Raw genomic sequence first — 121,896 nt, 5'->3', positions numbered from 1 at the left:
AACCTATTATATTTTCAAAGTAACCTTCCCAACCCTGATATAATATAATATAATATAATACATAATTAATCCAGCAGGGGTCGCTTTTGTCCTACGGATTCATCCAGCTCACCAAAACAAACACACGCCCTTGCAGCAGACATTTTAATCCATCCCAGAGCGAGTGAACGTAGACGCGTACGATCGTCCCTCTCGCGTCGGGGTGTGATTGCTGCAGTCTGACGCGTCTGCGTGGGTTATTTTCGCTCTGCTTCCCTGATGTGCCGCTGTCACTGGATTATAAACACAGACATGATCGCATCTACGGGCAGGATCGATTGTGGACGCGCGAATGAATACATAACGCGCCGGGTGAGCTTCTGCGTGTAGTTTCGGCGAGATAATGAAGACGTGTAATGGTAAGCTCGCGCTCACGCCCATCATCATCATCATCATCATCATCTCTGTGTGTCGTTGCTGTAAACCGCATCCCTGTCTCAAGACAGACGAGTATCATAGCAACCGCAATTATTATTTTTTTCTGTCAGTGATGTCCGGTGTCTTTCATCATCCGCGGATGCTTTTAGAATTTCTTTTAATTCTCGATGCCGTGTCACGAGATCGAGATGCAGCTGATAGTTGACTGACAGCAGTTAAATGAGTTACAAAGAGTAAGAAGATGGTATCAGTAGGTAATATCATGGTATTTGATGATTCAATATATTTATACGTTGTAACATGCCGCTTAAAACACTAGGAAGAACAGTTACCTCGCTGTAAACATGCTTATTGTCTTTAAATTATTAGCATGTTGCATGTCTAGAACGCTTAACACCGTGTCAAAAGCCACGATAGTGCTTTAGTGATTTCGTTTATATCCATTGTTTTCTGAAGAAACATATTTTGGATTTAAGATGATAAGGTTATGGACCGGCCCGTATGGATACTATACGGTAACCATAGTTTTCGAGATTGTTAGAAGAAAAAATGTGCCACCTGTTATCATTAAAACAACAGTTAAAAATAATGAGTTCATTAAAAATCTGAAGCAATAAGCGCCAACATAAAGCCTGGGAGATTGATGCATTGGGTCTGTTTTGTGAGCGTAGAGCTTAGGCAGGGAGAAAAAGTTTGATTGTAATTCTCAGTGCTCTAAAAATAGTAAAAAAAAGTTAAAATAGTAATGATAATGATCTTGTTTGCATTGCAAACGCAAGATAAAAGGCCAGCATGATGATATGCTAAATAGACGTTTTAACAGTTGTTTGTTTGTGCTTTTATGTTTCAAACAATGCGAAACATTGAATGCACAAGATATGCTTAGTTGGGTTTTAGATTATTTAGCCGCCCAGGGCAGTGCCCTTTGACTGTCAGATGATAATTCAATACATTAACTGCTTAAAGAAGCTCAGTTTGTGGGAATGGTAATGTGACGTCCATATTTCAGCTCTTTAGTCATCTTTATAGATGATATATTGTGCCACACCACTAAAAATAATTGTGCACGTTTCCAGGTTCTGCAACAAAATTGTAAAAGAAGATAGTTAAAGAGTATTTTCATTAAGAAGCTGTTATAACTGAAGTATGACATGCGTATTGCTATATTTATAGTTACTACTTATTGCACAGCTTTATAGCTTTAAAAAAAAGAAGAAGTAAAAAGCAAATTCATAGTCGTCTTTCAGCTCGTCTTTCATGAGGATCTGTGCTGAGGGCTCGTCTAGTCACAGAGGTGTTTGCCGAGGCTCTGCCCAGAAGGCCTCTGTTGGCCGTGAAGGGCTGCGTTATGGTCGTTTCTGGATACAGGTCTCTGGCCTAGATGACCGGATTTGGTTATCTACAGTAACCTTGGGATAAGGATGAGGCAGACAGACTAATGTAAGTATAGAAGCTGTTCTGCATATAATGTAGCAAGCGCTTTGGGAGCTTAGGGCGAGTGTTCCTGCTTCTGGTTGCCGTTTCCCTGTATCGCATACACATTCTATAAAGATTTATGTCTCTCTCTATCTCTCTCTCACGCACACAAACTCACAAACATACGTATGTGTTGAGTTGACAGGACTGAAACAGAGCTCTCAGCAACCTGAACGAGTTAATCTGCCTTGTGTAAGACATCAGAACAAACAGCCTGAGTAGCGCAGAGAGCACATCTGAACACACCGAAGGAGCATCAAGCACTCTGTAGACTGTGACCAGCTGCTCTGCATGCAGCTCACAGGCTGCTCTGTTATTGCTCGGGAGACTTCTCAGTTACCGAGTCAATTGTTGACGTACAGTACGGATGCAGAGCTAATGTGGGTCAGATCATTTGTTCTTGGGAGCATTCGATGCGAAATGAGTGATTTATGTGCACGGATTTTTGTTATATATATATAGCTGCTGTTGTTGATTTTACAATTGCTGGTGGAGTAAAAAGAAGCATTTTAAATGTATATAATACGTGGCATGAAATGTGGTAATACACGAAATTGTCTGTGATTCTCAGTAGCGACGATACAACCTATAATATAGTATTGTGTGTCTGTGCCATCCACAGGCTTCTGAAGTGTGATCCATGACGTCGTGCTAAGACACGATTGCAGGTGGAGACTAAATGTGTCCGTGGTCTCGATGTAAGTGCTAAAACTGCGTTTCTGGACTTCTGTTGATTCCAGTCATTTTTAGGGAATCGATCCACTAACCTGCTCTCTCATGATGCTCAGCTCTGATGCATTTTCACACCATAAGTAAGTGTTTGACTCTGATCATTCAATGCAGTATAAGCAGCATGGTTAATGGGATAATTGATTCTTTTCATAAAGTATGATTCGGGGTTGAAAATAAATGAATAAGTCCTTGAAAATGTTTCTAGGAATTAGGGATGGGAAAAATTTATCAAGATGTTTATTACGATAATGATACCAATGACGATTATATATTATTATTATAATTATACAATAATATTTTTGAATCAGGCATGCATTTCTTTACTGTAAATAATAAAAGAAATAAGTAGAAGAGAATTCGAAAACAAGAATTGTTGCGACTGTTATGATATATGTATTAATAGAGCCGTTGCAATTATTACTACCGTCATGCGTTTCTTATTTTATTTCAAAAATGCATGATATCGTTACCTAGCAGCTAACGAGTAACACTCTTTTAGCGCAGAACCCCGTACTTTGAACCCTGGCTAAAAGCAGATATACAAACCTCGTGCAGTGCAGTTTGAACAGGATGCATACAGCTCACGTGTGTATTAGAAAAACAGTCTGCAGTTCGTTTACTAATCGATTGAAGCCTTTTCACGACTTCAGTCGTCAACCAGCCACAATCCATCTTCTCGTTGGAGACATGAGATGCCGTGCTAAACGGTCTCTTGCTATCGTGTAACGATTATAGCGTCTTTCTCGGACGCTTTTAAATGCTTTTGCACTGCCAAGATTTTTGCTTGCATCAGCGCACGCCTTTATTTGATCAAATCCCATCATTGTTTGTTACAATTTGGCCGAACGCTAAAAGAGCTTTTTTTTCTCCCAACGTTCGGTGCATCTCTTCAAGAACGACCCATCACTGCTGCCAATGACAGAAACAACATAATTTTCATGAGGAGCACAGCAAATGAGAAAATCTCAGCAGTGACCACAGTCTCAGTCTCCACTGGGCTAGAGTAAAATAATAACAAGATTACAAAACGTATCGCAAGATATATAAATCACCTCATTGAATAACTCCCACTCGACCAAGCTACTGTTCATCAAGAGCATGCTCTTCACACAGGGTTGCCAGATATCGCTAAAAAGCAAGCTGGTTTAATAAATAAACTGACCCCAGTTATCGTGTTTTGTGTTCGAGAAAATATTCTCGAAACTGCACCAGCCAAACACATATATATGTATCTGACTACTTTGCACTACAGCTTTAAACTGCTTAAACTAAAGTTAGAGCACATATTATTCTCAACAACTTCCAAAATTAGGTTAGTTCACCATTAGCTCCGCCCCTTCGGGAAGTCTGCCATTTTGAATTAAATGTGGCATGTTTGAAATGTGCAAGCGGTGTGAAATTAATGGCTTCTGTATGCTTTGTTTGATTTATATACATTTCCGCTCTGTGTTTGCCGCTCGCCGCTCGCAGAAACATCGATTTTTTTACATACCGTATATTTTTAATTTAATTTAAAGGAACAGTGTGACGATTCAGTTAAAAATGTACACACGTACGGTGTGTCCGAATTTTTTATTTTTGCTGAACCGCTTCTTTAAATGAGCTGTATGCTGCCGATTTTGCTGTGTACATGTTTGAGGTTTTGTCTAGAAAAAAGAAGCTCGTGAATTGCTTCAGTTGTGTTCCTCTTTCTGTTCAATTTAGTTTGCCTTTGCGACAGAGGGATTTATGACAAAATGGCTGTAACGGAGAAACTAGGGATGATCTGATACAGGACAGAGAGCTCTTTATTCAACTTCTAATCAACTTTTGATATAAAAGTCCTAAACTTTATTATTATTATTATTATTAAAGACAACATAATAGACCCATAACATATACCACACATCAGTATAAAGCATATCAGTACTTAAATGCTTTTTAATTTGTATAACAGACAAGCCATTTGTGTGTTAATGAGCTGTACGCTTAAAGAAACATGACATGTAGTGTTCAGATCGCATGTGGTGTTAAAGTAACGCTCACTATTGGGGCATTGCGTTTAAGTCTGTGGGGAAAGGCATTCTTGTAAGATATGTAAGCATGTATTTTTGCTTAAATATTTTTTTTCTGTACGTGTGTATGTTGAACTGTCGGCTTCAGCAGCAGAGCTAGGCGGAGGCTGTTTGTTCTGTGTAAACAGTGATTCACGGATACTGTGGTTACGTCATGTTTCTTTCTGGAAACACTTACATTATCGGAGCATGAGTGAGCAAAACTAACCGACCGGTCATTACATGAGTTATTATTGGAAATGTTGGATACAACCTAGATCACAGGGTTTGTTTTTATCAAATGAATCTCCTTTTGGCGTATGCAATGTTTAAGTCTTACAGTTATGCTTTTGACCTTTGTTTCATATTTATATTTAATGTTTTTTTTCCGTAAACATGTCTCTCGGTCCGTACATGAATCAGGCTTTTTAACTAAATGTTAAGGAGTGTTTAAACAAATTTCATAGCAGGTTAGCGTGGGATCAGTCTGTGGTTAATTCCTCTTAACCCGTGGCCTCATGAGGTTCGTCGGGTCTCTAGACGCGTACACTTAATGAGCTCATTATATAGAGCAGAGCCTGTGGGACACCGAACTCACTCATCTCTGTATCCATAGTTACTGCTGCTTTTTCCCCATCCTCAATTCATAATTAACAAATATCCATTGTCATTCAGGTCAGAGAGCTGCTTTTAGTTTTTTTCAGTATATGTGCACAGTCCCCAGTTCTTGTTTGATACGTGACATGAATGAAGCTGATCAGTATTATCGTTCATCGTTATAAAGTCGAAATACAGAAAAAGTCCAAAAAACAATGTGTTAAACTAATTCATGGACTCTTTTATGACGCTGTTTAGCAAATTTGTTCTTTTTTTTTTTAACATTGTTTTCATGATTTCTTTTCCCTAAAACTTTTGAGTGCTATTCCTTCTATTGTCATTACAGCAATTACCGGCAATAAAGCTTAAATACACTTAACGCAGTACAAAATACAGAGGACAATATATAATACAATGAAAACAAACCATTTCACATTGCTTCCTATGTGTGTGTATATATATATATATATATATATATATATATATATATAGGCAGTAGCATAGATTCATTTTTTGTATAGTTCATTATTCTCAGGAGTGATTCCAATTATTTAATACAGTTTTTTTAATTATTATTATTTTAATGAAACTAAATTACAGGCAGCACAACAAATACTACAAGATGCAAAACACTTTACGGTTTAAATAATACATAATTATTTTATCACATAACAGCGAGAGACTTCTTAATTTCAAATAAAATGTGAAAAAAAATACCAATCCAACTTAACAGGACTTAAAATATGCTTCATTAACATTTTGTCGATGATGTAGTTCTTGAAACCACAAAAATTGACTGTAACTTTCTCCATCCTGACAGCTTTTACCTTGCTGGGGGAAGCAGTGGGGGATTGGCTTTATAGACTGTAAACTCATTTGCCTTTAGGCCAGAGCACTGTTAGGGTTTGCAGATTTGTCCTCAAAAATGCAAATGTATGTGGTTTTGTCTATAGCACACTGTTTTTCCGTTTTCATGAAAGGTGTATATGCATCTTTGTGCACATCGTGTGTATGCATTTCTGGCAGTGTGGAGCAGAGCAGGTGTGTTTTATTACATAATACAAACAGTTATATCAGACCTAAAGTGGGCAGAGAGCGCTGCAGCACCTGGCCTGCCGCTCTGCCTCTGTCTCGCTCTCTCTTTCTCTCTGTTTTGGTTCTGTTTTCTGTTTCTCCTCAGAATAGTCATCTGATTATGTTCACACTTCAAATCCGCTACACGCCTTTAGATCCCTGCGGTTTGTGTTTGTCAGTGTCATATTTTGTGTGATTTCATAGCAGATAGATAGATGTGTCTTTGTGCTAGTTGTGATAGTAGAGCAGTTTAGTGCTGTTAAATTATTAATTCCATCCAAAATAAAAGTTTATATATATGTATACAAACTGTGCTAGAGCAGTTAACCTCTAACCACCCTCTGCTGATACAAGCCCTTATTTTAGACATTTTTGAGCACCCAACCCCACCCAAACATTGACAAATATTCCGAGTCTCCTGAAGACAAGCTATTGTTTCGTGCGAGGAACAGACCCAAAGCGATTACTGTTTTCCATCTATTATAAGGCTTAAATCACAATCACGTTAGGTTTGCTGGACTTTGCCTGGATTTAACTGATTGGTGAGATCTGCAGCTTGGAAACATAAAGAATGTCTGAGCTATTTGGTAAACAGTCTTGTTGGCAGTAACAATGAACATAAGAATGTTTAGAAATGGCCTTTTTGAATGGGCTTGGTATGGCGTTGCGTGGCTAATGAGGCTCAAGTTGATGTCGAAATATTCACACGGACCAAAATAATATCGTCATACCCAAAACCTTGTGACCCGGCCTGAACTTAAAACACGCGCTCTCTGTGTAATTTATAACTGTGTCTTTATTATGTACAATACAATAAGATGATTGTTCTCCTGTTTTGTTGTCGCGGAAGAATCTGGAGTATAAGCTGTAAAGGGGGTGCACCTTTTCAGTAAAGGGGCCGGGGGTGGTAGCTCATTTGCATTTAAAGTGACACACATTAAAACAGCTTGTTTTTGCTTCCACCCAAATAGGGGCATTTAGGGCGTGGCACAATAAATGATCTGAGGGTTAACTGAAACGTTTTCTTGTCAAAGGGAGAATATTAGTTACACACGTTCCTTGCATAAATATTATCACATGGCTTCAGAAAGCCTGAAATGCTACACTATAATTTTATAATGTTTCCGGTCAATGTTTGTAATTTATCTGCCTGTGTCTAGCGAGATGACATTTTGGTTTAGCTCTTTCTGATTTGCTCGCCTATGGCCGTCAGACAAAGGTGCTTAGCATCTCCTCACTAATCTGAGTCTATCTGATGCTTGATACATCAGCACTGACTGTAAATCTTTGCCATCTCCTTTAATCTGAGCATGAGATGGGATTAATGGTAGATGAGCAAGCACTCATTCGGTTTCTTCACATCTCTTTCTGAAGCGTCTGGAGGAATTGTTCTAAAGAACAATTTAAGAATCAGTCAAGTATAAATAAAATATAGTCTTTAGTCTAAAAAAAAATTATCCTACTCGATCATGCCGATATCTAGCTGGCCAAAAACTGAAATCCAGGAATACTGGATCCAGTTAACCAAACAATGTCAGAAGAATGACCTGACCCATTTTGTCAGGTATTCGACAGCTGATTTTTGTCTGTTCAAAAAAACTATATATGTATTCTGGTACCAAAAACCAAAAGTCTAAAGCAGAAGCTGTGAAAAAGCAGGAAGCAGCTGATGAAGTCATAAAAATGAACAGTGTTGAGTAATCGTAGTGGTACATATTTCAGCGTCTCTATGTCTCTACTGGACTTCGACCTGAACTCAGTCTCACTAGCATAAATCAATCAGTGTACTTGCTAAGTCATGACATGCCAAATACTGTTTATGGTTCCAGGTCCAGTTAATTTAAAGTCAGAATGTAATCTTAATACCCATTCATTGGCTGTAAGCACTATCTATTTAAAGCACACTTATGTATACCTTTAGAGCTGCAACAATTAAAATAGTGGAGGAAACCGAATGAAATACCCAAATGCCTTTTACAGGATAAAGATATTACAGTAAGATATAACAAAGATCAAAGTGAAAGTAATGTTCTTGCTGAAACTTACTCTTACCTATTGGTTAACACTGAGTTTGTTGTTATTAGTCTTTATTACGTTTATTATTCTTAAAATTTGCACTGAGAACTTTGTTCAGTCAATGGGTTTTAGTGTGATGTGTTTTCTTTTACATGTATGAAGCAGGTTATGTTAGCCACCTGTAATTTTTTCTGTATCTACATTATTATTTACATCTGGTTGTTCTAGTTCGCACTCTCATTTCTCCTTCAGTATCTATAGAACATTCTAAAGAAATGTATGTGGCAATACATAGGTTAGGAAATAAGAAGAAAATAGTAGTAAGAGGAATTGTACTCTTTAAGTTTTGTAAATCTGACCTCTATTCTCTCCTTTGGTGGTCAGACGTGTGATTTACGGATTGATTGAGCTTAGGTTTTCATTACGAAGATTGCTTTCAAAATCCCTCACATTTTTATCCTGGGAAACACCAATACAATAAAAGGTCTTTTGTGATTAAAATCAGGGCATGGAAATTTAATAAGACCCCAGTCTATTTCTAGGATAACAGATAATAGCAAAATTAGTGCCATTTACGTAAGTTCTACAAATCTACAGCTATTTGGTTTGAGTCTTTGAGGATCTAGTCTTAAAGCAGAAAATGGTAGATAGCAGAAAATCTGATTTGGTCCATCTATCCATTGACCTGTTGCCTCTTCATGGAGATGCTTGTAACACTTTAGTTTAGAAATAAATTCCCAATATTAACAAGCTGCTTATTAGCATGAATGTTATAAACATATTGGCTGTTTATTAGTACTTATAAAGACCATATTTTAGTTTAGGTTCATAACCCATACCTAAACCTAACAACTACCTTATTAAATAATAATCTACTGAGGCAAAAGTCACAGTTAATATTTAACTGTGTAAAATTGGTCTGAAGTGTGTTCTTTTTCTCATATTTGTGTGTTAAGTCAGACTTGGTTAGAGCTGTGTGTCCTGTTTGATATTTCCAAAGAGGCAATATTTCACCGGCTAAAACTGCTGTGTTCCCATAATGTTTGGATAACTGTTTACACCATATTTACTCTCAGTTTTCCACACACGGTTTCCTTCTATTTTATCCCTGTTTTTCTTCCTGTCGGTGTTGGCATGACAACCGATCCAGCTCACGGATGGCAGATGTGTGTCAGGAGCTGAATCTTTTTGTTCAGGAGAAATGCTGCACTCTTTATTACCTGTGATTGTTTCGTCTCACTGCTTGTCTGTTGGAGGACATGTTGTTTTCATTTCCTGAACAGGTGGCTTTGCGTGGGTTTGCAGGAAATGAATAAGTGATAAGCAGAAAATATTGAAATCAGTAACAGTAATATTAGTTGTCCGTTTTTGTTAGTGTAAAAGCAGCCTATATTGAAGCCAAAAGTATGGTAAATTGACAGCTTGTGAAATATACGACTCTGTTATAGTGTACATAAACACTGCCTTCAGTCTGCCTGTTTAGCTCCACCCCCGATTCACACCCATAGTCACTGCCTGATCCTAACATTAGGAAAAAGAGAAGGAACTTAATTTTTAATAAAGATCCAGACTGTGTCAGTAAGAACTCATTCTATTTCTTTACAAACAAGACACAATTTGACGATTCAGTCTTCAGAAAGATTGAAAGATGTGCTGACTATATCGGATTCCACCTCCACTTTATTCTCTTGGGGCCGGATAAGGCCCCTTTCCACTTGGAATCCCAGGTACTTGACTTCCGCGAGGGCAAGATGGCATTTGCGGTGGTTGCGGTAATCTCCGGCAGCACCCTCCGCAGGCGGTCCAGGTGGTCTTCCCTGGTCTGAACGACTACATCGTCCAGGTAGGCAGCAGCGTATGACTGGTGGGGCCGTAGCACGATGTCCATCATCCTCTGGAACATTGCTGGTGCCTCGTGGAGGCCAAAGGGAAGGATCCGGTACTGCCTGTGGCCACTTGGTGTGTAGAAGGCAGTCTTGGGCTTGGCTGTCTCAGATAGAGGGACTTGCCAGTAGGCTTTCGTGAGGTTCAGGGTCAAGATGTACTGGGCCCTTCCCAGGTGCCCCTTTAAGGGGTCCATGCACTAGTTGAATAAATGCATAAATAACTAAGACTATTGCAACAAACAGTAGTCAGCCATTGATGTTGTGGTTAGCATGCACACATACATAGATTACTCCAGATAAGTAGAAGACAAAAAACTGGTGTTGGTTTTCTTTCTTTCTTTCTTACTTACTTCATTATGCATCTTTCTTATCTCTAGACTTCTTCCGTTCTGTGGCATCTTTCCGATTGTATATTCCGTTCACATATTGCGTGAACAGTGTGTTATGTATTAAGATGTATCTATTTTTTGATCCGCTCTGTTTGGAGATTGAACGCTCCCTGCAGATCTCAGATATTTTCAGCCCTTTCTCGAGCACCTCCTGTGACCTGCAGGCTGAATGTGGCCATCTCCCACTGTCCTGCATCCTGTTCCTCACTTTGCAGTGTGCGGACTACATTAGTGCTTCCTGACTGCTCCATTAGACAGTTTCAGGAACCCCCTCACACACACACACACACACACACACACACATTAACCGTGGGAAGCTCTACTGGGCCGGTGGGCTCCCATAGGGAGCTCCCACTACATGCGCCAGTAATTTCATTTATTATGACATTGTTTCCTGACCAGACTGATAGGAATTTCACAGCAGAATCTTTCCTGGTAGTGTTAAAATGTTATCATGTGACTGGAGCTTCACTAGCCAGTAAATTAAAGTAAACTGTAACTACAATTTACTGTTTTTAGTGAACTTTCCTGGTCTATTGTGGTACTCTCTGCAAGATCACATTTAGCACAGATTTTTATATGCACTTACCACCATCCAGTCAAATTAAATAAAATCAGGTTCAGCCCTGCATTATTTCATTGCTGAATATCTTGTTTCACATAGAAATGTAATTAAATGAGTTAAATGCTATATATCTTATTGACTTTAAGTGCATGAAATTCACTTAGGAGTTGTTCTCTTTTCTTTTGGAATATAATTTTTGTTAATCTGTCATTCCAAGTCATGCACACATAGAATTTTCTTCTTATTCCAATTATTTGTCAGTATTCGTCTATATTGCTGTGTTAGATTTCATTTAGTCAGTGGTCTTTGTTAAGCGAAATCACTCCATTCATCTGATGATGTCACAAAATTTAGAAATTGTTTTACATTTTAATTTTAACTTTAATAGGTCCAACACTGCTTTTTGTAAATATGACTGTATTGTGCTTTGTTACTTTTTGACACGCATCAATGTCAAATTATGTGGATTTGAAGATTAATCTATGTACAAAGGGATTATTTGGGGTTTTTTTAGACAGCAAGTATTCAGTGTAGTGACTGATGCCTTTGTGTGGATTATGTCAGTGACTAGTAACACCGTTACTAGCAGCTGACTAGTAACACCGTTTAAGTTGTACTGCATAATGTATTCGGTCTTTATACTTATTTAAGTTTATTTTGTGTCTGTCACAAATTTGTTGACTTTTTAAAAAAATCAAAGAAAGGAGTAGGGCTAGTTTTGATGCACAAATAAGTTTTAATACTCTAATATAAAATGCAGATCCTGTTGCAAATAATAGTGACAATTCACTTATTTGTCCCATTAATATAGATTCTGACTCTAGATAGATAGATGGATAGATTGTTTACCATATTAGTGTTAGTCTTCCTAAGTGTGAGCTGGGAGGCACTTCTAAAGCACTTCTACACCAAATCTTAATCCTTACACTTTCAAGCCTTCGATCCAGCATATTTCAGCCAGTGCGAGTTTCTGTGCTCTGGCACATGTAAGTATACACACACACACACACACACACACACCTATCTGGCATCTTTCAGTCAGTTGTTCTGCTCCATCATGTCACTGTTTTTAATAGGGAGTGTCTGGCTGCACTGTTCTGATGTTTCCTGAGATTGGCACTGGACGTTCACATTAATTGAATGCGAGTGCTGAACCTATGCCAGTACTGCAAATCAGCACTGTAATGCTGAGATAAAGTTCTCTCTCTCTCTCTCTCTGTCTCTCCTAATAGGCCCCTTCACTAAACACTATTCCTATAAAATGCGCTTTGTCACCTGTCAGTAAATTGTACTTTAAAAATATGGAAAACTTTTCAAGGTCTGTGTGTTGCTTTGTGAGGAGCTAACTTATAAGAAACCTAAGATTAAGATTACATAAAACATCTTAAAACTTCTTAAAATCAACAGCGTTAAATGGTTAGCGCCATTTAAAAGAAAATCTAGCATCTTGCACCTTAAGTTTTGATTTTTTGTTTTTAATGTTTTGTTGTTTTTTAAGGCGCATGTAGCACATATCTAAAAACATATACATCGCAGTGCACAGTATCAAATATGTTATTCATAATTAGCGTTCGACGTGGACTCCTTATTCTGTTACGCACTCACAACTTGAATTTAAAGGCCAAAGTACGAGTTTGTCCTTGTTGCGCTCCGTCTTGTGAACAGTGCACGTGACGTACGTTTCGTCATAAGCACAGTCAGCTGATCACATGGACTTTGAGCGTTTTGAGTGCTGAGAAGGTCTACTAGGTAGTGTGCACAACGAACACGCGTCCATTGAAGCTCACAGTCAATGGAGTACACAGTACTTTGAACGGCTTGCATACTCAACTGTGGCGTAGACGGAGCGGTGTGAGAAATGAAGTATAACCAGGCCTTAAATGCTCAATTTTAAGTAAGTTTTATTAATTGCGCTAGTGTCATTTCCTCATGTACCCACATCTACACATTAATTACAGCTTTGACAAACCAAATGCAAATCATGTAATTACTTTTTTTTCCTTAATTCAATTAATTTTTACTACTACAGTAGAATGTATTCTGCAATAATCAGTGTGTGATTTCCTTTTATTGGCCAGCCCATTTATATGCTGAAATAATCAAAATACCTTTACAAACTCAGTATATTAGGAAGATATTATCCATGTGGATATTTTGGCCCACTTTTGTTACTGTCTAATCCATTGCCTCAGCGATCCTAATGCAGGATGCAGTTTTGGTTCAAAATAGCTATTTTGTTGTTTGTTGCAATTAGTTGTCAATTGTTAAAAGAAGTGTTTTGTGTTTTTTTTATACAGTACACTATAAGCGGCGTAATCGTTGTTCGCTTTAACCACTGCAAAGTGTAGCTTTGTTTGAAAATGACAGTTTAATAGATTTGTTATTTTTTTTTATAAGAAATGGTATCATCTTGTGCTAATTTGTTTTGGTGCTCTTAAATGTAATTGTAACCTTATAATAATGTAAAAGGGCTTCCTTAGTTTTTTTATTTTTATGTAAAAAGAAGACATTTTTGTTTAATTTTTTCCCCTTCTGTATTGAAATCCTAAGGGACTGAAAACCAAAGTATGTACTGAACATGGCATAAACCATTATGTTTATGTCATGTTAAACCCCTACATATATACACTCAACACAATTCACTTTGGCTTTGCTTTCCCTTTTACAAACTTAATTTTGCAGTCAGTTGACTATGACTTATTAGATTATGTATGCACTATATTACTGGTAATCAAAAAAGTTTTTAATGATATATATATCATTCAAAGTGAGGCCAAAAGGCACCAAATTGTTGGAAGGACATGTAAAGTGCCTGCATGGAGTTCATTTGAGATCATAAAAATTATAAGCGCTGCTTCTGGCTGTGTGCCCTAGTTGAGCACTCTGTCTCTCAGTTGAGGAAATACATTTGATGTGATGTCTCATCTCTTTGCTGTCGTTGTTTTAGTGCTTTACCCCCTGACTGCTTTGATCAGCTTTAAATTCAGCATTCTCTTTTGCTCCCTTTCTTTTCCTTTTTGTGAGAAACTTCAAACACCTCTCGTCCCAGCAGTCACTCCCTTCAAAGACAGCCTTTATTATATATTCTTAAGGCAGTTTTAGTCAGCTCGGAGAGATCATTGCTATATGTAGAAAAACAGGTCAAATTGCCAAATTAAATCAGTAAAAATATGGGATGATTAAATGCTAAGGTTCTTAGATGTTGAGAGATAGACTAAATAAATTGGAAGCATTTTTTTGTGTGTGGCCAGCCATGACAGCGGGACATGTTTTAGTTTAGAAGCTGCGTTAGTTTTCTTTAATAATCATTAAGCTCTTCTCCCTGTGGACCATCTGTCCTTTGGGAAAACTTTTAACAGCAATTTGCCTGCCACTGTTGACTTAACAATAATCTTCTTCCCTCGATAAGAGATTTGAAAAGCAGAAATTGATTCATTTAAAATAAATAAATAAAGAGCGGGATGTGCACAATGCTACAAAGTGTTAATACGCAATACCCTGTGGTAAAAAAATACAAGAACTCACGACTTATCAGTATAAATGGAAATACGTGCCATACTTTGCACCTGAAACAGAAAACTTTCATATTTAAAATAATTTTCCCTTCTGCAATTTGGGCTGCCACACAACACACTTTTTTGTCGCGTGACCTTAAAATTAACACCAGCAGGGCTGACACATACTTTATTAAAGGGACAGTTTACCCTAAAATAAAAATTCGTCCTTATTTATTCAACCTCATGTTGTTTCAAACCTTTGAGCTTCTTTCTACAGTTGAACACAAAATCTCTGTTTGGTGAAGCAGTCATAGCTGTGCTTTTATCTTAAATTCTGTTTTATGTTACTTTGTAACATTATGGTAGTGTCCATATTTCACAACTAATAACTAACAATAACTATTATTGCACAAGCAAAAAAACGGGAATTATTTTTCTCAATTCATGACCACTTCAAGTAGTATCAGGTGTGTGCTGTCACATTTGTTGAGGTTAAGTTTTGTTTTGTGTCTTTTATTATGTCATGTCTTTTAGTTTGAAGTTTATTCATGTTCATAATCTAGTCTTGTTCATGGTTTCCTGTCCGTCAGGTTTCCCTTTCCCTTCTTGATTGTGCTCAGGTGTTCCTGGTTTGTGTCATTAGTTCTGTTGTGTGTGCATAGATTACATGTTTCCTTTTGTCTGGTGTCTAGATTTGGCTTTTATATAACCTTCTTTGGTGAGTGTCTTGTTTTTGGAGTTGTCAAGTTTAAGTAAAGTTTAGTTTGTGTGTAGACTTTGGTGTGTTGGATTTTGTTTTTATATATTTTAAAAATAAAATAAAATAAAGCACTCGAAATCTCAACTTTGACTCACCACAAAGTGGATTGTGCACAAACTGGTTAAGCTGGTATTGTTGCAGTTAAACTAGCTTGACTTGTGTAGGAATGATGGGTGAACAGCTAAAGCCAGCACAAATGTGTGAAAATTCGCCTTGCATTGGTTACATGTAATAGTTTTAAGTGGTTCTCTAAATGGGTTGTCCACCTAAAAATACATTGTGATCATTTTCTTCCCAGATGCATATGAGGAGCACAGAGATATTTGTAGTTCCCAAATACTAATGCTCCAAAAAGCACACACTATATTTATGTAAACCATGCAATGCCAGTCAATGAAATTCTGTATTTTGAAGCAAAACAGGAATTGTAGTTTTTGGGTAGACATTTGTTATCAGCAACTATTTTTTTTTAGAGAATTCTGTCAGTACTAAGACCCTTCAGGGGTGAAAATCATTAATCTGGTTTATTTTAAGAAATCAAGAGCTTCATCCCCTTCTCAGTAGCTATTCTGAACAGGGTTTAAAAATCTTTGCATTTACTTGTACCTGGATTTTAAACTGGAATCAAACCTCTCTTTAGCTGATAGTGGCTTAGGCTACATTACATTCATGCTGTTATTTTGTTTTTTTGGTTCTGTAGAACCATGACAATGTAAAAAAAGGTCACTCCTTTTAACCTGGACGTTAAATCCTGTAGACCTGCAAGTTTCTGTGGCAAAAATCTTTTCTCATCATAAAAGGCTGTAAACCTCTGTCCACAAAAATGTTAGAAACAATGCCAATATAAAAGTAAAATGAATGGTAGATGATGGTAGATTTCCAGATGCAGGTTGAACTATGAGATGTTCAGAAAAGTTTCCAGTTACTAAGAAATCATAAGCTTCAGGTGTGTAAATAAAAATGTTGCTTAGCTTAGAGTTCTTTTCAGTTCATTGTGAAACTCAGGCGGGCCGACTAATTCAAGGAAACTAATGGGAAACACTGACCTGAACTAGAGCTTGTTTTTTTTTTTAAGTGTGGAGATGATAAACTGATAAGTGTGTATTATATGTAACCTTTCTCTTCTCTGCACCCACAGGCTCTGAGCTCTTTTGAGTGGTGCCATGACCAGTCAGGGTGGTGGCCATGCAGACACACTAAGCCCCTCTTCATCGTCCTCCTCTTCTCGGTCCTCAGCAGCTCGTAAGCTGCAGGTACAGCGCTCACTCTCCCGGGATACCATCACTATACACTTTTCTGCCAAAGGAAATGAGGAAGAGGAGGAGGAAGAGGAGCTCTACAGGCTAGCTCATTCCCCTTCTGGTCTTGAACCTGAAGATCAGGCTGTAATCACAGCTCAGGAGGCCAGCGAGGAACTTCTCTCTGAAGGATTAGAAGTGGACATGGTCACGGGACTGTCATCCCAGCCCCACAGTTCTGCCCTGGCTATACAGCACCCCTCCATCAGCTTGGGTGGCACCTCTACTTCTAGTCTTGCTAGCTTCTCGTGGCCCTCTGAACAGAGGTCGACTGCACCGGTACCTTCCACTCATTCAGCTTCCTCCAGCTCATCCCCAGCGAAGGCCTCTGGCCTTCCTTCAAAACCCTTTCTCAGCCTAGTCAAGTCCCTTTCCACTGAGGTGGAATCTCGTGAGGTCGCTCCACAGCCAATAAGGCACCGGCATTTGATGAAGACACTGGTTAAGTCTTTGTCTACAGACACCACTCGATCTGAGCAGGAGGCTTCGTCGACTCATCGCCCTGCAGATTCCCGACTCAATCTGCACCTCTTTAAACCTTTCACCCAGTCTCGTTCTCCTGCAGCCAGTGGAGACTCCAAAACTGCTCCCTCATCACCCCTAACCTCACCCGATAGCCGCTCCTTCTTTAAAGTACAGGAGGTGGAGGCACGTATTGAAGACACAAAGCGCCGTCTGTCAGAGGTCATGTGTGAGCCCCTTCAGCTGCTCAGCAAAATCATTGGCGAGGAACCTGGTTCCATCAGCGCAAACACTTCAACATCCACAACAGCAGGAGTCTCTTACCGGTCCAGAAACCTTTCTTCTAGCGCCTCTGAGCTCTCCAACCTGTCTGCCCTCAATGGCCACTCAGAAAGCAACAATAACTACTGCATCAAGGAAGAGGAAGACCAGGAGGGCGAAAGTCCACTTGAGGGGCCAACTGTTGAGCTGCCTTTGCACAAGTCACCTTCTCTAGGCTTGGACAGGTGTTTTATGTCAACACTTGCACGTCAAGAAGACGAAGAGTTTTGTGAGCTCTATACCGAAGACTTTGAGCTCTGCACAGACACAGAGTTAGATGGAGAAGAGCCTCGTTCATCCCAGATCCGAAGAGGGAGCACAGGGGGATGCAGTGAGGAACCAACTGAAGGAGGAGAAGAGGAAGAAGAAGATGATGAGCCTCCTGGAGTACCCCACAACGCACTGATTCTTCTTATATCTATAGTTTACGGTTGCTTTGTGTTGCCACTTCCTACGTATGTGTGTTGGGTGTTGATTGGAGTTGTGGCAGGATTCATGCTAGCAATTCTAGTGGTGTGGTTGTCGGCAAGAGGCAGATCTTCATATGGCCGTCATGGCAGCTGGAGCAGAAGAGAGAAATGGAACAGGGTTCCTCTGGATATCAAAGAACCAACAATCTACAAGGTGGGTTGTACACTGCTGTCAAAGGCAATTCTTGTGCAGTGGTTAAGTGTGTAGTTTTGAAGAACTAAAAATTAAACAAAATATATATATTTTAAAATATATTTATTGGGATAAGTAACCATAACAGTTATATAGATGCCTGCCTTTATAAAATGTCACTATTGCCTCAGTTATACAAACGCTAATGGCAGTTTTCCACTTGGTGGTACAAACAGCTCGGGACGACTTGGCACAGTGCTATTCAGCTCAGCTCGGCTTGTGTTTCCACTGCAGTTTAGTACTGCTTTAGAGTGGGCAGGATTCTAAACATTATAAACAATGTAGTATGTGGTTGGACTGGCAGGATGAAAACTAGAGATGCATTTTTTACTTGTTGCATATAACATTTTGGAATAATTTATTTATAGCATTGTTTTAATTTCACTGGTAAAGACCTTTTTTCTTTATACCAAAATTAAAACACTTTTTCATTCCGTTGTCTTCGCATCAAACTTTCACTGGATCTGTTTCTCGGCTATCAATGAGAGTAATGTCTGTACTTCATCAACAGACATGGTTTAATTGTTTAAAAATGTGTGTTCAAACAAAAGTTGCGTCTGATGGTTCGCTATCTTTGCGGATTTAAATCTAGCCGGTGTGGTAACAGTGGAAAACAGTGTGGTAACAGTGGAAAACCCCCCAAAAGTGAGCCGTACCGAACTAACAGTCCCATTATTGTAAAGGTTTTCTCCTAAATCTGCAAGTTATGAGCTACGTTTAGCCTTAAGATGTTTTGTAAATACAGGCCCTGATCTCTAATCTAGTGTTTCAGCATTGACCCTGATGTAGCTTCTCTGCATCACACTGCAAAAGTCTGTCATTATTGACACTTTATTCTGCTTAGCTTAGCTATCATAGTGTGGGTAGGCCACTTCCTAAACTGACAGTTAAAGTCATACTAGGGTGTAGAATGTTAACCATAGTCTTGAAAGAAGGCTGTTCAACAGCTAAGAATGGCTGAAGACCTCCACATCTGTTGTGACCTTGTTTGGCTTCTCCTGATAATGTAATGATTTGGTCAGTTTTACATTGCTTGCTTGAAAAGGAAGATGGTCACATGATAGTCACACTAGGTCATGGTGGATGTTGCTGATGTCAAGTTTCAATGCAGGACAAGAGAGCGCTTATGAGAAGTTAAACTAGGGTGTCTCCAGAGATGTGACTAAGCTTTCATGAATTCACTGTGTACACTACCATCTTCAGGCTCACATTCTCCCAGACCCCAATATTTTCATGGTTTTATTAAAGATGAATCCCTGTCTGGCCACATGAGATTTCTGTTTATTTCTATGAGATTATTGATTAGTGTTAAATAGTTTTCTTGTTTGGATATAATGATTTTGTGTCAGAATAAACGGCTTAATAGCAGTCAAGAATCCTCATAATTAGGCTCCTTATTACCTTTATCACCGCTTAGTTTGTTGTTCTCTGCTGGCATAGCCAATAAGGCACCAGATCATGTTTTTTTCTTGGTTCTTGAAGTATTTTACAAATTAAGAGGTTTACAACATTCAGGGATGTTTTTAAAACTTGTATCCGTTTAACCTGACTGATTGATTGGAATAGAGTAATGCGTGGAGCGTCGCCGTTTTGACCGAGCTGTGTAATACTATCAGGCCGACCTTTGTTTATCTGACTGCCCATCCTTCAGCCAACAAAGGCAGTACAGTCCTTCCTCATAATTGTTTACTTAGCAGTGCTGTAATTAATTTAATTTTAGCCTGTGTTTTTTTGTTTTTGCCATTTTGCCTTTATTTCGATAGTGCAGTCAGTTGACAAAGTGAAGTACCAAAAATGGCAAGATCGGGAAGGGTTGCCTCAAGCACAAGAGAGCTAAATATGTAGGCACCAACTCCTTTTAGTGTTTTTAATTAAACACTTTTTGGGGGTGTTTTTCTCCATTTAGCGTTCAGGGGCCAATTACTGAAGGTTTGTCAAATTTTCACTGAATTGTGGTCATATGGTGTACAAATAAGTCATCAAAGTCTGTTGAAGTGTTTGATACATCTTTCTAATACTGAACACAGAGGCGTGATTAGTCTGAGAAGAAAAATCACTTATTGCCTTTTATATTAGAATTATTGTTTTTTTATTCAGAATTATTCATAACTTTTAACACATTGTAGAAAAGTTGCATTCTCAACTTGTAGTGTTTCTTGTTTCTCAGTAGTTAGAAGCTGCATTATGATGTGGTAGATTGTGCTTGGTCCCTTATTTACTACTTATTTTTCTTTTTTTGTGGGCCATTTGTCGCATTCAAGTTTCTGTGTTTATGTTCTCAGGGTTGGATGAACGAGATCCACAGCTATGACCCTGAGACTTATCACGCCACACTTACTCACTCTGTGTATGTGCGTCTGGAGGGCTCTGTCCTGCGACTGTCCAAACCTAACCGCAATATTCCCCGCCGGGCAACCTTCAACGAGCTCAAACCTGACATCACCTATGTTAGTCAGAAAATCTATGATCTCACTAACAGTAAGGTGGGTGGTAGACACGATCTCTCAGTGCACGGCCTGTTTTGTTGTTTTCAATTTAATTTTTTTCGTGTGTTTGCTGTAAGCATCTGTGATACAGCATCAATTTGCACAGAACAAATTGTGATACTTGAATGTTTTTAAAACGTTGTTCTGCAAATCTTTTCAAAAACAAAGCTTATTAAACCCTTTAAATGCATACTGTATTAACGTTTAAATTCTGTATTGCAGATCTACCTGGTGCCTCATAGCCTGGCCAGGAAAAGAGTGTGGAATAAGAAGTATCCCATCTGCATTGAGCTGGCCAAGCAGGATGACTTCCTGGCTAAAGTGCAGGGAGAGAAGTCTGACATGGTGGAGGAGAAGACCTCTGCTGCAGGAGACAGGCCTGAGGCTGTAAGCACTAGTGAGGAACCTAAGAGAGTGCACGCAGAACCTGTGCTGTACCTGTTTGGGAGAACAGGAAGAGACAAAGAGGAGTGGTTCAGAAGGATGCTACTTGCGTCTAAGCTGAAATCCGAAGCCAAGAAACCCTCTGGCCTGCCTACAAGTAAAAAAAAAAAGACCTTTATTCAAATTATTAGTATTTCATAATAAAAATAAATACATTATTTCTTTTTAATCATTGAATAGACTACGCTTTTGTTCACAGTCTTGTTTTTATTTTTATGTAATCAAGTTATATTATCTCTCTCAGCAGGCTGTATGTCTCATAGCCGCAGCAGCAGTCGTGGCAGTCTGGATGAAATGCTCCAGTCTCATCCCAGACAAAAAGACATTGATGCCAGTGTTAAACAGAAAGTTCTGGAATACAATGTCTACATGGCCAAATATGTCAGCCAGTCTGCAGGCAGCCCCACCACAAGTCCTGTTCAGAGTGCTGGAAGTAGCCCAGGAATCATGAAAAAGGTATTTCATATTGTCCATTTTCCTAAAAATGATAAACTTTCATTTAAAAACCAAACATTAGCTAAACCAACCGTGCCTATCAAATACTGAGACCCATACATCCAGACTTTGACTTTAATTCCATCCCAATCCTTTTAATTCCTAATTTTGGAAATTTTATATTTAACAATTTTATGTAACGCATTACGTGGTCTGTGACGTTTACAGATAACTGTAACTGTGATTAACCATGCTAACACAGTACTGTAAACGCATTACTTTTTTGGCAAATTTCGGGAGCTTTTATAAATAGAAATTGCTCCATATTGCCAATAAGAACAAGAAATAGTATAGTTCTGTCTGCTCTCTGTAGTCTGCACCATTACCTTGGTGTCTTCAAATAAAGGTCTATTTAACGTTGTGTTTATCACATAGTTTCCATCCAGTCGTGAACAGGAGTCCGAGTCCGAGTCTGAAGCCTGGGTCAATGCACTTTTAGGTCGCATTTTCTGGGACTTTCTTGGAGAGAAATACTGGGCAGATGTGGTGTCCAAAAAGATCCAGAAAAAGCTGAGTAAGATCAGGGTGAGTACAGATGGGTTTGCATCTTACACCAGATTGTCTGACTGCATATTTGTGTACAATGTTAACTTATTGTCTCGATTATCACAGCTGCCGTACTTCATGAATGAACTGACCCTCACTGAGCTGGACATGGGAATATCTATTCCCAAGATCCTTAGCTCGTCCAAACCATCTGTCGATCACAGAGGTAAGGCTCTCTCACATCAGACATCTCAGACATCAGGTATGCAGAATCCAATTTATGAGCTTAAACTACAAGCGCGTAACCTACAGTGCACCAAAGTACAGGTTATAGAGTTTAGATTAATACAAATGACAAAAGTATAATAATTATGGCAAAATTGCAAACACGAAATTATAGGATTAATTGGCTGTTTCAGCGATCTCTGAAATTTTGTTTGTTAATTACAATGTTAGTTCAAATGCACTTTTGGACACACATCCAACAGAAACTAAAGCGCACTCTGCAGGACACGGAGGTGCCAGCATTATCACTTGCATATTATTTAAATTACTACTTTAAAATGGAATGAATTGATTGAACAAACTAATTGTTATAGTTATAGTAACCGCTTATCCAATGAAAGCGCATAGCGGAATTTTCATTATGGTGTAATATTTATTGACTTGGTGTGCAAAAGACTGATAAATTCATAATTAATGGCATGGCTGGTTCAGTCGACAGAAATTTGGACCAATAATTTACCGCTGAAATGTTTGCAGGCAAATCTCAGGTCAGTCTGAGCGCTGGTACGTACAGTACAGTCATACACCTGCAGGCGATATTGCCAATATCCACATAAAATCTCACCCAATAACTTTTTTACTTCTAAAATTTAAAAAACTACTTTAAAACTATTTTAGAGGTCACTTTCTGTTGTCTCTGTTCATGCAGCAGAAAAATGAACCGAAACTCTGCATTAGTTTTTGCCCATGTAAAATGAATCTACTGAAAAACAATAATAGTATTTTTCACGAGTTGCAGAAGTTTATCCTTTCTAATTCAATTCTAATTTAAAATAATCTTGCTGATTAATCTGTGAACAAGCACCGATTGAAATGAACATCCCTAGAAGAATGTTTCTCAACATTCAGTTGAATGAATATATGTCTTTAAGTACACACAGTTCATAGCAAAACTTAAATTCAGTCATATTACTCGACTTCAATCTTTAAATAAAAAGAATGCAAATTGTTTTAATTCATTTGAACAGGATTAAATACATCAGTCCTTGTTCCTTATGTTTTATACATGATTTGTACCTTTAGTACCTGGTAAAATTAAATACGCTAAAATACTGCTCCTGTTCTTTTAACTCGGTTTATAATGGTGTAGCACTCTTTGAGCTGCAGTAATAACGTAATGCTAAAAATCAATTCTAAAAGACTTTGGCAACCTATGAGGTTGTTGCAAGAGTCGTTTTATATTTTAACAAACTCACTTTGGGCAAAATTGTAGCGAAATTTTACTTTGTGAGATCTTGTTCATCTCTTTATTTTACTGCTGATTTTAAAAAGAAACAATCTCTACGTACTCAAATCATTTACTGCTGCAGAACCATTTATGTAATCAAGTTTACAGTCGAGCTATATCTGCAATGTACTGATGAAGCAGCACCCCTACAGTGAGTCTGTGTGATTTGGTAAATGACCAGAATCCTGCCAACTAGTTAAACTTCTCGTTCGTCATTGAGGAAGCAGCCTGCTGAGCTCAGAGGATCAGTGGGCCTCTGAGCCAATCGGAGTGAAGCGAACTCCGGTACTGACCTTTCACTAACTCAGGAGGAAGTGCGCGTCATGACAGTGTGGCTTTTAAGATTGCCGGGGGTTCACTAGCTATTCCTGAATGTATTTCATCAGTGTGAACGCATGCTGTGTGCAGAATTCCAGGCCGCTTGATTTGATGTAGAGTTTTCAAATTGGAGAAATAGGAAAGATGTGCTTTGCGTGTTTTCAATGGGTGAGCAACTGGTGGCATTTTGTGTCAGAATAGTAGAGAATCATAGCTAACGTTAAAGTTAGAGAATCTCAATGAGCTGTCCAGATTTTTTACTCAAGAGTTTTGTGTTTTATTAAGTGGGGAACAGCAAATTTCACATTTTTGTTATGTAAATGGACTGACATTAAGACATGCATTTGGAGACCACTGTACACTATACACTACTGTTTAAATTTTCATTTGTAGGCCTTTGGTTTGACTTGGAGATCTCGTACAACGGTTCCTTTCTAATGACTCTTGAAACCAAGATGAACCTGACCCGACTGGGAAAGGAGGGGGAAGGACTTGGAGAACAGGGAAAAGAAGGGTAAGAGTGACATTTCAGAAGACAGAAGTTGATCGTCTCTTGTTCTATATATCTGGGCGTCTGCCTTTTTTTGTTTATTTGATGGCTTTTTTTCTGTTGGATGTAATTATCATTTACTCCTCTTTTTTACTGTTTCCTCTGGACTGATTTCTTTTTGGATGTGAACTCTTAATGGTGAGTTGAATCAGGGCTTTTCTGAAATCTCTCAATGTAATGTACATTGCAGCTACTTAGAGTTTTGCTCCATGCATTAAACTGACAAGACACTTCACCACTGAAACACCATCACATCCCCTGCATGTGCTTGCAGAAGTTCTGTTCCAAGCCCTTGAATGAGCATCGCATTGCATTCTGTGACTGCAATCACAGTTTATACATGTGATTCTTTGTGCATAAAACATGAAAACGATATCTTAAAAGTGTTATAGCTCACTAGGGTTCAGAACAGACCTTTCATCTTTGTTTTGAAGAAGTGCTTTTTTTGGCTGTGTATCGGCTATGGAGTTTCTTGATTTTAGTATAGGTGTGTTGCAGCTTTGCAAATTCCCTTGCATTCGGAAAACCAGTTATAATATAAATATGCTGCCTAAGCATTTGTTTGTCTGTGTGCATGGACCAGAACCAGACCACGCACTTACTTCCTGGCCGACAGTGACGAAGAGTCATCGAGTGCAGGTTCTTCTGATGAGGAGGATGCTGTGGAAGTGCCTGAGATTCCAGGAATGGAAGGGTGAGATTGAGAAATTTGCCATTTACTTCCATGTTTATTTTGTAATGTTGTTACCAGTTTAACAGCTTGGAGACAGCCTCTCTCTGTGGGTTAAAAATGGCCACACGCCTAGAGGTGAGGGCATTCTGGTAGAATGTAACATTAATAACTTGTGGCCTCTTTTGTTCAGTTATGTTGGGGGACACCGACCCAGCAAAATCATGCGATTTGTGGACAAGATCGCCAAGTCCAAGTATTTCCAGAAAGCCACAGAGACTGAGTTCATTAAGAAGAAGATAGAGGAGGTGTCCAATACGCCACTGCTCCTGACGGTGGAGGTTCAGGAGTGTCAAGGAACACTAGCTGTCAACATTCCACCACCTCCAACAGACAGGATATGGTACAGTGCTGCTTTCAATATCCTCTTCACATTACTGCATACAAGTAAAGTCTGATAGTATCTCTGGGCATCCTACAAGTTGCTATAGCATGCCATCTGCTGGTCATTATTCAGTACATGTCGAGAGTTCATGCCTTTGTAGAATTAAGATTGGATTTTAAAATGTTATTGCATGGTTGAGGCATATGAAATAAGATTTCTCTATTTTTTCTGAAAATTAGGCACCCTGCAAAGTATATAAATGTTTACAATTCAAAAGTAAAACGTGTTCATAGTAAAGACATGAATGTGGATGTTTCTGGTTATTTCAGGTATGGTTTCAGAAATCCTCCTCATCTGGAACTGAAAGCTCGGCCTAAACTGGGTGAGAGAGAGGTTACTTTTGCTCATGTGACCGACTGGATAGAAAATAAACTCAATCAGGAGTTCCAGGTATGCTTGTGTGAACTTAACACTAATATAGTCATCCAAAAACAATTGCATTATGAGAGCATTAATGCATTTTTGATCTCATTATTGTAATGGACATTTTATTTTCATTAAAACAAAGCAGTTTCAGAAGGATTTTGCCATTCATTATTGCAGGGGTTGTCAAATCTGGCCCTTAAGGTTCACTTTCCTGCTGAGTTTAACTCCAAAAACCAAATACACCTAAAGAACTAATCAAGGTCTCTAAAATGTAGTTTGATCAAGGATAAAGCTTGGGGGTTGGGGGAATGGGCCTTTTAAGGCAAAAAATGAGTTCTCTTGGCAATTTAAAAATCTCATTCCCAATTTGGAGCCAAATATTTTGCGTACAAGTACGTAAGGCGTTTACAGATGAGATCTCTGAATGTATAATTTGAATGACAATAATGCACCTTTGTGTAAATATTTGTTTGCTGTTATTAGACAAGACTTTTACTTTTGTGTTTGCCCCTTCCATTACCTTACACAGAAAATATTCGTAATGCCAAACATGGATGACGTCTGGCTGCCTATCATGCACTCTGCCGTGGACACGCGTTCCAATGCCAATGCCTTGAAGAATGAAGAAAGCTTGGACCCTGAGGAGTCCCTTGAGGACATGTGAAGATTAGTTACTGTATCACACAAAAGATGAACACTTCGGTCCCATGAGGGCAGGACTATACCTGAGTTGAAAATTACAGGTGCCATATTGCCCATTGAACAGAGCTGTGAAAAATCTGAACACATCGATAACTAAAAGAAAGGACAATATTGCTTGCTTGCTTGCTTTTGATTTGTTCGGAACAGTATGAATGCACATGCTGCTGGCTCTCAAACAGGATTGGTTTTGGTGACCATAGTAAAATGTATACAGGTGAACAACTGTGAAAAAGCAGTATAGGACACGGAAGACTAGGTGAAGTGTATACACTACCTCTGTTTGATGCACGCTGACTTACCAAATGTCCTAGTGTCGCATGACGAAACCTAAACTCTTTGCTTCGAAAGCAGATATGAATTACAACCCGAGGGCTTTCACTGGACTTTTGGTATGACAGAGTGCCTGCAAAGGGTTCTGTATTTGGGGCCGTGCATCCTTGGGATGTATAAAACACGCGACAAACACCAGTAACGGATGAATCTGGTCATTTTAACAGAAACTCTAAGCCAAAAGGGGGCATATCTGAGATTTGCACCCATTTATGATTTTCTCATGATTGTCATATGCTTCAAGCAGCAAATCATTTATAAGACACAACAGACCTACTAGTACCACCATTATCCTCTTCCATTCACTGCTGCCTGAGCCCTCTGTGTGGCGTCTGATTATGCAATTAGATCAATTTCACTGTGCTCAAGAGGGACACCAGCCAATAACCTCTCATCCCTAAGCCATCCCTTCCGAAGCGGACTATTCTAGAGGATAGGGTTTAAGAGCTATGTAAGATGTCTCTAATCATCGCCCCTCTGCAATGGCCGTAGATCAGTGGTTCTCAAACGGCGAGTCTCGGGGCTGTTCCGAGAGAAAAGCAGGGATTAAGATGCAAAGTTAGGACAGCAAGATAAATACGCCAATCTTTTAAAAGGGGTAAATGCTTTTTATATCTTTGTATTGTTTGAGTTTGCCATGTTCTGGTACAAATTCATGTCACAGAACTCAAAACAGATCTGTTTGTAGAGCAACCTGAAAGGGCAAATTTGCTGGGGTTGTTATTTCTACTGGTTTTTAGAAGGATGTTTTATGATTGTGCAAATACAATAAGTGCGATAACAGTGCTTTCACATTTTTACATAACACTCAAATGTAAATTTTAAGCCACAAATTTTTCCATAATCTATTTTTTTCCCCTCTGGGCAATTGAACAGACAAATGCGGATAGACTGAATATGAGGCATGCCCTCACCTTTAAAAACCATTAACAAAACTGCACAAGGTGTATAAAAAAAACTATGACTACATATTATCTATATATTTACGCCCACCACAATGTTTCTTATTCAGCCTGTCTTGTAAATAACTTTGTATATTGTTGGGTCGTTCATGGTAATATCAATATATTTCAGCGTTTGATTTTTGAAGGGTGTTTTTGTTTACTTTTTTGAATGAGAATCAATTTTGGACTGTGTTGAGACGTCCGATCTAGAATCTGGGTCCTGAAGCAAAACCGGTTGAGAACCACTGGGCTGTACCTCACGTTGCATTTCAGATCAAGGCTCCAAATAAGTGCTATTCTATTTCCAACGCAGAATATCTTCATATCTTGTGTACATGTGAAGCAGATTGTTGAATGTAAAAAGAAAAAAAAAAAACTTCATATTTTTGTCTACCTTGTTTGGCATAGTTTGTCAAGTGTTGCTATTTTTGTTGCCGTCAGGTAGACTTTTTTTTTTTATTTACTGCACTTGCAGGCCGTTGGTGTATTAAATCATGTAGGTAGTTTCTGTTAAATAACAGTGGCAAGTGAAATTTTGCTATCTAAAGTTATAATGAATGAGTTTTCACATTCATCCATTATCAGCTACTTAGCAGGTATTGACAGGTCTGAAAAAGTGTTTTATATCCAACACAAATTCTGTATCTTAGCTGCTGCTGAGATTTCAGAGAACATGAATTATGTTTTTTCCCACATCCTTTTTGCATTTAATTTAAAGCATCGATGCTACATATACTTTGATTTCTACGCGTTTATTTTGTATCGTTGGTTATGCTTCAAAATTGCCATTCACAATTGATCCTTTGTGTGCGTTTTGCCAATTGCCGTTTTCTTTGCGCAATATTTCATTCGAATATTGTGTTCTGCCATATTGACAACATGATTGTGTGTGGAAATTGATAAACTGCTTTTGCAAAAATAACTCCTGGGGCATTTTTTCAAAGCTGTACGGTTTTAAAAGAGCACCTCCCAATGGGTTCATGTTACAAGCTCTTGCTCGACCCATTGAACCACGAAGAGGTTCAAAGACGGTGCTTATATACAACATTGCAACAAATATAGTTTAATAGGGCCCGTGCTCAGATTTACTATTATTATTCCTCTACATCGTAGAAAAATGGTGAAAATACATATACGAAAAGTTGTCGACTGCTTTTAAAAGAGCAACTTGGTGGGAAATCCAAGACGCCCCAGTTATAACAATCTTTTACTGTAGCACCGTTGCTTGACCCATCGAGCCATGAAGGGGCTCCACAGGTTCAAATACAGTGCTTACGTACATTTTAGAATAAAAACACAGCAACAAAAGGGACAAAGATAATCGTTTATTGTTTCCAAAAAGTAAAAACAATTGTTCGATTTGGTTACACTCATAGCATCTGCAACAAACAGCCATTACACTGAACATACAAACCTCAGCCTCTTCCGATTCACCTTCTCTCCCTGTTGCAAGAGGAAAATAACTTTTTATAGATCATTTCCAGCTACAAAACTCACTGTGTGTTGAAATGTAGAGGTCTTGTCAGTTATTTTGATGTGACATCACTGATGTTCAGCAGTCTAACGCGGAAAAGCATCATTCAAGACCACAAAAACAGAAAATGATGGAGGGAAGTCAGGCCTGGTCTTACCTAGGATCACTGGCCACACGGTCCACTAGCCTAAAAGAGCAACGAAACAAAAAAAAAAGTCACTGGTGTATTGTAATTGACCAAACCTAATTGAAGTTTACAAATCAATGGTGAATGATATAAGCCATGCGGCAAACGTGCTCAGGAGCACACCACGTGCTCACATTTCTAAACCTAGTAAAATACACACGAAATGCACTAAATGTACACTTACAATAACTTTCAAGCTCTTTTAAACTAATACAATCAAATGAAATATTAAATTCATTTTTATCATCAGATACGTTACCTGAATTAGTCGTACTCAAGAGCTCACTTGTTCGTTAAGGACGAACGAGTTTTTCCTCAATTTTATCACTCTCGGCCTTATCATTCTAAACCTCTGATAGAGAAGCGAGGTAAAATAGTAACTTGACCTAAACTGCTGCTCTGAATATTTGCTTCGATTAGTTCGGCGCGCGAAACGAGCCGGACTCAACTGGAGGCTACTCCAGCTATACGTTATTTATATGAGGAAACAACCTCCGCCCTCCGCTTGGCTCACGTGTGCATTGGTAACCAATCACAGCGTAGTCCTGACGTCATTGAATTGCTGTCAGAGCTGCATTGGTTGAAAGGCTCTCAGTAACTCTCATGGAAAAAAATACGGTTCCAAATATCACAGTAACAAGAGAAAATACATTTTAAAAGATGTTTATACAATACAAATACAAAACAAATACAAATACATGTTGTTGTGCCATGGGTAGGCACACCACGTGCGTGTAACAGTTTTCTCAATGTGCAGTAGTAGGCTGTGTACGGTAGGGTGTGCTGCTGTACCTCAGAGGACCTTACTGGGGCCACAAAAAAAATGTATTTTCCCCATAACACCCATAATGGTCTAACAAATTATTCCGTGAAGAACTGGAAATATTTTAAAGCATCAAATTATTAAATAAAAAAAAAAATCACTAAATGTAAATCCATCAGTATATGAAAGCTATTTTCTTTGATTCCTGATTCAGTGGCATCCATTAAGAACTCGTTTGTAACACAAATGGTAAAACTGTCTGTGCTACAAACCTGCACGTTTATGATTATATATATATATATATATATATATATATATATATATATATATATATATATATATATATATATATATATATATATATATTTATTTAAAAAAAAAAAAAAAATAAAAAAAAATATTTTATATAAATATATGTATATATAATTATTATTATCATTATTATTATTATTAAAATAATATGTAATAACAAATATCAGTTTGAAACTTCAAGATGCTTAATGTTTCGTACAGTAAAATAACTGGAAGAGCTTACAATAAAAAAAATGATAATGATAGGCTTACTTATTTATCAGTATAATACTCAATAATTTTAGTATTTTAAAGCAGAGTTTATTTAACTTGAACAAAGTGTAGTCAAGAATAAAAAGAAAGACTAATAGTAAAAGGCTATACTGACAGCTTCATATTTAAGTAAGAAGTGTGCTTATTATGCGTATATTATTAATGTTTCTACTATGCTACTACTTGTTTAATTGACTCTGACACAAATTCTGCCAATGAATGAATGACTCTCCTTATTGTTAAATCTTTTTGGGTTAAATATTTTAAACTGTATTAGTAGTTGAAGACAAAAAAAAAGCTTTATATACACAAATGTAGATTTGTTAAAGTTTCTCCTTTTATTTAATTTTATTTACATTTTATTTAAATTCATAGTCAGCATACTTGGATTGACCTACATAAAATGTATTTACATTTTGTGTTGTAATTTTCTATTGATATTATTTTAACTGTATTATTCTAGTTTTATTGTTATTGTGTTTATTATATGCTGATTGGATTTATTGTGTATGCGTTCATACGAATGGAAACGACAATCCCAGTTTGTTAAAGTTTAAACAAAACAAAAAAAACAAACAAACGGATAAATACATAAATTCACCTTTACGTTCCCAAATTAAGTGACGTCTTTCATAGCCCCGCCTCCGTCGTGTTGTGCGCGTGCGCAGGAGCAGTAGAGGAAGAGAGCTGATAAACGCTTTGAACTCGTCTGTTTAGTAGTACACAGTACAATGGGACAGTAAAGCACCATTGAGTGAGCATATCTACCTTGTATTCACAGGTCCGCGTGTTTATATGTGTGTATGATGGCGTGGGGAGTGTGCAGCAGGGCTCTGGTGTGGATTATAACTGCGATCACATGCTGGAGTAACAGCAGTTTCATGGTGAGTTACTATGTTAATCGATTATCCTGCTTCTGACCTCTGGTCATTATAACGCAGGTGATCACATTTATTCTTGAGACATAGGGTCCTTATGACGAGTCCAAACACTGCTGATCGATTATCGTCCTTCTGATCTCTCATCATTTTGACCTGTGGCCCTGTAACATCTTTTGTTATTAGTCTAGTTTGGGTGCCATTGAATAGGTATGAGGCTGATATGTGTTGGCCTGCTATATGATCTTATTTGAGTGTATAGATAATAAAGAGTTTTGAGAAATGCACAAAGAACAAAATGCAGCGTACAGAAACAAACTGTGTTGTTATGTATATGATGTTAAAATGTGTGTATGATCAATAGTGAGTTGTGTCTCGATTTTTCTTTTAGATGCGGGTTCTATCCTATCATTTGCTGTAATTTTTTGTCCTCTACTGTAGTGTAGTGTCATCTAACCAGAGTATCTTTTTCTACGGTGTCAAGAACAGGATTAGATCTCAACCAGGATAAGTCTTTACCGACTTTGTAAATAGTGACAAAGAAAAACTGGGCATCATATACTACACGACCGAGGATCATTCCGTACCAGACTTTGTTGTTCCGATCAAAACGAATTCAGGCAGAAACGTGCCCCTTTTTGCCAGGAGATGCAAGACAAATGAAAACAAGTGTGTTCCAAAAAAACACGTTTGGTATCCTCCAACTGGATGGAATCAAAGTATGAAGCTAAAAAAAATCTGTGACCGTCGTACGCTACCAGATTTTCGGTGGAAACTGTCAGCTTCAATCTGCAGACTGGTTCTGACTTTCCTTAACTAGCGTCAAGAAAAGTTGGGTAAAAATCGCGTAGTGTATTCCACACATTAGTAAGGCTCCGTATCACTCTTATATCTGTCTGGACTTGTAACACACAGGAAGTGAGTGACTCATGATCGCAGCGGACCTCTGGCGGAGAGCACATGGCCGCTGGTCGCTGCCATACTTGTGCAGTGAATTTTAGAGGGCTATGTTCATCTCTTATCACGGTTGCATGTGAGCAACTTGTTTGGCAAGAGCCATAATAGTAGGCCATAGCAGAGGGCGCCCAGCTCTGTGTTATTGACATAATGACGCTGAGCGCAAATTCATTAAGTGTATGTTTTTTTTAATCTGTTTACTGTGATTCCCTGATGTCTAAAGTGAAACACTTATCAAAATAATTAAAAAATGTATTTCCAGCATTTAACTAAAAGAGCAAGTCATTTCACATCTTTACCAATTACGTTCTTCAAACATAAACACTTAATGACTTGCAGATTTTACTAATTGCAATTTAAATTGCAATTTTAAGATGCTTTTTATGTTAAAGAACAAAACGGTTAGTTCTAAAAGTCCTCAAATGTCAGTTTTTACCGTTACACGTCCCAGTGACCTTTTAATGTTAATAAGATCAAACATGTAATATATTTTACATATCCGTAGTTTTTATTGTCAGCAGTTGTTATAATCCGTAACGGTGTACGTTGTCAGTTATTTAGTTGTTGTAATCCTAGTGTCAATGAATATGCTGGCCTATGTTACCAAAAGGCTTGAATGTGCATTTATGTTATAGAGGTTTTTTTTTTAATGTAGAGCATTTCAGCTGCGTTTAGCAATATAGCGGTAGTCTCTAATGATTGCACATATCGCAGTTGTCTATTAAAAATAGTTTAGCATATTTCCCTTTTCTGGTGCGCAGTAGGAGAATGAGGATGTGGATGGATAGGGTGTACCCGCTTAATCACATGTTTTATTTAGCTTTCTGCATCGGGCACTAGTTGAAAACACGGCACGAGGGGAGCTGAACTAAATAAGACTCTTTGCCGGAAATGTTTCGCGCTACATTAGCTAGAGTAGTATTATGCAACGGGGTGATGCAACGTCTACCTTATTTTTTTTTTAAAGCTTTATAACAGTTGTTTTTGAGCATTTTACTATTCATTATATAAATGAGCGCCTGCAGTTACATTTTCTTACGCCATCATTTTAAATTAAGTTGGATTCATAATTGTGTCATCTTTGGATATTGTGTCACCTTTCATCGTTATAGTCTCTATTATTAAAGTTGTGTTCATGTTTTGAAAAAAAATTTAGTCGGAATCAGCACGTACAATTTTGGTGAATTTTTATTTTTATTTTTATTGATTGGAGTTTTCATGGTAGGCAATATAAAAGACAAATTTAGTTGAAAAACTAAAGAAACTCCACCTATGATGTGATTTTAATAACACCTTGCTAAAGTTGGAGGAAGGATGCTAAAGGATGTTTGTTTTTTGAGTAGCCTAAATATTTATATGTATTAAAGTCAATGTATGTTCCAAATGCATGCTATTATAATTTTTTAAACAAGTTGGAGCATGTCATTAACCCATTTGTTCCTAATTCACACAAATGTGTAATAGAATAAAGCAAATTGTGTTCATTTGGAGCACAACATACACCCTAGATCAGTCTCTCAGGCCCCTTGAGCGTTTGCTGTGTGTTGATATGAGCATGGTGAGAGTCCTGCGTCTGTGGTTCCAGCAGATGTTCTGGATGTTTTCTGTTCTCTCCTGAAACCAAGAGCGCACTGCTGCGTTTCGATGGGGATCGGGTCTGTGTGGGGCCGTGTGAGATCTCACAGGTGTGTAATGTTTGCGCTGACTCGGTGAAGCTGGCTGTCGGATTAAAACGGCTAAACCTGTAAAAACTAAAATGTTTATTAATTCAGTGTTTGATCCAGAAGAATATGTATTACGTCTTTATTCAAGCCCCTTTGTTGAATGACCCAAACTAGAGTCAGACTAGTTTCTCTAGGTAGGGTTGGGTGTCTTGGACGTTAGTTCAGGTTTAGATTTCAGACGTGGTCTGGGGATTTTCTCCATATTTTTCTATTCAGACTTGTTTTTAAAAAATGTGGACAATCAGAATGAAAATACAAAATCACTGTCTGAAATTAAAATGGGAGGGGCGTATGCAAATCATGAAATCATCAGACACCCACTTCGTACAGAGAAGATAGGAAGTCAAATTATAGTTAAATATTTTCAAACAGCCCGTTACGATTTATGTCTGGGCTTTGATGTTTATTAAACAACGCCAAAAACAGGCTGTGCATTTAATCGATTAAGATTTTCTTTCTACAGCTTAATCCTACATTTTTTTCTATTGTTTTTATATGATTTATAAATCATCTCCTTGTGTTTGCAGGGCTTTTGTGGCAGCAGCACGGTGTCTGTACCGGAGAGCCTGCTCTTTGTGTCTACGCTGGATGGGAACTTTCACGCCGTCAGCAAGAGATCCGGAACAATCAAATGGACTTTAAAAGAAGGTACGTATATGTGCTCCTCAGCGGTGTATCAAAATACTTGTAGCACAGTGAAAACAGTGGACGCCCAGTGAGCATGTGAAAGTGAATACCGGATCTATTGTTTACTGGTGTGGTTCAGCGCTTCTCAACTTATTTCACTTAAAGGCTGTCTATACTTAACACAGGATTCAAAGACCATACAGGCTAAGGGAATTTCTGGGAGTTTATTCTTCAGTAAAAGCTTAAACAATTCTTCATAGTACTTATTACCGTTAGTTAGGGTGATTTTTCTAATTTTGAGGAATAAATATTACCAAGCATCAGACACTTAGACACTTTGACACTTGATTGCCGTGCTCGTATTGCGAGTAGCCGTTCACACAGAATGCACTTTTGTGCTGATAAAGTTGCAAAGACAATGGGACAGGGATGCTGCAGCAGACGCGAGAAGGAACTATTAAATAAACTTTTCAAATAAAATTCATAAAACAAATTTGATGGGCAAAGTGTAGTGAATGAAAAGTCACTATGAAATGTCAGATTGCCGACAATGGTTCAAAATGGCAAATAAACAATAAAATTCCTATTTTCTGTCAAGTATAATGACCATAAAAAATGACTTTTTAAAATAGAAAGACTGAAAAAACGCATCTGGGTCCAGTGATCTGTCCACGTGGCTCATCTAAGGTGTTCTGCTCTCTGATGAACGTAATCTCTGGGTGCTAATCCATCATCTAATTTGGATAAGAACAGAGAAACCGAATAAGAAAGAAAAAGACTAATATTAGCGTAGAAGCCATTCTTTTTACAATGTCACGAGTACATTTGTGTTTTATGAGGAGTGTTCCCGGTTCCAGCTGATCTAATTAATGCAGCCTAGCAATCCTTTAACGGATTTGAATAATAAAAGCGTATTAGTGTGTTATGTGTAGGCTTGGTTAAAAAGATGTGTCTTTAATCTAGATTTAAACTACACTATGCTATAATTGTTGATATATATCTTTATATATATGCATGCTGTATGAGTGTTTATATATATATATATATATATATATATATATATATATATATATATATATATATATATATATATATATATATATATATTTCTTTTTCCTTCAGAAGACTTGGATTATATAGTTTCTTGTACTTTTTTTAAGTTATACATTTTATTTGTGTTATCTTTTAATTACCTTTTTTTTTTTTTTTTTTTTTTTTAAAAGAATACTAAAGTTTTTGAAAGTTTTCTGTGTTCTGAAAACAACAGACAACTGAAACGGTTATCATTTTGATTAGCATTATGTCTGTCATAGCTATTGTTAGTTATATTAAAAAATAAGTAACCAATTTACACACAAACAGTATTTCATCAAGGCCAGGCACATCTGTTCGCTTTATTTCCACATAACCTTTTTCCCAGAACAACACATGAATGAGGGATGTTCCATTTAATGCATTTTAATGCACTCTCATCTTCTGTTGCATTGACATGCATTAAATGGAATCTTCCATCATTGACAAACTGGCCACACACTGGCTTTATTTATTTATTTTTTAATATATTTCAAGATATTTGTCATTCGCCTTCTGTGAATCTCAAAAACCTGATGTACAGGTTGAGCCAGTCATACACGCTGTAGCTACAGGACCGCAAGGGAGGTTAGAGGCCGTTGCACAACACACCCATAGAAGTCTGTGCTGTGCAGTCTGACCTGACACTCTGTGCTGACCTTGTGGTCAAGGCCCTCACACAGTTGTCATGGATAGTGAATCAAAATTTTGTAACTTGGTTTTTATTTCCAGGAGTCACTGGGTTCAAAAACACACGTTTTTATGCACTTGTCAAGTTTGAGATTTTGGGCTTTTAATGTTTTGCATAAAGTTTTTTTTTTTTCTTCTTCTAAAAGACATTCAGTGTTTAGCATTTTATCTAATTTTATCTTAGCATAAGTATAGCGTATTATTCAATTGTGTCAATAGATTTCAATTAGATTTCGATTTCATTTTTCAAGGCAGTTTTCTCAAAAAAAGATTTGCACTGAGCCATAAATTTTTTTTTTTAAGAAATTGCACACACCAAACATTACATTTTTATTCCTATCTATATCTTAACTGTTTTTACAGAGGGATGTGTTCATATATAATTTGCTAGTTTATATATAACATTTAATAAGCAAAATTGTGATTTTTTTTTTTTTTAGTTTTTTTTTGTGAATGGTGACAAAAAGAAACATCCACAAAATGCACCTTTTTTTAAAAATAACGTTATTAAGAATTTTGAAACTGACATCTTCCAGTGTTTAGATTTGTTATACTAGAAATTTATTTTCAGCAAGAGCACAGGTGATCAGGCATGACACTCAAAGTTCTATTTTGTTATTTCATTGGTTTGATAACTTTATTTTAGAACATTTAAACAATTTCATTTTATTACATGATGGTCTAATAGTGGCAATACTGGGAGCAGTAAGAACCAAATAAATTCTTATCATTTAAGGTGCATCCGAGTTTTATGCATAACACTTTGTTTGCTTTGCATAGTCTTCATGTTTGCTTATACCTTCATTTGCCTGTGATAAAGTTTATAGCTTTTAACCGACACCTTTCTCGTTCCCAATGCAGATCCTGTTTTGCAAGTACCAACACACGTGTCAGAGTAAGCCTTTTTTCATTTATACTTGAGCGTTTGTGCACGAAAAGTGACAAAACAGGAACTGTGCAAGATGCTGAGCTAGCAAGATCGGTCCTATGCAGGATACCATCTAAATAAACCACAGATTAAAAACACCTAGCATAAGCCTACATATTAAAGGATGATGATAATTATGATCCTTTGTCCAAAAAAATTGTTTTCTGTGAGAAAATACAGAACACGTGTTTGGAGCAACATCAGTCATGCCGTATGACAATCCTGAACAAATGTAAATATTATTTTTACAGGCCTGCGTTCCTCCCAGACCCCAATGACGGCAGTTTGTACTCTCTTGGAGGGAATAATAATGAGGGCTTGACGGTGAGAGAAAACCTCTTTTAATTTCTCATGAAGCACTTCCTCGTTCTCTGGAATCTAAGGATGATATTTTTAGCAGTGATGGCTTTAGAAATGAAAAGTGTCATTTTGAAGCAAAATATTTGAGGTGCTTTTCTAAGTGTAATAACCAATGTTATCTCTATTTTTGGGGGATGTTTCAGAAACTGCCGTTCACCATTCCTGAGCTGGTCCAGGCATCTCCCTGTCGCAGTTCTGATGGCATCTTGTACACTGGTGAGAGGCTCGTTCTGATTCATAATTTTATAGTTATTAATCTAGAATTCTGTTTAACCAAGCTTCGCTCTTGGACATTATAGATGAGGTAGAGATTTAAACAAACCTATAAATAATGAACGTGGATTTTCAATGTGGTTAGAGTGTCGGGCAGCAGAAGTTGATGGTTGAGGAACTGGCCAGTTCCTAGCGGGCCTCCCTGTGGTTGGAAGGGTGGGTGGGCACTGTGGGATTGTTTCACGATCTCACCACAAACACCATGAGAAGATGTCTGTCTGTGCTACCCTTTCTTAACTCTTAAAATCACCAGGCACAGCTGCACCTATAATGGCACCCAAAAGAAGAAGGCCAAACACTGATTAAATCGGACTGCAGACGGGCCTGAAGTTAAACAATGAAAATCCCATTTCTTAAATCCCTTTAAACGAGACTTATCAACAGTTTAAACGTTAGCGTTTAAGTTCCTCTCTGCGCTAAAACTCATGTGTTGAATATCACAGTGTAACCCACAGGAAATAACCTTGTTTCACTTAAACCCACACTTGTTTTCGAGCGTAAACATGTGGTGTGTTTGAACTGAAGTGTTGATGACGTTTACACATCCTGGGGAGAACATTTACTCATGCTGCATCGGTTGTGTGGACCTTTGGTCTTTTTAAATGATAAGGGGGAAATTGAAATGGGAAAACAAAAACACATCAGGAAAGAAGATGCTGCACAAAAACGGATTTAAATGTTAAACAAACTGTGCTGTACATGATTTTTTTTGATTGATTGAAGGTTTTTTTTTTTTGTTTGTTTGTAGGTAAGAAGCAAGACGTGTGGTATGTTGTGGATCTGATGACTGGTGAGAAGCAACAAACACTGACTTCTTCCTACGCTGAGATGTTATGTCCGTCTTCATCACTGCTCTACCTCGGCCGCACTGGTGAGGCCTAATACCTGTCCCTAGTTCTGAATTGAAGTAAGACCTTCTCCGTTTGAGTTGTAGTGCTTCTTATCTCTTATCTGTGAATGCTGTAATACTTTGACTGGAGAGTAGGCATGTGACTGTATTAAAAGTTTTTTTCACGTAGACATTATCCTGGTATTTAAATCGCTGAATCATATATTTTATTGTTCTGCTTAAGGAACATTTAAATCAGTCCACAAATAAATTATGATTTATAGACTGCTGACATGGCAATAAAAATAAATAACTGCTACTCAAGATTAAATTGATAAAACATACCAGAGAACTTCGTTTAATAGCTAATGCTACTGTAATATGGCTACACCTCGTCATTATGTCTTGCTTAACACAAGAATAGGCATATTCACACTCATTCATATGTGCATAATATATCACAATTGCATGGGTACAAAGACAAAAAAGGCATTTAACACTGACAGTAATTTGACCTTATCATAAACATTTCATTAGTTGCTTTATTCTTACATGTTCTGTGGCAACAGCCTGTAAAATGAGACCGATAAAACGATGGGGATTATTATTATTCATTGAGAATTAAATGTAAACAGTTGTGCTAAAATATCTAGAAATACAAAACCATATATTAGATGCTTTAGAAGTCCCTACGACTACAGGGATCAAAAGTGTAGCTTAAAATGAATTTATTGTTGATTTGCGCTGTTCCTCAGAATACACAATCACCATGTATGACACCAAGAGCAGAGAGCTGCGCTGGAACGCTACTTATTCCGACTACGCTTTCACCCTTCCAGACGACGACACCAAACACAGTAAGGCAGCTTTATAGGTCGGAAAACCCTTTCAACCCGCTTTTGTAGCATGACATAACACCGTTTCCCGTGTTTGATAGATATGGCCCACTTTGTCTCCAATGGCGATGGCCTAGTGGTGACGGTGGACAGCGAGTCCGGAGACGTGCAGTGGGTTCAGAATTACAACTCTCCTGTGGTGGCGGTCTACATCTGGCAGCGCGAGGGCCTGCGCAAGGTCCCGCACACCAACGTTGCCGTGGAAACGTTGCGTTATCTTACTTTCATGTCAGGAGAGGTCGGCCGCATTACACAGTGGAAGTATCCGTTTCCTCGGGAGAAGAAAACCAAAGATAAACTGATGTAAGCGGCTCTTCCAATAATATAAAGTCTTAATATTTTTGTTAGGTTTTTTTTCAAATGGGGCTAAATTGGAAAAAAAAATATTGTAACCATTTTGGTCATCATGTCACTTCCAGCATCAAGTTTCTTGCTGAAGTTTCACCTTTATATTTTATTTTATATTTATAGAGAGGGCAAAGCTAAATTTTTCTCTCTTTTACCACAATATTGGGCCCTGCGTACATAATTGTACGTGCATTCTGCATCTCCAATATCTAAGCCACACGTCTTTTTTTGTGAAGTTGCGGGAAGAACTGACTGTAGAAATTTAAAGATGCGTAACCTGCATTTTTAGTATAGATTCAATATTTAAATGTGCATGGAAATGGAACTGTATTGGTCAAGACATTCATGGAGGGGTTAAAAGAAATGTAAAGCTTGTATGTTTGTCTTATATTATAAAATGGACCAAGAGCTAGACACTACTGCTATTGGATTAGCATTATCATATCAAGGTTGCAGTGTTGGTATTTTACTAGATAATGAAAAAGCGGTATGTAGCAATGTTAGGAGCAGCTCAATTTATATATTGCAGTAACAGAGGTAAAATAAAACTCCACAAATTGTTGTCATTATCTAAAAGACTGGATTAATAATGGATTAGCCATTGTATGAAACTTAGCAGTTCCTTTGCAAGATGTTTATAGTCAAAGTATGTGACTTTTGGGGAAAATAAAAATAATTTGCTATTTCTGGCAGGTCTACATTGTATGTAGGGAAACACTCCTCTGGTCTGTACGCTTCTCCCTCTCTGGTGCATGATGGAGTTACTGTTGTGGTGAGTGGTGTTAAAATAATACATATATTTCCTCATACTTTTATAGAACTACGTGTTTAGATTAATTGTATTCATGCTCATAACCACAGGGTTTGGCCAACAGGCACTGGAAAGTAGCTGGTGTGTTTCTTAAACCAAAACTCATGTATACATTGAGTTGTATGTGTGTGTATATATATATATATATATATATATATATATATATATATATATATATATATAAAAAAATATAATGCAGTGCTTGTTAGTTGGAAATAAAATGTTTATAATGATTTAGTAGAATTTTTTTTTATTTACTTAAAAAAAAAAAAACATATTTTAGTCTTGAGATGGTCTTAATACAGTTTCAGAAGGGATGGAATGCTGTTGTTGTGCATGCATGCTCATGACAAAGTGTGTGTGACTGTGTATTTCAGCCTCGTGGCAGGACGTTTCCCATGCTGGAGGGCCCCAGTAACCAGGACTCAAGCATGGAAGATGAGCAGGAGTGTGTGATCACTCCCAGTACCACAGTGAAGTTCAGTGCAGCGCTTAAAGAGAGAAACCGTATCATCTTTATGAGGAATGCGCTGCTACTAATAGGTGCCTACTGCAGACATACAGATGTGGAAATCATACACAAATGAGCCACTATTGCCCACTAGTGGAGTCTTTTTGTAGTATCTGTAAAATCTCTCTACTCAATTCCAAGATTTAAAACACTAAAACAAACTGTGTGTCTTATTGTTTTGCTGAAAATATTGCATCATTTAGTCTAGACCTCTTATGGTGTGCTCTAACAGGTTGCCCCCACTGTTAAAAAAAGTTTGAATGTTCTGCTCAACAGTAATGTTTCACTTTTACAGGTCACCACGAGACGCCACCGGATGCTCATACTAAAATTCTGGAGAAATTTCCAGAGAGTATCCCACGCCAACATATCAATATCATTCCCCCTGCCACAGAGAAGACCATTGAAGAGGTAAAAACATCATCCAGTTCTTCTGAGTGTGTTATGTAATAACTTTAACAGTCTGCAAAGTAAAACCATAGAGAGGATGGTAAGTAATAGCCATGTCTTAAGTCTGATCACTAAATCAATCATTTGTACAATGCATTTTAGAAGAGGAAAGAGCTTTTAATACCTTATTAGAGAGAATCGCATTAAAATTGCCTGCCACATATTGTATAGCTCCACTTGTGATGCTAAAACGGCTCTGATGTGTTAAGGCATGCCTCAACAAGATCTCATTGGGGCAGTTTCCCAGACAGAGATTAAGCCTAGTCCTAGACTAAAACGGCCATTTAAACCAGATTAAAAGAAATCTGCTTTCTCTGTCATGGTTTTACATAGTCTTAGACTTGATGTAGTCCAGATTTTAATAGGCCAGCTTCCTAAAGGAAGACTAGAGCTAGTTCAGGGCTAATTTGAGGCTTAAATTCAACTTAATAGGAGGCAGGTTTAACTTCAGGTGAATGTTGGGTTTCCAATCTTTCTTAATATATAAATTATTGGTACTCTTTGTAGATATTATCAAGCCTAATCTACACTGTTAATCTTTTATATTAAAAAAAAAAAAAGGAATTGAAATCTCATTATAAATGTTTGTTCTCTTCTACATATTGGGCAAAAATAATGGCACACTTTTTTTTTAACGGCCAGCCTGATCTCACAGCAGTTTGTGCATATTTTACAATTCGTACAAATTCACATGACCTCACTCATACAAAGTCACGTTAATTTTTGCTAAATCGTGCTTATTTTACGTATTTAACAACAGCTGATTGCAATAATTTCTGAATTAATTACAAAACAATTCTTAGACATTTTTTTATTTATTAATCAATACCTGATGTGTGCAGTTTACTTTGCTTGCTTAAAGTTCTCACATTTTTGCTTGTTTATTTTTGTTGTCACTGTTCCCTATCTGAAAAACCACCTCTTAAAGTGTCGTGTGCTTTCTAGCACCAAGACTTTAGCAGCAGATCCTCTAGTGTCTGGGCCTCTATGGGTGAGATTTGTTGGTACGGCGCATTCCACAATTGCTCAATCGGATTGAGACCTGGGGAATGCGGAGGCCAAGGCAGTACCTTGAACTCTTTGTTCTTATAACCATTCCTCAGCAAATTTTGCACCGGGTGTATTATTCTGCTAAAAGAGGTGACCAATGCCAAGAAGGGGTGTACATGGTCTGATGCCCACTGTAGCCTCTTTGTAGGCCTCATCATGGGACTCTGACCAGACAGTGGCTACGCAACGAACTGCGATATATTGTATATTTTACGATTTTCAAAATTGTGTGAAATCAAAATTGACTCTATTTATTTTGTTAGCTCACATTGCTTTTTTTGTGGTGAACAATTCATCTGTGTAAGTCAATCCACAAAAACAGTTTCCCCTCTAAAACAACGGGACTTGTTTGGTGACAACAGTTTGACCGCTTGGGCATGAGCATGAAATCCTTAGCCATGCTCCTCCAACTGTCACATTTAATTTCAGAATGAAATGCCTGCTTTACTACATCCAATTCAAATACAAAAAAACAAGCAATGCCCTCCGTTTTCCTCATTTTTAAACAAAAATGATCTCTTCTAGATTAGGCCTACTCCTGGTTTAATTTAAATTTAATTTAATTTTAATTAACCGCCGTTGTGTAGTTTCTAGCACCAAGACCTAATTTCTGCATGTTGTAAGGTTGGGCCTCCATGAATGGGATTTCTTGATACCCACAATTGTTTTCCTCATTCAATATTCTGTTTCTCTCTGAATTATGTCACAATTTGGAAGGAAAATTGTTCACAAACTTCCAGTTCACGCAGACTGTAATGGCTAACATTACATTTTTGAGCTGTAGTAGCTCCTCTTTGTGGTCAGACCAAACGTTCTAGTCTTCACTACCCATATCATGATGATGTTGATGAGGAGATGCTCTCACCCGGTCATCTAGCCATCACTATTTTGCTCTTGTCACAGCCATTTTTTTTGCCTTGCCCATTTTTTTCTGCTTTTGACACATAAAATTCAATAACTGGCTGTTTACTTGCTGCCTCCTACGTATAATTATGTCATGTCATTGTAATAAAAACATTATTATTCAACTGTCAGTGTACTGTTTCTGATCAGTGAAAAGTATTCAAAGTGACTTGTTACATTTTCAAACCTGTAGATTGTTTGTTTTGTTGTGAAGCAGGGATTTAGTGTTACATTGTTGCATTTGCAACTTTATTTTGTTTATTACATTTCTAAGTGGACCCAAGTTTCTTTACATAAGACACATCACATGTAAGTGAAATGGTCCTTTCATTACATATCAAAGCATGTTTTGTTTTGTTCCAGAAAGTAAATGAGAGTGGAATGGAAGACAACAGTCCTCTGTCTCCACCTGTGTCATCCCTGCAGGAGAAACCTGGCCGCATCCCACGCGTGGAGACTCCAGTGGACTCCATGCTGAAGGACATGGCCACCATCATCTTCTGCACTTTTCTTCTGGCTGGCTGGGTGGCCTTCATCATCACCTACCCTAAGGTAAACGCTATAAATTTGTTAATTGAGGTGAGATTTACTCTCCCCATTAATTTAAGACGTAATGAAGATGTAACTAAATGTCTAGAATCTGGCACTGTACACTTAAGACTAGGGGAGTGCAATATATAGATAGACTACAATTAATATATATATATTTTTTATTATTGTAGTTTTTGTGATTTGACAGTATTGAGTAGTCTCTAGACTGCTGATAGTGGTTTCAAGTATCGCTATATCTGGCTTTTTTGGGGAACACGAGAATGCGCAGCAATCCTAGACAACTTAATCCAGATATTTTAATGTAATATTTCTAATTTGTTAAAAAGAACCAAATTAGCTAGAGAGCAGTAATCGGGATTAGAAGATCTGGCATCTTTTAAATCATCTCAGGTGTATGAAGCAAGGTCACGAAGAACGGACCACTGGTCTCAGCTCATGTATGGATATTTTTTAATTAACTGAACTTGCGCGCAGCGTTTAAATCTGCTGAAGACTGGACTTTGTATATTATTTTCCAGACTATTAACCAAAGCTTATTAGTCGATCATTAGGATTTAAATATTATTATTATTATTATTATTATTATCATTATTCAGAGCTTTAGATTTATATACATGAATAGCAGTGCATGCAGCATACCATAAAGGTTCAATCGTCTCATCATGCACCTGCAGCTTGGAGACAAACAGAAATCAAGTCTATAAAAGGAATAAAATAAATAGGACATGATATACTGTATGTATTAGGCAGTTAACATATTAACAAAAGAAAAAAAACTGTGCAACAAGTATAGGCTACAATAGTTTTTGTGACATTCTTAATGCATTTTATTTCTTTTCTTTTATTTAATCTCTGTGAACATTCTAGCTCCGCCTGACATTTCAGCTATTCATCATAAAACTAAAATGCAGTCAACCAAACACTGTTTATTTTAAAGGTCCACTAGCTTTAAACATGCAGTGCCCAAACAAACTTTTTTTTTTGGTAATGTGAAGAATTTTACACAGATATGAGTGAAGTAAAGCCTTTTTTAGGCTACATCATAATGTAAAGCAAACCATTTTTAAGCCGTTTATAATCAATGGCCTAATTTGTGTTTCATTTTATAATTTAATATAGTATTTATTAACTTATTTTTTCATTCTTTTTCTGTTTTGAATAGTTACATTTAAAATATATTTTGTAGAGAGAAGGAAAAATGCTATAATGTTTATATTTACTAATACTTTAATATACATATAAATTACCTAATTGAATGTGTAATTGAATATTGTTTGCAATTACAATGTTAACTGGTGTTTTGGGGTTAAGATAAATTTCTCTTTCATGAGATCACTTCCTCTTTTTGGTTTTAGCTGGTCAGGCTGGTTTTAGGAGGGGAGGCTTCTGAACAAGAGTATTTTAGGGATGTGATATTCAAGTAATGATTGTTTTGTATTTGTTTTTTTTTATCCTCTGTTTCATGAATCTCACGTAAACTCTGCCGTAAGTTGATTTGTGCACATGTATTTTCTCTCGTTTCTACATTAGATTGCTAAAAGACGCCCATTATTTCCTGTTTTTGCATTACTTCCAAACACAGCCACAGCATTACTTTGAATTCTCTGAGCCACATGACTGATTCGTTTCTCGATGAATCAACCGTGTAAATGATATGGTTCAGTTACAATGACTCATTTAATTACAGTGCTCTACTGTCACCTACTGGTGGTAAAAAAAAAAACTTTATTGGATTATTTAATTTTTTAATATCAATATTCAAAAAATATTAGACACTTTTAAGAAAAATGGCTTTATGAAGATTTAAAATTGCCATCAAATCTGTTAAAACGTATTGGAAAATATTAATTTTTATCAGTATGAACTGATCAGTACTATTATTTTTGTCAATATCACACACCCCCTAGGTGAGACCAACATAAAAAGATAATGAAAGTCAGGCAGATACTCAGAATTAAAAAATGCCATTTTTAACAAATATGGCCTTTTTATTGATCTGTATACTAAATAGGCAAAAGGTAAGTTTATTTATTGGAAATAATGCTAATTTTAATAAATCTTTGTTTAAAAAAATGCCTCCTGTACAAGTTTTTTTTTTTTTGCAAAATAATCAGCGTGATTGGTAGAGAAGCTTCTGTCGGTTCAGCTCAGAGAGTATTGTGGTGTGTTGTGTTCTGTTCAGAGTGTCCACAAGCAGCAGCAGTTGCAACACCAGCAATTTCAGCAGCAGATGGAGGAAAAGCTGCAGCTCATGCAGAGACAGCAGCTCATTTTCCAGCCGCCCAGTGATCTGCCTCCTGACACTGACTTCCTAGAGGCAGCCCGTACCCGCTCCGAGAGCTCTACCCACAGCAGCCCCAATGTCACCCCACGAGCATCCAACCATTCCAACATGTCCCAGTCTGAGATGAGACATTCATCTAATGAGCATGAGGATCCAGGTCAGGGCTGTCTGCAAAACGATAATCACAATAAATGCTATTTGCATTTCAAATTTACCTGTTAGTTAACGTGTAATTTCTTATTTAATTTCAGAGGAAGAATCCAACATTGTCAGAATTGGAAATATCACTTTCAACCCCAGAGATGTACTTGGACATGGTGCTGAGGGAACTATTGTGTACAGGTAAGTAATATTTTACATTTATTAATTTAGTAAATGCTTTTATACAGCATGACTTACTAATGAGGAATACAACAAGCAGTTCGTCACAAAGAGGCAAATAATCATGAGATGTAGTCGTAATGCAAAGTTCTGGGTATTGTTCCAAATTATACAAGCTGTAATAGGGAGGTATTAAGTAAAAGTGAAAACAAAAAGTTTTTTTTTTTTTTTTTTTGTTGTTGTTCTTTTTTTGTTCCAAGAAGATGTACGTTTTAAGGTCTCTTGAATATTGTCAGTGATTTAGCATTCCAAATAGAAGTAGAAAGAGTGAGAAAAAAAAAATCTGGATATTTTTTGGATATTGTTCCTCACTGTGATTGTACTACCAATCACTTACTAGTCTAAGGCTTCTGAAAAGAATAAAAACTTTGACCCTGGGTATTAAGGCTTATTAAGACATATTTTCAACTGTGGGGGGCGCCATTATTCTGATGAAGTGTAATGGGCTAGACAAAGAATACACAAATCAGAAAATAAAATACTAACATGATGATCACAACAAATGAAAGAGCTTACAGGCCGCGATGGATATGAGCATAGGCTTAAACCAAATGCCATACCATGAATGCCATTGGATCTCACAGCACCACTAATTAATTTGCTGACATATTTTAGTATTTGCAGTAAATTTGTTCAATTTCTGTATAGGCGACAAAACTTTTGTCTTGCCAAAATTTGACCTTTCTGTTTTGATTAAATAATAAATCTTTTCTCAGTGAAACTAATTTATTTCAGTGCATTAAACATCATTTGGGAGGGTTTTAGCTGTTTATACGAGCTATTTCTAACACCAATTGATTAATTAAAAGTCAATAATAGCAAGGTTAATAGCAGGTGTTTCTACAAAATAGATAAGCGACAAGACTTTTCTCAGGGACTGTATGTTTACATCTTTACGGGATAGCATAGCATTTCTTGTCTCAGCCATTTTTACACTTTTTCCTTAGTGGTGTTCTATTAAAGGATTCAAAGGCACCACAGCTAAAGTGGATGGACAAAGAAAGGAAGACAGGCATTTTTTTCATTATTTTGTCTGACTCTTATTGCTAGGAAAATGCTAGGAAAGTCTTATTGTATGCATCTCTTATTGTGAAACCATTTGATGTCATTGATGCAGAATGTACTGTGCACATAAAATAATGGCACCCCCCAACCAAGAGAAATAAGAGGTGTCACATGAACTTGTTTGGGCTGGTTGAAGACCAGTTCTGCTGCTGCGTTGTCAGTCTGTAGAGGTTTGCGTGATAGATATACAACCAAAAGAGCATTGAAGTAGTCCAACCTAAAAGTGACAGAGGCCTAGACAAGAAGTTGTGCGTCATGATTTGTTAGGAAAGGCCTGACCATACAGTGACTATTGTCACCCGAGACTTCATTTGCTTTCATTTTTTTGTGATTTCTGTCTAATTTCAGGGGTCAGTTTGATAACCGTCCAGTGGCTGTGAAAAGGATTCTCCCAGAATGCTTCAGCTTTGCTGACCGTGAGGTTCAGCTGCTGCGCGAGTCAGACGAGCATCCAAATGTGATTCGTTATTTCTGCACTGAGAGAGACCGTCAGTTTCAGTACATTGCCATAGAGCTGTGTAGCTCCACACTGCAAGAGGTATAAAAAGCTCCACAACATGACATGTCATTGTTGTTTTAGGTTAAAAACCCAAAATGAATAGTACATTTTTCATGTTTAACACATATAAAGAATTTATACATGTAACCTTATTAATGTACTTTCAACAGATATCAGAAAAATACTTTATAATGCATTTAATAATGCTTTATTAATATACTTATTTATGTTTTATTATGTTTACTTTTAGTATGTGGAACGAAAGGATTTTAACCGCCATGGTTTGGAGCCAGTGACCCTGCTAGAGCAAACAATGTCTGGACTGGCTCATTTACATTCACTTAATATAGGTAACCATTATCAGCAACATCAGTAATACCCTTTTTGAAACGGTCTGCATTTTACATGAAGTAAAATCTGTTTTGTAGAAGTTTTTGTAACGCAGTCTCTCATGGGTTAATAGTCCACAGAGATCTGAAGCCACACAACATCCTGGTTTCAATGCCGAACACACATGGGTGTGTGAAGGCCATGATCTCAGACTTCGGCCTATGCAAGAAGCTGGCAGTGGGTAGACACAGCTTCAGCAGGAAGTCTGGGGTCCCAGGAACTGAGGGCTGGATTGCCCCAGAAGTGCTCAGTGAGAATGCAAAGCATAACCCTGTAAGAGCTCAAAAAAACATGCTGTGTCTGTTTGCATTGATTTTAACCTAAGAGAATGAAAAGTATTGTTTGTTTGTTTTTCTATGAATTTAAATATTATAGTAATTATAATACAGATTATGAATGGTAATAGTTTAGTTATTAGAAATAAGCCATTTTTAATATCAATTTAATTTATATTTATTAATAAAATTAATACTTTAGCATTCCAAATTCTGTTTGAAATAGTACAGTTCTAGAACACGTTTGTTCTTATTTATGTTTTGAGTTCCTAAAGTAGCTATCTTATATGAAACTATTCTCTTTATCTAGCAGTGGCATTTCTTGCTCTCTCTTTGAAACCAGCCTTTTGTAACCAGAATGTGAGTTATATAATAACATTACTGCAGACAACAAACCAGGAACTATTTCAGAATGAAACAAATATAAATAGCTTTGTAATTATAGAGAATGTGTTGAAGCGATATTTAAGTCAGTTCTTTGGTATACAGTTGATATAAAAGTCAAGAAATATAATAACTTTTACTGTGGTAATATGTTGTATTCACATCTTTTCACCTCTGATGTTTCAGACCTGCATGGTAGACATCTTCTCTGCAGGCTGTGTGTTTTACTACGTGGTGTCTGAAGGCCACCACCCTTTTGGAAAGTCCTTGCAGAGGCAAGCAAATATTCTGCTGGGTGCATACTCACTGGAATACTTAGATCCTAACAGACATGGTAAGACACATTCATGCATTCAAACACAACAGAGCTCATTTTGGATCAGTATGTAAAATGTTTGGTCATGTATGTGATCATTTCTGCTGTTGCAGAAGATATTGTTGCCCGAAACTTGATCGAGCAGATGTTAAGTATGGAACCAGAGAAGAGACCCTCAGCAGACAGAGTGCTAAAACATCCCTTCTTCTGGAGCCTGGAAAAACAGCTGCAGTTCTTCCAGGTTAGTTAGTCGATCATCCTTCATATTGGGTTTAAATGCATGTTTTGCAAACAGTACCCTGCCAGAGAAGACGGTAAAAGGCACAACATTAGTAACAAAGTAACATAAAAAAAAAATAAAAATTGTAAATGGTTTAGAATTCGGAACAGATGCTTTGGTACAGTATTGTTTAAATTAAAGTTAAACTGTGATTAAATTATATACAGTTAGAGACACGCATCTCTTAAAAGGTTTTTTTTTCTGAGAAGATCAGCTAAAGATTTTTTTTTGCACTGACTCACAGGATGTGAGTGATAGAATTGAGAAGGAGCCGATAGATGGACCAATCGTGAGACAGCTGGAGAGAGGAGGACGGGTGGTGGTCAAAGCCGACTGGAGAGAGCATATCACAGTGCCTCTACAGACTGGTGGGTACTACTTCAATTTTAGCTTACTGTTAGCTTTTTTCTATTCATTTTTATTTCCAAGAGTTTGTAAGTAGTTCTGTAATTTTATTTGTAAGTGGTATAGTTTTACTCTATATTTATTGTTAAAGTTTTGCCGTGAAAACCATTCAAATGCAAATTTTTGTTTTTCAGATCTTCGCAAATTTCGTTCATACAAAGGCGGATCGGTCAGAGATCTTTTACGTGCTATGAGAAACAAGGTATGTTTGCTAAAGAAAATCAGTTTATTGATACTCACCATAAATATCTAGCAATTACAGCAGGTAATAAGCACAATATTAATGGAAAAGTAGCATAATAGTCGCGAGTAGTCGTGAATGATCTTTTCATTGTGTATGACATGTGACAAATGACTCGGAAGGTAAACTATTATGTTCCCTGTAAATTATCTTTAGCTGCATTATAATGGTTTTGTAATTGGGAATATAATATTATTAAGTATAGATGGGTGTCTTTGGGGAATTTGGCTGTTAAATTATAAAATTAAAAAAAATAATAAATAAATTTGTTCGTTTTGATGAACAAGATCGAATGAGAGTCAGTAAATGATCCAAGCTTACCATCACTAGAGGGAACACAAAGTTCCTTTTTTAAAGAAATTAAAGGTGGTTGCTTTGTTAGTTATTCCTGTTTGTCGCATTTTACATTTTTAATGAAAAAAAATCTTTTTTTTTTAATCTTAAAATACATCAAAATCTTAAAATACATCATTTCACATGATTAAACTCTCGTTTCTCATAAGTACATACAGTCTCATATTTATTTAATCTTGTTTCCCTTAGAAACACCATTACCGAGAGTTACCTAATGAAGTCCAGGAAACACTGGGATCCATTCCAGATGAATTTGTCTCGTACTTTACTTCCCGTTTCCCTCTTCTTCTGCTGCACACACATCTGGCAATGCGTTTCTGTGCTGTGGAGCGACCTTTTCTGCCTTATTACCATGCTTCTGAACTGCTCACACACCACACAGTAGCACAGTGTGCGCCACAGGCTCCCTCTACACAGCATTGCAGTCCACCAGTGCTCTCCGGACTGTCGTCATCCAGTCAGATATCAGCAGCTTCACATGAACTGTCAGACACACTGTCTGAAATGGCCGTCTTACCTGAGATCATCACAGAGCACATGCAGACAGTCCCAGTGCCACCCACACTGTTCACACAAGAGACCGGAGCTCCGTAGTGCCAAATGGATGGACCCTTTTTGGACACATTCCAGGGATAAGCCGTCTCTTTGTGTGGATGCAGTCTGGGCCTGCAGTGTCCATTCTGTGTCACCACAGAGACCGCTGTCCCATCTTTAGTGCCTTACAATGCTCATTCTAGACAACAGCTCTTGTCTGATTGATTTACATATTCATGGCAGAGATGATTTGGAGGATGCTGAAAAAGATAATTTTGGGTTGTTAGTTGAAGTGAATGCAAGAAATTCCACTGTGCAATGTTAAGTCATGCTCGGTAAAAAGAGAACATGCTATTGAATATATATTTTTGTACATATTTTGATAATTGATAATTAGTTGAAGTGGCCATTGTGCCTTTTTAAATGACACTGTGCACAGACTTGGTCCTGAGACAAAGTTAATGCTTGTGGTTTCGCTTTTTGTCTTTGCTGCTGAAAGCTGTTAAAGGACTAGTTCAACCAAAAATGAAGAGAGGCATCATTTAGTCATCCACAGATGTACAGGTTTCAGTCAAATAGTTGAATAGTCACTGTTCACTTCTGTATAGCTGCTGCGACGCCCCAAAAGGCCCAAAACTCAACTTAAAAGGAGTTCTTGGGTTTGCGCTAAATATTCTGATGAAATGCATGCAAATTTTAATTATTACTCACTGATAATCTCCCGCTGCACTGCATTTCTTAATTCAACTACATCCTGTTAAGATGTCATACCATATTTGACATCAACGAAGCCAAAGAGCATTGGTTATCATATATTTGTAAAGCACAAATCACATTTGTGCGCAAACGCTAAAGCTTATTCAGGAGTGCACAAGCCACCTCTAAGCGAAAAGTAAATGATGACAGAATTACATTTTTGGGTGAACTTATCCTTCAAAAGTCTCTAACATGGAATCAACTGTATGAAATTACTGGTATTATACTTTCAAATATTCTGGATATACTTTCATGGCAAACTTAATATCTGTATTGTGCTCATAATTTTATTCATTCAGTCATGCACTTTTAGATTTTGTTATATTTCAGCAAAACGTTGGTTGAACTATGAATTCATTCCCTTGGATTCTGAATAGTGTGGTATAGTTGTAGCTTTCAGGTGATTCTCTTAAATGGTTCTTATGTAGGGAAATAATTAGGCTATTTTCTTGGTTTTATTGGATCCCTGATTCAAAAACTATGGGATATTGTTAGGAAATACCAGGAAAAATGTTTTTCCTGGGCCTGATATTTCCAGATGTTCTGACCTGAAATGTACCAGATGGAGCTTTTATAATGTTACTGATTTTTAATGTTTTATATATACAATTTTAAATTGCACATTTTGAGGGGGAAAAATATTAAAATGCAATGATGCCTTTTTACATGTAGTGTTAATAAAAGTGCAATGTCATAAAAGTTTTTTTTTTTTTTTTTTTTTTTTTAATCCGCAAAGGAACATCCTTTTTGACCCTACTATTGCTTAGATAATTTTATACATACCACATTATTTCTATTTAGTTTTTGTGAGAATAGCATCTGTCTCTATTTGCACATTTTTTTAATACTTGCTGCAAACAGTTACTACTCACTACTACAATTTACCACCATGTTCTTTTTTAACATGTATAATCTGTGAAACCCCATAAGCATATACCATTTTATCTCACTGCAAAGTAAAATGAAAAATAGATGGATGTAGGTAAAAATAATAACAACACTTGACAGAGCAAGAGTTTAGAGCTTAGAACCAGAAGGGCCTAAGTGATGTTTTGGGCTAAATGGAGATATATGCAGTAGTCAGCATACAGAAGTGGATCAAAACCTCTCATAAAATTATCATGATCCTCAAAACAAAAACAATAACCATATAATACCAATACCAATTTGCCTTAACGCAGCTTTGATTAAGTTTTTTACGATCTACTAGCCTCAAGCACTTTCTTTTTCATTTATGTTTTATATAAAACACTGCCATATATGCTAATTATACAACAGATTTATTTTCCAATAATAAACATTCCTTTCCTTTATTAGTAGCTTGGATACATCGCATAACCTTCAGGGTCCATAAAGATAAAAAAATATATTTAAGCTTCTGTATATAGGAATGGTATGTTTTTTTTGTTTGTTTGTTTTTTTTTTTTTTACATTCCTTACGTTTTTTTTTACAATTCTTTTTTCATGTTCTAAAGACTGTAATACATTTGTTGGTACAATGCTGATTTACAACAGGCAACAATTTGCCATTTTCTTCCTTACTTTCTTCCTTTTATCCAAACCATTCTTGTCATATTCCAAAAGTTGTGGCATGTTTATAGTTACAATACTGACATACTGCTGATGAAATATACAGTACAGGACTTATGTACATCAACATAATTATTCTTAGAAAAAAATTAACTATAATTTAAAAATAAAAAACTATAATTACAAAATCATGTTCAAAAGGTTGTAGTACATAAGTGTATGTACAGTGTGTGTATAATTATCAGGCAAGTTGATATAACTAATTGTCCATGAGAAATATTCAAAACCAGTGCACTATGCACTACAGAAATTACAAAATTGGGCATGACCATTAGACAGCAAAATACTTAAGATAAAAAATATATATTTAAGCTTCTGTACATAGGCTTATGATATGTTTTTGGTTTTTTTTACATTCCTTTTTTTTTACATTCTTTTTTTTGGAATCTATCCACCCTCCTCAAAAGGCAATCAAAGTTCAGAGTAGCGTTGGCACATTGGACTGATACACACAAAACTGACCAATCCTGCTTTCTTTAATTGTCACCACACTGCAGTTTATGCATTAGTCTACATGGATTTTTGACTGCTGTATTTGACTGCTGAACCATTAGGACATTGAATAGCCAGATCTAGATGGTGACATAACAGCTTCTTGCAATGCCTGTAAAGATTCCAGAGCTGTAGTTCAAGAATATTAATCCTTTTTGAGTTTGGATGAGTTGAGGGCACTCAAACACCTACATTTTCAGGAAATATGGGGGGTAAAAAAATAAAAAAATAATTAATTAATCCCTGCTATGTCCTAGTCTAGATATGGCCCTTTCATGTGTGCGTCTTGCAGAAGAATATTGTAGCCAGAGCTACTTCTCTCTGTATATGTCTATGACGAACCACGCGGATACTGAGATATTCTGCAATGGTACTTACTCAAACCAGTCTAAATAGTCAGAATATAACTTTTGAAGCTCAAATAGTTAATAAACAGAATTACATGTAGAACATTCTAGCCAGAGCTACTTCTCCAAATGTATGTCTATGGCGATTCACACAATTAACTGAAGACAGAAAGTACGGCAAACAGAGCACAAGGGACATGAAAAATAACAACAAACAGTCCAAATACGTAATATATCGCCCCCTCCCAGAAAAGTGAGTCCTTGCAACTAAAAATGAAATGGGTGGAGCGAATGGGAACTTGGGAGGAGGTTCTGGTGGAGGGCAAACCTCCAGCAGGGGGTCGGCAAACAGAGACAACAAACACTCTATGGAGGAATGGAGGGAGGAAGGAGCCAAGGAGGAGACAGGAGGAGATCCATAGGCTCCAGAGCACACCTGTGATGATGACCCACGCTGGAGCCGATGGAGGGAGGAGACATGGAGGAGGAGTGGATGTCAACTCCATGGGGCTGACCGACAGCAGCGGAGCAGGTGGAGGAGGAGCCCAAGACGGAGAGCCGAAGAGCCAGGGTGATGCCAAGGAGCAGGAGGACCGAGGCAATGCCAATGGCCCTGGCGACCGATGCAGAAACAGGGGTTCCAGAAGACCGCAGAGGAGCCAAAACGACAGAGGAGCAAGGTGTAGCCGGGAGGATGGAGGAGCCTGACAGAACTGGAGGGATGAGGTAAAGCCGGAGGAGTGGAATCCCGAAGTGACGGATGGTCGATGACAGACCAAGGCGGAGACTCAAAAGGGTGGGTGGGTGCTTAATCTTTATGCCTGATCATTGGAGGGTGCTCTGACTACACGATCACTTCAGGGCCCTCTGGGGGCGTGGGCACTGGAGGGCACTCTTGAGGCAAGGACTCAGGATGGCTGAACCGGCCCAGCGGGGACTCAGGATGGCTGGACGGGGCCAGCGGGGACTCAGGATGGCTGGACGGGGCCAGCTCCTCTTGTAGATCCAGCAGCCCCAAATGAATAAGCGCTCTCTTGAGGACCATTCCCGGACAACTTTGCTTGAGTGGAGGTATTACGTCCACGAAAGTAAATTATGCTCAGGAAGCTGTCCAGGTAATGCAAGCCATTCGTAAGGACGATGAAATCCTCTGTGTAGTCCTCAAGAGAGTGACCCCTTTGCAGGAGGATGAGGAAATTTGGGTCAGGCATCAGGAAAACAGGGACACTTATTAAGTGTTTTAAGGTCTGGTCTTCTGTCACGGTGTGGTTGCGGGAAGGAGCACTCGATGAGAATATCATTATTAACAGTCTTTAATTTTCTTTTTTTTTAAGAGTAGATAGCAATACAGATAGGCAGGCAGGTAGACAGACTGGAACCACAAGCATACATAGACGAGACTGGACAATTTAACATAGCACAAACAGGAACTTATATAGCAGAAAATAAATGACAATTAATTGAACACACCTGAACACAGAAAGACAATTAACTGAAGACAGAAAGTAAGGCAAACTGTGGAAACATAACTTGGGCTATGAGCTTCTCCACCCTTCCTCCAGACTCACAGATCTTGGTTTCCAAATGAAATACAAAACTTGCTCTCATCAGAAAAGAGGACTTTGGACCACCTCTTACAGATAAGACACCTCTTACACTGTCTGTGGATCAGGAGTGGCTTAACAATAGGAATATGACAACTGTAGCCAAATTCCTTGACATATTTGTGTGTGGTGGCTCTTGATGCCATGACCCCAGCCTCAGTCTATTCCTTGTGAAGTTGCAGTTCTCTTGGTTGTGCATCTTTTTCTTCCTCACTTTTCCTTCCACTCAACTTTCTGTTAATAGGCTTGAAAAGCCAGCTTCTTTGGCAATGAATGTTTGTGGCTTACCCTCCTGACAACTATCAGATCAGCAGTCTTCCCCATGATTGTGTAGGCTAGTGAACCAAACTGAGAGACCACTTTAAAGGCTCAGGAAACATTTGCAGGTATTTTGAGTTGATTAGCTGATTGGCATGTCACCATACTCTAATTTGTTGAGATAGTGAATTGGTGGTTTTTTGTTAAATGTGAGCCAGAATTATCACAAACCAAAGACTTGAACCACTTTATTTAATTTATTTAATACATAAGTTTCACAGTTTGAGTTAAATTACTGAAATAAACTTTTCCATAACATTCTAATTTATTGAGATGCACCTGTAGATTGTTTGCTGCTAATCATGTAAAATGGGTAGGTCCAGTAATAAGATAAAATTATTTATCTTGAATTCTGTCATGGAAATTATGTATACATAATAATTAATTAATAATAAACAAATTCATAATTTTCAATGAATTTGATGGCTGTGGCCGCCATCTTCTGGCAAAACACAGAAATTCATTCAGCGCGCAACGCTCACGCTGCATTATGGGAATTCTCTAGGCTTTTTGGTGTACATTGGTTGTACACTCGTTTTTGCCTTGCATTGTGAGATTGAATGAGTGCACTCAAGAACTTCCATTATGGTTTCGGACACCGCTTATATCGCTTATAGTGCGATTTTGGATACAGCCTTCAACTTGAAGTGGCGCTGCATCCACCGATAGGTGTGTGACATCAAAGTACCGCAAGAGTGTATATACAATCATATGGAACCATCAAGACTGAGGCCTCTGCAGACCAAAAGTGTCTCAATTTCAAAATCAAACAAGCAATCAAAATGATCCCGCTGACCTAACCCTACCCCTAAACCTACACTATGACGTCAGTAACATTGTGTAAAAACGCCCTGATTTGGTCACACCATTACCTTGCCCACCCATTACCTTGCCCCTTGGAACCATCAGGTCTTAAAAAGCTCTCACACTATTTTTATGTCACACACCAATCAGTGGATGCAGCGCAGCTTCAAGTCGAACACACCTAAAGAAACATAGACAATACACAAACAGTCAGCATGAAATGTGCACCTTTCATGTGACTGTTTCTCTAATACTACTAACAAAAATAAAGTTATTCCAAAACAAAGAGTCTGTTTTCATTGGATACATGAGTGCTAGAGTGCTACACCACATTGGCCTATGTATAAAATAGATATAAATCCTAGTGCCATTAGTTACAAGCAGTATTCATTTTGTAAGATAAAGAAAACACAAAGTGGGCTTGCAATCTGTTTCTGAAAATTCTCATCCTGAAATGTAGAAAGCTCAGTGGTACTGTCTACTTGTCATGCAGACATGAGAACTATTTATGGAAACCTTTAAGTGCCCTGTAAGTATTTACATTTTGCTTAAGTTTTTTTTAAAATACATTACATTAGTTACTTCAAAGTAACTTATTACATCTTAGATTAAACAACACGACTTGCTCGTTGCTAAGGGTGTGGCTCAGTGATACACAGCATGAATAACCGCTTCACCCAATGGTTCTGTGTCGTGAATTAATCACAGCTGCTGACAAATCAGAATCCAGGAAAGGAACTAACCATTTTATAAAGATTCTGAATAGATATTAAATATTCAAAATGATGATTGGTGTATCGGCAGCATTCAACTTTGTAGCGAGAGTGTCTGTAGAACAACTGTATGTTCACCTCCAGGAAATCGAAAGTTATCAACGACTGCGCAGCTCACTGAGAAGCAGTGAGATTAGAGATTTTGGTAACTGCTCACAAACGCACTGCGATGCTGTTGTGATTTATTTGTTATGGCTCGTGATATTAGATTTTAATATAACAATTTCGGATGATATATTGGCATTTAGATAATGTTTTACTGATTAGCCTGTAGATTTATCTTTTATGGACGCTCTTTTCTTTAATGTGCCTTTTTTTGAAGTATTTATTTTCTTTGTATTTCTTTCTTTCTATCTAGTTGATGGCACTTAGTGCGCCTCACCTTAAAATAGGGGGCATTTTGCAGGAGCTTTCGCTCACGGCCATACCACCCTGTTCACGCCTGATCTCAGAAGCTAAGCAGTGTTGGGCCTGGTTAGTACTTGGATGGGAGAATACCTAGGATTTCCAGGTGCTGTAAGATTTTGGTTTTCTTCACTACTTATCTAATACACTGGCTCCAAAGTTTGACCAGCTCTTTGCTTTCCCTTACTGCTTATTTAATTCAATTGACTTTAAAGTAGCTGATCTTTAAGCAGCGTTTGCCTGTTTTTAACTACTTACCTAATGCTCTTATCTTTATTGTACCTTTTTTGAAGTACTTTTTGTATTTATTTCATTATCTAGTATGATGGCACTTAGTGTGCCTCACCTTAAAATAGGGGGCTTTTTGCAGTAGCTCTCGTTTACGGCCATACCACCCTGTTCACGCCTGATCTCGTCTGATCTCAGAAGCTAAGCAGTGTTGGGTCTGGTTAGTGCTTGGATGGTAGACTCCCTAGGAATACCAGGTGCTGTAAGTTTTTTGGTTTTCTTCACTACTTATCTAATACACTGGCCCTTAGTGTGGCCAAAATTTGACCAGCTCTTTACTTTCCCTCACTGCTTATTTAATTCAATTGCCTTGAAAGTAGCTGATCTTTAAACAGTGTTTACCTGTTTTTAAGTAATTAACTAATGCTCTTATATTTAATATACCTTATTTTGAAGTATTTTTTTTTGTATTTCTTTCATTACCTGTCTAGTATGATGACACTTAGTGTGCCTCACCTTAAAATAGAGGGCTTTTTGCAGCAGCTCTCGCTTACGGCCATACCACCCTGTTCACGTCTGATCTCAGAAGCTAAGTAGTGTTGGGCCTGGTTAGTACTTGGATGGGAGACTGCCTAGGAATACCAGGTGCTGTAAGTTTTTTGGTTTTCTTCACTACTTATCTAGTGTCTTTGTGTTTGTGGAGACATGGCTCAATGACAGCGTTCCGGACTGTGCAATTCAGCTAGCCCGGCTAACGTGCTACCGGGCAGACAGAGCGCTCGTCGAGGGGGGGAAGACTCGCGGCGGGGGACTCTGTGTTTACATCAGTGATGCCTGGTGCCGTAATGCGGTTGTGGTCTGTAAACACTGCTCTCCATTGGTGGAGCTTATGATCATCAAGTGCCGGCCATTCTACCTGCCGAGGGAATTTAGTGCCATATTGTTGGTGGCAGTCTACATCCCTCCTGGCTCCAGCAACAACAGGAGTGAGGCACTGAACGAACTCTATCAGCTCATCAGCGAGCAGAACACAGCCCACCCTGATGCCTTTCTCATCCTGGCTGGGGATTTCAACCACGCAAACCCCAAGAGCGTGCTTCCACAACTCCATGGTCACATCAACTTTCCCACAAGAGGTACCAACACTTTAGACAATGTTTACACTGCTCGTAGAGGAGCCTACAAAGCCCTCTCCCTCCCCACCTTGGAGCCTCAGACCACACCACTGTTATGCTAATGCCAGCATACAGGCCACTGATTAAAGTGGCCAAACCAGCTACAAAGCAGGTACGTGTGTGGCCTGTGGGATCTACAGAGGCACTCCAGGACTGCTTCTCCACCACAGACTGGAGTGTCTTCAAGCAAGCAGCCACCTACAACAACATCACTGACCTCCAGGAGTACACGGAGACCGTCACGTCCTACATGAGGAAGTGCATGGATGATGTCACTGTCACCAGAACCATCACCATACGGGCCAATCAGAAACCTTGGCTAACAGGAGATGTCAAAAGGCTCCTGAGGGCCAGGAACACTGCCTTCAGAGCTGGGGACGAGGTGGGCTCTAAGGACTGCCAGGGCCAACTTGTCTCGGGGCATCAGACTGGCCAAGAGACAGTACTCCAGGAGGATTGCAGACTGTTTCAGTGACAGCAGAGACAGCAGGAACCTGTGGCGAGGAATCCAAACCATCACAGACTACAAGCCCTCTCCACGGACCTGTGATAGCTCCACCTCTCTGCTGAACCATCTGAACAACTTCTTCGCCCGCTTTGAGGCAGACAACAACACTCCAGCACAGAAGCTACCACCTTCTCTTGGTGACCAGGTGTTGATACTGTCCCCTGATAGTGTGAGGCGCTGTCTCAGAGGGACAAATGCTCGCAAAGCCCCAGGCCCGGATAACATCCCTGGTCGTGTTCTGAGAGACTGTGCTGCTGAGCTCACAGATGTCCTCACGGACATCTTCAACATCTCACTGAGCCAGGCTGTTGTCCCCACGTGCCTTAAATCCACCACAATCATCCCGGTACCAAAAAAGTCATCTCCCTCCTGTTACAATGACTTCCGCCCGGTCGCACTCACTCCCATCCTCATGAAGTGCTTTGACCGGCTAGTCATGCACCACATCAAGTCTGTCCTCCCCCCTGCCCTGGACCCCTACCAGTTTGCATATCGGTCTAACCGATCAACAGAAGATGCCGTCTCCACTGCCCTCCACTCAGCACTCACCCACCTGGAAACCAAAGACTCACATGTCAGAATGCTGTTCATCGACTTCAGTTCAGCATTCAACACCATAATCCCGCAGCAACTCATCCATAAACTGGGCCAGCTGGGGCTCAACTCCTCCCTGTGCAACTGGCTGCTGGACTTCCTGACAGGGAGACCTCAGGCAGTTCGGGCTGGCAGCAACTCCTCCAGCTCCATCATCATGAACACAGGGGCCCCCCAAGGATGTGTGCTGAGCCCCCTTCTTTTCACTCTGCTGACCCATGACTGTACTCCATCATCCAGCTCTAACCTCTTCATCAAGTTTGCGGATGACACGACTGTGGTGGGTCTTATCAACAACAACAATGAGACACCCTACAGGAGTGAAGTGAGCAGGCTGGCCATGTGGTGCAAAGATAACAATCTCCACCTGAATGTGGAGAAGACAAAGGAGATTGTTGTGGACTTCAGGAGAGCGCACACCCAGCATGCTCCGCTGATCATCGACGGTGCTGTAGTAGTGGAGAGGGTGAACAGCACCAAGTTCCTGGGTGTGTGCACATATCTGAAGACCTATCATGGAGTCACAACACCGCATCACTGGCCAAAAAAGCCCATCAGCGCCTGTACTTTCTCCGTAAACTGAAAAGAGCAAAAGCCCCACCCCCCATCATGCAGAACTTCTACAGAGGCACCATCGAGAGCATCCTGTCCAGCTGCATCACGGTGTGGCACGGAGCCTGCACCGTGTCCTGCCGTAACACACTGCAGCGCATCGTGAGAGCTGCTGAGAAAATCATTGGTGTCTCTCTCCCCCCTCTCTTGGACATTTTCAACGTTCGTCTCCCACGAAAAGCCACCAGGATAGCAGGAGACCCCACCCACCCATCCCACTGCCTCTTCAACCTGCTGCCGTCGGGGAAGAGACTGCGGAGTCTCCGAGCCAGAACCAGCAGGCTCAGGGACAGTTTCATCCACCATGCGGTCAGGAGACTCAACTCCCTACCTGTTCTGCCTTCACTCACCTCTACCTCTGGCCCCTGCCTCAGGCCTCAGACCTCAGACTGTGATCCCGCCCCCCACATAAACTCATAATCTCAGGGTCTACACTTTTGCACCTCAACGCACTACCTCACTTTAACTTAATTTAATTTTCCAACAAGTGCCTTGTCTGTATGTTTAATGTCTGTCTGTTTAATGTTGCACTATTTATATTTTAGATATTTTAGATATTTTACCATTATTTTATTATACTTTAGTTTTTTTATTCTTTTATCTTTATTCTTTTATTCTGCATGATTGCAAGGTCAGAAGGGAAGGAATTTCATCTGTGCTGTATGTTGTACATAGAGCATATTTGACAATAAAGTTGACTTGACTTGACTTGACTTGACTTGATACACTGGCCCTTAGTGTGGCCAAAATTTGACCAGCTCTTTACTTTCTCTTACTGCTTATTTAATTCAATTCCCTTTAAAGTAGCTGATCTTTAAACAGCGTTTGCCTGTTTTGAACTAATTAACTAATGCTCTTATATTTAATGTCCCTTATTTTGAAGTATTTTTTTTGTATTTATTTTATTGCCTGCCTAGTATGATGACACTTAGTGTGCCTCACCTTAAAATAGGGGGCTTTTGCAGTAGCTTTCGCTTACGGCCATACCACCCTGGTCACGCCTGATCTCGTCTGATCTCAGAAACTAATCAGTGTTGGACCTGGTTAGTACTTGGATGGGAGACTGCCTAGCAATACCAGGTGCTATAAATTTTTTGGTTTTCTTCACTACTTATCTAATACACTGGCTCCAAATTTTGACCAGCTCTTTGCTTTCCCTTACTGCTTATTTAATTCAATTGACTTTGAAGTAGCTAATCTTTAAACAGCGTTTGACTGTTTTTAACTACTTACCTAATGCTCTTATCTTTATTGTACCTTTTTTGAAGTATTTTTTGTATTTATTTCATTACCTGCCTAGTATGATGACACTTAGTGTGCCTATCCTTAAAATAGGGGGCTTTTTTCAGCAGCTCTCGTTTAAGGCCATACCACCCTGTTCACTCCTGATCTCGTCTGATGGGCGTGTTCTAGGAGAGTTTGGATTTCTGAGCTGCAATTTTGTTTAGTGATCATCTTTGAAATAGTTGTTTTGGTTTTTTTTGGCAAAGTTCTGAGTTTTTTATCTTTACATTTATCTCTTTCTCCTCCTGCAGCAGCTGCTGCTTGCGGGAGGAGTTTTGTTTTGTTTGGTTTTCTTTCTTCACCATTGAGGTTGTGGTCGGCCATTGAATGGAGCACATGGAAGGAGATAATGGAGTGCCACAAACAGAGGTGATTTCCGAAAAGGACAGAGGCAAGTGTGACAGGATGGAGGAAAAGGTGTTTGAAAAGAGCTTAACTTTGAGTGTGGAAATTGTTGGAGATGAGAAAATCACAATGATGGAGCTACTTCGAGGAATTAATGAAGTTTGTGGGGCTGTGATTGGATGTCGGTTCAAAGGAGATAAAAAATATGAGATTACAATGAGCCACAGTAAGGGGAAAGAAAGGCTGATTGATGGATTCAAAAACTGTCAATTTTGGCTAGAGATCTGAGCAATGATGAACTTGTTGTTTCATTCATGAATCTTCCGGTGTATATCACTGATGAGGAAATTCTGGAGAAACTGGAAGGATGGGGTGTCGATTGACCGTGGTATTCCTGTACGTGTGATCGATTGCTCCTGTCTGCTGAGGCTCGATTGCTCCTGTCTGCTGAGAGGTTGGTTTGTTTGTAGCTGCGTGTAGCTTCGCTTTTCAATTTATCACCTCTTCTCTAACGATCAAATATAATTTAACTGTGTACATATCGTTGATACTATTAAATTAATCTAACTAATTAGACTGCTGTTAGTTCGTTCGCTTTAATCTAAAACTCGGCGGTGAGTTAGTACTCGTTAGCCGATTCACTTTCGCTCCCACCCGCGTTTTCGCGCCGATTGTGGGCTTTTTTCCCCCGCTCCTGTTCATTTGTTCCTCGCGCTCGTTCGCTCCATTTTCACAAGCTCATCAAAACAAGAGTGGTAAGTGAATCCTTACGGTGAGTAAATGGCTTCTCCCTGCATCGTCACTTGCACTGTCTGTCACATGTATAGCTTGTCCTTCTCTGTTAGCGATCAGGGATTCACGTGTGATAAATGCAGGGAAATAGCTAGGCTGACAGAGAAGGTTTTAGAATTAGAGACACGTATCCAAACTTTAATTGAGGACAGTAAGAATGCGAGGGCTGTAGATACTGCTTTGGATGCGACTAGTACAGTGAATCATGTACATTGTTCGGTTCCAGCTTCAGAGCCCCTGCAGCAGGGCAATTGGGTGACCATGAGGCGGGCTAGTCGCGGGTCAAAACACCGCTCATCCGTTCCGATCAGAACATCAAACAGGTTCTCCCCACTCAGTGACGCACCCACTGAGAAACCTGATCAAAGTGCTCTAGTAATTGGCGATTCTATTGTACGGAACGTGAAAATAGAGACACCAGCCACCATAGTGCAATGCTTACCGGGAGCCAGAGCGTCTGACATCTTGTCAAATTTAAAAGTGCTGGCTAATGCTAAACGTAAATTTCGTAAGATTGTTATTCACGTCGGCGCTAATGATGTTCGACTTCGCCAGTCGGAGATCACTAAAAATAATATTAAAGAGGTGTGTGAATTTGCAAGCACGATGTCGGACAATGTAATATGCTCTGGTCCCCTCCCTGCTTACCGGGGTGATGAGATTCACAGCAGATTGCTGGGTCTCAATGGCTGGATGTCTAAGTGGTGCCCATGAGAACAACATAGGCTTTATAGACAATTGGATGAGTTTCTGGGGCAGACCTGACCTGTTGAAAAGAGATGGTCTTCACCCCTCTTGGGGTGGTGCCGCTCTTCTATCTAGAAATATGGCATATAGTCTTATAGCTCCAACATGACCAACTAGTGCCCAGGTCAGGAAGCAGACAGACCGGCTAAACCGACCGTCTGCTAGCTGCCTCACGTCACAGAAGGCAGTTAATTCTCAGCACATAGAGACTCTTTCACCTAGATATCACACTATAGAGACTGTGTCTGTTCCCCGAATTAGAATATGCAGAGAACGTCCAAACCTAATCAAAAGCAATAATTTAATTCATGTCCAACAAATTAAAACTACCTATAATTCAAATAAGCAAACGATAAAACTTGGCTCGCTAAATATTAGATCACTTTCCACAAAAGCACTTTATGTATATGATTTGATCAATGATCAGAAGCTAGATTTGCTTCGTTTGACAGAAACCTGGCTAAAACCAGATGATTATATTACTCTAAATGAATCTACCCCCCAAAATTATTTCTATAAAAATGAGCCACGTTTAAAAGGTAGAGGGGGAGGTGTTGCTACAATTTATAACAATATTCTTAGTACTTCTCAGAGGGCAGGCTTTAAGTATAACTCATTTGAAGTTTTGGTGCTGCATATAACATTATCTACAGAATCATGTGCTAGTGATAAATCTTCTGTCATGTTTGTACTGGCTACTGTATACAGGCCACCAGGGCACAGCACAGATTTCATCAAAGAATTTGCTGATTTTCTAACTGAGTTAGTACTGGCCGCAGATAAAGTCTTAATTGTTGGCGATTTTAATATCCATGTTGATAATGAAAAAGACTCATTAGGATCAGCTTTCTTAGACATTTTAAACTCCATTGGGGTTAGACAACACGTCTCTGGACCTACTCATTGTCAAAATCATACTCTAGATCTAATACTGTCTCATGGAATAGATGTTAAAATGGTTGAAGTACTGCAGCAAAGTGATGACATTTCAGATCACTATCTAGTCTTGTGTGAACTCTGTATAGTTAAACCTGTAAACTCTGCACCTTATTACAAGTATGGTAGAACCATCACTTCCACCACAAAAGAAAGCTTTCTAAGTAATCTTCCTGACTTATCTCAATTCCTTAGTTCATCCAATACGATGCAAAAACTTGATGATGTAACAGAAACTATGCACTCTCTTTTTCTAGCACTTTAGATACAGTTGCTCCTTTGCACTTAAAAAGATAAAAGAAAACAATCTGACTCCATGGTATAATGACAACACACGCACCCTAAAGAGAGCAGCCCGGAAAATGGAGCGCAGGTGGAGAAAAACCAAATTAGAAGTATTTCGTATTGCCTGGCGGGAGAGTATGCTGTCATACAGAAAAGCATTAAAAATAGCAAGATCTGATTATTTTTCATCCCTTTAGAAGAAAACAAACACAACCCCCGGTATTTATTCAGTACAGTGACTAAATTAACAAAAATAAAGCATCAACAGGTGCTAATATGCCCCAAAGAGTATAGCTGCAATGAGTTCATGAATTTCTTTACTTCTAAGATTGATACCATCAGAGATAAAATTGTAACTATGCAGCCACAAACTACAGTTTCACATCAGATAATGAGCTTTAGATCCCCTGAGGAAAAATTACACTCTTTCTCTATTATAGGAGAAGAAGACTTGTACAAACTTGTTAAATCATCTAAACCAGCAACATGTATGTTAGACCCTATTCCATCTAAACTATTAAAAGATCTGCTTCCAGAAGTCATAGATCCTATTTTGAACATTATTAATTCATCATTGTCATTAGGATATGTTCCCAAAACCTTTAAACTGGCTGTAGTTAAACCTATCATTAAGAAACCACATCTTGATCCCAAAGACTTAGTAAATTACAGACTAATCTCTAATCTCCTTTTCTGTCAAAGATACTAGAAAAGGTAGTATCCTCACAACTGTATTCCTTTTTAGAAAAAATGGTGTCTGTGAGGATTTCCAATCAGGTTTTAGACCGTACCATAGTACTGAGACTGCTCTCATTAGAGTTACTAATGACCTGCTTCTATCATCTGATCGTGGTTTTATCTCGTTATTAGTGCTATTAGATCTTAGCGCAGCATTCGATACTATCGATCACAACATTCTCTTGGATAGACTAGAAAACTATGTTGGCATTAGAGGAAGCGCCTTAGCATGGTTTACATCATATCTATCTGACCGCTATCAGTTTGTAGCATTAAATGAGGAGGTATCATATCGATCAAAAGTGAAATATGGAGTTCCTCAAGGCTCAGTGCTAGGACCGTTACTTTTCAACCTTTACATGTTACCTCTGGGAGATATTATCAGGAGTCATGGTGTTAGCTTTCACTGCTATGCTGATGATACTCAGCTCTATATTTCAGCGCAGCCTGGTGATACACACCAAATTGAGAATCTAACAGAATGCATAGTCGATATAAAAAGCTGGATGATGAGTAACTTCTTAATGTTAAATTCTGAAAAAACAGAGGTGCTAATAATTGGACCTAAAAACCCCACATATAATAATCTAGAACACAGCCTATCACTTGATGGCTGCTCTGTTAATTCTTCATCATCAGTTAGGAACCTAGGTGTGCTGTTTGACCGCACTCTTTCCTTTGAAAATCATGTTTCTAGCATCTGTAAAACTGCGTTTTTCCATCTTAAAAATATATCTAAATTACGACCTATGCTTTCAACCTCTAATGCAGAAATATTAATTCATGCGTTTATGACCTCAAGGTTAGATTATTGCAATGCTTTATTGGGTGGTTGTTCTGCACGCTTAATAAACAAACTTCAGCTAGTCCAAAACGCAGCAGCCAGAGTCCTTACTAGAACTAGGAAGTATGATCACATTAGCCCAGTTCTGTCAACACTGCACTGGCTCCTATCAAACATCGAATAGATTTTAAAATCCTATTAATTACCTATAAAGCCCTGAATGGTTTAGCTCTCAATACTTGAGCGAGCTCTTATCACATTATAGTCCTGCACGTCCGCTGCGTTCTCAAAACTCTGGCCATTTGATAATACCTAGAATATCAAAATCAACTGCGGGCGGCAGATCATTTTCCTATCTAGCACCTAAACTCTGGAACAATCTCCCTAACTCTGTTCGGGAAGCAGACACACTCTGCCAGTTTAAATCTAGATTAAAGACACATCTTTTAACTTAGCCTACACATAACACACCAACACACCTTTTATTATTCAAATCCGTTAAAGGTTTTTAGGCTGCATTACTTAGATTTGCTGGAACCGGGAACACTACTCCTAAAATACGATGTACTTGTGACATCGTAAAAGAATGGCATCTACGCTAATATTAGTCCTGTTTCTTTCTCAATCTGTTTTCACAGTTTGTATCCAGACTAGATGGTGGATCAGCACCCAGAGATTATGTTCATCAGAGACCAGAAAACCTAGATGCGCCCACGACAGATCACCAGATCCTGATGCACACACACACACACACACACTAAGTCATTTACACTATCTGACACAGCTGCGTTTAAAATTGAACTGGAGGTTAAGTGCTGGGCGTCCGGTCAGAGGAGAACTGACCCCAACTGAGTCTGGTTTCTCCCAAGGTTTTTTTTTCTCCATTCTATATGCATGGGGTTTTGTTTCCTTGCCGCTGTCGCCTCTGGCTTGCTTGGTTGGGGACACTTAACTTCGAGTGACTATCGTTGAATTGACTACAGAGACCGTCTCTGCATTTAATAAGAAATTGGTCACTCTCGTCACTATATATCCCTGTCATTATACTGTACAGTGCTTTGATGCAACCTGTGTTGTTAAAAGCGCTATATAAATAAAAATGATTGATTGATTAAAAGCAACATCTTCAGTCAAGAGGAGGAGATGGCCAGGAACAGACATTGCAGATGGGACTCGCTTCTGTAAAGTTAAGTTCACTGATACTGTTCAATCTTTGCCATACTCCACAAAGTTTGAAACATTGGAGGGTGCTGAGCACTTTCGAGTGATTCATAACAGACAAGTGAAAGTGTGTCGTATTTGTATTCAGCCTGGACATGTATTGAGAGACTGCCCTGAATTTACTTGCTACAAGTGTGGTAAACAGGGACACTACGCTAGAGAATGCAAAGAACTGAGTGATGTACATTATGGTGATGTGTTGTGGGGTGCGAACTTGTCCAGTGGATTAAATGAGGATGGGAGTAGACCCATGCAAGGAGACACAATGGGGAACACCCTTGATGACTTTAATCCAGGACTGAAGGATCACACAACTCAAGCTGAGCGAGGCACCTCCTCTCTCCAGAGTGCTAGATCAGGGCTCTCTCAGCGTCTAGTGGGCAGTAAAGAAAAGGACAGGAGTGTGGTTAAAACATTTATTGCAGATGAGTCACCACAGTCTTCAGCCTCAGTTAAGACTGCTCTCAAGTGTGATGGAACTGTAAATGTTGTTGTTGATGTTGATGAGGATGAGGATGATGATGATAATGATGAAGATGATGATAATGATGAAGATGATGATGACTATGATCTGTATGAGGGGGGGTATGTGAAAATCTGCAACTGCTTGTAAGGAAAAAAAGATTGCTGACTGACAAGGGAGAGAAAGGAAGCATAAAGAAAAAGAAATGAGGTTTATCTATTTATCTCAAAGTCACACCTACTGCTGCTATGATTAAAATTGCATCCCTAAATGCTAATGGTCTTGGTAACATGTGTAAACTTGAAATGGTTTTAAAAACTGTGAAGGCTGACATTTATTGTTTCCAAGAAACAAACTGGGATAGCAGTAAATTAAGAGAGGTGAGAAGGATTTGGCCTCATCACATTTTTGTTAGTCATGGCAGTAGAAGGGCTTGTGGAGTGGCTTGTTTGTGTAAAAGTGATGTAGTACAAAGTGTTAAGGGAGTTTATGCTGATAATCAAGGAAGAGTTCTAATCATAAAATTTGAATTTCAGAATTGTGTTTTCAAGTTGATTAATGTTTATGCTCCAAACAATGAAAAGGATAGAAGGGAGTTGTTCAAACAATTAAGAGTGCTATGTACGGATAACTGCATCTGTGTTGGTGATTTTAACGTTTGGTGTAGTAGATTGGATGCTGCAAATGACATGAGTTACAAAACAGACTCTTCAAGGACTGAACTTATAAACCTAATGAATGGAGTAAACCTAGTAGATCTCTGGAGATTAGAAAATCCTGTTAGAAGAGGGTATTCGAGAAGGCAAGTTGTGCTCAATAGTCTAAAACAAAGCAGAATTGATTTGTGTCTGGTAAGGCAGAACATAGTTCAGTATATTAATAATATAACTTACAAGTTCACAGCTTTCAGTGACCATGCTGTCCTGGAATTCCAAGTGGGTCAAAGAATGCAGCAAAAAGGTGGGGGGCTTTGGTGTTTGAATGCAAGTTTATTGAATGATGTAAATTACAGAGCTAGGGTCTATGAGTGTATAAGATCTGAATGGATGGGAAGCGAGGATTCTGAAAACACATGTGTAAGATGGGAGAGTTTAAAGCAGAAAATAAAGTTTTTGAGTATGGAGTTTGCAAAGGAAAAGAATAGCATGGAGAAGAGAAAATATAAAAATTTGCAAAATGAAATTTCTGTTGAGCTGGAACAAATAAACAGTGATCCTAATTATGATTTGTCAAATTATTTAAAAATTAAAGCAGATTTAGAGAAATTTGAAACTAATAGATGTAAGGGTGCTATTGTAAGGAGTAGGGTGAAGTATGCTTTAGAGGGTGAGAAATGCACATCTTTTTTTTTGGGCATGGAGAAGCAAAAGCAGAGCAGGAACTGTATTACTGAATTAGAAGATAGAGAAGGAAAGAAGGTGAGTGATTTTGTGGGGATTTTGGATGCCGTTGAATCTTTTTATAAGGGGTTATTTAGGAAAGAAGGGGTGCATTTGGAGAGTATGGGAAAGGTGCTGAGTACAGTTAGCACTCGATTATCGAATATAGACAGGACTTTTTGTGATAATGATATCTCTATGCAAGAAGTCAATGAGGCAATCTCTGGTCTGAACACTAATAAGAGCCCAGGCTCAAGGATGTTCTAGGGCCAATACTGTTACAGCTGTACCAGTATATGGAGGAAAAGCAGGAAGTGCCTGGGACAATGGTGGCAGGTGTGTTAAGCATTTTATTTAAAAATAAAGGGAGTAGGTTAAGGTTAGAAAATTATAGACCAATCAGTCTCTTAAATACAGATTATAAAGTATTGGCGAAAATTTTAGCAAACAGGCTTAAAAAGGTAGTTGGGAGTATTGTTGCACCAACACAGGCTTATAGTATACCTGGGAGGGATATTGCAGATGTTATAAGTACAATTAGAGATGTGATATTTTATATGAAGAAAAAAGGAGGTATTCTGGTTAGTTTGGATTTAAATAAAGCTTTTGATAGGGTGGAGCACCAATTTTTAGAGGAAACCTTGGAAACTTTTGGTTTTGGTAGTAGATTTAGAGCATGGATAAGATTACTGTATAATAGTGCACACAGTGTGGTGAAGTGTAATGGTATGTTAACGGATGATTTTGCTATTGAGAGGTCTATAAGGCAGGGTTGCCCTTTGTCTGCTCTGCTATACAGTATATCTGTTGAGCCTTTGGCAACATTAATAAAAACGGATAAGGAGCTGAAGCCCATCAATTTTGCAGGAGATGGGGTCAGTTTAATTCACCAATATGCTGATGATACTACATTTACTGTGAGAGATATGGACAGCATAAAGAGGATAATGGAGCATATGAATACTTATGGTAGAGCTGCAGGGGCAAAAATAAATGTTGAAAAGTCTGAAATTATGATGTTTGGCGAAAATAAAATATTGAACTGTGATATTCCTTTTAAAATAGTTAAAGATTATATTACAGTACTGGGGGTTAATTTAGGTGCGGAAGATAATAAGGCGAGAGATGTATCTTGGACTATAGTTCTTCAAAAGATAAGGCGAACTGTGAACTATTGGAAATTAAGAGGTCTCACGTTGAAAGGCAAAGTGGCTGTGATCAATGTTTTGTTAATGTCAAGATTTGCCCATTCCTTGAGCGTGCTAGACATGCCAGAGTGGGTCCTAAAAGAGGCAAACTCTATTGTAATAGATTTCTTGTGGGGTGGGAAAAATGTGAGGATCTCAAAAAGGGTGTTGATAGCAGGTAATAAGGAGGGGGGTCTAAAGTTGGTAGACTTGGATGTGAGGAGGAAAGCTTTAAGACTTAAAATTGTTAAGAAGTTTTTATATAGTAAAGAAGTGTATGGTTGGAGATATTGTATGAAGGATTGTTTGGAGAGGTTTGGGGCTTGTAGTCAAAGTAATCTTTTCATGTGTTTAAAGGAGTCCATGATAAATGATGTGCCACAATTTTATAAAGAAGTCTTTCAAGCATGGGTCCAATTTCTGCCACATGTGTCTTATAAGTGTAACATGCCTGAGTTAGTACTAAATCAGCCAGTGTTTTTGAATCCTAAGATAACAGATAAGGGACGAATGTTGGAAAACAAAAGTTTCATGAAAGCAGGTTTATATCAGATAAAGGATTATGTTTATGAAGTTGTTCCAGGCTTTCTGCCTGCACAAGCAATCCTGGACATGGTTTTGGAAGAGAACGAAAATATGAGGAAAGGTGAAATTCTTAATGTTTTTGGTAAGATTAAGAGTAGTATTCCAAGAGACTGGAGTGCTTTAATGGATGATCAAGAGATTAAAACAAAAGACTACAAGTTTCCTGAAATGTATATTGTACAGAGTGGTTGTAAAGTAGATTTGTCAAAGGTTCCTTTAAAATGTTTCTATAGGATTATGGTGGAAAAAGAGGTTAGAAGGCCTGCTGCCGAAGTGTATTGGAGGAGTTTATATCCAGAGATAAAGCCGGAAATGTTGTGGAAGAAACTAGACGTGAGATATAATTCAATAGATTGTGAACAAAATGACTTCTTCTTGCGGCATAATAGAGTATATACAAAAGAGGTTTTGCATCAGATTGACAAAAGTATTACGAGAGAGTGTGATGTTTGTGGGAGGGAAGTCGAAAACTTAATGCATTTTTACGTAGAATGTCAAGGTTTGAAACAGTACCATGAATTATTAAGAATACGGAGAAGATTACTTTTGTGGATGAAGAGTGGAGTAAGATATTTTTGTTCGGTATGGTGAAAGCAAAGAATGTAAAAGGCAATGTGCAGCTATTGAACATTATGTTAAGTTTTGCAAGGTATGCAGTGCGTTTGAGGAGAAACAAGGCTTTCTTTGAGAAAAAAAAAGAAAATGTATGGTGTATTTTTTAAAAATTTGATAAAACAACATATAAGGATGATAAAAACTGATATGTATGTTGATTTTTGCAAGAATTTTGTTGATGGAAGTATGTTTATTTCTGTTACAGATTTCAATGAACTTGTGTTTAATTTTTGAAAAATTGTAAAAGAAAGGCTGCTGGAAAATTTAATGCAGATATTTATTTTGTACTTATTGTAAATGTGAAAAATCTTTTATAATAAAAAAAAAAAAAAAAAGTTCACTCCTGATCTCGTCTGATCACAGAAGTTAAGCAGTGTTGGGCCTGGTTAGTACTTGGATGGGAGACTGCCTAGGAATACCAGGTGCTGTAAGTTTTTTGGTTTTCTTCACTACTTATCTAATACACTGGCCCTTAGTGTGGTCAAAATTTGACCAGCTCTTTACTTTCCCTTACTGCTTATTTAATTCAATTTACTTTAAAGAAGCTGATCTTTAAACAGCGTTTGCCTGTTTTTAACTACTTACCTAATGCTCTTATCTTTATTGTACCTTTTTTTGAAGTATTTTTTGTATTTATTTCATTACCTGCCTAGTATGATGACACTTAGTGTGCCTCACCTTAAAATAGGGGGCTTTTTGCAGCAGCTCTCGTTCATGGCCATACCACCCTGTTCACGCTTGATCTCAGAAGCTAAGCAGTGTTGGGCCTGGTTAGTACCTTGATGGGAGGCTCTCGTTTACGGCCATACCACTCTGTTGGCGCTAGAGAGCACACAGGAAGTTGTTGGCTGCAGTAGAGAGAGGAAGGCTCTCCTCCATTTTGTGTTAATTTTTTGTGTTTGTATTTTGCTTTTTTCTTTAGTTTAAGTTAGTTTTTTGTTGTTTTTTTCAGTTATAAAACCACCCAACAGCAGCTTTTTTGCTTGCTGGAGGGTGGTTACGCCTTTCTATTTTTCTTTTTTCTTCTTTTCTTCAATGGATGGATTAATGGCAAATGACACTGGACTGGCACGAGGAACACGTGGGGCAAACGACAATGCAACGGCACAAAGAACATGCACGGCAAACGACACTGGAACGGCACGAGGAACACGCAAGGCAAACGACATTGGAACGGGAGGAGGAACACGCACGGCAAACGACACTGGACTGGATAAGCGACTACAAGTTGGAAATAGAATGGATCAAAACATGAAGAACAGGGTCAACGAAAGGAAATATTTAAAGGAGGCTACGGTGATTGTGAATGTGGAAAATGTGAACGATGTGACAGCGGTGGATATTATTAAAGCAGTGACGGACAAATGTGGAAATGGGACAATTCTGGCGTTAAGACCAAGGCAAGGGAAAGAATTTGAACTAACGATGGAAAAGGAGGAAATATGTGAGTATTTTACTTACTCTTAATCTTTTGACTCTTAATCAAAGGAGTGAACTGTGAAGTTAAAAGACTGCAAAATAGAGATTATGTTGTTTCCTTCATGCACTTGCCCGTCTACCTCGATGATAAGGAAATTATGGGAAAATTGGAGGCATGGGGAGTTAATCCCATCTCAAAAATTAAAAGAAGATTCTACCTGGGCACTGACGTCGAAGATGGAACAAGGTTCCTAAAAGTAAGGTTCCCCAAGGAGGTGGCATCGTTGCCCTACAGCACCAAGCTTGAAACAGCAGAAGGGCCGCAGTACTTTCGGGTGATGCACAGCCATCAGGTGAAGACTTGTAGGCTGTGCATGAGCCCTGAACATCTGCTAAAAGAATGCCCTGATTTCACCTGCTACAAATGTAAAGAAAGGGGACATTTTGCAGGGGGATGTGCAATGCAGTAAAGTGCCCAGAGTGTCAACAAATTTTAAATAATTGCGAGTGTGGGATAGAGGGAGAGGAAGGATGTATGGAACATCGGGTGGACAGACAGGTGCATGAAGGAAACAGGGACGCGGAAGCAGAATTTGATAAAGGACAAGAGCAACAAGGACTACAACCAAAGAAACAGACGGAGGAATGGGCAACAGAGAGGAAAGAGAAGGAATAAAAGAGAATGAAAAGAAGAAGGAACCGACACGAGAACAGGACACTCAAGGGACAGAAATGGAAATATCGGACAGTTTTAAAAGATTTCCGGATAACGTGGAGAAAGATGAACAAGAAATGAAAGATCAAAACAAAGAAACGGACACTGAAGAAGAAGCAAGGAAGGACAACATTGAAAAAGACAGAGGGGGGAAAGGACAAATAAGAAGGAGAGCACTAAAGGTAAAACCAAATGTTGGAAATGCAAGGAAAAAAATAATGATACGGGACAAAGTAAAAGTTTTAACTGTTATGAAGTGTTAAGAGAGCTGGAGGAGAAGATGGAGAGTAATGTTTTTATGTACTTATTTTTCCTTCTTTTCATGGTTTTAAGATGTGTTGCTTTTAATGCAAGGGGACTGATGGACATGGGAAAATTTTAAAGAGTGAAAGAAAAATGTAAAGGAGAAGATGTTATTGCTCTGCAGGAAACAAACTGGAAAGATAGTGTGATGATGGACTATAAAAGATGTGGGTAGGGGATATTTTGTATAATAATGGGGATGGAAGGCCTGGGAGAGGAGTGGCATTTTTAATGGGAAAAGGGTTTTTTAACGCAAGCAAAGTAGTGTATAAAGATAAAATGGGGAAATGTATGGTTGTGGAAGTGGATTATGAGGGACGGAACTGATTTTAGTGAATATACACACGCCAACAGAAGAAGAGAGAAAGAAAAGAAAGATTTTTTAATGTTTTAAGGAATATTGTAAAGAAATATAAGGAAATAATAATGATGGGGGATTTTAACACAGTTTTTAGCAAACAAGACATGGCAGAAGGAATGGTGTTTAAAACTGAGACAGGGAGAAAAGAATTAAAAGCATTAATGGAAGAGAATAATATGATCGATGTGTGAAGAGAAAGAAATGAAAAGAAAAAAGAATTTTCTAGGCAAATAGTGGGGCAGTTTGTGTGTGCAACAAGAATTGATTTTATTTTATGTACGAGAAATATGGAGAATTTTATAGAAAAGATTATGTATGAAGAGACAAGCTTTAGCGATCACAAGTTTTTATATTTTAGAGTGGACTGGAGTAAAGTGCAAAGAGGGCCAGCAGTATGGATTTTAAATACAGAGATTTTAAAGAATGAAGATTATGTTTTCAGTATAAAGGAGATCATTGAAAAGGAAAAAGGAAATGAAATGTATAATGAGGATAAGCGAATGTGGTGGGAGAATGTGAAATATCTGGTAAAAAAATTTACAATAAGATATTGCAAATTAATTAAAAAATGTAAGAAAAACAAGGAAAGAGAGCTAAGAGCGAAATTAAATGAGGAACTGGGTAAGGCAGAAAAAAGCATTCAGAAAATAAAAGAAATTGAGGGTAGACTGAAGGAAATGGAAGAGGAGAAATATGAAGGTGCAAGATTAAGAAGTAAAGCAAAATATACAGTGGAGGGGAGAAGTGCACAAAGTTTTTCTTTGATCTGGAGAAAAGAAGAGGAAAAGCAGAAATAATTAACGAAATAAGGGGCAAAAATGGGAGGATAGTAGAAGAAAATGGAGAAATCTTGAAAGAAATACAATCATACTATGAAAACTTATTCTGTACGGAGGGGATAAAAGAAGGAGAAAAAGAGGAACTACTAATGCAAATAAAATCAAGAGTAGGAGAAATTGATAAAAAAGAGTGTGATGATGAAGTAAAAGAAGAAGAAATAAAAAGAGCCATAAGTGACTTAAACAAAAGGAAAAGTCCAGGTATAGATGGGTTGGGGAGTGAGTTTTACATTGTTTTTAAAGATTTTTTAACCGGTATTTTAAAAGAAGTATTTGATGAGATTTTTAGGAAAGATGAGATGAACCAAAGGATGGGAATGGGATTAATAAAGCTGATATATAAAAGGAAAGGAGACAAATTGGAGTTAAAAAATGATAGGCCTATAACAATGCTTAACACCAATCTGAAGATTTTATCCAAAGTTTTAGCTAACAGATTAAAAGAAGTGATGCCCAGTATAATCAAAACAAACCAAGCGTACAGCATTAAAGGAAGGGACATTGCGGATACAACAATGAGCATAAAAGACACAATAAGGTATATAACCGAAAAGAGGAAAGATGGTTTTATAATCAGTTTGGACTTTGAGAAGGCTTTTGACAGGGTAGAGCATGATTTTTTATTTGGGGTTTTAAAGCGTTTTGGTTTTGGGAGGAATTTTATTAAATGGATTAAAATTTTATATAAAGGTGCTGTAACGAGAGTAAAATGCAATGGGTTTTTAACAGACTGTTTTAATTTAACTAGATCAATTAGGCAGGGTTGGCCGTTGTCGGCACTTTTATATGCTTTAGTCGCAGAACCACTGAGATTAGCGATAAAGAAGGAGGGACAAATAAAAGGGATAGGTATAGAAGGAGGGGAGAATAATATATTTCAGTATGCTGATGATACAACGCTAATGTTAAAAGATCTGGCCAGTGTAAGGGAAGCAATGAAAGTAGTACAAAAAGTTTGCAGGGCATCGGGGGCTAAAGTTAATGAGGATAAAACGGTGTACATGAGATTTGGGGGGGCGGAGGTTTTAACCGGGCACTTTACTTTTAGGGAAACTAATGAAATAAAGATTTTAGGTATTATAATGGGGAGGGATAAAAAGAAAGCGGAAGGAACAATGTGGGAAGAGATTTTAGGAGGGATTGAGAGAAGGTTGATCTTTTGGAAATTAATGTCATTAACTTTGAAAGGAAAGGTTTTAATTTTGAATGTTTTAATGGTTTCTAAGTTATGGCATATTTTATATGTGGCATCTATGCCGTTGTGGGTAGAAAAAAGGCTGAACAAATGTTTTTTAGATTTTTTATGGGAAGGAAAGCCGCCAAGAATAGCACATAACACTTTAATTGGAGAGGTGGGGAAGGGAGGATTGGGGTTAATAGATGTGGAACAAAGAAAGAACAGTCTGAGGGTAAAAATGATTCAAAAGTACATGGACGAAGACAACAAAGCGGCATGGAAGAGAACAATGGGGTATTTTTTAAATAAATGTAGTCATTTTCATTTGGGGGACCACATTTTATGGATGAAAACAAAAAAATGGATGACGGATATGCTGCCAGATTTTTATAAAGAACTACTGGGGGCGTGGAGCAAATTTTTAAATAATGTGCATTTTAAGCCACAAGGTCGAGAGAACATTTTAAATCAACCTTTATTCTTAAACAACTCACAACTAGTATCCTCACAACTGTATTCCTTTTTAGAAAAAAATGGTGTCTGTGAGGATTTCCAATCAGGTTTTAGACCGTACCATAGTACTGAGACTGCTCTCATTAGAGTTACTAATGACCTGCTTCTATCATCTGATCGTGGTTTTATCTCGTTATTAGTGCTATTAGATCTTAGCGCAGCATTCGATACTATCGATCACAACATTCTCTTGGATAGACTAGAAAACTATGTTGGCATTAGAGGAAGCGCCTTAGCATGGTTTACATCATATCTATCTGACCGCTATCAGTTTGTAGCATTAAATGAGGAGGTATCATATCGATCAAAAGTGAAATATGGAGTTCCTCAAGGCTCAGTGCTAGGACCGTTACTTTTCAACCTTTACATGTTACCTCTGGGAGATATTATCAGGAGTCATGGTGTTAGCTTTCACTGCTATGCTGATGATACTCAGCTCTATATTTCAGCGCAGCCTGGTGATACACACCAAATTGAGAATCTAACAGAATGCATAGTCGATATATAAAGCTGGATGATGAGTAACTTCTTAATGTTAAATTCTGAAAAAACAGAGGTGCTAATAATTGGACCTAAAAACCCACATATAATAATCTAGAACACAGCCTATCACTTGATGGCTGCTCTGTTAATTCTTCATCATCAGTTAGGAACCTAGGTGTGCTGTTTGACCGCAATCTTTCCTTTGAAAATCATGTTTCTAGCATCTGTAAAACTGCGTTTTTCCATCTTAAAAATATATCTCTAAATTACGACCTATGCTTTCAATCTCTAATGCAGAAATATTAATTCATGCGTTTATGACCTCAAGGTTAGATTATTGCAATGCTTTATTTGGTGGTTGTTCTGCACGCTTAATAAACAAACTTCAGCTAGTCCAAAACGCAGCAGCCAGAGTCCTTACTAGAACTAGGAAGTATGATCACATTAGCCCAGTTCTGTCAACACTGCACTGGCTCCTATCAAACATCGAATAGATTTTAAAATCCTATTAATTACCTATAAAGCCCTGAATGGTTTAGCTCCTCAATACTTGAGCGAGCTCTTATCACATTATAGTCCTGCACGTCCGCTGCGTTCTCAAAACTCTGGCCATTTGATAATACCTAGAATATCAAAATCAACTGCGGGCGGCAGATCATTTTCCTATCTAGCACCTAAACTCTGGAACAATCTCCCTAACTCTGTTCGGGAAGCAGACACACTCTGCCAGTTTAAATCTAGATTAAAGACACATCTTTTAACTTAGCCTACACATAACACACCAACACACCTTTTATTATTCAAATCCGTTAAAGGATTTTTAGGCTGCATTACTTAGATTTGCTGGAACCGGGAACACTACTCCTAAAATACGATGTACTTGTGACATCGTAAAAAGAATGGCATCTACGCTAATATTAGTCCTGTTTCTTTCTCAATCTGTTTTCACAGTTTGTATCCAGACTAGATGGTGGATCAGCACCCAGAGATTATGTTCATCAGAGACCAGAAAACCTAGATGCGCCCGTCGACAGATCACCAGATCCTGATGCACACACACACACGCACACACTAAGTCATTTACACTATCTGACACAGCTGCGTTTAAAATTGAACTGGAGGTTAAGTGCTGGGCGTCCGGTCAGAGGAGAACTGACCCCAACTGAGTCTGGTTTCTCCCAAGGTTTTTTTTTCTCCATTCTATATGCATGGGGTTTTGTTTCCTTGCCGCTGTCGCCTCTGGCTTGCTTGGTTGGGGACACTTAACTTCTAGTGACTATCGTTGAATTGACTACAGAGACCGTCTCTGCATTTAATAAGAAATTGGTCACTCTCGTCATTATACATCCCTGTCATTATACTGTACAGTGCTTTGATGCAACCTGTGTTGTTAAAAGCGCTATATAAATAAAAATGATTGATTGATTGATTGATTGATTACTTATCTAGTATAATGGCAATTAGTGTGCCTCACCTTAATATAGGGGGCTTTTTGCAGCAGCTTTCGCTTACGGCCATACCACCCTGTTCACGCCTGATCTCGTCTGATCTTAGAAGCTAAGCAGAGTTGGGCCTAGTTAGTACTTGGATGGGAGACTCCCTAGGAATACCAGGTGCTGTAAGTTTTTGAGTTTTTTCACTACTTATCTAATACTAATATTTATAGTATATATTTTTATTTTTTATATTTTTTATATTTGCTGTGTTGCACATTTTATTTTTTTGTATGTTGTACATAATTCTCTTTATATCTGTCTTGTCTTGTTATCGTGTTGCACCGTAGAGTTTTTGTCACTAAAACAAATTACTCGTATGTGCAAACATACCTGGCAATAAAGTGATTCTGATCTGATTCTGATACACTGGCCCTTAGTGTGGCCAAAGTTTGACCAGCTCTTTGCTATCCCTTACTCCTTATTTAATTCAATTGCCTTTAAAGTAGTTGTTCTTTAAACAGAGTTTGACTGTTTTTAACTACTTAACTAATGCTCTTATCTTTAATGTACCTTATTTTGAAGTATCTAGTATAATGGCATCTTCGTGTATCTTCGTGTGCCTCACCTTACAATAGGGGCCTTTTTGCAGCAGCTTTCGCTTACGACCATACCAACCTGTTGGCGCTAGAGAGCACACAGGAAGTGTTGGCTGCAGTTGGGAGAGGAAGGCTCTCCTCCATTTTGTGTAATTTTTTTGTGTTTGTATTTTGCTTTTTTCTTTAGTTTAAGTTAGTTTTTTTTTTTTCAAGTTATCAAACCACCCAACAGCAGCTTTTTTGCTTGCTGGAGGGTGGTTACGCCTTTTTATTTTTTCTTCTTCTTTTCAATGGACGGATTAACGGCAAACGACACTGGACTGGTACGAGGAACAAGCATGGCAAACAACTCTGGACTGGCACGAGGAAGAAGCATACGAAACGACACTGGACTAGCACAAGGAAGAGGCACAGCAAACGACACTGGAACGAGAGGAGGAACACGCATGGCAAACGACACTGGACTGGATAAGCAACTACGAGTTGGAAATAGAATGGATCAAAACATGAAGAACAGGGTCAACGAAAGGAAATATTTAAAGGAGGCTACGGTGATTGTGAATGTGGAAAATGTGAACGATGTGACAGCGGTGGATATTATTAAAGCAGTGACGGACAAATGTGGAAATGGGACAATTCTGGCGCTAAGACCAAGGCAAGGGAAAGAATTTGAACTAACGATGGAAAAGGAGGAAATATGTGAGTATTTTACTGATGGACTCTTAATCAAAGGAGTGAACTGTGAGGTTAAAAGACTGCAAAATAGATATTATGTTGTTTCTTTCATGCACCTGCCCGTCTACCTCGATGATAAGGAAATTATGGGAAAATTGGAGGCATGGGGAGTTAATCCCATCTCAAAAATTAAAAGAAGATGTTACCTGGGCACTGACGTCGAAGATGGAACAAGGTTCCTAAAAGTAAGGTTCCCCAAAGAGGTGGCATCGTTGCCCTACAGCGCCAAGATTGAAACAGCAGAAGGGCCGCAGTATTTTCGGGTGATGCACAGTCACCAGGTGAAAACTTGTCGGCTGTGCATGAGCCCGGATCACGTGGTAAAGGACTGTCCAGAGTTCAGGTGCTACAAATGTGACGGTAGAGGCCACTTTGCAAGGGACTGTAATGCTGTTAAGTGCCCAGAGTGTGAACAAATTTTAAATAATTGCGAGTGTGGGATAGAGGGAGAGGAAGAAGGTATGGAACATCGGGTGGACGGACAGGTGCATGAAGGAGATACAGAAATGGATCAAGAGGGAGAAATTGGAGAAATGGAGGTGAGCCAAACTACAAAAAATAATGACATTAAAGAAGGAAAGGACAAAGGAAAAAAAGAATTGGAACAAACACGTCAAAAGGAAGAGAAAGGGATAAAGATGGACAGGACTGCATGCCAAGAAAGTGTACCAGACAGAGCAGAAGGACAAAAGGACAACGAACAGAATATGGAAATGGATAAAGGAATGGAAGAGGAAAATTCAGCGAAATCAAGTAAAAGGAGAAGATCAATAAAGGTAATGCCAAACATTGAAGAAGCTAAAAAAAGACTAGTTAAAAAACAAAATTTGGATAAAAATGAGGCGGTAAAGGACTTAAAGGAGATGGAATGAAGAAATGGTTGTCATGAATGTAATTTTAAGAACTGTCTTTTGGGTTATGGTTTTAAGAATGGTTGCTTTTAATGCTAGAGGGTTAGTGGATATAAGAAAATTTGAAAATGTCAAGGAGATGTGTAAAGATGAGAAATGATTATGTTGCAAGAAACTAACTGGAAATAAGTACATATAAGTGAAGTAAGGAAAATATGGAATGGGAAGATTTTGTATAATAATGGTGATGATAGAACTGGAAGAGGAGTTGCAGTACTAATAAGAGAAAGCAGTGATGCAACATGTAATGTTGTTTATAACGATGGAGTTGGAAAATGTATGGAGTTTGAAATGGAACATGAAGATAGGAAAACACTTGTTATAAATATACATGCACCAACAAAAGAGACACAGAAGAGGGAGTATTACAATGTTTTACGAAAGTTTATAATGAAATATAAGGAAATTATTATTATGGGGGATTTTAATGTTGTGTTTAGTAAACTGGATATGGCTGAGGGAATGACTTTTAAGACAGACACAGGACGAAAAGAGTTAAAACTGTTGATGGAAGAAAATAACTTGATTGATGTATGGAGGGAAAGGAATGAAAAGAAAGAGCAATTTTCAAGAAGACAAATAGTGGGTAATTTTATGTGTAAAACAAGAATTGATTTCATTTTATGTACTAGAAATATTGAACGGTTTTTAGGGAAAATAAGGTATAAAGAAACAACTTTAAGTGATCATAAACCTATTTTTATGCAAATAGATTGGAACGTAATGAAAAGAGGTCCGGGAGTATGGGTTTTAAATACTGAGATTCTAAAAAAAATCAAGATTATGTTTTAAGTGTACAACATCATTATAAAGGAGAATGAAGACGGAATGTATAGAGAAGATAAAAGAGTTTGGTGGGAAAATGTGAAACATAAAATCAGAAAGTTTACAATAAAATACTGTGGGTTGGTGCAGAGATGTAAAAAGAGAAAGGAAAGAGAAATAAGAGAACAATTAGAAAAGGAAATGAATAAGAATGAAAAAGATTTGCAAAAAATTAAGGAAATGGAAGAAGAATGTAAAGAAATAGAAGAAAATAAATATAAAGGGGCAAGATTAAGAAGCAAAGCAAAGTACACGGTGGAAGGAGAGAAATGTACAAAGTTTTTCTTTGACTTAGAAAGAAGAAGGGGAGTGGCGCAGACAATCAAGGAACTAAAAAATGAAAATGGGGATATGGTGGAAACAAATGAGGGGATTTTAAAAGCCATAAAAGAATATTATGAGAAGTTATTTAAGGCAGAAGGAGTAAATGATAAAAGATAAACACAAGTTACTAAAGAAAATTAAGACAAAAGTCGGGGAGGAGGATAAAAAAGAGTGTGAGCAAGAGATAAGTGAGGAAGAAATAAAAAGAGCAATAAGTGAACTGAATAAAGGGAAAAGCCCGGGCCTGGATGGGTTAGGGAATGAATTTTACAAGATATTTCAAGATTTTTTAACCGGTATTTTAAAAGAAGTGTATGGAGAGATCTTTAGGAAAGAGGAAATGAATCAGAGAATGGGGATGGGATTAATAAAACTCATATATAAGAGAAAAGGTGAAAAAGTAGACTTAAAAAATTACAAACCCATCACAATGCTGAATACAGATCTGAAAATTTTAACAAAAGTTTTAGCCAACAGACTGAAAGAAGTAATGCCATCTATAATTGAAACAAATCAAGTGTATGGAGTCAAAGGGAAAGATATAGCAGACACAACGATAAGCATAATAGACAGAATAAGGTATATGAAGGAAAAAAACAAAAAAGGATATGTAATCAGTTTGGATTTCAAAAAAGCTTTTGACAGAGTGGAACATGAATATTTATTTGTAATTTTAAGAGCGTACGGGTTTGGTGAAAATTTCGTCAAGTGGATTACGATTTTATATAGGGGAGCAATAACAAGAATGAAATGTAATGGTTTTTTAACAGAATGTTTTAAAATTACTAGGTCAATAGGCAAGGCAAGGCAAGTTTATTTATATAGCACATTTCATACACAATGGTAATTCAAAGTGCTTTACAAAAGAGGAAATAAAATAATTACAAGATTTAAATAACAATAAAAGAAATTAAAATAAAATAAAAACACTGATTTAAGATAAATTGAATTTAAAGCAAAAAGAGATTGATTTAAAACAGTTTAAAATAAAAGAAGCAAAGTAGCACAGTTCGGAAGCAGCACAATACTCATTCTGTAAATGCACAACTAAACAGATGAGTTTTGAGTCTGGATTTAAAATTGACTAATGTTTCAGCACATCTGATCTCTTCAGGAAGCTGGTTCCAGATGCGAGCAGCATAATAACTAAAAGCAGATTCTCCTTGTTTGGTGTGAACCTTTGGTATTTCTGAGTGGTCTGTTAGGTGTATAAATAGTGATCATATCTGCAATGTATTTAGGTCCAGTCCATTGAGTGATTTATAAACAAGTAAAAGTGCTTTAAAATCAATTCTAAATGTCACTGGAAGCCAGTGTAAGGACCTGAGGACTGGTGTGATGTGCTCTGATTTTCTGGTTCGAGTCAGGATCCTGGCAGCAGCGTTCTGGATGAGCTGCAGCTGTCTGATGGTCTTTTTGGGAAGGCCAGTGAGGAGACCATTACAATAGTCCACCCTGCTGGTGATGAAGGCATGGACTAGTTTCTCCAGGTCTTGCCTGGGCACAAAGCATCTGATTCTTGCAATATTTTTTAGGTGGTAGTACGCTGATTTAGTCACTGCTTTGACATGACAGCTGAAACTAAGGTCGGTCTCTAGAATCACACCAAGATTCTTGACTTGCCTTTTGGTTGTTTGACCCCTTGAGTCAAGGTAGGCATTCACCTTGTGAACTTCATCTTTATTTCCAAACGCAATGACCTCAGTTTTCTCCTTGTTTAACTGAAGAAAATTTTGGCACATCCAACTGTTGATTTCATCAATGCATTGGCAGAGTGAGTCAATGGGGCTGTAGTCATTTGGTGATAAAGCTAGGTAAATCTGCGTGTCGTCAGCATAGCTGTGATAGGCAATTTGATTCTTTCTCATTATTTGACTTAGTGGGAGCATATACAGGCTAAACAAGAGCGGCGCAAGAATTGAGCCTTGTGGGACTCCGCATGTCATGGACGTCCACTTAGACTTATGCTCTCCTATACTCACATAATAACCCCTCCCCTCTAAATATGACCTGAACCAGTTTAGAGCCATTCCAGAAAGCCCGACCTAGTTTTCCAGTCTGTCTAGAAGAGTGTTATGATCGATAGTGTCAAACGCAGCACTAAGATCTAGTAGTACCAGCACTGATATTTTACCAGAATCAGAGTTTAGGCGAATATCATTTATTATCTTAACTAACACTGTCTCTGTGCTGTGGTGCGGTCTGAAACCAGATTGAAAATTATCCAGATAACCATTTGAGTTCAAGTAGCTGTTCAGCTGATTCAGAACTACCTTTTCAATGATCTTGCCTATGACCGGAAGATTTGATATCGGTCTATAGTTACTCAATATACTGTTATCAAGATTTCTCTTTTTCAGGAGGGGCTTAACAACCGCAATTTTCAGGGCGTTTGGAAAAGTCCCAGAAAGAAGTGATGTGTTCACCACTTCTAAGATGTCAGCTTTTAAACAGTCAAACACGCTTTTGAGAAAGGATGTGGGAAGTGTGTCAAGACAGCAGGTTGAGTATTTTAGGTGCTGTACTACTTCCTCCAAAGTTTTGCTATCAATTGCTTCAAAAACACACATAGTGACTCCTTTTTTAGATTGTGGTTGAATCTGACATATTTCTACATCATCTGATGTTTTAATCGCCTTTCTGATATTTTCGATCTTCTTAGAAAAGAATGAGGCAAACTCATTGCATTTGCTGTCAGAAAGCATTTCACTGGGAATCTGACTTGGGGGGTTTGTCAGTCTCTCAACCGTAGCAAAAAGAGTGCGGGTGTTGTTCAGGTTACTATTTATAAGGTTTGAGAAAAACTTCTGTCGTGCTGTGGCTAATTCCACATTAAAAGCATGCAGGCTGTCTTTATAGATGCTATAGTGGATTTCAAGTTTTGTCTTCCGCCATGTCCGCTCAGCTTTTCTGCATTGCCTTTTCATGATCTGCACTGCTGTTGATTTTCTCCAACATGACTTTTGTCTGCCAGTCTTCTTACTGACTTTCACAGGTGCAATGTCATCCATGACATTCTTAACTTTTGAGTCAAAGGACTCTAGGAGAAGATCAACGCAGTCGGCAGAAATGCTTGGCATTGAAGAAACAGCCTTCATAAATAGCACACTTGTGTTCTCATTAATGCATCTCTTTCTGACAGTGACAGATCTGAATTCAGTGGTAGCAGAGATCAATATATCAAAGAAAATACAGAAGTGATCAGACAGTGCTACATCCTTGATAACAATGGACGAAAGCTGTAAACCCTTACTGATGAGTAAATCTAGTGTGTGCCCATGGTGATGTGTAGGTCCATGCACATGCTGAATCAGCTCAAAAGTGTTTAAAACAGTTACAAATTCTTTTGTAGTTTTGATTTCTGCATTTTCTATGTGGATATTAAAATCCCCTGCAATCACAAAACAGTCAAATTCTGAACAAATCATTGATAACAATTCTGTGAACTCTTCAACAAAGGCTGGAGAATATTTTGGAGGCCTGTAAATAATGATAAACAGGATGCGTGGAGCACCTTTCAACACAATCCCTAGATATTCAAATGACAAGTACTGACCAAATGACACTTGTCTGCACTGAAAGACATCTTTAAAGAGATCAGTAACCCCACCCCCTCTCTTGTCAACTCTGCAAACATTCATATAAGTGAAGTTGGGAGGGCTGTTTCATTGAGCACTGTTGCACTGCAGCTTTCTTCAAGCCATGTTTCATTTAGAAACATAAAATCTAGATTGTTTGTAATTATTAAATCATTGATCACAAATGATTTGTTTTTTAGTGATCGAACGTTTAATAATGCTAGCTTGATGGTAGTACTTTTTGTTTCTATAGCAGTCTAAGTTTGTTGTCTAATGGGCCGCAGATTAGATTTGTCAGCTGTACGCCTTGAGAAGGCCTTAGACTTTCTATCCTGTAATAAGACGGAGATAGTGAGAGACACACTGGGTTCCCGCTTGTTTTCTAAACATCCCTGAAAGTTTTTGCTGTAGTTGCGGGGACCCGAAACACATCACTGAGAGCTGTTATCAGTTGTTTTTGCTTTACCAGCTGCAGATGGAGGAGGGATGGCCTGGCGTTGTCGCAGTGGCCAAAGAGCTCTTGCTGGAGGAGGGCGAGCTGGGCCCAGCAGCCTTGGAGGTGGTGGTGCCCGCCGTTTTGTAGTTGATAACTGGGGGCTCGCAGCAAAGGAGTGGGAGAGTCTGGTTTTAGCCACCAATTCCTCCATTTTTTGTGAGAAACTGAGAAGTGGCGATGCTGGAGAGAGGGATAATGTCTCTGGTAAACAGAGCATTGGTGTTTCCGGTGGCAGAATTATGCTGTCCTGGCTTCCCTGGCTGATTACCAGAGAGTCGTCCTTCGGCTCTGAGTCCTGGAGCCGTTGTTGTGCGTCACATTGTGACTGTGATGGGCTCTGCGGGCAGGGCTCAACCGTGATCGTGTCCACAATCAGTGCTTGTTGTGGCTCTGTGGTGTTTTCAGTGTCCTTGTGGGATGTGTCGACCAGATGATGACTCTGAGGCTGATATGAAGTCCTGTCGTCATCCATACTTTGTCCAGGTGTGTGTGTGCCATTCATGTTGAGTGGACTGGCACACTCTGCTGATGGATGACAACTTGGAGTGAAAAATAGATGTTGTTCTTTAACACTCTCGCACCAAGTTTGTTTGGGTGAAGGCCATCCAGTTTAAACAGTTGTCTGTGTCCCCAGAACAGATTGAAGTTGTCGATGAAGTTGACTCCTTTTTGACTGCAGGTTCTTTGTAGCCAAGTATTCAGTCCAAGCAACCGTGAAAACATGTTTGTTCCCCTTGCTGGGAGTGGTCCACTGATGAACGACTGGACTTCAACTCTTTGAAGTGTTTCGATAAGGCAAGGATGTCCATTATCAGCGCTTTTATATTGTTACGATCCCAAGATGGACTAGGGGTGTATGGGTCGCACACTTAAATTCAAATTCAAATCAAATCAAATTCAAATTTTATTTGTCACATACACATACATACATGGTACGACATGCAGTGAAATGTTTTTTACAACCGTCCAGCATCAAAATAGAAAACAGAAAACAGAATTTAAATATATATAAATATAAAATATGTATAAAAAAAAAGTGTGCAAAGTTTAAAAAATAAAGTGTAAATAAGTGTAGAATATAAAATATAAAGTGTAAAATGTAAAAGTGGCTGTGCGAATGTCCAGTGCAAAGTGGCTAGTGCAATTGTCCAAAGTAAGTGGCGAGTATCTGGGGAAAGAGGGGTGAACATGGGAATCCCGGTAATTAGGTACTGGGTGTTCTCTGGTTCAGACTCCGAATGGCCTGTGGGAAAAAGCTCCTCCTCATTCTCTCTGTGTTTGCCTTCAGGGAACGAAAGCGCTTTCCTGAACGCAGCAGAGAAAAGAGTCCATTGTTGTTGAATTTAAGAGACATTGGTAGGCTGAATATCCAACACTGGTTACAACCAAAGCGATGACACGAGACAAACGAGATGCTGAATGAGGTGATTTATTTACAATGAATATGAAAGTGCAAAAGAAATAATACTAATTAAAGAAAAACATTTACATAAAAGAATCATTTCAAGTGTAAAGCAGAACAGATAGAAAGACTGGCTATTGGTGCGGCTGAAAATAAACCAAAAAGCCAATCTACAAACAAGTTCCCCTTTAAAACTGACCCAAGAAAAACAAAAGAAAAGGAAAAAGAAAATCTTCAACGTCCAGGACGTCCTAAACTGCTCTTCTTAAGAAGTACATAGGTTGGCACGCACCACCTTACCTAGTGTATCTCTAGACAAAGAATCACCTAAATGTTGCGATGTAAACCAGTTGGCTTGCTTTCCTTAGCCAGTCTTTCTGCCACCAACAATGTCAACCATTTACAAAATGAGTCTCAAACAAAAACTCGCCATCAGTCTCTAAACTAGGCTTTTAAAACCCAGTTGAGAATGGCGATTGGTTGAAGCCTGAGCAATGGACCACTATCTGCACAAATCAGGAGAGCAGACTGACAGGATTGGTTGAAATGCTGGCATGTGAAGCAACCAATCAGGGAAGCAGGACGACAGGATTGGTTGGACTACGGGGATGAAAGGCAACCAATCAGCAGCGACAACCAGGGATAAACTGAAATAAAGCAGAAAACAACATACAAGAAAACCCAATAACGTTCTGTAACGTAACATCCCCCCCACTAAGAACAAACATTTTAAAACATGGTTGTTAAATCAAAGTTTACATAACAAGGGACAATAACCAAACACAAGTCCATCCAAAAAGTAAAAGAACAAACTCACATTTCAGACCTAGACAAAGTGTCAGCTACAATGTTGTCAGTTCCTTTCTTATGCTGGATCTCCAGATTATAGTTTTGTACTATTAGAGACCAGCGCATCAACCTTTGGTTCTGGTTGTACATTCTCGACAAAAAGACAAGCGGATTATGGTCAGTATAGACAATAACAGGGAGTGAACTAGAACCCACATATACCTCAAAATTTTGGAGTGCCATAAGTAATGCAAGAGCCTCCTTTTCAATAGTAGAATAATTAAATTGATGCTTGTCAAATTTACGAGAAAAATAACAAATCGGGTGGTCAATTCCATCTGGATCTTCTTGCAATAGGACTGCACCAGCCCCCACAGCGCTAGCATCAACCTCCAACTTAAATGGACGCTCAAAATTTGGGGTTGCGAGTACTGGAGCGCTGCACAGGAGTGCCTTCACACTATCAAATGCATGTTGACACTCCAACGACCACTTAAACTGTTGTGAGGGGCTTAACAAACTGGTGAGAGGACTTGCAACACTCAAAGTTTTTACAAAATCCACGATAGTATCCAGCCATCCCTAGGAACCGCCTCAGTTGACGTCGTGTAGTAGGAATAGGAAAGTTTGAAATGGCTGATACTTTAGCAGCAACTGGTCGAACTTGTCCTTGCCCAACCTGTTTCCCAAGATATGTAATGGTGGCCTGGGCAAATTCACATTTTGCTAGATTTAACGTTAAATTGGCCTTTGACAGGCGTTCAAACACAGAATATAACTGAGACATATGTTCTGGCCAGTTAGTTGAATAAATCACCAAATCATCCAAATATGCATTACACCCAGGCACACCTGCCAATACAGTAGCAACCAAACGTTGAAACATTGCAGGTGCATTGCGAAGCCCAAATGCCATGACTTGATACTGCATGAAATGATCAGGGGTGACAAATGCAGATATGTCAGAGGCACGAGGTGTTAAAGGCACTTGCCAATACCCTTTTAACAAATCCAACTTAGTTACGAATCGAGCGGTTCCTAAATTGTCTATACAATCTTCCATCCGTGGTAACGGATAGCTATCAGGCACTGATTAAACTGATTAAACACTGATTAAACACCCCAGACATGAAATTTGTCCCTTGATCACTCTGAATAACCTTAGGAAGTCCGAATGTCGCAAAAAACTTCATAAGGGCTTTAGTAATGGTAGATGCAGTGATCTTACGGAGCGGAATCGCTTCAGGAAAACGAGTTGTAGCACACATAACCGTTAAAAGAAACTGATTACCAGCCTTTGACCTTGGCAACGGCCCTACACAGTCAATGATTACTCTTTCAAACGGTTCTTGTACAATAGGTATTGGAGTAAGGGGAGCACTTGGGATTACCTGATTTGGTTTACCACTGCACTGGCAAGTCTGACAGGTCCGGCAATATCTAGCAACATCTCGCTTTAAACCAGGCCAGAAGAAAAACCTCAGAATTCTACGATAAGTTTTAGTAATTCCTAGATGACCGGATAGAACATGGTCATGTGCAAGTGATAGTACATGGGGTCGGTACACAGAAGGAATGACCACCTGGTATACAGTACTCCAGTCAGCTCCCTGTTCAAGTGTGGAACTCCACTTACGCATCAACAAAGAATCCTCAACAAAATAACCCACTGGTTGCTGGATCAACTGTTCTGGGGAAAGCGCAGCATCAAAACAACCTTTCAAAGTCTCATAATTTCTCTGTGCTGTGATTATCTGCTCACGAGTTATACGTAAATTTAGCTTCCGAAACTCCTCTTTATCTGTTTCACGGATGCAAGGTCTCTCCACACCCTGAGCTCTAGATAATGAAGGTTTGTCTATATGCATGAACGTATACTCAAGAGTAAACTCCTCATTATCCAGCTGCTTGGCCTGAGAGCGGTCACGACACATGCAGGGAAAGTGTCAGGAAACGCGGTGGACAATTCGTCATCTACAGCGGGTACAGGTACCTTGTCAAAAACCTCTAATGACGGAATCACTTTACCCCCAGCAATATCATTCCCAAGGATAAACGACACGCCTTTAATCGGTAAATCTGGAAGCACAGCTACCGATACGACACGATTCACAAGCTCACACTGCAAGTGGATTTTATGTACAGGGGCTTTAACAACACCCATTTCAATACCTTGCATGAGAATACTTGTGCCACACGATGTCTGTTCATTCAAAACAAGCACATCAGCGATCAACACAGAGTGGGCAGCACCCGTATCCCGAAGTATCTGGATTGGTCGCTGATCTGCAGGGTTACCGGTTGTGGAAACTAACCCTTTAAAAATGAACGGATGATAACTTGCTTCAACATTCTTTTCAAAAGATAACCGTTAAACTTGGGTGTAGACTGAATTAATCCTACAGTTGTGGGTCGGGCATGTTTACTTTTAAGAGCACGACAATCAGCAATCAAGTGACCAACTTTATGGCAATAGTAACATTCTCTCATCTCTATACCCTGATCTGTTTTAACCTTAGCCCGAGGAGGAGAGGAATGGTTTGGCTGGGTCACAGTTACCACTGGTCTTAAACGGGACCCTGTCAATGTTCCTGAGCGAACAATAGAAAACACAGGTTTATGCGTGAGCATGAACTCATCGGCATGAACAGCCGCTTGGGATACAGAGTTTACTTTTTGTTCATTCAAGTATACAACAATACGCTCAGGTAAACAATTCTTGAATTCTTCAAGTAGAATAAGTTCACGCAACTCACCAAAGTCCACTGTCTTAGTGGCTGTACACCATTTATTAAACAGTAAGCTCTTTTCTCGAGCGAATTCTACAAAAGTCTATTGCATAGTTTTTTTTATGGTTCCTAAATCGTTGTCTATATGCTTCTGGCACTAGTTCATAAGCCCTTAATATTGCAGACTTCACCATTTCATAATTTAAACTTTCCTCAACTGAAAGCGCCGAACAAATCTCCTGGGCTTTGCCACACAGTTTACACTGTAATAGCAAAGTCCATATGTCAGGTGGCCAATGTAAGGTTGACGCGATTCGCTCAAATACTTGAAAGTATGAATCAACTTCGTCTTCACGAAAATTTGGAACGAGTGAAATATATTTACTTACGTCAGTATGGTACGAACTGGACAAGGCAGGTGGGGCACTCACCGGAGCAGCTGTGGTTATACCAGAACCAGGGATGGGAGAAGCCAAGCGTGCAGCTTTTGCAGCTTCTATGTCTAGCTGTCTCAGCTTAACCTGCTTATCGGCTTCTATCTCCAGTTGACGAATCTTAAATTGTAATTCCAACTCAGCTTGGTGGGCGCGTGCTTTTTCCTGAGCCTCATACTGTAGTTTGGCCAGACGCAACTTAAATCTGCTGTCTGCCATTGAATCGGACAAGGCAGGCGATATCGGATCAAAGGGCGGTAGTGCAACCTTAGGTTCAACCTCCGTTTCACCCTCAGCTGTATCACTATCCTGCCCTATATCTGTCCATTCAGGAGCACACAGTCTTTCAGTCACACTGAGAGGATTCAACTCTTTCGGCGTCACATTACCCACAGCAAAAACCCCCAGTTCGACCAACCGATCATAAATAACATTCCGAATTTCTCTTTTAAGGTTTTGTTTGATTATTACAATTTGATAATGTTCAGCAATTTGGATTAAATCATCTTTGCGACATTTATCAAATTCCCCAAGAGTCGGACTCCTAATAAATGAATCCAAATTGAACATGGCCACACTGAACATACAAGGAAACGTACTGAACTAGAAACAAATTTGCCTTAAGCAATAGACAACACCCCGCTACGAACCCTATAACTAGCGCTACAAATGAAATCGCTTTGTCAACCGTGTTGAGCCCAACCAAACCAATGCCCACAAAGAAAAAACTCGGGACTTTTAATATCCCGGACGAGCCCCCAAAAATGTTACGATCCCAAGATGGACTAGGGGTGTAACAAGTTCCCCTTTAAAACTGACCTAAGAAAAACAAAAGAAAAGGAAAAAGAAAATCTTCAACGTCCAGGATGTCCTAAACTGCTCTTCTTAAGAAGTACATAGGTTGGCACGCACCACCTTACCTAGTGTATCTCTAGACAAAGAATCACCTAAATGTTGCGATGTAAACCACGTGGCTTCCTTTCCTTAGCCAGTCTTTCTGCCACCAACAATGTCAACCATTTACAAAATGAGTCTCAAACAAAAACTCGCCATCAGTCTCTAAACTAGGCTTTTAAAACCCAGTTGAGAATGGCGATTGGTTGAAGCCTGAGCAATGGACCACTATCTGCACAAATCAGGAGAGCAGACTGACAGGATTGGTTGAAATGCTGGCATGTGAAGCAACCAATCAGGGAAGCAGGACGACAGGATTGGTTGGACTACGGGGATGAAAGGCAACCAATCAGCAGCGACAACAAGGGATAAACTGAAATAAAGCAGAAAACAACATACAAGAAAACCCAATAACGTTCTGTAACGTAACAATATTCACTAGTAGCAGAACCACTAGGATTAGCAGTAAAAACAGAGGAAGACATAAGAGGAATAAGCATTGAAGGAAGTGGGGGAAATGAAAAAATATTTCAATATGCAGATGATACAACCATAATTGTTAAGGATATAGAGAGTGTTAAAAAAGTAATGGAAGTGGTACAGACGTTTTGTAGGGGATCAGGAGGCAAGATAAATGAAGAGAAAAAGGTATATATGAGATTTGGAGGAGTGGTTGGTGTAACGGATTGTTTTAATTTAAAAAAAAAAACGGAAGAAGTAAAGATTTTAGGTGTTTTAATGGGAAAAAACAAAAAAAATGTTAAAGAAGTAATGTGGGAAGAAATACTAGGAGGAATTGAAAGAAGGCCAATTTTTTGGAAATTGAGAATGTTAAGTTTAGGAAACGTTAAGGAAAAGTTTCAATTTTAAATGTGCTAATGGTGTCAAAGTTGTGGTATGTTTTGTATGTGACTGCAATGCCAATGTGGGTGGAAAAAAGGCTGAAAAAATGTTTTTTAGATTTTTTATGGAATGGCAAACCGCCAAGAATTTCATACAGTACATTAATAGGAGAGGCAGGGAAGGGAGGGATGGGATTAATTGATGTGGAGCAAAGAAAAAATAGCTTAAGAGTGAAAATAATAAAAAAATATCTAGATGAGGGAAACAAAGCAGCATGGAAAAAGATAATGGAATATTTTTTAAACAAATGTGGCAATTTTAATTTGGGAGACAATATTTTATGGATGAAAACTAAGAATTGGATGGTGGAAGTGTTGCCAGATTTTTATAAAGAACTGATGAGCGCTTGGGGGAAATTTTTAATTAATGTTAATTTTAATCCACAAGGTCGAGAGAGCATTTTAAATCAGCCTTTATTTCTAAACAATGGCATTTTAAACCAAGGAAAAGAGATTTTTTTATAAGAAATGGTGGGATGTTGGGATCACAAGAATCAGAGATGTTTTATATGAATTTAAGGAGGGGTTTTTACCAATGCAGTACATTGTGGATGTGATGGAGGAGGCTAAAGAGGATTTTAATAAAACAGAAATAAGAAATAAATATGAAGTAATAAAAGAAGCAATACCCAAAAAGTGGATAAAACAAATAGAAAACATGGAAGAAGAGCATCAAGAGAAAGAGGTATTTGTGAAGCTGGGAGAAAAACAATTTTATTTTAAAGAATGCACAGTCAAAATGATTTATGATTTCTTTAGAGAGGGAATCTTTAAGAAACCTGTCGTCAATATGTATTGGGTACAGAAATTTGAGGATCTTAAGGAAGCTGACATTTGGAATAACATGAAAGGAAGAATGATAGATGCACGGCTGGAAAGCTTAGAGTTTCTTATTAGGCACAAAGCGGTTTTTACTGACGTTTTATAAAAATAGGAATGGAACCAAGTGAAAGATGTAAAGTCTGCAATGCTGAAAATGAAAATTTTTTACACTTGTTTTTAAATTGCAGAGAATTGGATATTTTTAATGAAACCTGTAAAAGACTAATCGAAATGTTAAGAATAGAATGGAGCAGAGTGATATTGTTGGGTATAGAACAAAAGTGTACACACAAAAAGATGATAAATTTGATTGTGATGCTAAAGAAATGTGCAATATGGGAAAGAAATTATAAATTAAATTAAATTATGTTTTGCTTTTTAGTATTTAATGTATTTTATTTAATTGAAGAAAATGTAAAAATACAAAATGTATAGAAAGAGACTTGCTGTACTGGATGGACAAAGTGATGAATTGTAAACTTTATGTTTTTATCATATTAATTTTCTAATAAAAAAAAAAAAAAAAAAAGTTCACGCCTGATCTCAGAAGCTAAGCAGAGTTGGGTCTAGTTAGTACTTGGATGGGAGACTGCCTAGGAATACCAGGTGCTGTAAGTTTTTGAGTTGTTTCACTACTTATCTAATACACTGGCCCTTAGTGTGGCCAAAGTTTGACCAGCTCTTTGCTTTCCCTTACTGCTTATTTAATTCAATTGCCTTTAAAGTAGCTGTTCTTTAAACAGAGTTTGACTGTTTTTAACTACTTAACTAATGCTCTTATCTTTAATGTACCCTATTTTGAAGTATTTTTTTTGTATTTCATTCATTACTTATCTAGTATAATGGCACTTAGTGTGCCTCACCTTAAAATAGGAGGCTTTTTGCAGGAGCTTTCGCTTACGGCCATACCACCCTGTTGGCGCTAGAGAGCACACAGGAAGTAGTTGGCTGCAGTAGGGAGAGGAAGGCTCTCCTCCATTTTGTGTAAATTTTTTGTGTTTGTATTTTGTTTTTTTTTTTTCTTTAGTTTAAGTTAGTTTGTTGTTTTTTTTCAGATATAAAACCACCCAACAGCAGCTTTTTTGCTTGCTGGAGGGTGGTTACGCCTTTTTATTTTTCTCTTTTCTTCTTTTTTTTTCAATGGACGGATTAACAGCAAACGACACTGGACTGGCACGAGGAACAAGCATGGCAAACGACTCTGGACTGGCACGAGGAAGAGGCACGGCAAACGACACTGGACTGGATGGCGAGACACGTATGACAAACGACACAGGACTGGATTACCGACAACGAGAAGAACACGGAAAAAATCTAGACGCAAGAGACAAGTTTGGCGGAAGAAGATATTTAAAGGAGGCGACTGTGATTGTGAATGTGGAGAAGGTAAGTGAGGTGAGAGCTGTGGATATTATAAAAGCGGTGACGGATAAATGTGGAAATGGGAAGATTTTGGCGTTAAGACCAAGGCAAGGAAAAGAATATGAACTTAAAATGGAAAAGGAAGAAGCATGTGAGGAATTGACTGATGGACTTTTAATAAAAGGGGTGAACTGCGAGATAAAAAAATTGCAAAATAGAGATTACGTTGTTTCCTTCATGCACCTGCCCGTCTATCTTGATGATAATGAAATTGTAGGGAAATTGGAAGGATGGGGAGTTAATCCCATGTCAAAAGTTAAAAGAAGATGCTACCCGGGCACTGACATTGAGGACGGAACAAGGTTCCTAAAAGTTAGATTCCCCAAAGAAGTGACATCGTTGCCATATACCACAAAGTTGGAAACAGCCGAGGGGCCGCAGTATTTTAGGGTGATGCACAGCCATCAGGTGAAGACCTGTAGGCTGTGCATGAGCCCAGGACACCTGCTTAAAGAATGCCCAGATTTTAAGTGCTATAAATGCGAGGAGAGGGGACATTTTGCAAGAGATTGCAATGCTGTCAGATGCCCGGAGTGTCATGGAGTTTTAAATAAATGTGAATGTTGGATGGAGGGAGAGGAAGGATGTAGGGAAGATCGGATGGGCGGACAGGTGCATGAAGGAAACAACGAGGAGGAAAGACAAATTGATGAAGAACAAGAGGAAGAAGGACTACAACAAAAAGAAACAGAAGAGGAATCAGACAACAGAGAGGAACGTGCAGGCGAAAAAGAGAATGACAAAGACAAGGAACAGGCAACAGAACAGGACACTCAGTGGACGGAAATGGAAATAGTGGACAGTTTTAAAACTTTTCTAGATGATGTGGAGAGAGATGGACAAGGAATAGAAGTTCAAAGCAAAGAAATGGACAGTGAAGAAGAAACAAGGACAAACAGTATGGGAAAAGACAGAGGGGAGAGAGGACAAATAAGGAAGAGAACAATAAAGGTAAAACCAAACGTGGAAAATGCAAGGAAAAAAATAATGACAAGTGCAAACAGGTATGAAGCGTTAAGAGGGCTGGAGGAGAAGATGGAGAATAATGGTTTTTAATTTATTTATTTTTCTTTTTTTTTAATGGTTTTTAGTTGTGTTACTTTTAATGCAAGGGGACTGATGGACATGTGAAAGTTTGAAAGAGTGAAAGAAAAATGTAAAGGAGAAGATGTTATCGTTTTGCAAGAAACAAATTGGAAAGAGAGTGTGATGGCGGACTATAAAAAGAAATGGGATGGAGACATTTTATATAACAACGGAGATGGAAGGCTTGGAAGAGGAGTGGCTTTTTTAATGAGAAAAAATGTTTTTAATTCAAGCAATGTAGTGTATAAAGATAAGATGGGGAAATGTATGGTGGTTAAAGTAAATTGTGAAGGACGTGAACTGATTTTAGCGAATGCACATGCACCAACAGAAGAGAAAGAAAAGAAAGAGTTTTTTAATGTTTTAAGAAATATTGTAAAGAAGTATAAAGAAATAATAATGATGGGGGATTTTAATACTGTTTTTAGCAAGCAGGATATGGCGGAGGGAATGGTTTTTAAATCAGACACAGGGAGAAATGAATTAAAGGAACTGATGAGAGAAAATTAATAGATGTGTGGAGGGAAATGAATGGAGGAAAAAAGGAGTTTTCAAGAAGGCAACTAGTAGGGAACTTTATATGTAAAACAAGAATTGATTATGTGTTATGTACAAGAAATGTGGGGAATTTTATTGAAAAAATCAGATATGAAGAAACCAGTTTTAGTGATCATAAGTTTTTACGTTTTAAAATAGATTGGAGCAACATGCAAAGGGGTCCGGGAGTATGGATTTTAAATACAGAGATTTTAAAGAATGAAGACTATGTTTTGAAGGTTAAAGAGATTATTGAAAAGGAAAATGAAATGTATACAGAGGATAAGAGAATCTGGTGGGAGAATGTCAAATTTTTAATCAAAAAATTTTCAATCAAATATTGTAGTACTTTGAGGAAATGCAAAAGGTTCAAAGAAAGAGAAATAAAGAAGAGTTTGGAAATTGAATTGAATAAAGAAAATAAAGACATACTAAAGATAAAGGAAATGGAGGGAAGACTGAAAGAAATAGAAGAAAAAGAATATGAGGGGGCGAAGCTAAATATCTTGTGGAGGGTGAAAAATGCACAAAATTCTTTTTTGATTTGGGAAAAAAAGAAAGGGAAAGCTGATATTATAAAGGAAATAAGAGGGAAAAATGGAGAAATTGTAGAAGGTAATGAAAATATTTTAAAAGAAATAAAGGATTTTTATGAGGATCTGTTTAGTGCAAGGGGCGTGGAAGAGAATGAAATAAAGAAGCTGCTGAATCAGATAAAAGCAAAAGTAAGTGAGGAAGATAAAAAAGATTGTGACCAAGTAATCGGAGAAGAAGAGATTGAAAGAGCAATAAATGAACTGAATAAAAAAAAAAGAGTCCGGGAATAGACGGTTTGGGAACTGAATTTTATGTATGTTTTAAAGGGGTTTTAACAAAGATTTTAAATGAGGTTTTTAAAGAAATTTTTGAAAAAGAAGAAATTAATGAAAGAACGAGGATGGGGTTAATGAAGCTGGTATATAAAAGGAAGGGTGAAAAAATAGATTTAAAAAACTATAGGCCAATTATAATGTTGAACACAGATCTTAAAATTTTAGCCAAGGTTTTAGCAAACAGATTAAAGGAAGTTATGCCAAGCATAATTAAAACAAACCAAGCATACGGAGTGAAAGGAAGGGATATAGATGGCATAAAAATTAGTATAAGAGATACAATATGGTACATGAAGGATAAAGGTGAAGATGGATATATAATTAGTTTGGACTTTGAAAAAGCTTTTGATAGGGTGGAACACAGGTATTTATTTGAGGTTTTAAGGAGTTTTGGTTTTGGGGGGAATTTTACCAAATGGATAGAGTTTTTATACAAGGGTGCTTTAACAAGGATAAAATGTAATGGGTTTTTAACAGACTGTTTTAAAATCACAAGATCAATTAGGCAGGGTTGTCCGCTTTCAGCTTTACTTTATTCACTTGTATCAGAACCACTGGGATTGGCTATTAAACAAAAAGAAGGAATAATAGGTATAGAAATTGACGAAAACAATGCTGAAGGGAAGGTTTATCAATATGCTGATGACACAACGATAATTGTAAAAGGAAAGGATAGTGTAAAAGAAGTTATGAATGTTGTAAAAGAATTTTGTAAAGGATCTGGGAGTGAAATAAATGAGGAGAAAACAGTATACAACCCCTGACAAAAAGTATGGAATCACCAGTCTTGGACGAGCACTCATTCAGACATTTCATTCTGTAGAACAAACTCAGATCACAAACATGAAACAATCATGAAGTCATTCCAAAGTGCAACTTCTTGGCATTCAGAAACACTAAAAGAAATGAAGAAAAAACATTGTGATAGTCAACAAATGCTACTTTTATAGAGCAAGCACAGGGAAAAAAATATGGAATCATTCAATTCTGAGGAAAAAAATATGGAATCATTCAATTCTGAGGAGAAAATAAGGATTCATTCAGTCAATTTCCTTTCCTTAATTGTGCACCTGTCTCAGATTAGATCTGCTCGTTAGTCTGCAGTTAAAAGCATTGCAGTTATCACACCATGGAGGGCTGCTAGACCAAGTGAATTGGCAAGAGTCATGGCTCCAACAAGTGAGATGTCTCTTGAATCCAAAGAGAGGATTGTCAAACTTCTTGAAGAAGGTAACTCTTCACGCATGGTTGCCAAAGATGTGGGCTGTTCACAGTCAGCTGTATGTAAGATATGGACCAAGTACAAATAGCATGGGAAGGTTCTTAAAGCCAAGCGTACTGGTAGACCAAAGTAGACATCCAAGCGTCAAGACAGAAAACTGAAGGCCATATGTCTTGAAAACCAAAAATGCACAACAAAACAAATGAACAATAAATGGGAGGAAGCTGGAGTCAATGTATGTGACCAAACTGTGAGAAATCGCCTAAAGAAAAAGCTAAAAGAAAACCATCATTGACACCTAAACAGAAAAGAACAAGACTGCAATGGGCTAAGGAGAAGCAATCATGGACTGTGGATGACTGGATGAAGGTTATCTTCAGTGATGAGTCACGAATCTGCATTGGACAAGGTGATGATGCTGGAACGTTTGATTGGTGCCGTTCCAGTGAGATTTACAAGGAAGATTGCCTAAAGAAAACATCCAAATTTCCACAGTCCTTGATGATATGGGGCTGCATGTCAGGCAAAGGCACTGGGGATAAATGCACAAGTTTACATTGACATTTTGGACAGTTTTCTTATCCCTTCAATAGAAAAGATGTTTGGGGATGATGAAATTATTTTCCAAGATAACAATGCATCGTGCCATATAGCAAAAACTGTGAAAGCATTCCTTGGAGAAAGACGCATCCAGTCAATGTCTTGGCCTGCAAATAGTCCAGATCTCAACCCAATTGAAAACCTGTGGTGGAAATTGAAAAAAATGGTCCACGGCAAGGCTCCGACCTGCAAAGCTGATCTGGCAGCTGCAATCAAAGAGAGTTGGCACCAGATTGATGAAGAATACTGCTTGTCACTCATTAAGTCCATGCCTCAGAGACTGCAAGCTGTTATAAAAGCCAGAGGTGGTGCAACTAAATAGTAGTGATATGATTTGACTGTTTTTTTTTTTTTGTTTGTCTGTTTTTCATGATTCCATATTTTTTTCCTCAGAATTGAATGATTCCATATTTTTTTCCCTGTGCTTGCTCTATAAAAGTAGCATTTGTTGACTATATGTTTTTTCTTCATTTCTTTTAGTGTTTCTGAATGCCAAGAAGTTGCACTTTGGAATGACTTCATGATTGTTTCATGTTTGTTCTACAGAATGAAATGTCTGAATGAGTGCTCGTCCAAGACTGGTGATTCCATACTTTTTGCCAGGGGTTGTATATGAGATTTGGGAAAGCTATGATTTTAACGGATTGTTTTAACTTCAAGGAAGTGGAACAAATTAAGATTTTAGGAATTTTAATGGGGAAAAATGAGAGAAAAGTAAGAGATGAAATGTGGGAGGAACTAGTAACAGAAATAGAGAGAAGGTTAAACTTTTGGAAACTGAGAACACTAAACTTGAAAGGGAAGGTTTTAATATTGAATGTTTTAATGGTTTCTAAGCTGTGGTATGTTTTAAATGTATCTGAGATGCCTTTGTGGACAGAAAAGAGGTTGAAGAAATGTTTTCTTGACTTTTTATGGGAGGGAAAACCAGCAAGAATAGCGTATAATACGATTTTAGGGGCGGTAGAAAAGGGGAGATTAGGTTTAATGGATGTAGAACAGAGAAAAAATGCTTTGAGAGTTAAAATAGTAAAGAAATACCTACAAGAAGAGAGCAAATTTGAGTGGAAAAAAACTATGAAATACTTTTTAAACAAATGTGGGAATTTTAACATGGGGGATGGTATTTTATGGATGAAAACAAAAATTTGGATGACAGAAGGATTACCTGAGTTTTACAGAGAAATGTTTAGTGCCTGGGGAAAATTTTTAAGTAAAGTTGTATACAATCCTCAAAGAAGAGAAAACATTTTAAATCAACCTCTGTTCTTAAATAACAACATTTTAAAACAAGACAAAGAACTATTTTTTAAGAAATGGATGGAAGTGGGGATAACAAGAGTGAGAGATGTCTTGTATGAATTTAAAGAGGGGTTTTTACCAATACAATATATTGTGGATGCAATGGATGAAGCAAAAGAAGAATATAGCAAACAAGAAATAACAAACAAATATGAAATCCTTAAAAAAGCAATACCTAAAGAGTGGATTAAAAGAATAGAGAGTATGGAAGAAGAGCAAACAGAGGAACATTTTAATGTGAAACTGGGGGAAAAATTGTATGATTTTAAGAGATGTACTGTAAAAATGTTTTACTGTGTTTTTAGAGATGGTGTTTTTAAAGAGCCAACTGTAAATAAGTACTGGGTGGAAAAATTCAACAATCTAAAAGAAGAATGCATATGGAGAAACATGAGGGGGAAGTGTGTCGAAACAAAGTTGGAATGTTTGGAGTATTTTATAAGACACAAAGTTGTTTTTACTGAAGTTATTTTACAAAAAATAGGGGTGGAACAACATGCAATGTGCAAAGTGTGCAAAGAAAAAGAAGAGGGAATTTTACATCTGTTTTTATATTGTAAGGAACTGGAGGCATTTTTAAGGAAATGTAAATGTTTAATCAAAGACTTGACTGAAGAATGGGATGAAAATGTAATGGAATGGAACAGAGTGATGATGTTTGGATGGGAAAAGAAGTGTAAAAACAAAGCCTTTATTAATCTGTTTGTGATGTTAATGAAAAGTGCAATATGGGAGAGGAGAATTGTGGCCAAAAAGGAACAAATTGTTTTGGATGTTTGTACTGTCTTTAAAAGGAAAACTGAAGTATATATGGAAAAATTGTATGTGTATTTTAAAAGTGAAAAAATCCTGGATGCATTTTATGTTGTTTTTACACCAAATGTCTATTGTGTTTTAAAAGATTTTATGTGGGAGCTACCGGAGAGCGAGGAATTTGTTTAAATAATGTATGAAATTATGAGATATGTGATGTGGATATTGTACAAGAGAAAGTATGTTTTTATTGTATTTGATTGATTAAAAAATATTTTAATAAAAAAAAAAAAAAAAAAATTCACGCCTGATCTCAGAAGTTAAGCAGAGTTGGGCCTAGTTAATACTTGGATGGGAGACTGCTAAGGAATTCCAGGTGCTGTACTATTTTGAGGTTTTTGTACTACTTATCTAATACGCTGGCCCTTAGTGTAGCCAAAGTTTGACCTGCTCTTTGCTTTCCCTTACTGCTTATTTAATTCAATTACCTTTAAAGTAGCTGTTCTTTAAACAGAGTTTGAATGTTTTAACTACTTAACTAATGCTCTTATCTTTAATGTACCTTATTTTGAAGTATTTTTTTTGTAATTCATTAATTACTTATCTAGTATAAGGGCAATTAGTGTGCCTCACCTTAAAATAGGGGGCATTTTGCAGCAACTTTCGCTTACGGCCATACCACCCTGTTCACGCCTGATCTCGTCTGATCTCAGAAGCTAAGCAGAGTTGGGCCTAGTTAGTACTTGGATGGGCAACTGCCAAGGAATTCCAGGTGCTGTACGTTTTTGAGTTTTTCTACTACTTATTTAATACACCGGCCCTTAGTGAGGCCAAAGTTTGACCAGCTCCTTGCTTTCCCTTACTGCTTATTTAATTCAATTGCCTTTAAAGTAGCTGTTCTTTAAACAGAGTTTGCCTTTTTTAACTACTTAACTAATGCTCTTATCTTTAATGTACCTTATTTTGAAGTATTTTTTTTTGTATTTCATTCAATACTTATCTAGTATAAGGGCACTAAGTGTGCCTCACCTAAAAATAGGGGGCTTTTTGCAGCAGCTTTCGCTTACAGCCATACCACCCTGTTCACGCCTGATCTCGTCTGATCTCAGAAGCTAAGCAGAGTTGGGCCTAGTTATTACTTGGATGGGAGACTGCATAGGAATAGCAGGTGCTTTATTTTTTTGGTTTTTTTCACTACTTATCTAATACACTGGCCCTTAATGTGGCCAAAGTTTGACCAGCTCTTTGCTTTAAAGTAGCTGATCTTTAAACAGCGTTTAATTTGTAAGCGTTCAAAACCTAAATCCAGACATCAAGGCTCACAGTATAACCCCATAACAGTAACACATCAATGGGCATGATTTAATTCAGTAAACGCCCTGGAATACAATTTTCTTTAAGGCCTGGGCCCACAGACTCACCCCATTAATATAACACTTTTATCGGCATGATCTTGGCCGGGTTAAGTTCGACTTCTCAGTCGCTTTCCCGCTCGACAATGGTAACCCTGGAAGAAAATTTTTAAGCATTCTATAAGTTACAATATGTCCACTATAACTATAAGTTTTAGTGGACATATTAGTATATATATATATATATATATATATATATATATATAGTGGACAATTATATATTGGCCGGGATAGGTGCGCCTTCTCAGATGCTTTTCCACTCAACCCCCGCCACATGGATGAAATTTTTAAGCATTTAAAAACTAAGCCCAAACATCTAGGCGCTTCATCCAGCCGTTCTTGGCCGAGTTAAGTTCGACTTCTTGGACAGTTTCCCACTCGACCATGGTAACCCTGGAAGAAATTTTTAAGTGTTCAAAACCTAAGTCCAGATATCTAGGCTCACAGAATAACCCCATAACAGTAACACATCACTGGGCATGATTTTATTTAGTAAAGGACCAGCATTACAGTTTTCTTTAATGCCTGTGCCCACAGACTCACCCCATTACTATAACACTTTTATGGGTAGGATCTTTGCTGGATTAAGCGCGACTTCTCAGAGGCTTTGCCACTCGACCCCTGCCACCCTGGAGGAAATTTTTAAACTTTCAAAACCTCAGTACTAAAATTCAGGCGCTTCATCCAGCTGATCTCAACTGGGATAGGTGCGATTGCGATTTCTCGGACGCTTTCCCTCTCGACCATGGTAACTCTGGAGGAAATTTTTAAGCATTCAAAACCTTAGTTCAGACATCCAGGCGCTTCTTCAAGCTGATATTGGCCGAGTTAGGTGCGACTTCTCAGACGACTTTTTCACTCGACCCCCGCCACCCTGGAAGAAATTTGTAAGCATTCAAAACATCTCCAAACATCCAGGTGCTTCATCCAGCCAAACTTGGCAAGTTTAAATTCGACTTCTTGGACGGTTTCCCACTCGACCATGGTTAACCTGGAACAAATTTTTAAGCATTCAAAACCTAAGTCCAGACATCCAGGCGCTTCCTCAAGCCGATATTGGCCGAGTTAGGTGTGACTTCTCGGACGACTTTTCCACTTGACCATGGTAACCCTGAAAGAAATTTTTAAGCGTTCAAAACCTAAGCCCAGACATCCAGGCGTTTCATCTAGCCGATCTTGGCCGTGATAGGTGCTACTTCTTGGACTCTTTCCCACTTGACGCCTGCCACCCTGGAGGAAATTTTTTAACTTTCAAAACCTTAGTCCTAACATTCAGGCGCTTCATCCAGCCGATCTTAGCCGGGATAGGTGCGATTTCTCTGACGCTTTCCCATTTGACCATGGTAACCCTGGAGAAAATTTTTAAGCATTCAAAACCTAAGTCCAGACATACAGGCGCTTCCTCAAGCCGATATTGATCGAGGTAGGTGCGACGTCTCGGACGACTTTTTCACTCAAGCCCCGCCACCCTGTAGAAATTTTTAAGCATTCAAAACCTATCTCCAAACATCCAGGTGCTTCATCCAGCCAAACTTGGCCAGTTTAAGTTCAACTTCTTGGATGCTTTACCACTCGACCATGGTATCCTTGGAAGAAATTTGTAAGCATTTAAAACCTAAGTCCAGACATCCAGGCGCTTCCTCAAGCCGATAATGTTTGAGGTAGGTGCGACGTCTCGGACGACTTTTTCACTCAACCCCCCCACCATGTATGAAATATTTAAGCATTCAAAACATCTCCAAACATCCATGAAATATTTAAGCATTCAAAACATCTCCAAACATCCAGGTGCTTCATCCAGCCAAACTTGGCCGGTTTAAATTCGACTTCTCGGACGACTTTTCCACTTGACCATGGTAACCCTCAAAGAAATTTTTAAGCGTTCAAAACCTAAGCCCAGACATCCAGGCGTTTCATCTAGCCGATCTTGGCCGTGATAGGTGCTACTTCTTGGACTCTTTCCCACTTGACGCCTGCCATCCTGGAGGAAATTTTTAAACTTTCAAAACCTTAGTCCTAACATTCAGGCGCTTCATCCAGCCGATCTTAGCCGGGATAGGTGTGATTTCTCTGACGCTTTCCCATTTGACCATGGTAACCCTGGAGAAAATTTTTAAGCATTCAAAACCTAAGTCCAGACATCCAGGCGCTTCATCCAGCCCATATTAGCCGAGTTATGTGCGACTTCTCGGACGACTTTTTCAATCGACTCCCACCACCCTGGATGAAATTTTTAAGCATTTAAAACCTAATCCCAGACATCCAGGCGCTTCATCTAGGCGATATTGGCCGGGATAAGTGCGACTTCTCAGACGCTTTCCCACTTGACCATGGTAAACCTGGAGGAAATTTTTAAGCGTTTAAAACATAAGTCCAGACATCCAGATGGTTCAACCAGACGATATTGGCCGAGTTAGGTGCGACTACTTGGAAGGTTTCCCACTCAACCATTGTAAACCTGGAACAAATTTTTAAGCATTCAAAACCTAAGTCCAGACATCCAGGCGCTTCCTCAAGCCGATATTGTTTGAGGTAGGTGCGACGTCTCGGACGACTTTTTCACTCAACCCCCCCCACCATGTATGAAATATTTAAGCATTCAAAACATCTCCAAACATCCATGAAATATTTAAGCATTCAAAACATCTCCAAACATCCAGGTGCTTCATCCAGCCAAACTTGGCTGGTTTAAATTCGACTTCTTGGACGGTTTCCCACTCGACTATGGTTAACCTGGAACAAATTTTTAAGCATTCAAAACCTAAGTCCAGACATCCAGGCGCTTCCTCAAGCCGATATTGGCCGAGTTAGGTGTGACTTCTCGGACGACTTTTCCACTTGACCATGGTAACCCTGAAAGAAATTTTTAAGCGTTCAAAACCTAAGCCCAGACATCCAGGCGTTTCATCTAGCCGATCTTGGCCGTGATAGGTGCTACTTCTTGGACTCTTTCCCACTTGACGCCTGCCACCCTGGAGGAAATTTTTTAACTTTCAAAACCTTAGTCCTAACATTCAGGCGCTTCATCCAGCCGATCTTAGCCGGGATAGGTGCAATTTCTCTGACGCTTTCCCATTTGACCATGGTAACCCTGGAGAAAATTTTTAAGCATTCAAAACCTAAGTCCAGACATACAGGCGATTCCTCAAGCCGATATTGATCGAGGTAGGTGCGACGTCTCGGACGACTTTTTCACTCAAGCCCCGCCACCCTGTAGAAATTTTTAAGCATTCAAAACCTCCAAACATCCAGGTGCTTCATCCAGCCAAACTTGGCCAGTTTAAGTTCAACTTCTTGGATGCTTTTCCACTCGACCATGGTATCCTTGGAAGAAATTTGTAAGCATTTAAAACCTAAGTCCAGACATCCAGGCGCTTCATCCAGCCCATATTGGCCGAGTTATGTGCGACTTCTCGGACAACTTTTTCAATCTACTCCCACCACCCTGGATGAAATTTTTAAGCATTTAAAACCTAATCCCAGACATCTAGGCGCTTCATCCAGCCGATATTGGCCAAGTTAGGTGCGACTTCTCGGACGAGTTTATCACTCGATCCCCGCCACCCTGGATGAAATTTTTAAGCATTTTAAACCTAAGCCCAAACATTAAGGCACTTCATCCAGGAGATATTGGCTGGGTTAAATACGACTTCTCGGATGCTTTTCCACTTGACTATGGTAACTGTGGGATTTATGTTTTAAAGGATTTATGTTTTACAGGTTTTACTCAATAGAAGCACTGTGCCCAGGCCTCATAAAGGCTCTGTGTTTTTCCATTTGATATTATGTGTTTTTCCATTTTGATATTATGTATGTGCTGTACAAAATGTCTTATCTACAGAAACAAGATATGGAGACTGCTGAGCTCATCTACTGGTCGAGAAGAAACAACTGCACCTGGTTCTGTGAAGGACACCCTGAATGGGAGGAAGACCCAAGCACAAGAATATAAATATTGTGTGAAATGTAGTGTGAGCATACAGGACTGCCCTGCATGCCTTGATGCTGTTGTTCTGTATCCTGAGCTCAGTCTCAATTATTCTGACTTTATTAAACTTAAGATTTTAAATTTAAGAGTAAGTCTCATCATTAACAGACCTGAACCTGGGAGGGAAACAACAAAGATTTTTTCCCAACAATTTGGAGGGGGCACCCGGATCTGTCTGAGACGAGGTCTCTGCTGGGAATCCTCTGCTTCAACCATCAGTACTGAACAACGAAACAGGTAAGCAGTCACCTTTTTCATAAAAGAACTGCAGGATTGATTACTCTAAATTATCTGGTTGAAGTGGTGGAGGCACCAGTGGTTTTCTGTATATTGAAATCAGAATAATTGACGAATTCAAAAGATTTAAAGAAGTAAATGCAGTCAAAATGAATAGAAAAATGGTAATGTTGAACTTTATAAGTAATTTCCTGACAAGGTTGAACTGCAAAAGATAATTTCCTGGCAAGGTTGAACTGTAGTATTAATTTCCTGGCATGGTTGAGCTGTAAAATTAATGTCCTGGCAAGGTTGACATTCACTAAAAGGGTGATTTCGTGAAACCCGGCGTGGTAACTTACAGTTCGTGAAACCCGGCGTGGTACTCTACAGTTCGTGAAACCCGGCGTGGTAAGTTGCAGTTTGTGAAACCCGGCGTGGTAAAATACAGTTTGTAAAACCAGCGTGGTACAAAAAAAGGTATAAGAAATATTGTGAAGTGTGGTGTTATATCGATCTGTGTGTGTACCTGAGTGTGTGTGTGAATGAGATAAGCTGATCTCGAGTATTTTGAGACCAAATTGTCGCGCACCCTCTCTGGACCGTCACTTAAGTGTGACCCGGTAGGAGCGGACGCGAGGGTTGGCCTCAAGTGCGGAGAAAGCTCAATGTATGAGCCCAAGAGATTGGGACACTGAATGACAAAAATAAAACAAGAGTGAAAGAAGCAGTACACACACAGTGGTTTCTGTATTAAGGACATTGATCCTGGGAAAATAGGTGGTGTTAGATTATATAATAAAAAGCCAATTAGTACCCATAGGGAAGCATAGAAAAGTTAGACATACAAACACCCCAATAACCTGATGGTGCAGACTGTTTGGTCATAATCCAAACTGTGAGAAGTGTAATTGGACTAGGGTAAAATATAAACTGATAAAATGACTACCTATAAGGAAGTATGGGATAAATTGAGTAGACAAATGTTGGCACAGGCTGAAATTAAAGAAAAACCAAGGGTGACAAGAGAATTAGAAAAGGCATGGAAGCAATTAGAGTGTATTAATGGGTGGGACAATTCCACTGAGGACAAAGGGGAACTATTAAGGGCCATAATGAGAGAAGAAGAAAGAGCAGACAAAGAGCATAAAATGGCGGTACAGAACAGGCAAGCTGCAACATTTTTTACTAAAGGGAAATTAGAAAAAGAGGTGAAAGAAAAGGCCTATCAGACTAGAATATGGAGCAGAATAAAAAGTGTCATGGTCTGCAGGGTAAAAATTGCAGCTATTAATGAGAAACAATCAGAAGAAGAAAAACCTAGGCCCCCCCTCTTATGCAGAAAAGTCCCCTTCCGCTCCTTTAATGCTGCCTGTGATGCATGTTGTGGCAGGGGAAGTGTCCACGACAACCAAACAGGCAAATAAAAATGGAAGGTTTGTCCTGACAGGAGGGACAGTTGAGGTAGAACAAAGTGAGGAGGCTAGGTTAGAAGAAGAAAAAAGAGTAATGTTGAGACTATTTCACTCAAACGGCTCTTTACCAGGAAGGATCAACTCAAGGCGAAATAAAACACAAGACAAGTTTCTGGATTTTTAGCTTGCAAGGATTGCGCTGTCGGTTGCAAGCGGGAGAGAAGCAGGTTTCTCCTTAACCTCCCTTTTGCCTCCCTGCTTTGCCTCCGAAGCTCAGATCGCAAGTCACTTTATTTATAGAGGAAAGGACAGAGCAAGATAAGTAAAAGAAACAGGAAAAACAAAGACTTCAGACATGTTGGTCACATAAGTTATGACTAGTCACATATCTTTTTGAGCGTCAGAATCTTCATTCCCTCAGATTCCCCTGGCGCCCATACCAGTCTAAGATACTATTTAGAGGCCATGTCATGTCATGACCTAGAACAAAAAGTGTTATACCAGAGGGAAGCTGAAACTGAAGGGTCAAAGTTGCACAATGTCAATACATAACCCTAACATCTCCCTCCTGTTTGACATTTAGCACCTATTTAAAATGACATAACAAAGCATATGCGTGTTAAACTACATCTCTACTGATTACTTGATTAAATAGTCGATGCTTACTTTAAACAGCAAGGTTGGGCGAAAACCTCAGTATCTGAGGAAAAATTCCCAACCGACCCCCAAGATGTTACATGGGCGATCACCTGTAAGGCTTGCATCTTAATGAAAAAACAGGAAAATGAGAAACATAGGAGGAAAATGTGAAAATAAACTGAAAAGGAAGAATAAAATAAAACAGTGCCTCTTGTTCTTGGCACGGCTACTGTAGCTTATCAGTGTACCTTTTGTATCATAAACATCAACACTCAGCCATGTGTTGTTTTAACTGAGACTACACACATGATACAAAACTCTCCATTTCTCTCTTGTTGGAGAAGCATGGTAAAACTGAGAAAAGTCTGGCTAATCATTTTAGTAATCATTGCCCTTAAACATGGTAAAACACAGATCAGGCATAAACATGTTCAAATCAAAATGAGTCTTTAGTTCATGTTGTTCTGTGAACCAGTCAAAATTCAATTAGTTTCCGTTCCCCTTTAATCGTCTCTCATATGGCCACCAGTGTGACGTCACTGCTGCAGTCAGGTTTAGAGCAACTCTCCAGCCCTCACATGCTCCCATTGGGGGCGCTATAGCTGGGAGTAAGGGATTAGTTGATTTCTTCAGCAGCCAAAGGTTTTGATACCGGCCGACTTCCACCCCTACTCAGCGTCCTTCCAAGGTGTTAGCAGTTTGCAATGGCTTTGATGGATCCACGTAGATCTCTCAGCGATCTTAACTGCAGTCGGTGTGGTCAGGATAACTTTGATCAGGATGCTGTCGCCTGGCTTCACGCTTGAGGCCCGTGGGGACAGAGGTATATCTGGCAGATCATTTGCTCTCACAACATTTCAAACATTTTAAATTTCAACATTTTAACATTTTGTTCATCCATTCTGCTAGTGTATGCTGCTCTTGTGGTCTCTCACACACATCATCACACAGCGTTAACTGAAAGGTCTACCATACAGTATTTGTACTGTTGGCAAGGTGTCAGTTCAATAAAATCCATGTGGATAAACTGAAAAAGTCGTCTGGCTTTGGAAATTGACCTCTCTTAGGTCTGCAAGTTATGTTTACAGCAGATCAAACAAGATTTACAAATTTTTTTTTAGTAGTTATTAAACCCTGGTGCATAACACCTGGAGCATAAAAGTACTGCATAAAAGTACTGTTCTACCCTATGCACCATCCCTCCTGTTGACACATGTTTACCATATGTCAAAATAGTTGCTGTTTTGTGCACCTGTTGTTAACCACATCTGCTTCTCGGACGCTGGTGCTTGCTTTTGCATGTCTGATTTTACTGACATGTCTAATGGAGTATACCTACTGATGTTACTTTATGTATTTCACATATCTCTAACTTCCCTTGTGCAGCTTGCTTAGCTGCTTCATCTGCCTTTGCATTGCCAAGTGAAACTGGGTCAGTACCCTTTGTGTGTGCGGCGCATTTACACACTGCAATTGTACGAGGAAGTTGAATGGCTTTTAATAAGTCTGTAAGGAGGGCGGCGTGTTTTACGCTTTGATCACTAGCAGTTTTCATGCCCCTTCGCGCCCATTGTGCTGCAAAATGGTGTAAGGTAGAAAATGCATATTGGCTATCTGTGTAGATTGTGACGTCTTTTTCTCGCGATACTTGGCACGCTTTTGTTAACGCTATAACTTCGGCTGCCTGGGCTGAGTAATGAGAGGGAAATTTCCCTGCAGTCACTATCTCTTTTTCTGACACAACAGCATAACCACATTGATTTTCACCTTGACTATTTTTAGAGCATGAACCATCTACAAACAGTGTCTCTCCCTCAGTTAATGGAACATCTCTCAAGTCAGGCCTAGGTTTGCAATTCTGTTCTGTGCTGGTCAAGCAACAGTGTGGTGTGCCGTCATTACAAGTTGGCAACAGAGAAGATGGGTTTAATGTCGTACATCTTTTGATGGTGAGATGTGGCTGTGACATTAAAATGGACATGACGGCGAAATGTCTTGCTGGTGATAGAAATGACATTTTTGTTTCAGTTAATAGTGCGTCAACTGAGTGTGGGACCAATAGTGTGAGTTTATGAAACAACACTACTTCAGCTGATGCCTGGACTGCTAGGGCTGCTGCACATACAGCTCTCACGCAAGGTGGAAGTGCACAAGCCACTGGATCTAGCCTCTTAGAGTAGTAAGCTACTGGTTTGTTCTTGCCCCCTGACTTCTGTGTCAGCACTGACATCATAAATTTGTCTTTGCAGTCTACTGTCTGATTAAATGGTTTGGAATAATCAGGTAAACTCAACACTGTGGATTGAATCAATCCCTCTTTTAGCTGTGTGAAAGCTTTTTCCCGCTCCGGGGTCCAGCTAATCTTATCCTTCATGGCTGTAGGAATGCCATAAATCATGTCTAACAGGGGCTGTGTTAGTATGGCATAGTCTGCAATCCATTGTCTGCAGTAGTTACACAAACCTAAAAATTGCAACATCTGTTGCTTTGTCTCGGGTTTTGGTGCTAGCTGTATAGCCTCTTTTCTGCTATCAGTTAGGGCTCTACCTAGCGGGGTTATTTTGTGACCTAAAAATACCACTTCCTGTTTTGCCCATTGCAGTTTGGCTAAAGAAGCTTTGTTCCCTGTCGCTGCTAAATGCTGAAACACTTTTACAGCAGCTTCTTTGTTGTGCTCTTGTGTGTCTGAGGCAATTAATACGTCATCAACATAAACTAAAATCTGACTGTGGGTTGGAACTGCGAGGGGTGACAGGCAGCTCATTAGTTTTGATGAAAAGATCGTCGGGCTATCAACAAATCCCTGAGGAAGGCGGGTGTAAGTGTATTTGTTACATTTGTAGGTGAACCCAAACCACCCCTGTGAGTCTTTATGTACTGGTATGGAGAAAAATGCATTGCTCAAATCCACTACTGTAAACCATTTCATTTCAGGTTTTAACTGATTCAACAATGTGTGTGGATCTGGCACACAGGGGGCCCTGCTCTCTACAGCTTGATTTACAGCTCTTAAATCTTGAATCATCCTCCAGCTCTGGGAGTCTGCTTTCTTGACAGGAAAAATCGGCGTGTTACAGTGGGCCTCGGGGCTTCAACTATTATACCTGCCTTAATCATTTCTTCAATAACTGGTTTTATGCCTTCCTGTGCATCTGGCTTAAGGGGATACTGCTTTATGCCGGGCCTATAGTTTGTTTTTGGCTTTATAACCACTGGTGTTGCTGTTGTCATTAACCCTACGTCTGTCTTCCCTCTTGACCAAAATTTTTCTGGCACTGCATTGAGAAAAGGATCTATTTCAACAGCGGCTAAAGAATGTCATACTGTTTCTTCAGTCAAATGGGCTCTGGGGGTAAGTGTACACATCCAGTTCACTGTTTTGGAATAGAGAGAGCGCCTCTCATTCACTTCCCACCCATCTTATCTGCTTTAGACAAGGATACCTGTGGCGGTCTGCCTTGACCTTCAAAAAGTCGCTGTGCCTTGCTGTAAAGTTTCACAGAGCATACAGCATTTCCTTTTCTGTCTGTGTATAATGTGCTCAATGTCACATGCTGAGGGCCTAGCCTCGAAAATCTTTCTGAGTAGGCTGGGTCGGGCCCTGGGTCTCACTTGTAATACATAGTCACATGCAGGTCACTCTTAGTTTTAACTTCTGTCTTTGGGGTTGTTGGTTCTGGTAACAAATCTAGTAGATTTTTTCCCTATCCTCCCTGGATCTTGATCAGGGAAATCTAAAGACCAGTAGTAGTTGGGTTCTTTTAAACACTGCACTGGGTATGTGGGCACTTCCTCATCCTTCCCTATAGCAACCATGCCTGTTTTCAGTGGGTGTATAGAAATTTGAAGTGGGGACATAATATCCCTACCCAGGAGGTTTACTGAACAGCCTGGACATAACACTACTTCTGTGTCTGTGAGAAAACTTATTCTCTGTAACCAGCCCATTGGCTGATTTTACATATATTTTTTTCCCTTTTTTTTCTTTTTTTTCTTATAGCTAGGCTGCAATTCTAGAATTCTGTAATGTAATACTGTTCTGTCTGCCCCAGAGTCACAGAGAAATTTTACTCGGGTTCCATTCACTATTAGCTCTCGTTCGGGTAAGCGAGTGCTTCTTGACAAAGCTAAAAAAAGCCTCTATACTGCTCTGCAAGTCTAGGTCAGTTTTGGGGTCATTATCAGCCTCGCCTAGATCGGAGTCATTTTCTGGGTCATCTATGGGGTCATTATTGGTCCCGCCTAGTCATAATTGATCATTATATGGGGCTGGTCTGTGGCTTTCATCGGGGCTTCTACCCTGTGTTCTGGGCTTTAGCAGTTCTGGGCATTCTCGGATATAATGGCCTTCCTTGTGGCAATTAAAACACCTACCATATTCTCTGTCATCGCGTCTCTGTCTCGACAACTCTCTCTCTCTACCTCGACCACATGCTGCTTTCCTCCCTCTCCTTCTCCGATTAGCTTGGTAGAAAGTGTCTGCACCAAGCAAGGTCATGCTTTGGGGGAGGGCAGTGAGTGCAGCGAAAGTATGGGCCCTGTCTGCTTTTCCTTTTTTATTTTTCAACAATCCCTGTCCATGTCTGGCATAATTCATTATGCTAGTTACTGAGTCGGTGGACCAGTCTATATTATATTTTTTGATGTAGTCTGCCAACTGGAGACTGAATCCTAAAAGCAGTGCTTGGTTTAATTGCTCTTGGTATGCACTAACCTCATCTGCACTATACTGAACCCCACTGTTAACCCTAAAAACTTCTTCCAGACGTGCTCTGTATTCATGTACATCTTCTCCATCTTTCTGTTTACACTGGGATATATTAGAGTAATCTGGGTGTGTTCCAAGGATGTTTCTAATTCTTTCTGTCAATTGTTCTACTGCATCTCACAATCTCGCTGCATCATGAGCTAACGGATCATCATTCCTATCTACCCCCGTGAAATCTGAATTCAGTTATCTTGGATCGGTCATGTTTTTCTTTTCCTTTCCCTCTTACTCGCACTTCGCTTTGTGATGTCTGCTCTCTCAGCTCCTCTCGTTGAGCTGCTGCAGCCATCTCCTGGCCTCTAGCTTCTCTTTCTACTCTTAACTTTTCTTGTCGATACAATGCCTCTGGTCTCCCAACATAATCTGCTGGGTCTTCTTCTTTCTGCACTACTTTCTTGTTTCTTTCTCTTCGACTTTCCGCCTGCCTTCTATCTACCTGCTCTTGCCATCTCGTCGCTTCAATCAATTGAACAGTTTCAACAGATCACTCTTTTTTTCCCTTGGCTAAGGATAAATCAACCTTTATTTTGTTTATTAAGAGAGCGCAGTCCTTCTTGACTAATTTACCACTGAAATCATATCTTTTATTCCACTCATTGAGATATCGCACACTGTCTGCCGAATATGTATGCATAAACTTTGGATCTCCCGTCAATTTACTATTTCCTGCGCCCATATTTGCTTTTTGGTAAGAGTCAACGATTAGTCACACGTCTGATCAGATCGTCCACTGCACCAAGCTTCTACAGACACTAATTTGTCTGCGGATACAGCCGTCTGAACAAACCAACTTTTCAATTTTGATTCAAACCCAATATAATTTTTATGTTTGAATAACACAACTCCCTTCCTAGTAGGGAGAAATATCAGTCGTGTTATTCCTAAACCACAACAACCACCTTATTCACCGTAAACCCTAGTGATTCACAATGACTTTCATACAACACATTCATACCATTCATACCCTGCGCGCTTAGAACAACTTTTTGTCGACAAACCAATGTCCCAGACTATTGGTCGACAGAATTCATCTGTCGAGATTACTGTGCTTCCAAAGCAGCTAGTAATCTAGGCTTCACCATCGATACAGATCCTTCACCTTAACAGGCAAATCACTGGCTACGAACTCGAGCCGGTACCTATTATACTGCAGTTTCATAGACACACTTCACCCATAAAAAACAACACCGGTATATCACCTGATCAGTGCGTTGAGTTGTCCTTCCAACGGCTCCCGTCAGACAGCCCGGAGAAGCACCGACCCCCCTCGAATTCACGCGGGTGGATTTTTTTTCAGGCAGCTATTGCCTGGCTCTGCAGAGACTGTCTCTCGGCTCCTCCTCGTCCTCTCCTCCTCCGCTCTGTCCTGTTGGGATCCGGCTCGAAGGACCAAGTAAATGTTGAGACTATTTCACTCAAACGGCTCTTTACCAGGAAGGATCAACTCAAGGCGAAATAAAACACAGGACAAGTTTCTGGATTTTTAGCTTGCAAGGATTGCGCTGTCGGTTGCAAGCGGGAGAGAAGCAGGTTTCTCCTTAACCTCCCTTTTGCCTCCCTGCTTTGCCTCCGAAGCTCAGATCGCAAGTCACTTTATTTATAGAGGAAAGGACAGAGCAAGATAAGTAAAAGAAACAGGAAAAACAAAGACTTCAGACATGTTGGTCACATAAGTTATGACTAGTCACATATCTTTTTGAGCGTCAGAATCTTCATTCCCTCAGATTCCCCTGGCACCCATACCAGTCTAAGATACTATATAGAGGCCATGTCATGTCATGACCTAGAACAAAAAGTGTTATACCAGAGGGAAGCTGAAACTGAAGGGTCAAAGTTGCACAATGTCAATACATAACCCTAACAAGTAAGAGAGCTAATAAATGAAGAACTGACAAAACAACCCATGAGTTCAATCATTAACAGTAGTTTAGACAGAGAAATACTTCAGAGAACTCAGAAAGTAGTGGAATTAGAGCGACACGTAGGGCAGCTGACTGGAGAAAGGAAGAGACTGACGGGTGTGCATAAGGAGGAGGCAGCATGTGGAAGCAGAGTAGGTAGTCTGTATGGAGGAGAAAGTATACATGAGGAGGAAAATGTCAGGATGCTGAGGACAGAACTCGAAAGTAGGGAAAGGGAAATCAGAGAAGAACGTAGGGAAGATTCAATGAAAGGGCTAAGCCTAACTAAAGGTCAGGGTGAAGAAAAGGATAGTGTAACAATCACTGGATATGAGCTGGACATAGACTGGGGTTATAAACAGGCGGCACAGGCCCAACAGAGGGCTGGTACAGCTACCAGCCCCCACAAAGGAGAAGGAGGTGCGTCAGGAACAACCTTATTACAAGCCTTAAATTTAAAGAAAGACATGGGGGTTAGAACAACATACCCAACCCAGTATCCACTGTACAGGATAGGAGGACAACAGAATCCAGAGTATAGACCATGGGGAAATGCAGACATGAATGCAGTACTGCAGAAATTGCCAGATCTAACTAAGGGAGGAATGAGATGGTTAAATAAACTCACCACATTAACCCATGGTAATGAACTAGCAATAGGGGACTTAAGGGCCCTAATGGGACATCTGCTTACCAGAACCCAGATGACTACTTTAGAGGATGAAGCTAGAATAGAAGACATGGCCAATGAGAAACCACTGTCCAAAGTAATTACCCAAATAAGCAGGGCTCTTACAAACCTATATCCAACACCAAAAATGACTTATCAATCTATCAAATTTAAGATAGGAGCAGAAGAATCTGCATCAGCATATCTGCATAGGACAGAAGCTGAATGGGAAGAAAGGACAGGGCAGCACCCAGATTGCAGTGACATCTGTAAAGAGTTTTACAGGCAGGCAGTAGTGAAGGGAGTTCCAGAAAAAGCAAAACAACAAATAGAAAACAGTCCAGAAATGTGTGGGGGTAGTGGAGAGACATGAGCCAGGTATTTCATTTACTATGTAGACAAAGCCATGGAAAAACAAGAAAGGGAGGATTCTGAGGTAGAAAAACTGAAAACACAACTACTAAAATTGCAAATAGAGGCAGAAAAAGAAAAGAATAAAAAGAAGCCTAGAGAGGGAGCTCTGCAAATGCCTGTAATGAATCAGGGGATGAAGGGACAGGAAGTGTCACATGGGGCAGCAAACTATCAGCCTCAGGGCCCATATGATTATCCATATGACCGTCTGCCGGACTGGCCACCTTATGGAAATGGGTGGGAAAACCAAAATTATAGGGGGAATTACGGGAGACCAGGGAGAGAGCAGGGGTGTTATCTGTGCGGAGCAGGTGATCACTGGAGAAAAGACTGCCCACTGAATAGACGGGGACAACCTCCTGCACGGGGACGGGCTCCTGTCAGAGGAGGGCCTCAGGGAAGAGGAAGAGGTGTCCCCAGAAATGTCCCGTGGTCTACCAACCAACAGGTGCCCAGACAAAGCCCAGTCTGGGGCCAGGCAGACCAAGCGGATTATTGACGAGACCCACAGAGAACCTGTAAGGGGGCTGAGGCTGAGCCCTACCTAACTATACTGGTCAACAGACAGCCAGTACAGGCCTTAGTGGACACTGGGGCATACTTTTATACAATAAGGCTGGAATGGTTGAGAAAGGACTTTCCTATGCTCTGCCAGTGTGCCCTCTGCTCTGCTCTCGGACGAGACCTGTTAGTAAAATTGGGGTGAAAATTCTGTGTAGCCCAGAGGGCATAATTTTAACTTTTCCAAATGGAAAAACACAAAACTGTTGCATTAAGGGTGGTCTAGTACCTGCAGCTGGTCAATGGGTATTAACTACAACAGGAAGAGTGGGAGTGGACATTTATTGGGTCAGAGTGCTGCATCCAGAACAAACCAACTTTAGGCAGCTGATAAACCAGAGACCAGACCTGTTGAGACACTTCCTGCCAGTTTCTGACCCATTACACTGTACTTTATACTATGACAAAAGTAATGATGAGGTTTATGCAACAGAGTTTAGCCAATATGTAGATCAAAGACATACCAACCTGAAAGGCTCAGTCATATACATTGGAAAGGAAGGGGTAGCTGTGGAAGTAAGGTTAAGTAAGGAACAATATGACTGGTTTGAAATGAAAACTGTCTCTGTACCACACATTTCCTTAATGATAAGTAGAGGCCTTAGGCCCCATAGTAAAAAGACTAAAACAGGCAGCAGATTGGGAAGATGAGAGACAGGGTTGGGAAAGATCGCACATGACAGGAGGTCACAGACTACACATAGAGGAAATATGTGAGGGCAGGTACGAGAAATTAAGGTCAAACAGAGAAAAGACTAATGCTGTAATGGATGGGCCAGGGGCAGAAGAGATGATAGCCAACCTACCAGAAAAGTTATGGTCAACAGGAAGTGAGGATGTGGGTTATTGTGATATTCAGCCAGTGTCTTTTGAAATAGACAAAACAACAGTGGTAAAGGAGAGACAGTATAGAAATAATTGTGAGGCCATGACTGGTATTGCCCCCACCATTCAGAGTCTATTGAACAAGGGAGTGCTGTGTGAGACCACCTCTGAGTGGAACACCCCAATACTGCCTGTCATTAAACACTCCAAAGGGAAATATAGAATGGTCCATGACCTGAGAAAAATAAATGAGAGGGTTATGACAATACAACTGCCAACTCCAAATTCTTACACCATTTTAACCAGATTGACCACAGAACACATCGACTTCTCCTGTATAGATCTGGCAAATGCATTTTTGTGTATACCTTTAGAGCTTTAGTGAAGGAAATCGGAATAAAAAAAGTAAGGGTGAATTGAATTGGACAACAGAGGCTGAACAGGCCTTCATTACCCTAAAAGGGGACATGGCAAAGGCTGCTGCTCTACAAACCCCAGACTATGGCCAACCTTTAGATTTAGATGTGACAACCATGGGCAAAACTGTGAGTGGTGTGCTATACCAGAAACAATTTTAACAAAGACGAGTGTTGAGTTTATAATTAGAGAGCAAGCTGCATCCTTCCCAGAAGCACTAATATGGAGGAGTATACCATAATAAAAGAAAAGGTAAAGTTGAACGACTGAACCTGACCATAAAAAACTAAATAGCCAAAATCTGTACAAGCACTTCTCTGAATTGGGTAGAAGCATTACCAATAGCTTTAATGTCTGTGAGATGTTCAATAAACAGAACCACTGGATTTACTCCTTTTGAATTAACCACTGGACGCCAATTTCCTGGCCCCTGGGCA

General features: G+C 38.8%; 2 protein-coding genes, 1 long non-coding RNA gene, 1 other non-coding gene and 6 pseudogenes across 14 annotated transcripts; 8 read left to right on the top strand and 2 right to left on the bottom strand.

The window, feature by feature from the left end:
- Window positions 1-203: 203 nt before the first annotated feature.
- tex2 (testis expressed 2) lies at window positions 204-28,857 on the top strand. 9 transcript variants are annotated; one of them, XM_043234522.1, is made up of 13 exons: window positions 204-398; window positions 2,516-2,591; window positions 16,581-18,147; window positions 20,469-20,669; window positions 20,895-21,213; window positions 21,361-21,572; window positions 21,987-22,136; window positions 22,224-22,323; window positions 24,322-24,442; window positions 25,062-25,172; window positions 25,342-25,551; window positions 25,863-25,983; window positions 26,489-28,857. In XM_043234522.1, exons 3-13 carry the CDS (start codon window positions 16,606-16,608, stop codon window positions 26,621-26,623), a joined length of 3,222 nt encoding a protein of 1,073 aa, XP_043090457.1. In that variant the 5' UTR covers window positions 204-398; window positions 2,516-2,591; window positions 16,581-16,605; the 3' UTR covers window positions 26,624-28,857. The 9 variants fall into 9 exon arrangements, with proteins under 9 accessions (XP_043090457.1, XP_043090463.1, XP_043090461.1 ...); XM_043234528.1 differs by lacking the exon at window positions 2,516-2,591 and having other exon boundaries at window positions 21,364-21,572; window positions 25,068-25,172; XM_043234526.1 differs by lacking the exon at window positions 2,516-2,591 and having other exon boundaries at window positions 21,364-21,572.
- A 218-nt stretch (window positions 28,858-29,075) lies between these two features.
- Window positions 29,076-29,209, bottom strand: LOC122341182. The gene has a single exon (XR_006250443.1). It is a non-coding gene; the product is annotated as a small nucleolar RNA SNORA50 (small nucleolar RNA).
- Window positions 29,210-29,247: 38 nt separating this feature from the next.
- On the bottom strand, window positions 29,248-30,065 carry LOC122341175. Its single transcript, XR_006250441.1, has 2 exons — window positions 29,856-30,065; window positions 29,248-29,596 (listed from the first exon to the last, which is right to left on the bottom strand). It is a non-coding gene; the product is annotated as an uncharacterized LOC122341175 (long non-coding RNA).
- Window positions 30,066-31,586: 1,521 nt separating this feature from the next.
- Window positions 31,587-53,644, top strand: LOC122341179 (serine/threonine-protein kinase/endoribonuclease IRE1-like). 3 transcript variants are annotated; one of them, XM_043234533.1, is made up of 22 exons: window positions 31,589-31,807; window positions 35,010-35,130; window positions 37,732-37,765; window positions 38,050-38,122; window positions 38,302-38,374; window positions 39,180-39,302; window positions 40,016-40,117; window positions 40,198-40,459; window positions 41,198-41,276; window positions 41,693-41,858; window positions 42,122-42,237; window positions 44,593-44,781; window positions 46,964-47,222; window positions 47,317-47,407; window positions 48,860-49,049; window positions 49,261-49,360; window positions 49,474-49,673; window positions 50,246-50,393; window positions 50,489-50,616; window positions 50,900-51,023; window positions 51,195-51,262; window positions 51,845-53,644. In XM_043234533.1, exons 1-22 carry the CDS (start codon window positions 31,727-31,729, stop codon window positions 52,247-52,249), a joined length of 3,132 nt encoding a protein of 1,043 aa, XP_043090468.1. In that variant the 5' UTR covers window positions 31,589-31,726; the 3' UTR covers window positions 52,250-53,644. The 3 variants fall into 3 exon arrangements, with proteins under 3 accessions (XP_043090470.1, XP_043090468.1, XP_043090469.1); XM_043234535.1 differs by lacking the exons at window positions 50,489-50,616; window positions 50,900-51,023; window positions 51,195-51,262; window positions 51,845-53,644 and adding an exon at window positions 49,986-50,035 and having other exon boundaries at window positions 31,587-31,807; window positions 50,246-50,385; XM_043234534.1 differs by lacking the exons at window positions 31,589-31,807; window positions 35,010-35,130; window positions 37,732-37,765; window positions 38,050-38,122; window positions 38,302-38,374 and having other exon boundaries at window positions 39,201-39,338.
- Window positions 53,645-59,656: 6,012 nt separating this feature from the next.
- Window positions 59,657-59,775, top strand: LOC122341184 (annotated as a pseudogene).
- A 279-nt stretch (window positions 59,776-60,054) lies between these two features.
- On the top strand, window positions 60,055-60,163 carry LOC122341185 (annotated as a pseudogene).
- A 3,205-nt stretch (window positions 60,164-63,368) lies between these two features.
- Window positions 63,369-63,487, top strand: LOC122341186 (annotated as a pseudogene).
- Window positions 63,488-81,072: 17,585 nt separating this feature from the next.
- LOC122341180 lies at window positions 81,073-81,191 on the top strand (annotated as a pseudogene).
- Window positions 81,192-104,898: 23,707 nt separating this feature from the next.
- Window positions 104,899-105,017, top strand: LOC122341183 (annotated as a pseudogene).
- Window positions 105,018-105,294: 277 nt separating this feature from the next.
- On the top strand, window positions 105,295-105,413 carry LOC122341181 (annotated as a pseudogene).
- The last annotated feature ends 16,483 nt before the right edge of the window (window positions 105,414-121,896 follow it).

Source organism: Puntigrus tetrazona, unplaced genomic scaffold, assembly GCF_018831695.1.
Source record: "Puntigrus tetrazona isolate hp1 unplaced genomic scaffold, ASM1883169v1 S000001156, whole genome shotgun sequence".
In the NCBI taxonomy this organism is placed as follows: domain Eukaryota; kingdom Metazoa; phylum Chordata; class Actinopteri; order Cypriniformes; family Cyprinidae; genus Puntigrus; species Puntigrus tetrazona.
The sequence above is the reverse complement of the archived record's forward strand: the minus strand, read 5'-3'. Positions and strand labels throughout refer to the sequence as shown.

Coding starts and splice junctions, on each gene's coding strand:
- tex2 (XM_043234519.1), top strand. CDS start 16,606: ATGACCAGTCAGGGTGGTGGCCATGCAGACACACTAAGCCCCTCTTCA. Junction 21,214..21,360: donor ACCCTCTGGCCTGCCTACAA/GTAAAAAAAAAA, acceptor TATCTCTCTCAG/CAGGCTGTATGTCTCATAGC. Junction 25,984..26,488: donor AACTCAATCAGGAGTTCCAG/GTATGCTTGTGT, acceptor TACCTTACACAG/AAAATATTCGTAATGCCAAA.
- LOC122341179 (XM_043234533.1), top strand. CDS start 31,727: ATGATGGCGTGGGGAGTGTGCAGCAGGGCTCTGGTGTGGATTATAACT. Junction 40,118..40,197: donor AGACGACGACACCAAACACA/GTAAGGCAGCTT, acceptor CGTGTTTGATAG/ATATGGCCCACTTTGTCTCC. Junction 50,394..50,488: donor CTTAGATCCTAACAGACATG/GTAAGACACATT, acceptor CTGCTGTTGCAG/AAGATATTGTTGCCCGAAAC.